The sequence below is a fragment of the Dendronephthya gigantea genome, unplaced genomic scaffold (genome assembly GCF_004324835.1).
Source record: "Dendronephthya gigantea isolate DGI-Jeju-01 unplaced genomic scaffold, DenGig_1.0 000153F, whole genome shotgun sequence".
Lineage (NCBI taxonomy): Eukaryota > Metazoa > Cnidaria > Anthozoa > Malacalcyonacea > Nephtheidae > Dendronephthya > Dendronephthya gigantea.
In genome coordinates this window covers 351935-496113 of record NW_021163163.1, presented here as the reverse complement: position 1 = coordinate 496113, position 144179 = coordinate 351935, and the positions used below count along the sequence as shown (strand labels likewise).

Here is a 144179-nt window from a genome sequence, read left to right as displayed (position 1 = left end):
ACAATGTCACACAATGAACATCATTGATATAGCTTCATTACTTTCATACAGTCTCTATGATTTGTACGATTTGAGACTTTTCCGCGTTCCACGTTTCCGATTCGAGGAGCTAGTCGAGAGAAATCAAATCACAACCAAAATATAGCTACATGCATGGGGAGTGAATTGTGCTGAAATGTGCATATATATATCAACATATATGAAGTAATTTTTTTGTGAATTAAGAGTCTAAATAAACATTTACAATGCATGAGTTATATTTATGCCATAAGTTATATTTATGCCAATTGATACCTTTCAACATGCCAGCAACAATCGAGCCAGATGGCTTAGATCTGGTGAGACAAATATACCCTTTTAAGGAAATAAGACAATTTTGCAAGCGGGGCACTGCTCCAGTTTTAGACTAGATGCACGCGTCATATTTAAATTGCTTGGATATTCATGCAGTGGCATAACGAACAGAGGATGGGGTCTTGAGATATACTTGGTACTGCCGGGTCCCTTAATTCGCTGTTTGTCATTGATCACGTTTTGCTCATATACTATGATGTTTCGTTATCTATTCTGGCCCCCAATAACTGGGGAACCTTATTTTAGTTCTCGTCCTAACCCTACCGAACGCGCGTTAGGTCACTGTATTTATGTCTTCAAATATTAGCTAGGGTATTTCAATTGTTGTATATAATTTGCATGTCAGACTGCATTAAAGACAACGAGCTGAAATGCTGAACCGCATTCTCGTCCTAGGATGCGGTCCTTTATTTTGAATACATTTTAATCAGTAGCTGCTTCGGACGGAGGCCCTGCTATCAGATTATCAGATGTAAATAAATTAGCTTAAATTTATCGCACTTTGTAAATAAATTTACAAGTGCGATAATATGTAACACGCAAAATCCCTCAATTTACTGATTTTAAAATCTGGTTTTGTCTGTTTACATACATTACAGACTTCCGACAATTATGCAACTTAATTAGCACCTTGCCAAGGCATATTATGGCTCGTAATGCTGTAATATATGGCTTGCGACGTTGTTTGTGCGCGCGGTGAACTTTGGCTTTATGGAAGCTACAGAAGTATATTAAAACACAAATTCTAACCATTCAGTGCATTACCGAAGCACAAAAACGATTTTAAAAGAAAGCTTATAACGTGAAATTTGTCGCTAATGAAATAAGAGCACGCTAAGCATAAACCAGAACATGAAGCGCAAAAAAGCATTCGATTAGGCTAAAATGATATAACCCTACTATTTCCTTTACAAGCCTTCTACTAAGGAACTGAATACATTTCTGGGAGTATTTCTGTGTAACACATTCTGCGCTTCTTCTCTAAAGTTGTAACATTGCAAATGTTTAATCGAATGTTGAACCAAATTCAATGCGATTGAACGAAATTCCGGCAAACGTTTCAACGAACGGTAAATCAAACCGTTGAACGCTTTTGGACCAATTTTCGAACGATTTTTCCTAAGCGTTCGAACGGGCAATTTCGAACGATGAACGATCTCGAAAATCGTTTCAACGAACGCTTGAAGCGTTTGAACGGCAAACAAACGGATAACGAACGATATTTTTGAACGAACGAAATAGCGTAAACGTATGTTTTCCCGTGGAAGGTCACATATGTTAATGTAGTCTTTACATATGTGATGTCAACAGTTATTTAACACAAATGTTCGCCTATACTCGCGCGATTCTTTGACGTTCATATGGTAACCGTATTTCTTGTTTCGGATAGGTGGTTTGTTTGAGTAAAAACGAGCTAGTACACTGGCTAGTACACTGTTGGCTTGTTCTCCCTGGATTTCCTGTTTTACTTGCTCTCATAGATATTTAATGGAATATTTTTCCATAATCGCGGGTTAGGACGCGCAGTCAGCAATCCGGCCATCGGGCCTAATAGTGCCATATAAGGCCACATAGGGCCCAAACGGGCCTATGAGCATATGCTCATAAATGTTCATGAAAAGATGCTCATCTGCTCAATGAGATATTTCAGGCCCAAGCTCCTCAAAGGGAGGAAAAAGGGGGTATGGCGAATGCAAAAATGTATGCATTTTTAGAGGGAAATATATATTGGTGTTATGGACAACGCGATGCTTGGAGCATAAATTAAGACACGGATTAACGCTTGTAACAATATAATAAAGTAGAACAATTTTACAAATATTTTAAACATATTGTCCGGGCACTACACTGTTTTCTTGTTTAGATCGTTTGACTTTGTCTTCCTTAAGCAAGAGTTTGCGTTGACAAGCCCGGACTTTTCCGGGGCTAATACGGGGCTAATAAAATACCTGACCCACGAAAAAATGAGCCAATTATTATTAGGAATTTGTTAAGCAATCATCTTAATATGCGTCGCACGCGTAGGAACTGTCCTGTATTTGGCTGTGTAGTATAAATTTAGCAAGGTTAGCAAATCATCTCGACCAAGTACACGGTATGAGCACAGAGGAACACTGCGCACTGCGCAAAAGGTGAAGTCCGCCATGTTTTTTGCCGCGAGATGACGAGGTTCGCTGGACATCAGTTTCAGTGAAGGCCGCATCGCTACTTCCGCTATGGGGTAAAAAAGAAAAAATATTTCATTTAAAATACTTTATAGTTTATATAGTCTATATCGTAAAAATACACACTAAATGCACACAGGGCCGCCGAGAGAAATTGTAGGGCCCGGGGCAAAATTTTTTTCTTGGGCCCTATGACGTCATGGTTTTAAATATCTGCGAGGCATAAAGTTTCGACCATCCAGCTGATCTGAGATCATGACGTCATAAAGCGTCTCGACAAAACTGAGTTATCATGTGCCTGGTGTTATTTGTCCTTATTCTTCCAACTAATAGTATAAAGGGTGAGGTGTTTCACGTCGGTTTCAGTCTCCTAACTCGCGCGGCCAAATATTTCTCATTGTTTTTGACCGGGAGTGACGGTTCCCGAAACCCTAAGATTTTCGCGTTTTCCATAATTTTGGGAGCACAAGAATGGAAAAAATGGACCCATTTTACCGAGAATCTGTCTCTCTGCATCTACCCGATGTTGGGTGCCGCATTTTCCGACTGTACGTGTGAGTAAATATGCATTTTTCGCCGTAAATTCAACTACGCACTTCAGATTTGTTTAATCTTGAGTTATTTTCATATATTTCAACCTTATGTTTTGAGTTTCTTGTTTCGTTTTTTGTTTTGAAACGCTTTAACACTAGTTGTCCTTTATATTTTGGCCAGCTTTCCTATCATAGGGCTATTTTTAAGGTTTCTTTTATACGTGCATTATGAGTCTTGTTTATAAAGCCGGAAAATGGCGTATTCGACCATGCTTGAGTCCGCCGGAAAATGGCGTATTCGACCATGCTCGAGTCCTATTTCATATATACATTGTACTTTTAAAAAGAAAATTTAAATACCCTCTTATTTCGCAATCTTGCGGAGTTTTCCCACAGTAAACGGCAATGCGTTTTGCAATTGACCTTCTCAAACGCCGATCGATCAGATAGGTCCACTGCAAAAAAAAATCAAGCAGAGTTGATGTTGAATACCATATATGATATTCTTTTAAAAAATGTCTTTCGGACGATCCAAATTTGTCGCACCCAATTCACTTTTGATGGATGAGTTATAGTCCGTTGATTTGCATTGTACATTATATTGAACCGTGATAAAAACTTGAACGCTAAAGGCGGTGTTACACTATGCAATTCTCCTTGCAACTTGCAATGCAATTATTATTTGGAGGGATGTTAATTTGTAAAGAGTGTTCGAAATGCTAAGAAAACGTTAGCAGATCGTAAGAGATGTTCGTATTTGACAACTTTAGATCCCTCAGGAGTAGAATTGCATTGCAAGTTGTAAGGAAAGTTAAATAGTGTACCACTGCCTTAACTTGGCCGCCATCTTTGAAGCCCCATTTAAACGTTTGAGACAGACGTAGAGAGTAATTATCTAGGAATGTCTAGAACTATGTAAAGTACAATCATTTGCTAATTTTTATAAAAATTTATCGAAAAACTGAGTAAAAAACTTATCTTCAATTTTTTGCTTAAACCAAATATAACGCTGAACTATATATAGGAGTTAGCGTTCCAGGTTATATTATACTTCACTGGCATTGTATGGAAAATCAAGTAAATCAAGTATTGAAAGCAAATAAAGTAATGCAAATGCAGTATTGGCCTATCAATGACAGACTAAATTCCATATCTAAGAAGTGGTTCTGGCAGAATTACACTCTTGCTAACTTCCAAATTTAACTCACCTGAGCTCTGGAAATTGAAGATATTCGAATGACGACGCTGTTATCCCTTTGAGCATCAGAAGCTGGTGGTGGATCTTCCGGGAAAGCTGTTGTCGTGAGCTGTATTTTCTGGCTGAGAGCGTTCTCGAGTTCTCCGCCTTGCGTAACCAACATGGATGCAAGGGTTCGCTTCGGAACTGGGGCGGATTTACTTGGGTTGGTGACGTAAAATGAAACAAGTACTTTTCCACCATTATCTTGAGGGAAACCAGAAATTCGACCGACGTGAGCAGATTCGAAGCTTTCGTCTGACCTGGAAAAAGAAATATTCTTCCACTGATGAGTAAAATTATCTGGCATTAGACAGAGTAAAATACTAAACTAGGCCACATCTGGGTGCATTGCAAACTAATGGGTTAACAACTCACCCAGTAAATTTACAATCCTGTTCACGAGAATAAGAATCATCTTTACAGTATCTGCTCAGAATGATGGCAACAGATCGGCGGAAAACAGTATCATAGAAGGTTGTCCACTAGAAAAAATAGTAAAATTAAAAAAAATAATAATATTTTTAGCCTAAACACCTCAAAGTACAGCAAAATTGAAGTTTCCAAAATAGTTCTATGCGGAATAAATCGCTAAATTTAACATACTTTGCAAACTAGTCAGTCTTTTACGACTATTCGATCAGTTTCTAGCCAGTTGCTTTGAAATAAAGGTTTTTCAAATGAGCTAGCTTAGCCGAGATTTTACGAAGCGTAAAATGATTTCGAGGTATTGAAATGAGTGAATAACATGATCCTAGTAGTCGTGTAGTAATCCTAACAATAGCATGTGTTTGTTTGGCTCCTGAAAGACTTATCTCAATACCTCAAAATAATCTCTCGCTATGCTGAATCTCAGGTAACCGAGTTCATATGAACAGTTCCTAACCTAAGAAAATGATCATTGGAAGACTAAGAAACTGTTCTTTTATTTTGTACAACGACAAAATTAAACCATCAATAGACTTTTTGTATTATAGACTACTTTTTTATCTATGTAAGGAAATATAATCAAATCACCACAGCTGAAAAGAGCATACGAAAATTAGCAAAAATGCAAGTTTGGTTGCGAAATGTTGTAAAATTCGGGAAATATAGACTTGCAAAGTTTGCAAATTTTTATACTTTTGTTGAACGCACGGAAATTGTTACCATTTTTGGCCTAAATGTAGTAACAATTTTGGAAACTTTGCAATGCTATATTTTTCGCATTTTACAACATTTCGCAACCAAACTTTGCATTTCTAGTAATTTTAGTACGCTCATTTCAGCTGTGGTGATTTGATTACATTTCCTTGCATAGATCAAAAACTACTCTATAATGCAAAATGTCTATTTCATTACATCGCGCAAAAATCAGTTAACTTTCGCTTAATTTGAGACACCTTGTATAAAATTTCACTTTGCTACCTTGACTGTGGTGAAATCGTGTATTTCCAAAGTCACAGCATTATTTCTCTGTTCGTCACTTGGGTCACGTGGTGCGTCTGGGGTGACTGGAGTGTCCAGGTTAATGCTATAATTAAAAAGCTTTTCAAATTTCGCCAATTCCGAGAAAACAATCGAGGCCAGTATCGCCTTCGGCAGGGAACCAGATTTTATCGTAGTTGGGTAGTCAATGTAGAACTTGATGGTTGTGTTATATTCTCCAACATTCTTTGGATATCCTTGTTGTCGTTCCACGTTGAGACTGCTGAAAAATACCTTGTTCCTGAAAAGCAAGAACGACACAACGTTGTTAGGAAACGACCGTCAGCGACGCTGACTTTCATTCCGTAGACAGTCGATGATTGATGGCCTTTCTTATCATTTAAGGTTGCCCAAGTTGCTACAACACTGCCGATTTAAACGACGAATATATATATATATATATATATATATATATATATATATATATATATATATATATATATATATATATATATATATATATATATATCGTTAAACATGTGGGCTATCCAGTAGTCAAGGGGTTTGTTCTTGTGCTGAATGGCTGATTCGAATATTCAATGGTACCACTTAGTTTTTTCTTTTCGATATTTGCAAACGAGTCCCAAATTGAAGCAGTGACGATACCCTTTGGTTTGTTTTTTAGTTGATTTGAGGGTATGGTTTATTTTCTGCCTATATTTGTCGTTCATAATTAAGACTCTGAGCGCGGGTTCTATTAACCTGGGACCGAGTTAAATGATGAGAACCGCACAATGAACTGTAATAACACTGGAACTCTAGCTCTGCAAAAAATCTGAAGCCAGGATGGTGGAATATGAAACCTTTCTTGTAGGTATGATCCAGGGCTTTAACGCGGATATTTCGTAGGTAAAATGGCGGCAATTATGATTTTTTCCGCGCCAGAGGCCTGGATCATACCTACATGATTCGCCATCTTGGCTTCACTCATTAATGAGGGAAAGTCAGAGAGTGAGCGTTCCAGTTTTATTTGAGTTCACTGGAACCGCCCATCAATGATATACGTTCGACTGTCTGCGGATCGAAATTTGCATCGTCGACAACAGTAATAAAAAGAATTCTCGAAATGCTTGATACATACTGTTCCACTCCGCAATCCTGAGGTCTGAGACGGTTTTCATTACAAAAATCGTTCACTAATGTGACAACGGAATCCTTGAAGAGTGTGTTTACATCCACAGTGTACTAAACAGATGATATTAAATAATAATGAAATTGATGACTGTTTCATATTTCATATTATTATATGGATGGGGGTATTTTACCGAGAACTAAAACACTCGTATAACTCATACGCCACTACATTCGGGGTAGAGTGCGGATATTTTCCGTATGTCACGTTTGGGGGTGACATAACGACTTTCGAAATTTTCCCGCCATTTTTATTGTTGTTGTTGTGAAAATACAAATGGTCTTTGGTTCGTATATAAAACGAAATTAACGTTGGAAATACAAACGAAAACACTTAAAAGACATTCTTAGGCTTTGAAGTTCATGTTAACAAGCATGAACTTACATCTTCTCGCCGAAGGTTCGCCACAGTTATTTCAATGGCGTTATCTGTCTGGTCCGTTGATGCGTTTGGCGGTTCCAGGGCAATGTCTTCTTTTGTATCCTCTTCTCGAACTGAAAACGCAAAAAGATGATTTACAACATAAATACGACGGATTTTCTTGCGGTTTACAACTCTTTGAAAATCTTCCCACTCTCCTGGGAAATTGCACATCCCTCCCCGAAAAAATCCCAGAATTGGGTACCCCCGGAAAGACTAGCAAGCAAGCAAGACTAGCAAGGTTTTCGAACAGCATTTTAACGCACGATATTTGGTTATTTCTTGCCGTTATCACATGAAAAAGATCTTTCTAAAAGGTAAATAGATCTCGTTTCATGCCATTTAAAAATGAAATCGCCATACGAAATATATATAATATATTACTGTATTACGGCATGCTTTATTTTGTTAATTCCCTTGGGACAATTTGATGCATATTTCTAAGAAAGCACCGCTATCATGCATGCAGCATTGTTTTTCCCTACCTCTACACGATTGACCAGCTTTCGTATACCCAGATATGCAAGAACAATTATAACTGCCTTCAGTGTTAACACAAAGTTGATCGCAAAGATTAGTTTCTGTCGTTGCACATTCATTAATATCTGGAAAATCGTCAAACAAGAAAGATAAATTGAAGTTAATGAGTTCACGGCAACCAGGTATATAATCCATCGTAATTATCGCTACTCTGGTTTTAATAAAGTAATCACCACACAAAGATTAACTTTCACGACCCAACGTTTCGACACTCCGGTCTAGTGTCTTCATCAGGGGACACTAGACCGGAGGGTCGAATCGTTGGGTCGTGAAAGTTAATCTGTGTGTGGTGATTACCTTCATTTATTAAAACCAGAGTAGCGATAATTACAAAAGAAAGATAAATTTGACAATGATCACGGAGGTCGGAACGATACAAAAGGTGACAGAATTCTGTAAAAGGCACTACTGTAGCGGAGCAAAGTGCAAAACATCGTCTGTAATCAAAAACAATATTTTTCAATCGGGTCTAGGATAATCTTCATTATTGCTGTAATGACCATGTATTCAACTTTGACAGGAATATTCTATTTATAACCAAATTTTACGAAGCATTAAGGCATAGGAGTTTTAAGCCGCGTTTACACTTCAGGCCTAGCGCTGACTTGGACCAGGTCTAGGACAAGTCCAGGTAATATGTGCCACGTTCCCACTGTCTTCCTTGTTGATGATATCGGATAGCCAAAGCAATTTATAAAATACTTGGAAAAAGACCCAAAACACGCCGAAAAGTGGTAATACTATATGGATCCTATACAAATCATACCATTAAGTTCAAAATTGGTCAGGACTAGGTAAAGCCTGTTCACATTACCAAAATCTTGCCCCAGGTCCGGTGTAGGCCTGGTTCAGGCCACCTTCTACTGTCGGCCTGGATTTTGTGGCCTAGACCAGGTCCAGGCAGGTCAAAGCTTGAAGTGAAAAACGCGGTTTACTCACCATTGCAAGTTTTTTTATCGTCTCCAAGGACATATCCTGCTCGACAGGCACATTTTGGAACCCCTGGTTGAAGAACATCAATGTAGCAGATCTGATTGCAACCATGACCAGACGAACATTCTGTTTGGGCTAAAAAATATTTAAAACAATTCTGCTTAAGGTGGTTCCCTACAATTCTATGTCCGTATCGCGGTAATTTTGATAAGTAATAAGAAATGTAAGTTCAATTGTAAAACGGTCAATAAATGAATATATCCTTGTTTGTTTGAGCAAATATATGACCCGAACAGCGATTCCAAATTCCAACCGAAATATTTTGCGCGAAAACGTTGTGATAAACACATGCGGGCCTTCGTGGGATTGTCGGCTGGTCGCGCGAGGAAATTGAAATCCTGATTTTGACGTCACATATTTAAAAATAGTTTTCATAATACGCGATGTTGTAGCAATTATGTGGCCGAGTTTCGTGATCATACTTTGGAATATAACAAAATAATCGTCTTTTGAACACAATTGTACGCTATATAATCAAAACTTTTGTGAGCCATCTTAAGTTGCGAAGGGGGGTTCTAAAAATTACGAAGTTATTTGGCAGATTATATTTTTTTCTCATTTTGTAATGCGCACGTGAGCTTAGACCAGTGAACTCTATACAACTGGAATGATAACTCCTGACAAACATCCCTATTCAGCTTGAAGGCAAAATAGTTTTTCTGAGTTTTGAGACGAAATACTTGACGCCAGACGTTGGGCTGTGTGTCAAATTAAAACTATTGAAAAGTTATATTTGGTGTGGAAATTTCAAGACTTAAACTACAAAGGAAATATTGAAAAAAAACGAAAACCAGTTACCAATTGGCAAAAAACCCGGAAATTTTGAAATATTTTTAGATATTTTCCTTTAAGCTAAAGTCTCGAAATTTCTACACGAAATATAACTTTTTAATAGCTTTAATTTCATATACGGCTCAACATATGGCGTCAAGCATTTCAGCTCAAAACTTAGAAAAAGTAAAAAGTACTGGATTCAATTTTCTCTGGTTAGTCCATGGCGTAGACTGAACTCGTGCACTATAAATTAAAGTTGGTCGATAGGACTAAATTATAGGAAGCATATACTACCTTTAAAACGTTTAACAGTGTAGAACTCCATCAAATTCCTACTCCAGTTATATATGGAGCTCAACAGTAATACCTATAGTGAACTCAAATAAGACTGAAACGCTCACTCGAATTTTTTAAGGGAAAAATCATAATTGCCGCCATTTTAACTACGAAATTTCCGCGTGGAGGCCTGGATCATACCTACAAGAAAGGCGTCAGTGTCCGCCATCTTGACTTCAAACTTCCGACCATAGAGATTATAAATAACACTAGAGGAGGCATTGGTATCATAAACATCAGTCGAAAAAGGGAGCGCGATAATGGGGGGCAAATTCAAGTCTCGGATGCTAAGCCAAGTGCAGATTGGCTAGATAGATACCTCCTTAATTAGCAACCACATTAGCAACAATATTAAAAAAAGTATATTCGTTATTTAGGTCGCTTTGGCGGTGCTTTATGGAAAAACAGGCTTTTTTAACAGGTTTTACTACCTTAGACACCCTGAAATGATATTTTATGGAAAAAAACATTAAGAGATAGAAAAAACTTGTGTAAAACGATATATTTTGACCTCAGACATCGTGAATGAGTGAACATCCGGGACTTGGATTTGCCCCGCATTAACGCGCTCCCCAATTTCTCCTCGTCCCCCCTCTAGTGTTATTTATAATCTCTATGCTTCCGACAGAGTGAGCGTTTCCGTGTTATTTGAGTTCACCGGTAACACCCACCTTCGCATTCCGTAGGGTTATCTGGATCAATCTTAAAACCAATCCTGCAAGAGCAATTGTATGAGCCGAGGGTGTTGCCGCACAGCTGACTACAGTCATTCGGCTGAGAACACTCGTTGATGTCTGAATGAAAAAAAACATTGAACAGATCAAGGCTAGCAAGCAGAGTTCTTTTAGACAAACAAAGGCCAGCTAGTCTAAATTGGCTACAGAATGTGTTTAAGTGTTTTGCTTTGTTTTTTATATTTTATCTACAAAGGGCTTTTATAAGTCAAAAGTAATTACATAATTTAAATCGAGAAATATCTCGAAAATAATACTTCTAAATAAATGGAAATAGCTCTTGAAAATAAATCATTTCGCTACTGTTGTCTTCGAATATTGCTCCGGTGTAGAGTACAATATTATATTAGCTTTGGCGGGCATCGCGGTGTATTTTGCGAGCTAAAATGATAAATTTGCCGAGATGAAGTATATTTTAGCTCTCTGATCTAAGCGAATCAGAAGAATGGCTAAAGCGTTTACTTTGGCATAATTTTTTATACAAAAATAGCCCTGTAAAGTTAATGTAATAATAATAGTAAACGAGTTCAGAGTCAGGCTAAAAACGCATTTATGGGCATCAACTCTATTGTTATATTAAGAGGAGATTTTTTATTATATGTGGCGTATTTTGGCGGGAAAACGCTCAAAACATAAAATCTTTTCGGCGTACCGCTCAAAATAATTTATTTTACCTTTATTCTTTAGATTATGCTGTTAACTAAGTTTTGAACTGTATTTGGTGAATGCAAAACACCAAACAAAGGAGTTATTACAAAATATAATGCGGCTATCAACAATGTTATAATATCAACGCCATTATCACTGAAATGAATACAAAAGAAGCTTCGATTCAAGTGTCATTTTCTTCTCGGCGTATCCCGAGAAATCTTTTCATTTTTACAATATTTTGAGATTATACAGCAAACATACTTGTTGGGTGCTTTTCAGGTTTGCAAAACATTTTAATGCTGAAAATTTTAGTCCTGTTACATGAAGATATAACTGAGGTTTTGAGCATATATTACTAGACATAGAAAAATATCTCCTCTTAATGGGATTTAGGGAAGATTAATTGTGAAATTACCATTACAACTCCTTTTATCCTGATTTAAGCTGTATCCAGATCCACACTCGCAAAAATAAGATCCGACAGTGTTTCCACAAGTTTGATCACAGCCATCAGTATTAGTTCCGCATTCATCAACATCTACAATAGTGGAATTGGCGCGATGTTGTAAAAGTGAAGTTTTTTGCAAGTATACCTATAGTATCAGATGGCTATATTTTCCGTATTTTACAAAGTTTCGCCGCCAAACTTTGCATTTGCACTAAATTAAGAAAGATTTTTCTAGCTGTGATGATTTATTTTTTTCTAGTTACTTCGATCAAAAATTAGTCTAAAGCGCAAGTCGCCCATTGTTAGGATGACTAAAGCACTGCAAAGATCATGTTATATACTCATATTCAATACCACAAAGTAATTTCACGATTCGTTTAATCACAACTGAGCAGCAAAAATTCCGCCATATCTTTGAAGTCCAAAACATTAAACAAGAAATCTTGGATTAATAAAGAGGTTGACCAAAATATTTTGGATGGTGTCCGAATGATTTGAATAATAATCTCCGGCCATCGCGTACAAGCCTTATCACTGATTCTTACAAATGCAGACAGGAAGGGGGGGGAAGCCCACGCCTGTCCCCCCCCCGGCCTCGTACGCCTGATGTACCGGGTGTACCAGAAAAAAGTACTCCGGTTTGATTCATAATAGCTTCTAAACTAGCTAAGCTATTAAACTGAAATAACTTGCACTAGATAGAGGGAAGACTAACGTAGTTTTTGATGTATTACAGTTGTATTTTACTTAAACATTTACGGAGATATCAATGTTCAAAATTGGTAGCATATTTCTGGATGTGTCTAAATTACGCAAAAAACTCCGTGTCAAATATTAATCAAGCTTTCCTCAACTGAAACATACACTATTAGCAGTAAATAATGCAATATGCGACTTTTTTCTTTGGGGATACCTTAAGCAGCAAATTTGGAATGTACCACACGATCAGCAACCGCAGAATTTAGAAGAGCTTCGCAACTCAATCGTAACAGCATGCCGTAATCTAGAACAACGAATGATCCATGACTCCTTTGACGCAATGGTCTCACGGGCTAGGCAGTGCATTCGTGTTGGAGGACACGCGACTCCGAACGAATAAATCTTCCTTGTTTTCTGTAACTAATAATACTTCGTTTCATAATAAACAATTTGCCAAGTGTCATTTATTTACTGCTAATAGTGCATGTTTCAGTTGAGAAAAGCTTGATTAATATTTGATACGGCGTTTTTTGCATAATTTAGACACATCCAGAAATATGCTACCAATTTTGAACATTGATATCTCCGTAAATGTTTAAGTAAAATACAACTGTAATACATCAAAAACTACGTTAGTCTTCCCTCTATCTAGTGCAAGTTATTTCAGTTTAATAGCTTAGCTAGTTTAGAAGCTATTATGAATCAAACCGGAGACACCCGGTAGATCAATGTGAAACTCGATTGGAAAACTCATGAACGAAAATTATGAATATTCTTAGTAAGAATTTATTTGCGATATGGAACTTGACATGAATGGAGTCACTTACCAAGACAAATGCTTCCATCTCCCTCGTAACCCGAGGGGCAGGCCCCACAGGTGAAGTTTGTTGGATGGTTGAAACACGAGACCAAGGGGTGACAGGGTGGGGTCAGTTCACCAGCACAATAATCCAGTTCTACTTCACAAAATTCGCCCGTCCGCCCATCGGGGCATTCGCAGGTCATGACGAGAAATGCGACATCGATATCAGCGGTCTCTTGTGACGTGGCCTCGGGAATGGTGCACAGTCCACCAGCGACACAGCGACAGAGTCGAATGTTGGGCGAAAGAGTCACGGTGGCGCCATTCGAATCGGACAACAGGAACGTTATGATCGTCTGAAAAGTATTCATAAAACGCATCATGTACTGAAAACTGCATAATGTATAAAATATCCGCAGAAAATTGTTAAGTCGGGGTGGTGGTGGGTGGTGTGTTCCCCCAAAGCGCTAACATGAATATGTTAATATTCCCACCCCCGCACATCTTCCTCTATTCGAGGTGGTATACTACCAGTATGACAATAACCTGTATAACATATGTCATCATATTTCGCTAGTATGAAAAATTTGTAAGACAAGGTCTTTAGGTCATTCTATCTTTTTAGACCAAGAATGTTAGCAAGAGAGATACCAGGTGGGGGTGTCGGATAGTGGTTTTCCAATCTGTCTAACTAAAATTGCCCGTTATTTGGTATGACCTAAAGTAAATTTTGTATTTTTAAATTGGGGAATTCTCTTTCATAACCCATAGCTTCAAATCTGTGATTTCATTGCTCTTAAAGCGTATCTAAAATAGCTCAAAAAATCACTATCCGGTGGAAAGCACTACCCAGCTTCGCACAATGATACTCTTAAAGTCTTCTGACTAACAAGGGGGAATTTCGTTTTAGACTAATCAGCACGTTTGTTTACATTTTCAGTAAACTAATCAGAATGCATAAATTTTGATTAAAAGTACAATATATACCATTTTACATGAAGTATTTCAAATTTAAGCATTTTGATTAGCTTTGCCAAGTTTGTTTACATTTTCAGTAACCCAATCAGAATGCTTTAATTTTGATAAGTACAATATATACAATTTTACATGAAGTATTTAAAATTTAGGCATTCTGGTTGGCTTTGCCTGAAAAATGTAAACAAATGTCGCCATATTAGTTTAGACTTTAGAACGAGATTCCTCCGTGTTGTTCTGGGACTGGTTGTATCAAGCGCGTTTAGCTTAAACGGCGGATAAGTCAAAATTAAATAACACTCTTACATCTCTCTTGAATGAGTCAACTTGAATATTATGCACTGAATATGTAGTTGTAAACAGTATCTTTGTATTAAGGTTAAAAACATTTTGTTCGCTTGTTGAATAAAACGGCAGACTTGCTTTCAATGCTGAACTTAACCACCCTCTAAGCTAAACGGGCTTGATACAACCGGTTTTTTAATTACAATCAGTAGTACAGTAGTAATCAGTAATATATAAGCAGTACCTCGTCTGGTGACATAACATGCCAAATAAAAAACAGCCTGTTTCCAGATTGATTGAAACTTGCTCCTTCTGGTATATCGGGAACGTCGAATGTCAAATTGTCGCCGTCTGGGTCTGTGGCATCCAAAACCAGCTGAAATGTCGCGTTGAGCGTCACTCTGATCTCTGTAATATTTTGCCTAAACTCTGGAGCGTTGTTTACTTAACAAAAAAAAATATCAGCCATATATCAGAACAATTATTTCGTAGGAAACGGATTTGAAATATTGTACTAATTTTAGTATTCTCTCTTTAAAAAATTGAAAACATTTTCCGTGTTTCTATACAGTTTTAGTATACACCCGACTATTGTCTATTACAAATCCTACATTCTGATTGGCTACTCAACTATTTATTGTCTATTCGTGATGGTGAACGTTTGGGAAAACGCGCAACCGTATAAAATTGAATTAATTAAATTATTTTTCGGTGTAATTGCGGTGTATCGATTATTTTCTCGATATTAATATATCTAGGTACAGGGTGTATACTAAAACAATTAGACAACTCCCCTTTTGTTGTCTATGAACGAATAGTCAACTCGGACTCGTTGTCTATTTGTTAAATAGAAACACGCGTGGGAGTTTGGGAGAACGAGAAATAATCAATTTTTTCAATTTCTCCCGAACTGCCCAAGTGTTTCTATACTGAAACCCAGGGGAAAATGTTTTCTATTTCTTTTATAATATAACTCAATAAAAAGATTTTGTACAAATATTATAATTCAATTCAATTACAAATTCTCATTATATCACTTCGCTTGTCAAGTTTGGCGGAAAAATACCCATATTTCTATACAGTTATAGAAACACGCTTCTCGACCAATCAGCACGCGCGTACAATAAATATTACATTACAATAAATTTTATTGACGAAAAGTTTTTAAAGTCATTCAAAATGATGTTTACAAGAACAAATTTTACGACCATATTAAGTTAACCGGTTTGAAAAAGCCAGAATACGCGCTTTACTCAATTTAAATTAAATTTACCAAAACCACGAACGAACTATCTAAAACGTAGCTTATGCTATAGCGGGGCTTTGCTATGGAATAGCTTTCCTGAAGAAATGCGTAATTTAACCCTCTTTCCTCAATTTAAGAAAGCTACAAATGATTATTTTACTAATATATATAGCGACTCTCTCACGGCAATTTTGTAAACCAGTTGTATTTTTTAACTGAATATTCCTCCGTGTTTAAATAAATTGTTTGTATTGTATTGTATTTATTTCATTAAAGTTTGAGCAAAATTCCTTAAAGTTTCAGCTTAAATCCACGTGGTTCAAAAAGAACAAAAACTTACCCGCAATTTTGATTTCATTTCTAGCGCCGTCGCTTTCGGTCAGCGTCGATACCCCGAGGCGAGGGCAACTTGCTTAGTCGCGGCGATATCAAAGAGACAGGTGACGTCATTACCACAGACGCTCTCGGCTTCTCTTTTTAAATCTTCATCAATCGATGCCAGGGCTTCTTCAGAGAAAATTGCGACAAAATTGTCTGGACAAACGTAGTTCTCGTCATTGTCGTCTATGACTTCGTATATTGTCTCGTTCTTGGGTACCCTCCCTACAAATGTGCATTTTTCAGCCCGGTTAACACTACACTCGATTTATTGGCACGGCACAGCTAAAATGGATACCCGTGCCTATTTCATCCGTACCCGGCCTTTGTCTTGGCCCTGAACAGTAATAAAGCGTTTTTACCAGGGGCCGGTTGTATGAAAGCTGGATTTTTTCAATTGGTTTAAAATCGCCCGTTCTTTGCCATAACTTTGATTAAATCTTAGTATTCCTAAATTGAGGATCCTCTTTAACAATTATTGGTTCCAAAGCTGATATATTTTATTTTTTATAAACGTGATCGCTTTCTTTTCAAATGTGTTAAGTCAAGCTCATCTAATTAGTTTCGCCTGATTGTCTATATTTCAAATGGGATCAAAGGATCGCACAACATTTTGCACTGAATGAAAATCCGCCTTTAGGGGCTGTTTACATGAGCCCGGTTACCCGAGATTCAACGAAGCGTGAGAGGACTTTGATATATTGAAATAAGTCTTTATGACACCAAACAAGCACATGCTATTGTTGTGGTGATTATACGACTGCCAAGACCATGTTATCTGCTCATTTCAATACCTCAAAATCATCTCACGCTTCGTTGAATCTCGGGTACCGGGCTCATGTAAGCAGCCCCTTAGGCCTAAATTATACGTCGCATTTTCGTCGCGTCGAATGCAATTCAAACAATAGATAATAAGATGGTACACCTCATTAAGCTTCATTGCCATCTCATTATCTATTGTTTGAATTGCATTCGACGCGACGAAAATGCGACGTATAACCTAGGCCTAAAGGCCGGCGCACACTAGAGCTATGTGCTTAGCAAAAAGTCATTCGTGGCCATTGGCGTAAGCCAGTTGCTCTCGTGTGCGGGCGACGTTTCAGGCGACTTTGGTCATTCGTGCCACTTACGGCAATTATGTAGCATGTTTGATAATTTCTGCCTCGCGTGACAAAATCCTTCCGTGTGCGGCAAACTGAAAGCTATCTGCTTATGGATTGTCTTAACAGCGCATGCCGCATGCGTAATATACGAAAGTAAACATACAAACATGGCGATGCAAACAAAGCAAAATGAGATGGTGGATGAAAGTGAAAACGAAGAAGTTTTATTATTTTTGTTGTTATTGCGTCGCCGTCGTCGACGATTACGAGCACTGAATCGTCGTACGTGGACGAAGGATGGATCATGAGACGACATGGCCAAGGAGCTTACGCAAATTTAGTTCAAGAACTAAACTCAGAAGAGCCAGAGCAATTTCGACAATACCATCGTCTTGACAGGCAGTCATTTGAACTCATTTTAACTATGGGGAATCCATTGATAGTAAAGCGAGACACGCAAATGCGGTTTTCGATCAGCCCGAGGGAATGTCTCACTGTCACAATACGTTTCCTTGCAACAGGTCAGGTTTCTACACATTTTTATATTAAAAGATCAAAGCTCGTATTTGTCATAGGCAGCCCAGACATGTTTTCGTTCTCGTGGCGCTCGCGCGTGTACACGAGTCTACTTGGTCTATTATTATGACAAGGTTGGCAAGTTTTTTTACTAAAATATACTACAACGTTTGCTACGGCCTGAATATCTTGCAAATTACAGATAAAAATATAAAAATTACATCGGTTTAAACGCCGGTAATTTGACTACATTCTCCCGAAGTTTTAACTTCAAACGTTAATTTTAAGGATGCTAAAAAAGCAAATGTGTATCGATATTTTGACAACATTTTGTCAAGACTATGCTAGTGGCACCTACCCTGTGGTGTCGTCATCATTTAGATTTGCAAACAAGAAACAGATTGGCTGTCGTTTTTTCAGTTGGAAATTTCGCACGCAAGAGCCAATCAGTTTTCTGTTTGCAATTCAAAATTATGACGACACCACAGGGTAGGCGCCACTAGCATAGTCTTGACAAAATTTTGTCAAAATATCGATACACATTTGATTTTTAGCATCCTTAAGATTAACGTTTGAAGTTAAAACTTCGGGAGAATGTAGTCAAATTACCGGCGTTTAAACCGATGTAATTTTTATACTATTTTTATTTGTAATTTGCAAGATATTCAGGCCGTAGCAAACGTTGTAGTATATTTTAGTAAAAAAACTTGCCAACCTTGTCATAATAATAGACCAAGTAGACTCGTGTACACGCGCGAGCGCCACCAGAACGAAAACATGTCTTTGTCTGGGCTGCTAGCTATAGTATTGTACAAATATGAGACAAATGGTATCACACATTAACAAAACTTTTTAATCCATTAAATTTTAGGTGAATCATTTAGAAGTTTAGCTTTTCAGTTCAGGATGAGAGAAAGAACTATATCTGGTATCATTGAAGGTTTATGTTTGGCACTGTATGAGACAATGAAGGGAAACTTCTTAAAGGTGTTGTATTGTTAGTTGTTGCAAAGTTTTACTTGCAGGTGTCTCAGTTGAAGCGTTCTGAAAAAAAATGAATGGTTAATTTCCTAATTAAATAATGGTTAATTTGGTTTTTAGTTTGTGTGTTTATCATTATATATAGGGCCGCTGTAATTGGCTAAAGCTGTAGCGTGCACCTAGCCAATTCTGTTTAGATGTATGCGTGTGTGTTTCCATAACTATATCTAGTATATGTATTTATGTAAATGTCAGTATATTCATTAATTGGCGAAGATGAATAAATAAATAAAATACTATAAATAAACTAATGAGCTTCCAGAAATTATGTTCACTTCAACCGCAGTTGATAATGTCTGCTGAATATAGAAACCCAAGTGAATTTAAATTAAGTCCAACATAAACAAATGTGTGACAACATAATCAAACGTTGTTTGCTGGTGACCTTTTGAAAGCCATTTGAATTTGTTGCACGGGCAAGTTCTAAATTTCAAAGCCATTTAATTACACAAATTAATAATTGATAAATCATTATTCAACATTTAATAATAAATAAATAATTATTTAATATTTCATTCAACAATAATTCATTATATAACATATGTACAGAATTATTAATAATTGATAAATCATTACTCAACATTTAATAATAAATAAATAAATTTTCAACATTTCATTCAACAATATATAACATATGTACAGAATTATTAAAAATATTTTAACAAAAAATAATTTACTAATAATTATTCAACAATAATATATGTAATGAGTTATTCAACACGTAGACTGTTCTCTTGCTGTGCATGCTGGAACAACTCAGACCGGTTGCTTTGACCAATATTGCACAGAGGGGTACTAGCTGTACTTGGTAAACTCTGCTGCACCCTTCGGTAAGGGGGGAAATTCATCTTTTGTGGATTGGTTGAACAGCAGTTGTGTTGTGGACCAGGGGCTGATGAAAATGCTGTGTTTCCCTCTTGGACAGTGTTCCCATTTGGGCTTGGAACAATACATTGTTTATATAGTGTTCGGCCAATTTTTTCATTCTTGGGGGAAGTTCTGCTAATGATTCAGTCACATATCGAGCAAATGAACTGATTGATTCATCATGGGTGTCAGCTATTTTTTGCCGTTTGTTTTGTCTTTCAGCCAATGAGGCAGCAAGGCCTTTGATTAGCTCAAATTCCTGCTCTGCCTGTTTTTTTCGGGATAACTTACCCGCTAATGGCTGTTTGGTTGGCACTGCAGGTGATGTTTCACTCTCAGGATCATCATCATTTACCAACAAATTATCATCAATAAGGTCTGCATCATCAATGCTCTCATTCAGGCTACTTAGCTGCTCTGTTGACTTGGCACTATCTGTAGTGGCAGCTTGTTCCACTGTCTAATCAAAGAGTAAAGAAATGTATTAAGTTTTATTTACATGTTCTTTTTTCAGACTCCATCATCTGTGGCAGATTGGCTGGTGTTCTCAAAAGATTTTGAAGAAAAATAGAATTACCCATCATGCATAGGGGCGATAGATGGAAAACACAATGCCATACAGAATCCTAATGACAGTGGCTCTGAGTTTTACAACTATAAGCATTTCTATAGTGTATTACTTTTGGCCGTAGTGGATGCCAACTACAGATTTATTTATGTAGAAGCTGGAGCTGCTGGGCGTGCTGGAGATGCTGGGCTCTTTAATGCTTCAGTTTTAAAGAGGAACTTGGACAACGGGTCCCTCAACTTACCACCACCAACATGTGTTGAATTAAAAGGAATACCAGAAGCGTTAATCAGTTATCATATGGTTGAAGACGATGCATTTGCACTTACCAGCACTATGATGAAACCATATCCACACCGACATATGGATAAAACCAAACGCATTTTCAACTACCGGTTATCTCGTGCCAGGCGGGTTGTTGAAAATGCATTTGGAATACTTGCCAGCCGATTTCGCGTATTTCTTACAACAATAAAGTTAAGTCCCGAAAGAGTGACATACTTGATCCTTGCATCATGTTGCCTTCACAACTTCATGGTCAACAACAACAAGCATGCATACACCAGTGCTGGTGATGCTGAAAGTGAGGATCATACATTTTTATCTGGAGCATGGAGAGCTGACCCTCGACTCAACAGTTTGCAGTCCTGTACCACCAACCGCAACCCCACAAGAAGTGCAAAGCAACAACGCCAGCTTCTCACTAACTATTTCTCAGGTGCTGGGGCTGTCACATGGCAGGACAATATGATATAAAATGTATTAAATTTAACATTGTATCTAAATTAAAGGATTCCTCATTATTTATGGTTTAGGGATTGAGTGATGAATTCATGGGGGCAGCACCTTCTGCCATGAGCATATCTTTACAGCTTGAAGTTGACATTCGAGTGGCAATATATGGTTCAAGGAATTGCAGCTTATCCCGTATCCAAGAAGCACGCCTGCTTAGAGATTTTCTCGCCCACTGCTTTGAGTTTTTTTTGCTTTTGTGTAACTGTTTCTTAATGATTTCAACTTTGCTTTCACATAGTCAACTACAAATAAAACGGACTTGACTGTAAATAATAGAACTCAAATTCCTTGCTGCAAGAAAATTCCATAAAATACAACACAATTCATAGTAGAGCAAAAACATGATATAAAAACAAAATTAAAGTGGAAGTGAAATCCGTTCTGACTTCTGCGCATTGGTGGCATTAAATATTCAGACAGGACGTCGTATTTTAGAAAATAGTCAAGCTCAAAATGTAAACAAACCGTTTGTTTACACGGACTAGACTTCCGCTTTAAACACCGTTATCCAAGTGCTATTAATTATATTACCTGTTTGGGAAAGCTTACTAGCTATATATTTCTGCAATAGCGCATTCCCGTTCCTCTCTGTTTCTGAAATCTGCAGAGCTCACATCATACAAACAACTGTATTCCGACCAAAGATCAACAAGCTTGTTTTCTAATATGGCCTCAGCCACCAATTCACTTTGCTTTGTTTGCATCGCCATGTTTGTATATTTACTTTCGTATGTTTACTTTCCTATATTACGCATGCGCTGTTAAGACAATCCATAAGCAGATAGCTTTCAGTTTGCCGCACACGGAAGGATTTTGGCATGCGAGGCAGAAATTATCAAACATGCTAGATAATTGCCGTAAGTGGCACGAATGACCAAAGTCGCCTGAAACGTCGCCCGCACACGAGAGCAACTGGCTTACGCCAATGGCCACGAATGACTTTTTGCTAAGCACATAGCTCTAGTGTGCACCGGCCTTAAGAAGGCAAGCGTTATAAAAAACTCACATTCTTCACCAAATTCATGAAATATTTCAGATTCACTCATGTCGATGGGCAGAACGGTTCCATTGGGTAGTGTGAAGTCATCCTCCAGTATGCCATTCCATTTCCCGATCAATCCAAGTGACGAGTTCTTGTAGGAAGGCAAAAATGCCGCTATAATTGTCAAAAGAGTGTTATTGGCCGCCTTCCTAATACGTAAACCTGACCCCAAGGGCGTACTGATTGACAAAGTTTTATTCGAATGAGATAAGAACACGCCACTGCCAAATCCTGTGGAATTTTCTTGTAAATAAACTCGCTCGCGATTCACTCTGACATGGAGGGCCCCTTAAAAAGAAGAGACTGCTGTTAAATATTCTTGACTTCGTGTCGTTGTGAATTTTGAAAAAAATCAAATATCCGCCTGAGTTTTGCACAACTTTTTCCCGTTTGAATATACTTCGATCTATACTTTTGAGTCCTTTGACGATCAGTTAAAAAAACAGTCGCGATCATTCATCGACATTTGTGCCCGAGAACCTTATATCTGAGGTAAATTTGTTTGGCCTTCAAAAATCATTTGTATTCGAATCACATGTAATTCATGTAAATCAGCAAATTCATCTTTATTTCAGTATCAAAATCGGTCGGCATTGTTGACTGTACACAGGTAGAAATATTTTATCACATCAGCCAGCTTGACATGTTCACGACAATTTTGTTCAAACGGATTCTGGGTTTACTGCAATAATAGCAGTTATACCTGTTTTTACTAAGTTAACTTGAACGACTTCTGAATTTCCCTCTTTCACTGCAATTCCCGTAAAAACAGTCGCGTTAATGTCTTCCACTCTCGTTGTTCTAACTTGGACAACAAGAGAGCTGTCGCTTGTACCTAAAATACATATACAATAAAATTAAATTTGTATTGGTAATTAATGCTCATTGCCTTATTAAACTTAATTTTATCAGTACAGCTGAAGAGAGCATCCCAAATGAGTAAAATTATGGTAACAGTTATGGTATAGTTATGGCATAGTTATGGTATAGTCATGGTAATAATACTGTAATTTTATTTTCACAGAGAAATAGTTTTGATTTGCAGAAAAATAGTTTGCTGGCGAAATAATTGCATATTTTAATTTTTGCAGAAGAGAAAAATTAGTTCAGTTTGACTGTTCTAAATTCAAAAGAAAATATGCAAATATTTCGCTAGGGAACTATTTCTCTGTAAAGCCCAGGTTATACGTCGCATTTTGGTCTCGCCTGTTCTGGCGTTAACTCCGGCGTGCTGGGCACGTGCCAGTCTTCAATATAAAGCTTCTGAACATAAACAATACAGTTCATACTCATTTAGATGCCTTGCGAACCTAACTGTTGTTCGATTGCAAAATTCAGAAGCACATCGTACTTTAAAAAGTATATAGAAGTTCAAAAATGTAAATAAACCGCATGATATGAACATGTTTACATATGACGTTCACTTTGTCTTAAGCCGGTTTTCCACTAGCGATATTTTTCGCGCGAGGCGACATTTTACTTTTGTTTCAGAGCTCTCAACTGCAACCATCTAGATCAAATTGCTCAAATACAAAGGAATAAAGTCGCTTCGCGCGAAAAATATCGCTAGTGGAAAACCGGCTTTACACTTTGGAATTCGCGCTTATATTTGATCTACCGCGGTTCATAAATTAACGTATCGTATTTTTCAAAATTTCGCAACCAAACATTCCCATTTTACTAATTTTGGGATGCCCTTTCCAGCTGTGTACTTCAGGACCGACGAATTTTCCTAGTTCGGGATTTAGTTGAACAGGGGAATGGTCCATTGCAAATCAAAGCGAAAGTGCGATTTGTGACTACAAGTTTGATTTCACACGACACGCAGTGAAAAAGAGTTGAAAAAGCTGCGGGTGGGCGGGTACCAGCTATAGTGCATGAAGAAGGTTTGCTTTCAATGAGGTTTGTGAGGAAAGTTCAAAGCTGAACACTCTAATTGATCACGCATGCATGCATGTACCAAACATGTGCAAATTATGCATGTACCAAACATGTGCACATCATGCATGTACGAAAAACCAAATATTTCTTTATGCTGGTTGCCACTTGACTCAGTGACGTAACGTCATTTTAAGGAAGGTTTTCAAAACTTGAAATTCCACCGGAGGAAGGTTGAACTCTTTTTGCAACTCTGAAGTGAAATTACTCCCCCTCACGTTGTCACGTTGCTGATTGTATTTTCTGACCTTATCGTAATATAGCCTACCTGGGATTGTCCCCGTAAAGTACGTGTACCATCCACAACCATTGAATGTGTAGTTTTTACCATCCAGGGTAACAAAATGAGGCTCACCAAACGCGTATGCTATATGCAAACGATTGGAAACATTGTTAAGTTTAAAATAGTTTGAAAAATTTTAGAGAAATAACAAAATGTAGCTACATGAATCACAGATTAAGATGAATTGATCGAGTAGAACCACGGTTTTTTTCATCCTGACATTAATTTTATGAGCAACTTTTAACATAGAAAACCCGAAAAAAGCAAGAACTTGTTCAAAAAATATCCAGCAAGTAAACGATATGTAGGCAATTTTATTGTTTTCTTTATAAAAATAGTTATTGATAACTTTATTACTCAAATCAAGTTCCTTTTTTAAATTCGGTTTTCTTAGGCATTTGTTTGGAGATGATACACCTCACACCGCCCGAGAAAGCACAGCCCTATATATGGTGGGGTAGTAATGTGAGTTCGAATTATTTCTATTACTTATATTTATTCTGGGGGAATTTGCTCAGCTCCAAAAAGCTGTTACCTTACAAGGGCCTGATGAACTGAAACGATTTAGCATAGAATAGAAGAAAATATGAATGCTTGAGCATCACTAGTTAAAGCCTTTGCACAACACGAAGTGCAATTACTTCCCATCTGGTGTAAGTTTGTCATCATAATCCAATTTGTCATTCATTTTAGCTCTTCATTCAGGGGCCATTTGTATCAAGCCCGTTTAGCTTAAGCGGTGGTTAAGCTCAAAATTGAAAGCAAGTCTATCGTTTTATTCAAGAAGCAAACTAAATGTTTTTAACCTTTATACAAAGATACTGTTTACGACTACATTTTCAGTACATAATATTCAAGTTGACTCATTCAAGAGAGATGTAAGAGTGTTATTTAATTTTGACTTATCCACCGTCTAAGCTAAACAGGCTTGATACAACCGGCCCCAGATCTATAACTACTTTATTCAAGAAGCTTTTATTGAAATTTTATTCTTACTGCATTTAAACATGTAAACATGTAAACATGGAAAGTGAGACTTACCCCAATCACGGTCATCCGTCCAACCGTCGCTCCCACAAATTGGACGCACACTGTGAAACAAATCACAAGATTTTTTATCATAATTCTCTGTGGAGCAACAATTCTTGAACGCATTCGTTTCATTATCAGGAGTTAGCCAAGCCACCCATGCTGTATAGGAAATAGATCGACCTGCACCTCTCCTGGCGTTTTTGACTAAACGTCTTCTGCCTGAATTCTTGTAACAGCAGTCAACTAAGTCCGTGGTTACAGGTGGCCTACAACCACCTGTGATACATGTATTAGAGGAAAACGTGTATTCTCTGCAAATTCCGTTTCTTATTGTAGCTTTTGCCTTTTGGTACGTAGGCGCACAAGGTATGTTTGCGTTGCAATCAACCCGCCCCCGGCCAGAGTTTATTTCTTCATTCACCCATTGTTTGCAGTAGTCAGCCTTTGTCAATTGTTTTGGCTCATAAAGACTTATTCCAATTTTCCCCCGCATTTCCAAAAGTTCATCCTCAAAGTCGTCAACTTCTTCAACGTTGACTGTACCAGACCTAAATCAAAATAGGAATTCTTTCTAAATGTTTTAAATATGTATAAAAACTTTTTTAAGGTTGTGTTACACTATGCAACTTTCCTTGCAACTTGCAATGTAATTCTACACATAAGGCATCTAAAGTTGTCAAATACGAACAGTTCTTACGATCTGATAACGTTTACTTAACACTTCGAACGCTCTTTACAAATTAACATCCCCCAATGTTGCATTAAGGAAAATTGCATAGTGTAACAGCACTTTTAGACGTTGTGCTATACTTTAAAGGTCGGTTACAGTCGATAATGTAAACAAACGCTCTGTTTTCATATTCAATCGCTATATCTCTTAAAATATCCTGTCCTGTTGGCAAATTTATCACATTTTAGTGCGCTATACTTCTAAATGAATAAGAGAAAGAATTCATGTTTAAAGAAAATTAAAAGTTGCGATATTTTAAGTAAATTTGCGATATTTTAACTAAATGGCCGTCACCCCTCTTTAAGAAATCGTTCATGGAGGAGGCCATAAAGGCCCTGTTACACGGTGAATTTGCATCGCAATTCTACTTTTAAGAGATGTAAATTAGCGGAGAGTCTTGAAAATGTTAGTGTAAGAAACGTCCATGGAGTATAATAAACACAAAACAACGTAGTTGCCAAATTTTCATCTTTCAAAAGTAGAATTATATTGCAACGGTCGCATGAAAAATTGCACTGTATAACAGGACGTCAAACAAAATGGCTTTAGCTAGGAATTAGTAATTTATATATAAGTTTTAGCGGGGCGTCTGACGTTTAAATAGTTAACATGCACCGAAGGACTTATAACCTCATTAACGAACGAAACTTACGTTAAGATCATTGTTCCCTATTGGCTGGGACTGCCAAATTCGTTCGTTACCGTAAAATGCCAGGCCCTCATTGGTTGAACGTTTAGTGTCAGGTATGATATATTCATAATCAAAAATAAGTTTCCAGTTCTGTTTTGCATAAGTTCTTTCAACGCAAGTTGAATGCTTAAAATATATTCTAATCTTAAAACGCCTTTAAGCCTAGTTTACACTTGTCTGGGATTCCCTTTGGGCTTTGTCCTCAGACAAAGTTGACCGCTGGTGTGCAAAATGCTTTTCTGAGACTATCGGAAAGTAATACAATGGATCCCCGATTCTTAGGAGCCAGTGTGATCCAGGCCTTACACTGATCGATCATTATATATAGCTTATGCATGTACATTCAAGTTCATTTGACATTATGTAGACCCTAAAATTCACTCGATTTCATGGATTACCCTGCGTCCTCTCATTGAAGGCAGTAAAACTTTTAGTTCTATACTAGAAGTTCATCTATTCTCGCAGCTTGGTAATTTCAACTAAATAAATGTTTGTAAAAGACTGCTTTATGTTTCCATATTTATTGTGCTGAGAGAGCATGTTGAAGGACTAATAGTCTTGATCTATCTTATGACATGAAAATTTACACCGGCATTGCATGCGAGTTATAATTGTTTTCTAACATTTCACAATGTTGTGCTTGTTTCGCGACCATCATATAAAAATTAATAGGGTCAGGTGCAGGTATATGGGATGCTTTTTCGACAATCCTAGTATGCTACAAAATTTATGGAAAATACCGAAAATATAACGAATTTTGAAAACATTGCAATCGACAATTTACTTTTAACGAACATCAACATGCTTACATGCATACATCGTCTCATTTGCAATTATTATACATCTAGCCAATCACAATTAGAACTTTTACGTTCGTACATTTGCATAACTGAATATAACGTCGCTTACGGTCTTCGGTGCATGTTAACTATTTAAACGTCGCGTTTTTTCAGTCCAACAACGAGGCAGTGAATCTCGTTGCTATCAATTCAATTCAACAAATGAGGTAATTAGGGTTGTAAGTAAGTAAATAAGTAACGTTGAAACTTTCTACACTTTATTCTATATCAATTGCCACCCGTGGCGTGTACGCAATTCAATTTGGTTTGAAGATGGGTTTTCAGTCTTTTTAGAGTTAACTGCTGTTGAATTAATTGTTGTCGTTGTTTCGCGTTTGAACTAAGAAATCGAAAGCGCTTGCAATCTGCTCATTGTTTACTAGGTATTTTCTTTACAAATTGTTTATAATAAGAAGTATCGAGATTAGTTTACCTAGCAAAGTTGTCAAAGCCTACGACATTCGCTTCTCTTTTGCGGGAATTCCATCCAACTACTGGTAAGTCGCTGCCATCTGACCCTGTTCCTTGGAAATACGCGTACTCTGATCTACAAAGAAGGTCAAAATATCGAACATACAACAACAGCGAGCTACTTGAAATATACCATGAAAAATTTATATCTCAGAAATACATTTTAAATTATAGAATAACTATTTGACGGAAATACTTGTGGTGATGGGTGGGAGGAGTCCCCCCCCCCACGGCTTAATTATTTGGACTTACTTGTAAGCTTTCACTGACCAATCAATATCCTTATAGATGAAAACTGCTATCGCTTCGTTGTCTATGCTATTTGCGAGAAGCACTTGAAATGTGTTTTTCTAAAAAATCATTATTGCTTACAATTCATTATTGTGATCATAGTAAGTTTCAGGTGCACCAAATCTACGACGCAGAAGTTACATGAATACTGCTACTAGTGAGAGGAAACCAGTTTTAATTTGTTTTACATTCGGCTCTGACTTTGTTTATCAAAAAGAGTGTGTAATTTCCACCACTGTTGGAAAATGGGAAAATTAGAGCAGTATTACTTCACGTGCGCGTCGCAGATTTGGTGAATTAAGCTTAAACTTACACTCATGAAGAGTTTGAGAATCGCGTTCAGGAGAATTGATTGTAAAATTATTGATAAAATATTCAAGTAAAAAAGAAATGTTTTGAGACAGCAATTCTCTTGCTGATGGAAGTTTTACGTCTGGCAATCGGTAATTTCAATGTCCACAAATTTCACAAAGGTGAAACAATTTAACATTTAACATGGCTCAAGGAAAAAGCGTTATTTAGGCCCGTTTCAGACGTCGAACTTTTCATGTGCCGAATCGAATGGAAATGAGCTTAAACAAAAACTTTAGCTCATTAACTTTAGGTTCGGCACATGAAAAGTTCGACGTCTGAAACAGGCTTTCTAAAAGCTGTTAACTTAAACCAGTGAACAAAAAATGACTGGAATGTTAACTTTGTGAAAACTTTGAAGCTAAAATGGTGGATTCATGAAGCCTTTCTTGTGATCAAGGCCTCCACGCGGAAATTTCGTAGGTAAAATGGAGGCAATTATGATATTACTGGATTTTACCTTTGAAATTTCCGCGCCAGAGGCCTGGATCATAGCTACAAGAAAGGCTTCATGATCCGCCATCTTGGCTTCACTGATTATGGAGGGAAAGTCGGAGAGTTAGCGTTCCAGTTTTATATCAGTTCACTGGCGTAGACCCCGTATTCATTATTCAAGTCCCTGAAATTAAAATTTTTAATTTAAGTCGTTCCCAGATCTTAGGACATCCCCCAGATATTTTCTTGATGGGCGTCCCTGTCAATGGCCCGAATTGAATCAAGTTAAATTTTATATCCTAGTCTCCCATTTAAGAAGGAAGACGATGCTATACAATTACTTAATGGTTTCCGTGTTTGGATGGCCTGATCAAAACACGCGGGAATGTTGCGAGAGATAAGAAAAGCGAAACACGAGCCGAAGATGAGTGACTCGAGCAACATTCCCAAGTTATAAAAAAATAACGACAAGGCTGAATTTAAATTTAAATTCTTCAAAACTTTAAATTTCCGTGTTTGGATGGCCTGATCCAAACACGGGCTTCGACCAATCAGAACACGCGTTATATACATGTTTTTTTATAAATAGATTACCAACCCCGCCAAAGGTACCAGGTTGCGGAGGTCTGAGATCGCGCCAAGTGAAAACCATCGCCCACAGGGTTCTATATTTATCAGTTTTCTTCAAAATCTTCTTGCCATATTCTGAAACCTCGTCAAACAATCCACTGAACTTATTCTTGTCTTCAAACACATCATAGGTAACGTTAGACGTTTTGTCCAAAAAAGAATCCAAGTCGATGACTGACCAATATGGGGCTAAGCAATTCTCGTTGTCTTGTCGCCCAAAAGTGCCAAAATTTCGCGGGTTTGATTGATACCTCTTCCCCCTATTTTTGAATCTCATCAACCCATTGGGGCAAACCTGAAGATTCGAATACAATAGTTTTTTTCATATACTAACTGAACTAGTGGCCTACCAGAAACCTTAACAGAAAGGCTTTTAAACTTAGGCCTCTATGCATAATGAATAAGTAAACAGGATGAATTTCATGGTAATGAAATAACATATGAACAAGCATATTTTGTCAAGTAATAAGATATGATGTAGTTTAATATTAATGAATTTTTTTAACCTTTTGTTCCATGGCTAAGAATAGGTTTTATATTAATAGTAATGGACTTTTTTTGCATAACCCTGATATGTTTCCAAGAGTCCATTAGAATAAATAGAATGAAGTATATTCTAATCTTTACCATGGAACAAAAGATTATATTACAAAGATTTATTAACATATATAACTAAACCCTATGTTATTTCATCATCATTCTTAGCTTCTCCTGATTTTTTTATATTTTAACAAAATAGCAAGTGGCTCCCGTAATAATAAACTGACTAACAAGGGGGAATTTTGTTTTAGACCAATCAGCAAGTTTGTTTACATTTTCGGTAACCCAATCAGAATGCATAAATTTTGATAAAAAGTACAATATATACTAATTTACATGAAGTATTAAAAAGTTAGGCATTCTGATTGGCTTTGCCTGAAAAATGTAAACAAATATGGCGTTAGTTTAAAACGAAATCCTCCTTGTTAAACTGACTCACAAAGACAAATTCATGAGTTTTCCCTTTAAACTCAATTCCATGTTGTGCAAGATTTATTTTTTTACACTTCGCTTTGGTACGTCTTCGATTTATGACAAAGTCGAATTCGATTCTTTTCTCATGGTGTTGATAACTTATCAATCGGTCTGAAAAATAAAAGAATTTAGTACGTAAAATAGCTAACTCCTGTATTCAATTTCATAATCTGATACTGCACAGAGAACGACCAAGATTTTCAGCGAAAATTTGAACTCAAAAATTTATATTTAAAACACACAGCACTCTGTCATATCAAACGGTCAAAGTGAACAAATGGCTAGGGGTACTGGTTGTGTAAGAGGGATATACGCGGGGATCGTAAAGGATATCCTTGGGGATGCAAGGTGTTTGGACAAGGAAAATGTCGTAACTTGGTAAAAAATGATAAAAATATCACTTATGTCTGACTCAGCCAAGTCAGTGTCAACGAACAGTGTCAGTGAAAACTTCACAAACATCAGTTCAGAAATTATTCAACCATTTTCATGATGGGAAACATCTGAGCGCCCCCCTTGGTCATATTTTAAATTTAAATGGAGTATTTCGTTAAAAGTAAAGAAGTGAAACTGTATTTCCTGCACTAGTCACTAGACAAAGTAGATAACGATATACTTGTATGCAGAGTTCTTAAAGCACTCTAAAATACCAGTAATGTGTCTGTACTGAAATTTAACAGGAGCGGTCTGGCCGTTTTTGCCCGTATTCATTTAAAGGTCATTTCCCTGTCAATATTATATAACGTAGCTAGAATTTTGTTCACAGAAACTTTGACGATGTAAAGGTGGGTTAAAAATTAGCTAAAATGAGTGTTGTAATAAGAAGCACAGGGTAGCGCAGAAAACGTTCTGGGGCCGGTTGTTCAAAAGGTATAAGTTAAAAATAGAAAACCCAATGATCTACTTATTGAATAACTGAGCTGAAATATTTCGATGTAAATAGTTGTCAATGGAAGCACATATTAAATGCATAAGAAGCAGGTTCAGGCATTCACAAGATATATGAGAGTATTTTTAAACTTTGGCTTATCCACCTTTTAAGCTAAACGTCTTTCGAACAACATGCCCCAGGCGTTTGACTTATTAGAGAGAAAAAACGACTAATTAGCAATTTAGTTTGCAAAATTTAGTAGTTCTTACCGTCTCCAAGCCCTGGAATAGCGCTTCCTTCGTATTGACCTGTCGGTGCTTCTAAAAAACGGTACATAAAAACTGAACAACACATATAAAAATATTGGAAGGGAAAGTAATGCATCTATAAAGCGTCTATATATACACTGGCGGTCGAAAAAAAAACTGCTCAAAACAAGTTAAAATGCTCTCAAATGAACATAACTGTCCCACTAACAATATATACGAGTAAATATAGACTTGATTACATGCTAAGCTGTATGAAATATTAATATTTTGTTGACCCTCCTTTGGCCTTATAATTGATGACGGCCTTACACCGGCGTGGCATACTTTCTGTTAAGGTGGTAATCTTCAAGGTCAAAAGAAATTCATCCTATGGACAGTCTTTACAGCAACGCATAAATCATGGACGCTTTATCAATGAAATCCTTTCTTGCACTATCCTCTTGACATTGTCCCACAGATTTTCAACAGGGTTAAGGTCTTTTGACTGTGCAGGCCAATCCATTTCTGTCACTCCCTCTTCCTGCAACCATTGTTTGACTATATCTTGGAAGTGTGGCAGGTTGCATTACATTATTAAAATATTGTTTGGAATAAGAGAATTATACAAAATGCCTATGAAGCTCTCTCTTATATTCGCTTCTTTTTTATGAAATTGTATCTAAACAGTTCTTTTTGACCGCTAGTGTATATTATCTGTAAGCATCTATACAATGCATAGCATAGGTGCCTTGAAGGTAGAAACTAGAAACCTATCATCATATATCAATTTCTGTTTAAGATTTATTAAATTTGCAATACGTACAAAATAACATACAACAAAATATTATGAAAATTGCAGAAGCTTATTATTTAAAGAAACTTAATATTTTCATTTTTTTAGAGAATGAGTTTTAGAGAATGTAGAGAACCCGTTTTAAGGACTCTTCACTTATTTACATCTCTTTAAAGTTGAATTGCATTGCAAATTGCAAGAAAAATTGCACCGTGTAACAGGGCCTTAACTCTAAGATATTTATTGAATATTGCATTGGAATAGATGATCTCTGGCTGAAATATTGATTTTATTCAGAGCTCTCGACTGTCAGTAGAATAGAATATAATGAAAGTGATTGTATTATTTTCAATATTATATATATAAACTCTGGTAGCACTTTCATTTTCATTTCGTCCGTCGAAGACTAATATTTAACAGTTATTCTGCGAACTCGAGTCGTATATGAGCTGATAGCCGGCGAGGCGCGTGTTTTATTATATACACAAACTTTGTCCCCCTTTCGGTGCATTTTGGTGTCCTATTATCAACTAAAGCTTGGATTTCTATTTCACTCAACTCTCCAAATCTTTCAGCCATTTTGTTTACTTTCTCTTCTAGACAGATATGAGCTAATATCTGTCTACATATCTGGCGCTTGTATATATGATAAAAACACATAAATCTACTTAAACAAGATCCAAGATGGCGGGTCTTGAATTTACAGTTTCTGATAAATGAACTATTTACCAAAGCAGTGATGGCGTAAAAAGCCAGTAAAGCAGGTTCTCAAAATAAAATCCCCTAAACGGCGTGTATGTCAAATAAATAAACATAACATTTGAATTCCAATTTGATTATAATGTTTCTCATCAAATTTTAGATATTTAGACAAATATGCAAGGAGCCGCCAAACATGTATTAAAATTCCTTTCACAGGGTGCAGGATTGTCCACGGAGTAGGTCAAACTGTGAAGTTAATAAAAGCAGAGAAGATTCTTCATATCCGAGACCTGAATAAATATGCCATATCTCAGAGATTAACGAGCATTTGATGATAATGTTTTGAACTCTGTTTGAAATTCAGAGTCTTTATAGCTAAATGCAATATAAAGGCTCATGCATACGTATGCTACGATTAATTGATCACCGCCGATTTTATGATATTTGGGAAATGATAAGTGTATGGCCACAATTCCATGCATATACAAAAGCTACATTTGAATCGAGATTAATAAACATAAAATATGTCACAAAATAAAAACATAAAAACGATTTGAAGTGATTACTATCAGAATATTTAATGGAATGTTAAAGTCGTATAACCCAATGTTGGGTCTCACCTGCCAAGGCTGGGCCGGAAAATGTAAAAACCAGCAGAGTTAACAACTCTAAGAGCAGTTCCATGATTCGATTTCAGAAAACGAAAAGCTTTTCATAAAGAGGTACTTGTATTAGGCAACTTTCTTGTGCTCCGATTATTAGGCAAACCCAGCCCAAACAACATCCAATAAGCGAATGCGCAATTCTTTTGAAGTAGTGTTAATAATTTAAATACAGATAATACCGACACTCCATAGGAATTGCTAGTACAATCAGTCTTTTGAAAACGAAATGTTTTGCAGACGTTTGTAAACTCACGCAATAAATATGAATATTTATTGAAACAACAAGAACAGCACGATATTTACATAACGATAAAGCATGACAAAATAGAAGCGCGCGAACAACGTATTTCTGCGCATGTCCTAGTTTCCAGTCCTTACACTGCCTTTTCCTAAGAATGAACTGTGTCCCACAGTTTAATTAAATGTTAGTTTCGTATGGAGCAAGCCAGCCCGGTGGTCTTCGCTGTCGTTGAGGCCTTCCTTCAGGTTCCGGCACCGCTGGTTCTGCTTCGTCTTGACGCTGTTGTACCTCGCGTTCGGTGGCGGTATCTGGACCGTCTACAATGACAACGTCATTCCTGTTCTCGACTGTATCACCGTCCTCAGCTACATGTTGTCTAGGGGTTTGTTCTGGTTGTACGGTTTCTTCCTGCAACCCTGTGGTCTCGTAAAATCGTTTTAACTGATTGTGATGGACAATCCTTCGCTTCAACCCAACCTTGCTAGAGCCCACGTACTTTATTCTGTATACTACATCCCCTAGGCGTTTAATAACTTCCCATGGACCCGTCCAAGGTTTGTTCACCTTCATACATCTCCCTTTCCTGGTTTTCTTATCTTTCCACATTACGAGATCTCCTTCTTTGTAAACATTTCCCTTTGCCCACCTGTCGTAATAATGTTTTTGTGTTCTGTGGGAAGACTCGAGCGTTTCCCTGCTGCATTCAAACGCTTAGTATTCTTTTTCTTCAGTTCCGTTGCGTACTCAGTGTGAGATTTTTTTTTACAGTTTGTTGATCATTCATAGCAAGGTCGCATGGTAGACGGAGTTCTCTGCCATATTCGAGGTAACTAGGGGTGTAACCGGTGGAGCTGTGAACTGCTGTATTGTATGCAAAACATGTAGACGACACATACAAGTCCCAATTTCGTTGGTCCTCCGCAACAACCTTGGCTAGCATGTTATTCACGGTACGAATGCTCCTTTCTGACGCCCCATCTGACTGTGGATGGAAAGGTGTTGTTTGTGTGTTCCAAATTTCTAAAAACGAACACACTTCACGGATAATTTCAGCTGTTAGATTCTTCCCTTGATCATGGTGGAGTTGTTCGGGTGCTCCATGTCGAGGGATCCAACCATCAAAGACTTTCTTTGCTATTGTTTCGGCCTTCTGATTTCTTAATGGAAATAATTCTAACCACTTTGTAAAGTGATCGACCACTACTAAACAATAACGGTATCCACGCGAACTTTGTGCATATTCAACGATATCCATAGTAACCAGTTCCCCGGGGCGGCATGTAGAAATTGATTGAAGTGGGGCTCTTTGGGTTGGTACCGGATTTCTTCTACGTTGACACATTTCGCACTTTGTGCACCAATCTTCAATTTCGGATGACATTAGGGGCCAGAAATACTTATCCTTGATCCTTTGCATTGTCTTCTTGAAACCGAAATGTCCCAAATCATTATGCATCATGTGTAGTACTCTAGGAATTAAACTACGGGGGATCACTATTGTACTCTTCCCATCGTTACTGTCATAATGGCACAAAATTGTCTTTCCGTACATATAAGTTCGGTAGTTCGTCCTCGAATGCCTTTAATTCCATGTCCGTGGTATTTATTTGTCGTATTCCCGATTGTAACATGGATTTCACTTGGTTTATCTTTTCACAACCTTCTTGTCGCTGGCGAATGTATTCTAAATTCCAGGGTGTTGGTTCTCGCGTCGTAACATTTCGAATCCTACTCAAGGCATCCGCCACTGTGTTACTTCGTCCAGGGATATGCTTAACCGAGAACTGAAACTCACGAATTTTGTCAACCCACCGCCACAGGCGGCCACTATGTTCTTTCGTTCGCGTTAGCAGCCATTTAAGAGATTGGTGATCCGTGTATAAATCGAACTGATTTCCCAAAACATAAGGACGATACGCTTTCAGTGCTTCAACTACTGCCAAGCACTCCTTCTCCGTGGTGGAGTAGTTCATTTCGGCTTTATGTAGTTTTCTTCCTCCGAACGCAACCGGTCGCTTTAGGCCAGATCTATCAGCCTGCTCGAGATAGTAACCAACAGCATAATCTGAAGCGTCACATGTCACAGAGAAACGACCAACACGTTGTGGAAGTTTCAATGTTACTGAAGAACATAACCGTTCTTTCAGAAGGTCAAACGCAGCCTGGCATTCTCTTGTCCATAGAAATTGTTCTGTGTTTAAAAGGTTGTGGAGTGGAACGGCTATTTCGGCAAAATCCTTCACAAATCTCCTCCAGAACGTGCATACTCCCAGAAACCGTCGCAATTCATCCTCGCTTTCCGGGGCTTTCCAATTCTTGATTATATCGAGTTTCTCAGGTAGTGGTTTAACACCAGTATTGTCGATAACATGACCCAGGAATCTTACGGAACGTTTCGCAAACTGGCATTTCTTGCCAGATAATTTAAAACCAGCTCTTCTTACCATCTCCAGCAATTTCTGAATTCCTTGCAAATGCTTGTCAAAAGATCCGTGGAAACAGATAACATCGTCAAGATATGCCATGATATCCTCAGTCTCCAATACTTGAACCATATCCTCGACAACAGATTGAAAGGTTGCCGGTGCCCCTGCCAGCCCATAGGGCATCCTACAGTATTGAAATAATCCATATGGAGATACAAACGCCGTTTTTTCTCTGTCCTCTTCCGCAACTTCAACTTGGTGGTACCCAGCTACCATATCTATTGATGTGAAAAAGGATGCTCCAGCTAAACGATCAAGTGTTTCAGTTAAGTTAGGTAATGGGTAACTTGGAAACATTGTGGCTTCATTTAACTTTCGATAATCAACACATATCCGCAGGTCTCCTGATGATTTTCGAACTAGGACTAAAGGACTTGCCCATTCCGAACACGATTTCTCAATAATTCCATCTTTCAGCATATTTCTCAAATCGTTTTTAACCTCTTTCTGGTATGCAAATGGGATACGTCGTAATGGTTGTTTGACTGGTACTGTACCTGGTTTCAGGTGTATGTGATGTTTTGTCCCTAACTTGCATGTCCCTAGGTCTCGTTTGTTCTTGGAGAAAACATCTGAGTAGGAAATGAGAAGCTTTTCAAGTTGTTCTTTTTCCTGCGCCTTTAGGTCAGTCTGACTTATTTCAATCCCAATATCTTGCAAAACATTAATATTCTCAGTCTGGATAGAAGAGACAGTTGGATGTTGATCATCCTGAATCTGGTAGTCGTTAGCCGTGTCAAATACCTCTTCAATCTCAGAAAGTTTCCCAATTTTTTTATTTTTGAACAATGTAACATTATGAAAGTTCAGATTTACTGCCTTTACCATAAAACTGCCATCCTTACTTGGTTGTACAACAGTTTTAGTTAGCAGTACCCCACCAGGTGTTTTACCTGACTCGTAAATCCCATTTCGACTGGTCTGATCTTTTGCTCGCATTTGGATTAGTAATTGGTGTCTGGCTGGAAGTTCTACAGTACATTTTGCAATAACTGGGATGGAATGATCTTCCTTTATAATCCGAACATGTTGGGTATAATCAAATAAAGGAATAGCTATGTCATCTAACCAAAGTTTATTATCCTTGAAACCCCAGGAGCTCTTGTGGTGCTCAGCTATAAAATCTGCTCCGAGAACTGATTCTGTTAATTGTTCCACAACAAGAAACTTCCAAGTTGTATTTAAACTCCCCAAGTTCACAAGTACCTCAGTCTCACCCTTAACAATAATTGGCTGATGAGTTATTGAAACTGGATGCACTTGGGATTCTTTAATTATTAACCCAGGAATTTCTGCAGAAATTAAGCTTACTTCTGCACCTGTATCTATTAGGAAGTTTGTCTCAACATTGTTCACAGTAGCTCTGACATGATAACCTTTGTTATTATTTACCTTTTGTACTGTGTTGACTTTCATTTGTTCCCCTGAACTTCGATAAGGGTACATGGTGGTCCCTCTTTGGTTACCTAAGGCTGGGCCCGGGACCCTGGGCCAGCCTCTTTCTCGTTTAAAGATGGGCAGCTTCGAGCCCAGTGTCCTTGTCCTTTACATGCTCGACAGATATCAGTGGGTTTGGGGCCAGGTCTCACTTTTCCTCCCACACGTTTTCCTGCTTTCTTTACAACTCCAGCCTTTTTAATCATTTCCTCAACTTTCTGCTCAACTGTTCTTTGAACAAGATTCTCCAGGTTGCCATGCTCATTACCTTTACCTTCAGGTATCTCCACTGCTGCTGACACTTTCTTGGTCACACTCTGTTCCTCTTCTAGTGTAGAAATTTGCTTGAGAATGCTTTCAACTGGCCTTTTTAGAAGATCATCTTGTCGAATCAACACCTCCTTTAGATCTTTATCCAGACCATTGATGAACTGACATAATACATCTTCATTCTTTCTCTTATTGTAGAAGTCTAGTGCCCCTTCTTGCTTAACTCTTTCATTCTTGACTTCTTCACTTGCTTCTTCCGGCAAGGGGTCAACCTTAGGAGGACTATAAGCCCTTTCGTATGCCAATCTTAGCTCTGATAGATAGGAATGCAATGTCTCTCCACTCTTCCTGCTTCTACCATTAAATACTTTCTTGTATTTTAACAATGCAAGACCGCCCTCGTACCTTTCTTTCAGCGCACCGGAAAGTTCTCTATAGCTCTTCCGTACGGAATCAGGTTGCTGATGGTAGAAAGCCTTTGCATCCTCAGTCAAAAATACAGCGAGAAATTGGCCAGCCTTCTCATCCGACCACTCGTTCACGGCCACATAAATCTCAAAATCTCGAAGAAACTCGCGGATATCTTCCTCCCCAGAAAACTTCTTGTCTGGGAGAACAATCTTCGTCGATCCCATGCTGCCACCAGTGTAAACTCACGCAATAAATATGAATATTTATTGAAACAACAAGAACAGCACGATATTTACATAACGATAAAGCATGACAAAATAGAAGCGCGCGAACAACGTATTTCTGCGCATGTCCTAGTTTCCAGTCCTTACACGTTACTGTTTAGAAAGCCGTTTCATTACGTTGAGCGTACAAAAGACCAAGACAGCTTGAGTTCGTGGTAACCTAGTTTGTGTTTGTAAATATAAAAAAAAATCGTATTTTTAGCAAAGAATTTGATACAAGAATAGCGCTATATTCTGCCATTAACATTGTTCTCAAATGTTGCAACTACATTACTATAAATCATAGTTTATTTACTGTAAATTTTAAGTCGTCGGATTTTCGAACGCTCAATGCAGATGCAAATGTAAATTAAATCGAAGAAGCGAAACGATAAAACGAAATGGTATTCGGCCACAGTTTGAACAAGTAGGTCACAAAGGTATTTTATAACCCATTTGATTTCCGGCGGCAAGCACGCTGGTTGGAAATGCAATTGTTTTGCCAATATCTGTCAAAGCAAGTCGATAAGTTATAACATTGCCCAAAACACATCGTGATAAATGACACTATATAAAAACCAACTGATTTTTCAATAAATTCTTAATAGGATCATATAAAATGCTTGTAATCTCATGCTATTCAATGTAAATCATGATAATTGTTTCCGCGAAATGCATGCATTCCGCCTACGCAAGATGCATGCATCATTGCATTGCAGATTGCTACATTGCTATTGACTAAAAGTTTAGCTTGTTTACTTGGAAAAAATGTGTTTAGATCGTTAAAACACACGGATATACGACATCTTATAAGATATCTTATAAGCTGAGACAATTGTAACTGACTGTAACAGTTGGGTTAAATTCTTTCATTGAATGAACACCAATCGTGAATTCAATGTTTCAACAGTGACACAGCAAGACATCGTCGTTGCCAAACAGAATTTAAACGAAATCTTTGCACTCCGATGACGGCAATTAACCCTTGTCTTTGATAACAAAATAATAAAACTTAGGTAAAATCATTGAATACTCTTGTATATTAAATTTGGAAATCAAGCCAACGCTATCTGCAAACCATGGTTTGCTGGCGATTTCTTTAAACTCAGCGGCCTTGGCTTGATCGACATGAGTTTAACTTATTGAATTTTTTTTGGAGGTCTAGTTTGTCAGATTGGCGGCTAGCAAGCCGTCTAAAATGATTAATGACAATGTAAATAATAAACGAATATTTAGTTATTTCAAATATTCAGTGGTGTCTTCTAGCAAGATTCCTTAACAATTCTCAAGTTGACGGTGTAAATCGAATTTTCTCACATTAAATTCGATGCGAATCGTCAACTTGGCTCACGTATTTTAAGACAAAATGGCTTTACGTTGGTCCTTTAAAATCAATTGCTGTGTCGAAGTCATTGTGTTTACAAAGCTTTGTGTTTGAACCGGTCGATACAGAAATACACTTGCACAGGTTACCTCGATTTTATTATTTCATTTCTATGCTGCACGAAAGAGCAGTTTTTTAGCTTTCAAATGATACTTTTCTTCAGTCCATAACAACTAGAAATGATAAAATATTTTTCAATTGAAAATTAGCGATTTGAAATCAAACTTGCCCATGCAATAGAAGGCTAATTTGAATTTATTTGACCTTTGATGCGTGTACGCATCAAAGGTCAAATAAATTCGCATCAAAGGTTGCGCCAATAAGATTGTCAATTTCAAACGGTAAAAGGACTGTGGTTTTCGACGGGCAGTTTCACGAGCCATGATGACATAAAAAGATATTCTTAGCCTCAATATTGAATGCAATACGGCAGGTTAAAGAGGTGATTTGTGGATATTATGTTTAACTTTTCTTTTGGAATGCGATGAACTCAAAGGTCCTCTTCTTTATATAGCTTCAATGAAATAACATTTTTACACTTGTGCAGGATGTATATAAAAAAAGAACAACCTTAATAATTCCCAGGGGCCTACAACCTTTTGTTATTGAATGAAAGCGAACATATGTATGAATATTAACTGTAGCCGCTTGTTTATACAACCTATATACAAGGTGTATAAAAAAAAATGTAAATACCATAATTTTTGACTGCACGATATGAGACATAAGAATTTCAATTGCTGTGCAACTGACAGCGCAGAAATTGGTAGAATTGAAAAATACGTAGTCGCAATTCTCAATACTTAGCCTTCAAACTTGGTGAGAAAAAGATTTATATATACTACACAAAATATGTCTTGCACTAAAGATTTAAACGCAAAACGAATCGTTTGAATTAAAAACCTTGCGTATACTTTAAGCCTCAAAATGGCCATTTCACAGCTGTCCGATGTGTATGATGAGCTGTCAAAAGATTGCAGAATGCGTATTCAGAAGAAAAATTAAACTTTTTAAAGTTATTCCATAGTTTTCTCTTTGATAGCGATACAGCAATGCACAATTGTGAACCAGTGATTAGATTTTCAGGTTGAAACTTCATAAACACCAATTTCTGCTGTGTTTGTGCAGCAAATTATGCTTCTGGGGTTTGAAACTACGTTTCCCAGGGTTGTGAATGGATTAAACTTATGAGTGCGATTACGAATGGCTCAGTTAAGAACAGAACAAAGTGGAATTCTTGTTTTAAACGTATACGAGCAAACTTAAATTCACTTTGTGTGGTTTTTTGATACCGCATGTGGAAATGTATTTTCAACCCCCCCCCCAAAGTGTAATTAGTTGTACAGCCGATACAAATCAGTACACTGCATGAAAAACCGCGTATTCACAGGTGAATACGTGCGAATATGAGTTCGAATATGGTCCATATTCACACGTATTCACAGATATTCACTGTGAATATCCTCGGAATATTGGGGGTATTCCGATGTGAATACCTGTGAATAAAACACACCGCGTATTCTGACCTAGAATACCTTCGAATACTCTGTAAATATTTTTCAAGACCTAGTATTCACACTTCGGCATAGAAAATGTGATTGTACGCATGAATACGGGATAATCAACGAGTTATATTGTGTAAATATTGCAGGAAATGCGTTTATATACCACGGAATAGGCAAAGGTTGTTTCAGTTCAATGCCGGTGTCAACTGTTATCCAGCATTTCTTCTCATCACGGTCACAAATTGAAATTGCACTTGATTTGTTTAGGCGACAGACAATAAAGACAATAAATGTTACCAAACGCACGATGATTTTTATTTGATTAATTTTTTTGCTGCCGCAGGGATGTCGAGTATCGTATATCCTCAGTCGATGAGCGCTGAGTAGCCTCGTAAGTCGTAAAAAAGCTGTATAAAAAGAGAAATATCCATCAATTTCTTTAATTACCTGTGTAAAAGAAGTTATATATAAAAAAATACTTTTATTTTTGCTTGGATACGTAAACACATGGGTAGAAAGTTGATGATTCTGTATCGTCAAAAGCATCCGTAATATATACAGTTCAGTGTTGGGAAATCGTAGGAAATTTCCTTTGGGAAATTTCCTCTTCGACATGTTGTGACAATTTTTGCGCCAAGGAATTGCGGCGAAATTGCGAATAAATGGCGAAATTCGGAGGTCGTATAACAATAACAAATAAATGTCTTTAAATGATTCCTCGCAAAAGTTGTCCAGTTCCCTTTGTTTACAAAACGATAACATGGCACAAATGTCAATTGGTTTCAACCAGGGCGCTTATATATAAATGCGTGGTTTCAACAGAAGTTCAAGCTGTTCAACTTTGAATTGTTAAAGATGTTCGCGATGCCCCAAAATAATTCTTGTGGCGGCGCTAAAAATCAGGTAAGTTATTTAATAATAACAAGAGTTATGTCATACTATAGTCCTGAAACAACACAACACAACAACAATAGTGCGAGGCCAACGCTTTTACGGCTGGGCTCATCACTTTTTTTGTTTTTATTAATATAAATAGATTACGATTGTGTTTATTGTAGCTAATTTGTACACAGCTAACTGTACCTGCTTGTAAATAAATAAATTGTATGATGGTTTTCATCAATCCTACCTCCATCACACACTAATTATAGTAGGTACAAATGTTTGCCATTTCAAAGCCATACTCAATACAAACAAAATTTAAAAGTTTGCCAATACTGAAAAGGGACATTACTTTCTTACCTACCACAAATATTCAGAAAGCTGCTGTAATCATAACTTTAACATAACATAACCCTTAGATAGACGTTTCAAGATGCATTGAAATGAGGTGCATTGGTGCATTTCATGAGGGTTTTTTATATTTTAGGCAAAATTTATATATTATAGATATATATTGTTATATATTGTCACAGAATAGCTAATGATTGATTGCCAAAAGATTGAAATCTTAACAATCAGCTGCCCAAAGACAGAAATCTTAACAGCTTAGAAATCAAAGCCAGACTGTGTTTTTTAGTTATATATAATACATATTTTTTAACAAAATAATGGCCTATATTTTTCCTTTTAGCATATATGAATTATATTTACACTAATATTTACCACAGAATAGCTATTGAACTGGTTGCCAAAAGATAGGAATCTTAACAACCAGCTGCCCAAAGACAGAAATCTTAACAGCTTAGAAGTTCATGCTAGACTGTGTTTTTAAGTGAAGCCTTTTAACATTGCCCTCATCATAATTTATAACTGAGACTGTTTACTCATTTGTTTGCAATTACTTTTCCGTACATAAATTATAATCACAATACTTAAAGAATATACCATTAAAGTGTAGATGAGTTTACTACAGCTTCTCGATGTTTGCATACTAGGAGTAGCTATGTGTATATACAGCTTTAAGTTCATGGAAGAATTTGTTTCCATTTTTACCCTAATTGATTAGCTTCCAAATTATATGAATGGTGTGTACATTGTACATTGTACATATACATTCTCCTAGGAATATTATAATTTCATTACACTGCATAAATTCTATGCACAACAATAAAAACAAATGGCCATGCATGCAACATCAGCTTTTATCATTATCATTAACCTTTCGGATAATAATCTATTATAGCTTAGGAAAGTTTGCTATGTATTTTGTTCAATAATTGCTTTAAGGTGGTTTTAATTGTTTTTAGCCATCAGGGGTTGCAAGATTGAGAAAATTCCCAAAAGAGTTGGCCTTAACTTTGCTAAAGATGAAGAGGATTTTTCACCCAGTGAAAGAAGTTCCTGATTCATTATCTGCTCACCTATAGTTTTTAATATCTTACCAAGTGAAAAAACATCACTTGCTTTGCTCAACAATTTACTATTAAGTATAATTTCTGACATACTCCAGGAGCAATGTTTCATATATACTAAAACAACATTGCTTATAAATTAACAATCAGCTGATGAAAGATTGAAAATCATAACAGCTTAGTAGAAGTTCATGATAGGCTGTGTTTTTGCTACATATTTTTGAACAATTTGTGATGTTCCAATAATATTTTATAAAATGTGAAATGTTGTAACCCATCACATGTACATGATCTGTTAAGGACTGTATAAAATTTAAATAATTGACTGAAACCTTAGTATTGCATTTGATCAACCTTGATAAAACACATTAACTGTGGATAAACCTACCATTGCAATGTGTATGACTGCTATGCAAATTAACATGGCAACCTAAAGATTATGCATGTTTGTTCATATTGATATTTTCCTTAATGGACAGACTTTAGGGACAATAAATGCCTAAAATTCGCACAGGCTGCGAACGCATAACCCAAACCTCTTATCACCAGGTAATTTGTTAATAAAATGTTGAGATTACTCCCAACATGGTCATAGGGTATAGTCTATAGGCCGGCTATTGAATTCAACTGCACGATATTTAGTCACTCACCGAAGAGGTCCCTTACGCACAAACAGTATATGCGTTTTCGGTTTTGAACAATAAAAAATCCTTGAAATACGGTTAATATTCGTTATCATTTTACACGTATTAGCGAACATAAGGTGCTGTGGAAATCGCGCCATGCAATCTCATTTCTATTTCGCGCATTTTCTTCATCAGACTTCGTGGGAATCGTAGCATACAAATACTCGCCGGCATGCTCTTTAACTGCGACCAGAGTTTCCAGACTTTACCAAGCCCTTGGCATCCTTCACTCTCTTCCCTTATTTATAAGCGCCAAAAAGATTTCTTACAGCCACAAACGCACGATCTCCTCGTTCAATGTTTATTAAACTCGAAAGCGCGCTTTTTGGTTTTTGCGCCAAATTATTTATAAAATTCCACTTCAATTTTTCAGCATTCAAAATAAAGTTTAAAAATGTCAGCTGATGAATTTATTTTGTGGAAACACGGATTAAGTGAGAAGTGAGATATTCCAAGTGTGAATATTGGTCAGAATACGCGGCGTATTCACGGCGTATTCACACTTAGAATACTGAAGAATACGATGCCGTATTCACACTAATATTCCATGTCGGAATACGCTTGCAATATGTGTTTTATTCACACCCGTATTCACATGTGAATACCTTGGAATACGGCGCATTTCATGCAGTGTACGGTATGTTCTACTTTATTATTGTAGGTCGAACTCTCTAGGGTATTCTCTGATTAGCTATATAATTTCAAGGATATAATTACGTCAATCACGGATTTATAACATATTTAACTGTCAATATACTTCGTGGATTCCGAACAACGGACCATTTTGAAAAGAAGAATCACTGCCTGAGAAGAGCCACTGTCGGTCAGGAGACAAGGCTAAGTGACTTCTCCTCAAAGTGGCTACGAGTGGCTAGGCTTAAATTGGTACGCGTGGTGCTGATATTTATACACTAAAAGCAAGTTCCCAAAAACGTAGGTTCCTGGCTTTCACCTTGCCAAACAACATCTCTATTGATTCATGTTAGGTTTCTTATATATATGAACTACAATATAGTTTTATCCAGCCTTCATGCATGTGTAGAGTTGGTTAAAATGTATTTTTTAATCATCTCTGTGTAAAGATTTTGACGCTCATACTATGATTTTTAGAAAAACGTCGACAAGCTAAATGTCCAGATTTTTCAAATGGCAACAAAAAATGAGATGACGGTATGATACGCCTGAACTGTAAAATAAAGTCGAGAGCGTTATGGGAAAATAACATCCCCCCCTGATAGGAATCACGACCTAACTCCTAAGCAAGGATTTGTCAGGATATTTTGAATCCACACTCACGCTCACCTAGTGTAAGAGAAAAATCACCATCCCGCTAGGTTCTTGTGTACAAAAACCACCTTAAGTGGCACGATAACGTTAGAGCAAAGTTCTCACAATTAAGTTTTCGGTCATTGAAGATGCAGTATCGTGTTGTTATTATAGAAAGAATTTGTCGAGGTGAAACAAGCACAATCATGCAGGAATGAACGAGAAACTAGAGAAAATTGAGGTTGGGGACGATTGAAATAATATTTCAAAATTTCTGATCATTGGTCATCATATACGGTGTCACATGTTGAAAATATTTTGATACAGCGATATTTAGCTCGCATTCCACGAAAAATTGTTAAATATTAGAAAAGAATTTAAATATATTAGAGGCGAAACCAGGATTCATGATTAAAGTTTCAGACGTTCTTCGGTTTAAAATATTTATTTCCATTATTAGCCATCCACGGGTAATTACATGCAATGATAAAAGCGTCAAATAGAGTGACAAAAACGAGTTTAAGATACGTGTGATGTTATTATAAAGCCCCTTGGGACACTAAAACAAATATTCCCATCGGTTAAAGACAGGCCACCCCCCGATACCAGACCAATGTCGAGGTTTATCAAATTGCATGCTCAGACTGTTCATGGAATTATATTTGTGATACAGGAAGGTTCAGATTTATAACACCAGGTCCTATAATAGGTGTTATACTACCAACCTATAAACACAGGTTTCCTGGGGAAAGGAACGCAAGAGAAATGTCGAGCAACATAAAAGTGGATCTAAATAAAATCGCAAACCACGCTTGGACACATGACCACATCATTGATTTTCAGAACGGCAAGGTAATTGACCAAGGCAACTATCGTCACCGAGTGATCTTAGAATCTTATAATTATAGCTATTATATAAGAATCTTATTATAGATTATATAATAGCTTATATAATAGCTATTATATAAGCTATAATAATAGGCAAAGGTTTTACAAGACAAGCGCGGATAGCAGTTCTTGCATCGTACTTTATTGTAAAAATATTATGTAAATAACTGAAGTTTTAATCCTGTTTAAATATTCAGAAATAATAATAATCGCGTCCGGGCCTTTAATAAAGGAGTTTCTCCTGAGCGGTTTGCGTGCTTAATCATACGCCCCCCCCCCCCCCCCCCCAGAAAGCTATAGTCGGGAATCTTTTACGTTCTAAAGTCAGTAAAATTGCAGACACACTGAGGCAGGCGCTAAACGACGCGTTTCTGTGGAATATAATTCAGATGAATTTAATTGCTTCTATTTTATTCGACAGAAATGCGTCGTTTAATTTGATTGAATTCGACAGTTTGAATTAAATTCGTCTAACTCGCATTATTCGTCCAGCTTGGACGGATAATGCGACGAAAATTCGTCTTCAAATTAAACGACGAATAATCGACGAATATAATTCAGACGAAGCTAATAAATAATTAGGTAAATTATGTTAAAATATATTGAACCAATCAGAATGTTGGATATTTATTGCGTGAAATAATTCGCGCCGCGATTTTTGTACAGAACAGACAAAATGGAGTAACCTTGTGTTCATTGTAAAACATCAACGAAATATACTTGTATAACGTGTCCTTCGTTTGTTTGCAATCGAGCTGAGTGTAGTTTGGCCTAGTTAGAAGAATCAACAACCGGATGGATTCCTCAGAAAAGTGTTGGATATTGTTTTACTTGTGCAGAGGAAGTTCTTTCTGAACATGAAGAGGAGCAACGCAAGAAACTTCGCACTGAGTCAATCGAAGAATTTTCTGAAAACAGCAGCAATAGCGATAACCTTGAACTGACAGATCCTTTGGAAAAGAATCCAGGAAAGAAACGAGGGAAAAAGAAAGTTAAAGGAGTTGGTAGAAAGGTTCTTTGGAAAGAATCGCATGTAGACGACATGATCGACATTATGGTCAATGATGAAAATTTCTCGAGGAAATTGATTTTCACGAATGTTAAAAAGCAAAAAAACGCGGATGTGTACAGCAAAATCTTGAAACAACTTCAAGAACGGTATTCGAAATATAGTCCACCTTCAGTCTTTCCATTCACCGTTGAACAAATAAGAACGAAATTCAAATAGTGTGTCAGCACGTGCAAAAAGATCTGCCTATACCATCACCAATTCATTCACGCTTCGTGTTAGAAGAAGTAACATCAAATAATATGTGCGTATGAGTGACGCCCTTTTCTTAAGATAAAGAAGTAATAAGTTCCACCTTAAATATTTTCTCTTTCGTTGCAAAAGAATTATTTTGTAACATGCAGTGATAAGGAAAACTGAACGGTTGGTCGGCGCCATATTTAATTTTCTGTTTAAGATATTTTTACTTTTCTGCGACATAAATTCGACGTATAATTCGGTAACGAATTTTATATTCGACAGAAACGCGTCGTTTAGCGCCTGCCTAACTCAAATTGCTAAATTCATATCCCTGCATTATTTTTTATAAAATTCATGTCCATTATCAAAGTTTTTCAATTCAAGACAATGTACTTAACATCCGTCGACCATCAACTAGCGACTGATTGAGGATTTCCAACAGGTTTTTTCACAGTCTATTTACAAAATCAAACGACATCCGTTTTGAGACGTTATATAATCTGTGGGGCAACAGACAATAGTGCAACCACCTTATTACGAGCTTCAAGGATTCCGGTGTTACCATACGTAGTAGTGAATTAAAGTTATTAAACCACGCAAAAAAGCATGAGGTTGTACATTTTGGAGAGGAGAGAGAGAATTTGAGATTTTGTGTTGTGAATTGAGATTTGCGAGTGTTGTAAATACTGATTTGGAGGCGAGTTTACGACACTCTTATACTATGTCCACAAACAGCCTCGTACCCAGGCGCTTTAATAGTAAAAAATAATGTTGCATTCAGTTATTGTACGCGCGGGGGTGCTTGGAGAGGTTTTGCCAAATTCTCGCTAAAACAAACCTCCCCAAGCACCCTTGCGCGCTTGCTTTTTTCAGCTGAACTCTATACAGTATCTGGATGCAACGTTATATATTTTACTATTAAAGCGCCAGGGTACGAGGCTGGTCCACAAACACTTCTCACGTCTCGAACTTATCTTACACTAATAAAACACTGAATGTTGTGTTGAAAGGTCTGTGTTATTGTACCATGATATCCTTAACTCTTCAGAATTAACTTGAGCTGCATGACAGATTTCGTCCAGGAAGACTAGCATGGCAGCAACAGAGATCGTGAACATAAGAAAATAAGATGCCATATACCAGTACAAATATCATCAGTTTAAAGAATCACAATTACCGTCCAGTTTTTTCCTGCGGTCATAGTTGACAACATGAATAAAGACAAAATTTGATCTGACAGAACGGACTAAAAAGAATATTTATTTAATAAAGTTAAAATGTAATCTCAGTGCATCAGGCGCTGGTTCTAGAAGGAAGCCCCTTCACAGTAGGTGCAGGAGGTAAGGTAAGGATTTAACAAGCTCGCTTCATTTTGTTGCTTAAGAATCTTCAGCATCAGTTTATAGCCAATCGGATTGTCTCTTCGTTCTCATTAATATTCAACTATCTCGTTTTAATCTTGAGAATTAGCCAAATGATCAGTACGGATGAGGTGGTGATTAAGAGAACATCTTGAAGTCTTGAAGAACACATATTCCACGTTTAAAGTCACGTATCTGGCGAATGTGGTCGTTCTTTTATAAGCACCAGGATGAGGAAGTATTGCATTTCAATTTGGCTGTATCACGTCTTTCATAATCAGTAAAGTGCTCATCAACAACTCGTCAAGGGAAATTATAGTCTAAAGACGAAGCTTTGCATGCTTTAACTGAAGAACACTGATGAAGTTCATCGCGACAAAGAACAGTGTTCCGGGAATTGAACCCAGTTACCGTGTGTACAAGTCAGCTTCCATTAGACCATTATATTTTCTATTCTGAGGGCGTTTTACGTCAGACATTAAAGTCTACTGGGTTGCGAAAATATTTTAAACTTTTTATCGAGTATAACGAGACACACCAATTATGCGGATATAAGTTGTCAACAGAAATGTTTAGCTTTCATGCAATTTTACTCGTTAAAAGTTCAATTTTCGTATGGAAAACCAACCGTAAACACGATTTCGAACACACGGACACTGTTTATTATGGGGAAACCCGAAGCCAGAGTTCCTGGAGAAAGGCCCTCACCGAAAGCCGGAATTAAACACAAAGTACACAAGCTTGAGATTTTATTAAAACAAAGTCATGTATTACAACAAAGTGTGTGTGTGTTAAAGATATTGAAATCAAGAGAGAGGAGACGGACAATTTTGGTCCTATTTTTATTAATACTTCACTAAACATGTATTACAAAGCGTGTGTGTTTTCTTTACATAGTACATCATTAATATACGAAGACATTAAAGTATTATATCTAAAACCGGTTACAAAGTAGGTGCGTTTAAGATCTTGACATTTAAATTTATAGAACAGTGCAGGTTAAATGTTAATTTGGCATACTTTAGTATAAATTGTTCATGTCTTTTTACAGTGTGCTATCGTGTTTGAGTAATGTTTAAGACTGATCAGTAAAACATGCATTAATGTGAGTAAGTGTTTCTAAGTTATCGTGTATTTTTTTGTTCTATTATAGACTTAACCCACTAACTCTGGTAGAGAGCTGAATAAAGCTTATGAGATCGACGAACTAATACAGTAATACATAAAAATGCCTGAGTTCAGAGCGCTTAGATTCAAGTTACGTTCGTCCAAAAACTAAAATTATTCTGCTGACAAATCATAGGCAGTGTTCCTAATAGTTTCGTTTTAAGCTGTCGAACTGTGCACACATATTTCAAGGATCGAGTTAACTTGAAAGATATTTCATGAGCCCTTATAGAAACAGCATGAAGGCATACACAATTGTCCTTGAAAACTTCATTGCACATTTCAGAGCTGAGGCATATAGCCAGAGCATGCTGCCCTTGTAGAAACAAGGTTTGGAAAAAAATACAAGGAATTAAATTTATATTTTTGAGGCTGAGGCATATAGCCAAAGCAACAAACTGTCGAAACCAAGTGCAGCATCAAGTGTAAATATTTTTTTCAAAAAATTCAGTCAACATTTTTTGAACCATGCAAGGGATATTCTCAAAGCAAGCTGCCCTTATAGAAACAGCACCAAGAGTACAATTTTTTTTTTCAGAGACAGAGAAACTGGACTAATACTTTCAAAGCTAAGGCATATAGCTAAAGCAAGCTGCTCTTATAGAAACAGCCACAGGAGTACATTCTTTTCTTTGAAAATCTGGTTTAAAAACTTTTAGAGTTAAATATAGCCAAAGCAAGTTGCTCTTATAGAAACAGCAATGAAAATAACACTGCAACGTTATTAGATATCCCAAGACACCTGCTAACACTTCGAACCACATAGCAAAGTCAAGCAGTACAGACAAAAAGTGGCGCCATACTTTTCATAAGCACTGCTCGACGAAGCTAAATGATTGGAAATCTCACAGAGACCTTGGAAAAATAATAAAGTTACAATGCCACTGCCAATGTTTGTCTCGTAATTGGTTTCTAACTATAGTAGAGATAAGGCATATATATCGTTTCAAGATAACAGCATGCACCCCCCCCCCCCCCAACAATTCATTTACCTATGGGATTATGTCTGCCATTTGTGGCTATGGTTTGTGTTAGTGTGCATGGCTTTTTAGCCATTTCTGATTTCTTAGGTGAAATATGGGTATATATAACAGTTGTGATATGTTTTCAGTTTTAACAGACAAATTATCAACCTAAACCTTAGCGCAGCCCAAGCAGCCCTAAGCACAAGCGAGCAGTCCTAAGCGCAAAACCGATTAAAGTATTTAACCGAATTCAAGAAACGTTTTTCAACAACGCTTTTGATTGGACGTTCATAGTAATTTAAATAATATGATTAATTCTCTTCTCCTGAGCCTGAACATCAGAAATGGAATGAAAGAATTAATCATATTATTCAAATTACTATGCTCGTCCAATCAGAAGCAATGTTGAGCTGCTTGGCCGGGAGTGTTCTGCCAATAGGATAACTTTATTTTGCAACACGAGGAGCGGGTGAAATAAATATTTAGCTTTGGCTTTGATTCAACGACTCAACGTTGCCACATCACAACATGGATAACACGGAGTCGGAGTTCCGGAGCCGGAGTTTCGGAGCCGGAGTTTCGGAGCCGGAGTTTCGGAGCCGGAGTCCCGGAGTCAAAATTACAGAGTCTGACGTAATAATATTGGAAAACACGGAGTCAAAAATTATGGAAAACACGTAGTCTGCCGAAAACATGGAAAACACGGCGTATAAATGTTTGGAAAACACGGAGTCAACGTAAATTATACATATATTCATAAATGAAGGATCGCTCATAAGTCTATACTAATTATTTATACCACAGTAATAGTATAAAAAAAAGAATACACAATATTAATAAACAAAAGATTATAGCTATAATGCCTCTTGCTCAAAGTCATAGAATTATTGTTGTAGACTTTTTTAAATCATTTACTGATGAAAAGAAGAACGTTGAAGGCTATTTACAAGGGGATTGCATGGCAAGAACATGTAGATATAGGATATTTCCTTTTCTCAAAAATACCTTTGGAAGACAACACGCATTAAGTTGTTTAATAATCCGTATTTCATTGTTGTACAGGGTCACTGAAGAAATGTTGCTGCCCCGTGAACACAGAAGGCCCAGGGTACGAGGTTGAAGGCTAAATTATTTGAAAATCCGAATACTTTTTTGCTATACTGCGGGCTCATAAGATATATAGCTCAGTGGCATAATCGCATAATCAGTTCATCAAAATTTTAAATTTAGGCGCCATAGTATTTTGTGTTTTATATTTTGTTTTGAAAGATGTTTTAAATTTCGCTTCTCTCGATTGGAAATATCACTCTCAAACTCAGGGTAATGGATCCGAGAGAGTGGGAATTAAGCAAGGAAAATGTGCAACCGATAAAACAGGGAAGAAAGGTTCCTAACTTGACAGCAGCGTTGACGCCATGTGGCTTAAGTGACGATTCTCTTTACTGGGGACTTCAGAAGGACAAGCAGTAGGTTCTTTTACTATTTACTTGATTTTGAAGTTCACTCTTCTTATAAGTGATTACCTAGCAACACATACGTGTCATGATGGTTTTTATAAAAGTAATTTCCAAGACCAAACCTTGACAAATTTTTTACCTAAATTATGAGTCGGCCAACACTCATATTTAATAAAAGGCTGTACTGCCAGTTACTGCCTGTACACAAATCTTTCCATACCTTAGTTTATATAGCTTGTACGTTACCTATAGCTTATATTTATGAAATATATAATTAATAATAACTATATCCTAATATATTATTTCTACAGAATTACAATGTTTCCTCCTTTTTCTGACATCCCGAGAGTCACAAGAGTGTTTTCCAGTTGGTTTTACCGCTAGATTGTAGGGTTAACTAAGCAACATAAAACAAACTAGGTTTCAAACAATTAGCTAGCTTGAAATGTGCAGACATGGGTTTGATTCCTATTAAGGAGATACATTCTGAAAGCTTAGAGCTGACCAGTTACAATATAAACAGTTGACACTTTGTTTACATTTTAAATCACTTTGCTTAAATATTGGGAAGAGAAGAATATTTGGTAACACTATTTTGCTTCGCTATAGTCATAAATGAATTAATATGCATATGCTGGAGTTTATAATGTTCAGAAAAATATGAAACAATAATATACTAAATTTCAACAATTTTAAGCACAACCAATGTGTAGAAGCCACTATAACACCTCTTTAAGGCATAGACGTAGGGAAGCAAACTTTGTTTGGGGGGGGGTTGTTTAAAAAATAGCTGGAATTTTTTAATTGTACAATGTTCCTAAATTTTAACTTTTACCAGATTTGTAACAATTACCAGATTAGCACATGTGGCAAATTAAGCGCCACATGTGCTTTTAAGAAAGTGTAACCAAAGTGACCATATAGAATACACATATGTGATAGATATTACAAAATTTGGTTTCAAAAATTCTGGCTATGTATATGTGATAGATATTACAAAATTTGGTTTCAAAAATTCTGGTCATGTAACTCTTTTTCAGTTTGCCGGAATTTTCAGCTGAACTTTACCCAAATTTCATGATTCTCGAAATTTCTGCCCCCTGGCCCGTACGCCTATGCTTAGAGGACCACAGAACAGGAAGGGATCTTTTGGTCCTTGCTGAATCCATGTGATGTTGAAACCAAACATACATTTTGGTTTGTTATAAACTGAAGATTCACTGTTTCATTTAGATTTTTCTTGTGCATTAAAATGGCGATAATGTTAACCTTCTGTGGGCTATAAAATTAACCTTCTGTGGGCTATAAAATCATGGTTGTTATGATTAAGTCACTCAGGCCCAGAGTCATTTAAAGTTATACTTATTTAGGAAGCTCTTCATTTCAACAAAGTGTTTATTTTAATATATGCAATGTCATTTCTAAATATTTTAATTATCTTCTGTTTAAAGGAATTTTGAGGCTGAAATTCGAACATATGAGGGTGATGATTTTCTTGATATTTGGTACAGGTACGTTTTATGTAAATTTTTGCTGTGTGAACTAAAAAAATTGGTTGTTTTAGCCACGTTTTTAGTTATCAATTTTAACCAGTAAAAAATATTGGTCCAAAAAATGAATCTCAGCTGAGGTAACCAATTTATGATTTTAAATTGGTAAATACTGTTTCTACAGTGTTTAATTTGCACAGTTTTCAAAAATCATGACGAAATTGGTAAATTCTGTTTCTACAGTATTTAATTTGCACAGTTTGCAAAAATCATGACGAAATTGGTAAATACTGTTTCTATACAGTGTTTAATTTGCACAGTTTTCAAAAATCATGACGATCGAAATTGGTAAATTCTGTTTCTACGGTATTTAATTTGCACAGTTTGCAAAAATCATGACGAAATTGGTAAATACTGTTTCTATACAGTGTTTAATTTGCACAGTTTGCAAAAATCATGACGAAATTGGTAAATACTGTTTCTATACAGTGTTTAATTTGCACAGTTTTCAAAAATCATGACGCAATTGTTGTCCTTGACCAAATCATACGATACAGACACCCTGCATATAAAGACTCTGTATATATGTTGCTGGGGTAAACTGGGCGAAACTGTTCAATTTCGTTTCTTTCACGATAATTTCTAGGTACATTCTGTGGACTGAAGAAAACGTACCAAAAGGCGGTCGTGAAATTGGTACATTGTTGGAACGCTGTATCAAAGAGTTTCAAGACGTCTCCAGATATCAAAATGATGAACGGTATTTGGACGTTTGGCTGAAATATGTAAGTTCAATTGCTTTGAACTAGATGGTGACGAAATTAAAATATGACACAAAATAAATAGAGATTAATTCATCGGCTTGGCGAGTGTGGAACCAGTGTGTTCAGTGACCCATTTACTCGATCCAACTTTGTCGGACCAATTCACTTCTGACGTATGGAATGTAGTTTGTTATTGATAATGGAATACTGCACTGGCCTAAATTGTTGATTTGCTGCCGATATACAATTACTGAAAATTACGTTGCAAGTCAATTAACAGACTATAAAGCATCCATCAGAATCAGCATCCATCACCTATATATCCCTAAGAAACTTCGTAAGCAAGCGTCAATGTAGCCTGCAACGCAGACTATATATGGGGTATCTATACCCCAATATATAGTCTGCGTTGCAAGCTAGCGTCAATGAATCCCAGACCCAAGTCCTATATATGACCGATTCTAACTTTTTTGTTCAAACACATAGCTACACTAGATTCAGAATTCATTTGCAAGAAGTTGTAAAGGTCCTGTTACACGGTGCACTTTACACGGTGTACATTGCAACACAATTCCACTTTTGAGATATCTAAATTTGGCACCTACGAAACTTTTATGTTCATAACACTCCGTTTACGTTTCTTACACTTACTTTTGGAAGACTCTTCGCTAATTTACATCTCTCAAAAGTAGAATTGCATCGCATTGCAAGTTGCAAGAAAAATTGCACCGTGTAACATGGCCTTAACTTGTGGTTTCATCTTCCATTTCACAGGCGGATTGTTGTTCAGATCCTCTTGAAATATTCAACTATTTACACGCGAGTGGCGCGTGTTCTCAGCTCGCTCTGTTGTACATTGCGTGGGCATCTGCATGTGAGAATGTCGAGAATTTTCAAAAGGCCGACCAGGTGCTGTCGTTAGGGATTGAGAGAAGAGCCCAGCCGCTAGAGATGCTCCAGAAACATCATACGTAAGTTTTCTTCTAAATCTACCATGTAATATCCAGACCTCGAGTATAATTTCGAAAAGTCGGCCTGGCCGATCTCCACAAAATTTCTATTATACCTATTTTCAATCTAAAGATATGCAAAATGCCTAATTAGTGAACCGTGATTCTACCAAGGTCTGTGATTGTACCATGGCATGGATAAAGAGTTTTATACTGTAAAACCCTATACGATGCACGATTACTTCCATTTGCTTAACGCTTGAACATTAATTGTTATTCGATCACTTTACCCAGAGATGTCAGCTGGGTCGTTAGTTTTATAGCTCTTTTTACCTGATTTGGATTTCACACAAATTTCTGGATTTGAAACTTCAAATTACCTGTAGAACGCGCTGATTAGATTGTCACAGGATTAAATGTCACAGGATTCATTTTTTGATGAACAAATGGCTAATAAATCCCGATTACAGCGAGGCTCGTAAGCTATATAAAAAGGGTTCTCTATGAAGAGTGTGATTTGTTGGATATTTAGCCAGCGAAGAGGTTGCTATATAATATTTCATATTTTTTCTATAGAGGGTTTCAACACAGATTAAACGCACGTATCGTTGCGTCTGAAGACAATCAACCAGGTTTTGGACATGGGGATCAACGCAAAGCTCTGGGGTCCCTTTTGACGGCGGGCAAGAAAAAGATGGTTGGAGTGCTTAGAACACCTGCTTCTCAGAATCGTAAGATCTTTTTTCGAGAACCATTTCGTTACTATACTGTACGTCAGAGGACGATTTCAACGGGAACCACGGAGTATTTTGATAAAATGTAAAACAAAAAAATTATATAAAACAAAAAAATTATATTTACTTCTTACGAAGTTTCTATTCTTTTTGCTTAATGATTGATTATTGCAGATAAGATGCATGTTCAAAATTTTTATCAATCAGCCTTTCTCACGATGACCTTTTTGGGGTACTTTCAATTTTCTGAAATGGGTTTAAAAATTATGATTTAACATGAAAAGCACTTTTTTTTTAGAATCACCAGACCATTTGAAGAGTAAATTCAGCCTAAAATTAAAGGCAGTCGCCGTTACAAGGTCTCACGGTTTTGAAAAAAAGTACCCCAAAATTGGCGGCATATTTGTCATCGTGAGAAAGGCTATATATACAAATATAGAAAGAGACACACCATACTGTTCACCCCTGTTCACATGGAAATATTTTATAGTTAGAAATCTAGAGAGGTGATGCATGACCAATTGATGAAATCCTTAGAAAAATGGAATCTTTGTATATATTTGATTGGTCAAAATATAGCATGAATCTCGTTGAAGCTGACCGGAATTAAATTGATCTACCATTTGTTATTTTTGATTGGCAATTTCTGATTTATCGACCGTCATAATCAACACTAGTTTTCTTGAATGTTTTTATTTAGCCGTCATTGCGGCCAATCCAAGATCTGGTGGTGTAAAATCCGAGAAGAGAGGATTAGGATTCGCCGTTCACCATGATTCCGACGATGTTGAGAACAGAATATCGCAGCTTCCTGAAGTCTGTGGCAATGAATGGAAAGAAGCACCAACACAGAGTTTAACGAGCAAGGAAAATATTAACATGCCTGGAAAGTGGACTGGAGGAAAGGTAAAATACATATTACACTGTACTGTATACACACAGGCAATAAAACTGATGTAGCTACCTCGATCTTTGTCCTACAATAGTTTCAAAAAATCGGTTCAAATTATGTAAAACTTTACTGAGGATTGTCCATATTCTGCACGGTTCTCTTCCAAAGGCAACAGTCTTTCATTGAAGGTTCAACTCGTTGACGCGGTTTTTTGTAACATCACAAGTCGATACGTCTAGTGTAGATGTTTTCGTAAAGATTGTGGCTATAATCTGCCTAATCAACTTAAACTAGTTGCGGACTTAAGCTACTAGCAAACCAAAGGTCGCGGGTTCGATTCCCACCGTGCATGGTCAAGCTAATTTTTTAGCTTACCCGGTTGGTGACTCAGAGTAGCATTATCCCCCATGTTCATTTCATATACACACCTGAGTCTTATGCGCTATTACTATAGTTGCGGATATTATTAGGTTATGGAGAAAACAACTTTTCTCAAACGTTTTTTTGTTTTTCGCTGATTTTTCGGAGGTTCCCTTTTCATTGCATCAAGCCGACCTTAATTTACCTCTATACAACCTACACTATATAAAAACTATATAAAATTTGTATCTCTTTTAATCTTAGGGCCCTTCTAGAAGAGCTCCCAGTAGCACTGTCCCGCTGACTCGTGCGGTACCGCAACCAAGTTTTCAAATTCATGTTGATGAAAATGCTGACCAGATCGGCCATGTCCATCAAACTGTAGGAAGTCAGGTTTTGTCTGTGAGAAAATCAGACTCGGAAGTGTCTAATAATCCTCTTAAAAATACTGCTGATGTAAGTACTTTTTAATCTCCCTCGCGGCTGCTAAAATGCGTTCCTTATTTTTGAGGCTATTGCATGAATCCACTCTATCCATACCATTCGTAATATTCGTGGACATGCTGGTAATATAAGAGTTAGCATGATCCTCTTGTGATAACATGGCATATCGGTGCTTTTTTATTGAAGTTCGTCTAATATATATAGATAAAAAACATTTTAGATGCAATTTTTGTAAAGCTTGTAGTTTATCTGCATGTAGTTTGTAACAACTGTTCGTAACACTTAGGGTGGATTTCCACTTACAGAGAAATACCTCGCCAGCCTAGCGAGATATTCAATATTCATGCATATTCTCTGTTAATTGAAAACAGTCATTTATGCTGTTAAAATTCTATAAGCAAAAATTTCACTAGCAAACTATTTCTCTGTAAGTGGAAACCCAAACTTGCACTTGTATATTCTATTTTCGGTGCTTTTACCTGGAGTCATGCTCCCATTTGAGAACCTGTTCGAGAACATGTTGACTCAAACTTTAGGCTCGCGGTTGCTCAATATTCAGTGAACACTTGATATAGGGTGAATTTTAGCTCCTCGCCCTCGTAAACAATGTCGTTTCCGCTCAAAAATGCTTTTCAATGCACATGAATGGTCATATATAGATCTTCTACCTATAATGAATGGGTATATATTGTGAATATCAAAAGATTTTACCTGTAGTTCGTAATAGCTGTTCTAATACTAATACAGTGTAATATACTGTTCTCAATGTTTGTAACTGGAGTCACCCGTTTAAAAACACGCTAGTAACTAGTAATATGTTAACTTTGCAAACTTTAGGCCCGATTTTTAGGCCCATGAACATTTAACATGGGGTGAATTTTGTAGCCCCATGCCCACAAAGAATCGTGAAATTTCGTAGAGATTTCGTAGGGGAATTGAGAATGGATTTAAGGAGTCATTTTTTCACCTTTTCCCTCTTTTTTTATTGCAGTCGTGTGCGCCAAACGTGAAGGTTATGTACGACAAGTCAAAAGTTTACACCGGTGCCGAGGAATTTCAGTTTGAGGAGATTCACGCTGCAAAGTACATGGCGGTGTTGAAGCAAGGATTGCCGCGCCGCAAGGATATAAACAAAGCGAAGATGGAACAGAATAAAAAAGTGAAGCCAGAGAAGAACGAGCGCGTCATGTACCCGAAAAACAAAGTTTATGCTTACGAAGGGGAGTTTCAACCTGAAGAGTTGATGGCGAGGCTTTATTATGAGAGAGGCAATCGATTACGGATTCCAAAAACGAAGGAATTACAACCGAGTATCACTCACCCAACAGATTTGCTATGCAGAAGTGTTCAACTCGACGGAGTCCACCCACCTGAAGCCGAGGCAAGCAACGTTACTTTGCGCACTGTCGCTAAAAAATCCCTTCCTCGGCTTTCCGAAGATTTCCGTGTGTGGGACGACAATGAAGCTATACCTCATCGTCAGTTGAGTGCCCAAGTTGTGTCCGTACCTCCAGAAAATAGTAGAGAAATTGGCCAATCCGTTTCAAGTTTCCCCATCTTCCATGACAATGAAAATATTCCCCCACCTCCATGTAATACACGAAGCACCATTTTGTCCGACAAACCAAAAGTCCACTCTTCTTCACTCAGCGAGTTTCAAAATATCGATGCTGAAAATATCCCCCCACCTCCTTGTGGCACTCGGGGTGACACCTTACGAAATAGCAAAAGAGTTTTAAATCCACCAAGTTTGATTCCAAATATCGACGCTGAAAATATCCCCCCACCTCCTGATACCCGAGGTACCACTTTACCTAATCGTGCAAGAAACATTTCAGCATCTAGGATGATTGTAAGTACAGATGTTGGAGCTAGTGAAGACTTCCCACCACAAGAAAATTGCCGCCTTTCCAGTGTTTCTAAGAATATTCCCCAAGCTACCGAGAATATTGAAAGTTTTCAAGCCGTTCCTTCAACTTGTATCCCTGGAAGAGAAAGTATACCCGTACCTGAAACCACCGTTGATCCCGGACCACGTTCAAGGTAAGGTCACACCTACCTGGTGTTCAAAGATGCATCTTGTTATATCAGACTTGGCCAAATCAATTTTTATGAGAAGTCTAGGTTTCTGACTGTATTAGTGCATGGTTATCACAAGTCATCTTTTGCGACTTCAGAGTGTATCCAATATTCTTCATTACTGTTCGCTTCACCCTTCTGCCAATTCGACCGTGACTGGCCTGAAAAACAAAGCGCGCTTCGCCCGCGCGGGGCGTAATGGAGAATCGCCTTTATGGTGAAAGCGGACCTTATAAGGTCATGTTACACGCTGCAATTTTTCTTGCAACTTGCAATCCAATTCTACTTTTAAGAGGTGTAAATTAGATTACATTAGAAAAGGGCTTCAAAATGTAAGTGTAAGAAACGCCATGGAGTGTAATAAAGACAGAAGTTCGGTTGTTGCCAAATTTACATCTTTCAAAAGAAGAATTGCATTGCAAATTGCAAAAATTGCACCGTGTAACAGGGCCTATAGTGTCAGTCAACGCAATTATGTGTGCCAAATAAAAACTAGGCGATTGGGTAAAAGAGAATAATCAGTTGTTTGAATCTATTTTTTTTCTAGAGAATCGTTTCATGCCGAAGAGAGTAAAAAGTCAGAGCGGAGGATTCTTCAAACCATCACCCCAAAATTACCACGTTATAAGCTAGATCTCGCAGGTAAGTCATGAACATGATCGAGTTCACGTTGTCAATCTCTAATTCTTTTGTCAAGCTTTCTTTAGGAATCCTGGCCCTGTCTGCGCTGAAGACAACAACAGGTGGTTTCCATCATTTGTCGTCACTCTCTCCATGTCTTTTTTCTCGCAGGTCCATCGCCAACGTTGACAACGAAGGAGGCATTCGCTGACGTGATGCCGTGGTTTAACACGACTGTTGGCCGAAGTAACAGCGATGATGAACTCGAGAATGATTTTAAAAATGACGAAAATGATGATGAAGATAACGTGGGATGGTGCGGTATACCATTTGGTAAGTACATATTACATGATAGCTACATCTTCTCAATCAACGGAAACGTGTCGCTGTTATCTTGACGCTGTTTTGAGACGACCGGCGTTCTTTTGATGGTGTGATTTCAGCTGTTGACCTTCATGGCGGTCTTTACGTTTGATTTTAAAGTATGTAGCAAATCTAACGTTCCAGTCTTTATATAGCTAGAGTTCTTCGTCGCCGCCACGCCTATAGCCCGTTTTCCACAAATTTATTCGCGCGAACAGATAAAAAGAAGGAAGGGATTCTCCTTTTTCGCGGCGAATTTTTTCGCGATCCAATCACATCACCGAATTTCAGATATCGCTTTGCATCGCGCGAATAAATTTACCTGGTGGAAAACGGGCTTATATTCATGGAGAAGAACAGTGCAAACCACGAGTAATGTATCGGGCAGCAAAGTGATTTTTTCAATCGCTCTAAAATGTCGGGACCGGTCGTATAAAACTCTTTAAGTACACTTTGCATAATTAAATCCTCAGTTAACTCAGAAATACACAACTCTGCTTGGCCAATTCTGTCGCTAACTACGGTTAAAAGTTAACATGTCGCCCCTGGTCGGAATTTAGTATTTCTTAGTTAATTTTGACCCTTTTTAAACAAGCTTCTGAACGGTGATTTAATCCGTTGTTGAGACACCCAGCTATCCAGCTTTCGTACAACCGCCCCCAGATTAATTCTTGTGAAAAACACTTTCGACATGGTCATTAATAAACTATCTGTGGCACTATTAATAGGTGAAGGTTATGAAAAAAAGGAGAATACAGATGGTCAGGCGAAGGAAATTAGCATTTACTGCGATGAAGACCAAGAAAATGTGTAAGTATAAATATAGGCCTGGAAAAGAATTTATTCCAATGCAAAAGCTAGTGAAACTTAGTTTTAACAGTTAAAACTAAGTTTCACTTTTGCATTGAAATACATTCATTTCCTACATGTACATTTCTGCTATTAAACTTCAAAGCCATATGCTGCACAGGAGTTATTTCTGCTAAGCGTAAAGCCAACACACATATACATGCAGTAAACAACCTTCTAGTAAAACTTTTATGTGAATCTCTTGGGATACAAAGTTTGAATAGGAAAATATTTTCGAGCATTTTAACAGGGAAATCATCTCTCTTGCAGGCCTCTATTTGGTTACAGTCAAACAAAACTCGAGAGACCAATTCTTGGGATATTGCAACCGTCGGAGGGTATTCCTTTTGTACCTCTGGAAGATTTGGAAGAAATTGACGCAGAAGATGAACGATTAGACGAAGTTTGTTCCGATCGAAATCCCGTTTCACTCACGAGAGAAGAAACCAAGTTTGCAGAGGATGAGACAACACGCCATAACTGGGAGAATCATTCACAATTCACAGCTGCTGCTAGGTTAGCGTCCACCCCATTCTCGAGTAATCTCAGTCCTCCGAAGTTGGAGAACTTACATTGTAGCAGGATACAGGCAAATGACGACGAAACAAACGTTTCAAAAGTCACGAATCCGACTTCGAATTCCCCCTATAATGCAAACAATAGCAAAGGTCTGAGCCCAATACTCGAATGCAGCGATGAAGATGCTAAGACTGGTTCGTCGAAAGGATCGTCATCTTATTTACCGGGTTTATCCGCTCAAACGACGCAGCCAACGATCGTTAGTCAAGCTAACACGATGCTACAAGACGGGACAACTAATTTATCTGAGGTACATGCAGTCTATCCAATATCAAGAATTAGCTTTCAAAATTCAGCCTGCTTGAAAAAATTTGTAATGTTATTGTGACTAAATTTTTTAATATTCTTGAAAGTTTTCATTTTTCCTGTTATTTCCAAAGGGTCCGAATAAGAATATGGATATAACAGTTCATGATATGAATGGAACCTTCCTGAAGATAATCAATCCTTTTGATCCAAGCTTGTGTAACGAGCTCTTAGCTCAGCTTCACAACCCTGTCACTTCTTTCCCTGGTTACCACGATTTCAAAAAAAATGTCTTACCGAAGTTTGCTATGAACAAAGTTGTCTCCATTGGTAAGTTGCATATTCCACGGCTCAATTTTAGAATAGCAATCGTGTCTTTATAAGTACGCATAATGGACCACTTGCATAATTTTGACTAAGGGAATTTTCGAAAAGTGCATACTAAACTTAGTAAAATTGGCAAATTTGGCTGCGAATCATTTTAAAGTACGGAAAATATAACGAAGAGAAGTTTGCAAATTTTGTATTTTGTCACTAAATTAGTTACACACTTTCGCCCGTAATACGAAAGTATACAAAAAAATGCCTACTTCGCATGGCTGTATTTTCCGTATTATTCGACATTTTGCAGCTGAAGCTGCAATTTGGCAATTATACTGAAATTGACCTTTTCGTAATTACATCACAACATTTTAACGTTACAACGTTTAAATTTAGAACCACCTTAATTGAAATGGATTTCAAGTTTTAATCTCACGAGCCACGTGCAAAGATGCAAAACATCCTAAGGATGTAAGGATATGTCATCCTTCTTCAACACATGCATGAAATATATTAATTTAAAGTGGTTCTAAATTGAAAACGATAATGTTGTGACGTGATTAACGAAAAGGTCTATTTCAGTTTGCTCGTTTTAGCTGTGATGATATATCTCCTTTCATAAGTACCTATAGATCATAAGTGCATGGGTTTTTTATGCAGGTGGTCCATTGGTTACTGGTTTTGTAGATTTTTATCTAACATGGCAACCAACTCTTTCTCAGAGTTCACAAAATGCATTAGTTGCAGAACTTATTAGGAATAAGTTCAATAAATGCAATAGTTGTAGAAGTATTTTCCGGACTTCTTTCAAAAATCATTTCAATAATATAAGGTGTAAATCTCAAAATTCTTCTGTTTTATTTTTTACATTCACTTCATTTTTTAGGTAGTGAACTTTTCAAGATTGACAGCATTGCTGGAACTGGTGCGTATGCCAAAGTTTTTTCGGCAACTAAAGTTGACACTACCACTTCAAACACAGCAGAGGTTGCCTTGAAGGTAAATAATCAAATATACGTCTTCTAAAAACTGCTCAAGAAATTGAATATATGCCATAACTTTATAATTTCATAAATCCACAAAAATCCAAATAATTGATCCAAATATAATTTTAATAAATCCATCTCTTAATTCATATCTTTCCACCCCGATTATCCTTTACTGGATTTACTGTCTCGCTCTTAGGTACAGCGTCCGGCCAATGATTGGGAGTTCTATATATGTTCGGAGATCGTGAAAAGAATGCGCAATCGTGGTAAATCTCAATCAGAGGTGGGCGAAGATCTTAATTCGTGCTTAATGAAAATACCTTTAGAGAAATGACTATAATGGAGTTGTAAAAAGTTATGATCGATGTTAATGTGTTGGAACATGTCAAGTGATTATCATCAAGTTATCTTATAAATTCTGCACCAATGGGGATTTTACCTTCAAAATTTACTCTGATCTAAGAGTCTTCCTATTCGCGACTTTTTCGTGCTATCCTTTTGTTTTACGATGATTTTTTTTGCAGACCAATCAAGTTAATGCATGGATTTTTGTTTTTGCGCAAATGTCGCCCAGTTGAAAAGGTTTGCCAAGTGCTACCAGTGAATGATTATCTGAATGATGTTCTTTTTAGATTGCTTCTGTGATGAACGCCACAGATCACTATTCCTTTGCCGATGGCAGCTGCGCCGTCGCCAACCTTCACAAACGAGGAACATTCTTGGTAAGATCTCAAAATACCTACTGGTATCTCAAAATACTCGTGTAAAAACTTGCTGCTCCACACTATAGCTTACAGCTGAAAATCGGGCAAGAAAACGTTTCAAGTTTAAAACATTTCAAAATACATATACAGCTAATATTCCCTGTGATAATATAATGTATACATTGGATTTTTTTTCATAATAATTTTTTTGCAGGATTTCGTCAACGAATGCAAGGTGCAACAAAGTATAAACGAAAGAATCGCGTTTTTCTGTGCCATTGGAATGATGAGGATCTTGGAAAACATTCACGACTGTGGCATTATTCATGGTGATTTCAAACCAGATAATTTCGTTGTTCTCGAAGACAATGTGTACGAGTATTCTTGTATAACCCTATAATTGTTGCTTATCGCCTGTTTTCCAACAGGCTGTATTTTGCGCGCTAAGTGGATTTTTTTCGTGTGCTCTTAAACAAGGAGGGATTTCGTTTTGATTATCCCATTTGTTTACATTTTTCACGCTAAACCAATCATTTGAAAAACCGCACGCAAATTTCTGTCTAGTGGAAAACAGTCTTATATATAAGGTTAACACTGTCGAAATTTTGGCAATGATAAATCCGGATAAATCAAGATAAGTTGTAAAAAAATACCTTGTCGTATGGTTCATGATTATTGTTTCCAAAGATTTTTAGCAAAACCTTTAAAACCTATCTTTCAAGAATTTCACAGAAATTTTGACATTGCATGTAATCAGGGAAACTTCGACGTCGCATGTAATCCGGAAATTTTGACGTTGCATGTAATCTTTTAAAGAATAGTTGCCCTTTTTTCTATAAGCTTGACGAAATCTTGATGTTTTAGTGGCAGCGATGAAGAATTATGCCGACTTGGATTGATCGATTTTGGATGCGCCATTGATCTGAAGCTATTCCCCCCGGGTACGCGTTTCAGTGTTGACAAAAATACCGAGTCATTCGAATGCATTGAAATGAGAACTCAAAGACCTTGGACAACTCAGGTGTGTTTATGGATTTTGTCGGATCAATCGCTTTAAAATCGCCTGTTGTTTGCTATAACTTTGATTAAATCTTATTGTTCCTAAATCGAGCATCCTTTTTATTAATTGTCTGTTCCAAAGATGAAATTTTATCGCTTTTCGAGCATTTTTAGACCAGTTGAAAAATCACTATCCCGTGGGTAGAGAGCTATTCGGCTTTCATACAACCGGCCCCTGATAGATATTTTATAGTCTGCTGACTTGCAAAGTATATGGGCAGCAAATCACTTAGCATCAAATGTGGTACAACAACTGCTTATTGCCTAAAATAGACAAAACACTTCAGTACGTTTGCTTTATCGATAACAAACTACATTTCATATGTCAGAAGTGGATTGGATCCAACAAAGTTGGATCGTGTGACGGGGCTTTATCCTAATTAAAGTTTCATGAAATATACAAATTTCGTCATGCAGTTCCACTCGCCATGCAATTCTTCATTCGCTATCATGCTTGACGATCATGCTCTTATCACTCGCTGATTCTCTGCATGCATGGTCACCAAGATTTCTCATGTCTATTATTTTCCAATATAGGTGGACACTTATGGCATGCTATGCAGTTTACATTGTCTGATATTTGGTGATTACATGAAGGTTTACCAAGAAAAGAGGACTGGTCGTTGGAAGATTACGAAATCCTTTAACAGGTTGGTTTTAATGTTTTAGAATTTCTGCCAAGCTTGACCATGCAATGTTTGCTCGGTATTAAAAATACACTTAGTTTCACAAATCTCGTGCACAAGGATTTTAGTTCCTTACAAATTACATGCATGGTGTCGTAAAGACGCTATATAACTTTCGAAATTGAAATTATTCAAAATCAAGTTGTCATATTGTTCTAAAATACATTGAAGTAACTGCAGAACATTAATTATAAAATATGCCATTCTTACCTATGAGGATCAGGCTTCAACTTGGTTTTCATATATCGTAATTCATGGCCGATATATGCTACGATTCATTGTCCGTGACCAATAAAGTTGATAACTTCCTTCGATAGACAAAGCATTTTACAGTATTTGCATCAATGACCGCCGACAGTCAGACATGCACATGCATGGCGCATAACTTCTTCGCAATTTTTTGCTCGTGTGGATTAACGCAAATAGGCCTACAAAAATTTAAAGTTTGCTAGAGAAGAATGACATGTGAAGAATGACTTGAATTGTATAAATTTAAATATTGTTATCCATGTGTGTAAATTGAAATCATTGGCAAAAAATCATTTGGGGGTACAAACAAATTTTACTGTCGTCTTGCATAATGCTTATGTCAAACATTTATACACTTGTGGGTCCCAATAGAGTGCTTATGTGCTTACAATTCATTGTTATGGGTGATTTCAGTAGTTTTCGGGGTAGCGACATCGTAATGACCTCGTCGTAGGCATAGACATCCTGAAATAATGCTACTGTGATTGACGTTATTACACAGTTTCACGAAATCGTATCCTAAATTTCTCTATATTTTGTAAAATTGGTGGTTAAGAAAACTACAATGAATGATCGTTTATTTTTCAATTCAAGGACCTGGAACAGAGTTTTGTGGAACAAGCTGTTCGATATGTTTTTAAATATTCCAAGTTGCGATGACCTGCCATCGCTTGCCGCTATCCGCCAGGAATTTCAAGAATATTTCGAATCTGAAGAAGACGACGACTTGGAACAAACATGTGATGTACAAAAGAGATATATGAATGATCTGTGAAGGTATACTTGACTTGACTTTCAGACATTTCCATTCAAGTTGTGTTAGCTGACGATGCAACATCGCATGTCCTTGTAAATTTATATTCGGTTTTTTATACACATGTATATACGTGTGTAGTACGAGGTAATAATTTTCTCTCGGACCGTCTTTCGGACATAATTTTCTTTTGAATTATGGGGTAATATATTGACTATTTGTATATTTGTTTAATGCCAAGCGATGATGATGATACATCGCTGACTGGTGATACATGAACACCATGCAAACGCTGATATTACAGTATATGGGCTTTGATATTTGTCATTGATAGTATTAACTTCATTATCACCAGTTCACTGCTTCGACTTCGGAATGGCTAATCAAAATTGTTAAACTGAATACAAAACTTCTATTAAATTTCGGTTGAGGTTTCTATAGGCTATAGCCACGTTTACACTAAAGCCTATGGCCAGGCCTGAGCCTAGGTGTAAACGTTATTTTTTTGACCTGGTATATGCCACAAAATCCAGGCCCACAAAAGGTGGCCTTGACCAGGTCTAGGTGTGAACGTCGTTATCTGAGTCAAGTCTGGTTTAGGCCAAAAATGAGGCCCACAGAGGAAGGTTGCCTGGACCAAGTTCAGAGCTGATCCAGAGCATGTTTTTTTCTAATATGAATGGATTTTGTCTGGTCCTGACCAGTTTTTAACTTAATAGTATAATCTGCAGATCATTAGGATGTGACAAATTAGCACCATGTGAACAGACCTGGAACTTTTCATGTGCCGTATCGAATGCAAATGAACTTAAACAAAGATTTTAGCTCATTAACATTAGGTTCGGCACATGAAAAGTTGCGCGTCTGAAACAGGCCTTAATCTTGTACGGCAGCTGAAGTCACAGGATTTACTCCGACCACGAATTTTTCAGCCTTTATGACTTCTGTTTGCTTGCTTTCTCTCCTGTGGTTGCGTCTGCTAACTCCATAAAATTAACCAGTTTAGAAAATTCAGCGTGAAGTCGACAAAAGCACTTCATCCTGACAAGTCCGAAAATTCGGGACACGTTGTCGAAAAATTCTGGACATGTTTTCGGCAATCGAACGGCGAAAAAATTCAGTCATCACAAAAAAATATACTTGATATATGAACCTCGCAGAATAATATATATATAATTTCTATAATAAATGCAGATACCATAATACAGAAAACGGGGTAACTGCAGAACCTGAACTTAGTACAGAATGTTGCTGAAATAATTTGTGTTAATTGTGAATACTTAAATATTTTAAGTATAGACAATTCGTAAGATAAACAGAAAAGAGATCATATAACACTTGTCATTGTGCGACACATGAGGGGCTATTTGCTATGTATTTAACCAGCACCCTGTTTCAAGTCTCTTTAGACAGTTTACAGCGGCTTCTGTACATCTATTCTGCGCATAACATTGGGGGACTCCATGATTTATAAATTACCCAAATTTCGTATGTTATAACAATAGAGTTGATGTTCGCAGGCATAAATGTGTTCTTGGCCCGACTCTGAACTGAACTCTATGAGTTCTGAGGAGGGCCAAAAACACATTTATGCCCAATTTTTGTATAAAAAATCATGTAATGTGTGAACACTTCAGTCATTCTTCTGATCGGCTTAGATCAGCGGGCTAAAATATATTTCAGCCCGGCAAATTTATCATTTTAGCCCGCAAAATATACCGCACCCCTACTCCGCCAAAGTTAATATAATTTGCATTTCTTTGAGCATAGGTCTTTTATTCTACCTCTTATTCATTTAGAAATATAGTGAACTGATATAGTAATACAATTCTGTCAGGACAGGATATTTTAAATGTGAAGACATGTTGTTTACATCACAAAAAAACCCACTGGTATTGTATAGCTACATACTATATGTAGTTCATTCGCTTTGATAAAACTCGCGTTTTCATATCAGAAGATACATAAATTTAATTTACAAGAATTTTCATATAAGGTACCTGGGTGTAGGTGCAATATTTTAAAGGATATAAATCTATAGAAACTAGTATTTGAATAAATTATGTGAAATATTAATATCAATGGTTATATAAAGACTAATTGCTTGATTGCACGAGAGTTGACGAGAGAGTTGTTTGCGTAGAAGCACGACACAAACTTAAGAAAAAAGAATTCTTAAACAAAATCACTCCGTCGTATAAGAGGTATAATTGTTGTTTAAGGAGATGAAATACTTCAACATGCATATTTCAATTTGACAGCACATGCAGCTTCTTGTAATGCCGTTTGCTCGGCAACTCTAGTTCGTGCTTTTATTAAAGGCTATATTGAATTAGACTAAGATCAATTTTCGTCAATTTGCGGTGTTTTGCAGTTGAATGTTCGGATTCATGCCGGAGAATTGACTTTCTGATTTCTTGGTGTTTCGAACGTAGTACATTCCTCTGCAAAGTCAAAGAAGAAAGTGTTAACTCGGCTTATAAAATAAAACTGTATCACACACAATTATCTATATGCTTGTGTGAAATTATATCACATTTAGTCTAATTAGCAAACTTTGAGTAGCAAAGTGACACTGGGTTAAGATATGGTTAAGACAACTTTATATAGCTTCAGCCCCGTTTACGATGGCTGATTTCCTTTGCCAAATTTCACGCCGGACAACTACATTCTCTAGGGGGAATGCATAATTTCATTACGGCAAAGAAGTTTAAAAAAAGATGCCACTCAAAAAATGGTGGCAACCTCGTCATCGTGAGAAAGCTAATTAATTCAATATATTTTTTTAACCATTTTGACCAAAAGAATGTCGGAAAAAACGGTCAAAAGGTGTGACACGGATTTTCATGACGTATTGTCGTGACCTTATGGGGTAAAATTCGTCGTCATATAAAAAAAACTCATCACATTTTGCGTAGGTAAAGAAATCGTATGGTTTACGACACCATAAATGATTGTGATTGACCAATTCTGTCAATACGTTCCAATATAACCAAGGGAGCGGTGAGGCAGTGCTTTCAAACAACTGGCCATTAAATGTCGTGTAAAAACTGCCAAAAATAGACAAAACACTTCTTGACGTTTCGACCTATATAAAGCCTGTTTTCCACTAGGCGGAATTTTGCTCGCGGAGCGGAATTTTTCTTTGTTTTTCTCACATTAGTTCTGCGTGAAAGCGCGCAGACAATTAAAAATTCCGCTCCGCGGGTAAATTTCCGCCTAGTGGAAAACAGGCTTAAGGGCATTCGTCAAAGAGGGTCTTTTCACCCAATCCAATTTTTTCGGATCCAATTCATTTGTTGACTTTCAAATTCCAATGACAGGGTGTATAAAAAGAGGCAATATTCTAAAATTCATATTGTTCTTAAGCACAATAGAATTTAGGCCTCTGGGACCGAGATTATACAATGGCTTGTCAGCCTTGTCTTTTCTGTTGAAAAACATTGGATATTCATGAATATTAGGTGTTGCCTTTTTTTATACATCCTGTATATCGGCAGCCAATTAACCAAAACCAACACAATATACTGCTTTATTCATACAGAGTACATCCCATACGTCAGAAGTTAATTGGATCTAATAAGCGGGTTCGTGTGTGAACAGGATATGCCAAGGGGAAGTGTTTATTGCTCTATTTTAAGCAGATGTTACCACTACACAGCACTTATTTTTGGATGTTTATATCTCCATATCAGAGAAATCTTTAAAAGCTTGACACTTGATATATATACCGCTAATTTACGGAGTGACTTCACTTACGCATGACTAACTATTCTCTGAATAATCATCTCAGTTGTTAGCTCACTGCCGCTGTCCACGGTGCGGTAAATATTCTTCTCTTTAGGGACCGCGTACGGATCATTAGGACAGTCCCAAACCTTGCCATGGCAAACATAGTCGACCTAAGCAAAACACAATTAAAATATATATCTCGGACAAAACCAAAAAACCTCGCGCTAAAACCAAAGCATTAGAATACAACTCGTGAATCAGAGGTCTTTGAAACGTGGCAAAGACTGTCCAGACTATGGCAACTGCGGTCAAAAATTTTTCTGCTTTTTGGGTTGTTTTCACTCAAAATACAGCCCACAAACATATTCAACTAATAAGCGATAATTAGGTCATACAGCGCCTCGCCCGTCAACATGCCGTAATGAATTAAATATCGAGCTTAACGATTCAATTTTTATATAGAAAGATAGAGGAGTTTTTTAGCTTTCCAACAATATCTTTTTTGTGCCGTAACAGCAAGAAATAACCAAACAATAGACCTTTTCAGCTTGTATGCAAACTAACAATTTCAAGTCACATGGTCTGAAATGGTTAAGTTTTATTGGCTATTCCATGGTCACAACATCTGCATTATTTAAATTGTATTTTTCTTATTAAACCGATAACCGCATTCTTTCACCGCTGGGAATTAAATAGACAATCCTATTGGCGGATACACGCATTTAGTCTCGAATAAATTCAGATTTGCTTCGTGTTGCCTTTAATCATACAGGCAAGTTTAATTTCGATAACTACTTAAAATAATGATAGAAATTATAGAATTGATCAAAAAGCGTCAACCAAGACAACCTACCAAATTAGTTGCTTTTACAAACTGCTTTTAAAAAGCAGGGGAGAGTTGTTCAAAGCTGGGAAAGCGCTAACTCTAAGTTAAATTTTATTAAACGGTTTTTGTTTAAGTCCTTCTGAACCACTGTTCCTTTTAAAAACCTTTACAAAATATGGCTTTTGTCGCTCCAGAAAATATTTATGGAAAATGATAAAAAAATTTTTAAACAAGCGATTGATGTAAAGATTTGCTTTAACCCAGGGTTAAGCTAACCGGCTTTTGAACAACCGGCCCCAGGTTGTTCCAATCCTCAAACGAACCTATCACACACCTACCTTGTGCTTTGAAATAATATCTTCAGTGACATCGAAAGCCACTCCTATAATGACTTGGTCTACGTAACGAATCGACAGTAAAGCCAGAGCCCTTTCATGAGCATTCGTTATTGGATATGTGCCGTAAACACGCTTTACTTCCTCGTCGCTTAGAACACCAACGATAAGGAAGCCATTCTCTTCAGATTTCTTGCACTTTTCCAAGTAACCAACTTGCCCAGAGTGCAGCAGATCAAAAACTCCTTGTGTATAAAGAATCGTATCGCCTTCTTTGGGGCGCGAATTTTCAGGAGTAAATTCTTTAATTTTCTGTTCGTAATACTCTTGGGGCATAATGTTGGATTTCTTTTTGCTGCCCTTTCTCGAAAACTCAGGCCCGAAGAAGTTCATGTCGGTTCCCAGGAGAATACGATCTATCAGGTCGGTCGTGGAAATTCCCTCGGTCCGTTTGCATTCTCGGAATCGATTCCTCTCCTTGCAATCCTGGTAGATGTCGTTGCCATTCGCGTCCCGCGCGATATCATCTCCGTGTACACAGAAATCGCAGTTGTAATCATCGAGGGTCTGGAGCACGTTGCCGTAAGGAATATTCTCTTGGACTTCATCAACCCACCTCACAGCAGAGATCATTCGTGCGCGCTCCACTTGATCCATGACAGGCTTGCCTTTGTTCTTTGTGATGTCAGCATCGCCGTGAACGCCAGCAATCATATAGTCACCCATGATTTTCGCTTGCCGGATGAAATTGGCATGACCAAAGTGAAAAACATCATAGCAGCCGTTTCCCCAAACACGCACAGGCTTCATGGTTCCCTGAAAGTATAAAAATGTGTAAATAGCCAAGCTTATGCCAGAAACAACTTTGTTTTACATAAACCACTGTAGACTTCTGTAGACTTATATATAAAGATGTATTTTTGCATTTTCTATCTCGGATGAATGGAATTTAATTCATTTAGTTTAGTCACACAACTAGACATCTTAAACAAGACTACATTGAAAATACTACTGACAATAGTTGCCTCAAATTTGTATTAAGAGTAAACAGATGTAGCTGGTTTTATTCTACTTTAATTTGTTACTTTTAACCAAACTTTCAAATACAAAACATGGTAAAGGTTAAGGTGAAAGTCAGGAGGTATTCTCTTCAATAGCAGTGATTACCCCAATTGGTTAATGGTCCCAAGCCTGTGTACACTCTGAAACACAATTATACATTATGTATCAGATTATATTTTAAAACAAAACTGCCTGGAAAATCAGGAAAATAATCTGGCGATTGCTATAGTACAAATGACTGCTGATGTGTATGAACTCTTTCAAACTAGGAACCTTTTCTTTATATATTCTTGTTATATTATATATTCTGCCATAGAAACAAGGAGTGGGAAGATCCTGAACTTTTATTGCATTGATGTTTAACAATGTTTATTTTTATGCAACTGTATTTTGTTTTTCATACTTAATTTTCATTCTTTATAAAAAACAATAGTGTATATAATTAGGCCGATTCAAGTAGAAAATTGTAAGTTACCTTAACAAAAGTGAGATTTACAATTAATAAAGTTAAAGTCATTATTATTACTATTATTATTATTATAAAATGAAAACATATAGACTGCCAAATATATACAATGAAAACACTAGTGCTCAGATCTGTAAGTGAAATATATAAGCTACTTTGGCATTACATAATTTACTTATACATATTCACAAAGAATGTTTTTCACATAAAATAACAAAAAAGAAATTCACTTGTATTTGCATAGTATCTGCAAGGTCTCATACAAAAGACACAAAAAACTCTTTCATCCTCATAGTTTTGATTTAATTGGTACTTTACATTATATAGTCATTATGGTGTTTATGTCTGCTATGCAATTATACTGTTTATACAGTCCTGTAGAGCATTACAAATAAGGTGAACAATGGAATATTCATAAGATTCGAAAACCAAAACCCTAAGCAGGATACACTAAAGCAAATAAAGGCTTTTGCTCGTCAGACGGTTTGCAACACCAATGTGTGATTACTCAGAAGGTTAAATTTAGTCACATTAGTCAGAAAGTAAAAAGCACTATCAAATCACAGAGTTGAGTATACTGAATATAGCATTTTGCCACACTGGTAATTATAAATTGCATCACATTTTAGAATATATTGATTTAGTGCTTACCAGCCATAAAAGGGCAAGACTGGGCAGTTGTTTTGCTTTCTAATGATGCCCTCCTAATTTATAACAGCAAAAATGCTCAAATAGCTTTAAAAAAACACTTAGTGACCCACCATCATTTGGTTATTTCTAGACTACAAAGATAAGGAAAAATATCTCCTCTCCTCTCATGGGAACTAAATTGTTGCGTTCAATATATAACAGATTATTTTAAAGTTAAATATCTTTATTCTTCGAGGTACCTTATAGATGATTTAACAGCGATGACAGCCATACAATAGATATTAATACACATCACTACACTGGTAAAATGAATTGCATTATATGTGGCATGAAAGGGCAGTTCTTTTGGTTTCTAATGATGCCCTTGTAACCATACCAAGACTTGAATTGATAAGATAAGTTTTCTATCATTAGAATTTCATAGATATTATACCATATATGAAATTTACCACACCATGCATTAGGTGTATTAACACAATATGATTATTTGAATGTGATTGTATTTTGAGAAGTAAATATGCCTGCTATGTAATGCCTTATTGTTTATTCCATTGATACCAGTTGATGTAAAAGGTGTGTCAAGTCTGCAAAGTGCATTTACTATGTTATGCAACCCATATGTAAAGTTGTGAACACTACTCAAATTTGCCAGTTCCGATATGAAATCTCTGATTCAAAAATAATATAAAACCAAAATGTTAAATACTCAACAAAGTCATATACCGTTTAATATAACTTGTAGAATTTCTCGATTTACACGACTTGAGAAAGCGATATTGATCTATAAGACTCCTTTCTAACTGGAAGACGACAAAATATTTCGTAATTCTTACAACGATTTCATACTACAAATATCTGTGTTAATAAGTAATTTAATATGGTAACGTGGCAAGAGATATTCTATCGTGTCGACTTTTGCGTCGCTTACTTATATCAAGTCCAAAAATGAATTTTGCTCTTTCTAAAATGTGGGTAAAAAAATATACATATGTACACAAACCAGTGTTCGGTTTACGTATCCAATTTTTTTATGTGAACATTAGCTTTCTCGTAGAGATTATATTCTCTCATATTAATCATAATGTTGTGATTGTGAAAATTAATACTCATTTTTTTCGAAACTATAAAAACTATAAGGCAAATAATCGTTGAGATAAAAACAAACTAATCCATACCTTTAATAGTTATATTATTCAAAGAACTATCCAGTAATTATGCAACTTCAAACGAGTGGTCCTCCTAAAAATCATTAAGCACAATCGTTAATGCTCAATAAAAACGTTGCGCTGTTAAAGTCCATAGAAGAACCTTGAAATAAGACGATAAGTGTACGATATAAAGTCATACCAAGGGAGTGTAAAAATTTAAATAATATCCTTGAACGAAGAACGCGATGAAAATATGATTCTAATATAAAAACAAACAAACAACGAAGCTCGTTTGTCGAAGCCACAGAGAGAAAGGAAGTACGATGCAGACGCTGAGTGAATATAGAATGCCAACTCTGCCTCGCAGGACTCCAAGCAGCATTTGTCAACAAATGTGTTTCCACATCGACGCAAAATGTTCCTTAATTTTCCTTCGCGTAGTTAACTTTCAGCACAGATTAGCTATATAGCTAGTCTGTGCTTTCACTATATAAAAGCCTGGTCACACGATCCAATTTTGTCGGATTCAATCGACCTTTTCGGTAATTACATTATCGTTTTAAATTCAGAACCACCTTAAATGAGATAGATTTCAAGTTTTACTCTCACAAGCTATGTGGAAAGATGCAAAACATCCTTCTATAACCTGTGCATGAAAAATAATTATTCATTTTGACTGATAATTATGCAAATAAGCCATAACGCGGGTACGAGGCTCGCGGTCTTGGCCTTTCAGGCCCGTTCTCGTGTTATGGCTTATTTCCACATTTATTAGTCAAAATAAAAAATCTTTCTCATGCATGTGTTGAAGAAGGATGTTTTGCATCTTCGCACGTGGCTCGTGAGAGTAAAACTTGAAAAACCATTTGCGAGTGGAGTGAACTAAAGTAAGACTCTGGATTTGCATAGAAATGTTCGCTAGCAAAATATTTGCATATTTTCTTTTGAAATGAGAACAGTCAAGCTGAACCTACCTAATTAAGTATTTAGTCCAAATTCAAAAGAAAACTATTCAAATATTTCGCTAACGAACTGTTTCTAACGTGGAAATCTACCCTTAACAAATGTAACAAACAAACATATCATGGCTTCACGTACACAAACTACAGTAGTAGACAAACAAACAAGCTAGTACACAAACTAGTAGGCTAGTACACACTGAACAAACAAGCTTGTACACAAATTAGCACACAAACAAACAAACTAGTACACAGGTACTGAACAAACAAACTAGTACACACTGAACAAACAAGCTTGTACACAAATTAGCACACAAACAAACAAACTAGTACACAGGTACTGAACAAACAAACTAGTACACACTGAACAGACAAGCTTGTACACAAACTAGCACACAAACAAACAAGCGTATAATTATCGTCTACCGATATCATATTATTTTTGTACTTTCGCAACACAAAAAACTAATTTTTCGACCTAACGAAATTTTTCGCTTGATTTTCTTTTCAATCGTGACCGGTGAAGGGACCGGTCCGCTACAGTCGAACCTCACAATTACAAAAAACGAGCGAAAATTTTCATTTGGTCTTATTTGGGTTGACTGACCCAGCCTTATACCGCAGAACATACAGAGTTTGACCTTGCATTAATTATGCGTTCCTAGCGGCCATGTTGTTAGCCAGTGCGCTAAAGAGAGGCCCTATCCCCCCCGAACATTATAAATAGCCATCGCTATATAAATAAACAGATCGCTCCCACTTCTATACTCTTCTATACTCTTCTAAAGGATAAGAACTAACAAAATCTGGTTTTGAGAAAAAAATTGAGCAACGTTTTTGTCAAAAATACGATTTCTCCAGATAGTTCTGTCTCGGCTGTTTATATTCCATACAAGTATGGTGTTCAAGCCGCTGCCATATGCATGCTTTCCCGGGGGGAGAAGGCCTCTCTTGAGCGCACTGGCTAAGCCAGGAGTACGCAAAATTAATGGCAGTCAAACCTCTGTATGCTCTGTGCTCATACCATGAAATGATCTTTATATATTAGCTGATGCAACCTTTTTAACAGTTATGTTTTCCAAATTGCTTTACGTCCAACTATGCTTGCGTACTTTGGACCTTTGGTCACATATGGCTGGTTTTCTTTAACACAATTCTTTACATAATTCGTCGTAATTTACATATCGTAGTTCGTTGTATTTCGAAATCCAACATAAGAAAAGTGAATTACAACGAATAACGACACGTGAATTATGACAAATTATGACGAATTAGGTTATATGAAAACCAGCCTTTTCGTCTCACTAATGGTATTAAAGATCAGTATATTATTGAAGTCATTCGTTGGTAATTGTGCTACGGTGATAATTACCTAATTCCCACTGGGTCTCCATGGCACTAAACAAATATACAGGGTTAGTAAAAAAAACTGACACCTTTGAAATTCAAATTAGCCGCGAACTTATGGCTGGAATTTGACAATTTCCTGGTTAATTAATGCGAAAGTGTTTAAACCAATTCAACGTGGCGCGTGTGCTAGAAAAACGATTTGATAAAACTGTTCTTTTTCATTTACAGAGCTTAGAATGCATTTTAACTCCCAAAGGGAACAAACTTTATGTTTTAGGTTGATTAATGATTCACTTATCTGATATGCTTCGTATACCCATGAGATATTTTAGGCAACTTCCGTCACGTAACTATTTGAATGTCTGTGGTCATATTGGTGTTTGCCCGTCGGGAAATTAAAAAAAATCATCTTTGGGGGGATTACCACTTGCAGAGATATAGGTCTCTGCAAGAAATATAGGTCTATAGGTCTCAGAGACATATTGGAAAGGGCGTGGTTCGCCTGTGGTCTAAACATAACTCTCTAATTTACGAAATCGTAAATCCCCAGTTACTAACCCTCTTTTAATTCGCGTACACACGTTTCATTGCGCTTTATTATTATAAAATATGCTTGTGCTTTTGTTGCAAATGCAGAGCCGTATATATAGGCTTGGTGAAAATTGACCACGTTCACCTTCATTAAATAAGTATTAAGACAATAAATACTCAGTACTCAGACATTTATTTGCAAAACACATAATACAATTGCATGACCAGCCAACACAGTTGAACTATATAAGACATTCTCACAGCAATATTTGCCAGATTGATAGATATCTACTGGTAAACACTTCAAACAAAGTATATCAAAATACACATTAATTAATAAACTAATCTTATGACATCAGACAGCATCTCTTCGTTCTCTTTCTCTGTTCTGTATTATTGGCAGCCTATGAAACAACGAGTAACGTATTATTTTTCGACAGATTCTTACGAAAGGTCACAGGTTTAAACCAAGAATCGGGGATTCCGTTTGTTTGAATTCGCTTGTGCGAAAAATGTTTATTGTGAATCAGGCCTGAAGACTATAGTACTTAATGAAAATTGCATATTTATCCGAAATTGTTGAGCATTCGAAAAAAGTGGAAGTGCATGCAGGACAATCACTGGCTCAATAATTATATACCACTACAAAAATCTCTGAAAGTCATAAATTAAAGGGATAACTTACTATTTACACTCTCCATGATGCGCCAATCTAATTTTCCCGTCACTTTCACATTGAGCTCGTTTAAAGGTGCAAGGGTTTGAGTAAGTCTTGCCATCTGTACCACATTGAGGATTGTATTCCTCGGTGCAAATCGCTGAACACTTTGGTTCTACAAAGAAATGAGAGTATTTTAGCGTTTTAACCTCGTTCACGATCACACGATGTCGTAACGAAGCCTGCCGCAGAGGGCTTCGTCCTGTTTCGTTCTCATTTTTCTTCGCCCTTGAATTTACTTTTAATTCTTCTAAAAATTGTTATCACAATGTCAGCTAGTATCCTCGAACGACATTAGCCATGTCAAAGCGAATTTTACCCCCAAAAAGTGATGATAGCATGATTGCTTTTGTTAAAATAAAAAGGTCTGGGAATGAAGATGCCGTAAAACAACTTAAACTGATGTCGTGATCGTGTGAATCCGGTATATAGTGTAAACAGTGCGGTCTTAACCATACCCTGCATGGCTCTTACTTTTGTGATGAAATTAAACTCTTTAACAAGACGCCCACTCGGCGTTTACCGAACTAAACTCTATGCAGCATCTATAGTAAAACGTGTTAAACATTCAGTCAACTGAAATGACCAGTTTTAGCAACTTACTGCAAGCTCCTATGTGAACAATCTTGATTTCTTGGTCAAACTGACAAGCAGTCTCTTTCAATATGCAAAAATTGGGATATGTATTGCCATCTGATCCACATACTGGAGGAAGCATTATTTTGGGACAAGCAACGGCACACGTCTTTGGTTTAGTTTCTAAGGAGGAAGATTAAGCGATCAAATTAAAATGAATCTTGGGATATCATATTACATGACATCATACTGTCCATGCAGAGGATTGTTTGGAATACCGTTTGGAAAAACAGAATATATAGGAGAAACTGAAATTTGAGTTGTAATGTACATACTACACTCTCCACGATGATCCAGTCTCACTTTTCCATCACTCTCACACAAGGCGATTTTCAATTGACACGGGTTACCATATGTTTTACCATCTGTACCACATTGAGGGTTGTATTCCTTTGTGCATGCAGTTTGGCACTTTGGTCCTACAGTAAATACAGGTTTATAACTCAGCATTTTTTGTTACAGAATGTCTTCCAAGATAACGTATAATGTTTTGATGCAAATTAACTAGTTCCGTCTGTCTGACATCCATGTTTTCGGACTTCAATCAATCCTTGTCAACAACGTGAAGTACTACTAAACACAAATTATTCCTCTTATGACTTAGTTCATTTTCCCGCCTAAATAATTACTTCCAGAGAGCAATGGATAATTGAGGATCCCACGGTATTGATACTGTATCACAGTACATCCATGATACTCACGTATAAGTGCCATACCCTGTACAAGTACCTAGTTAAACACTGTGCAGTGATGTAGTTTTAAAACGTGTGTAGTTTTAGCTTTTTACTGCAAGATCCTTTGTGAGCAATCTTGATTTCTTGTCCAAGCTGACAAGCAGTCTGTTTCAATATGCAGGCAGAAGGATATGTATTGCCATCTGATCCACGTACTTGTTGAACCCGTAGTCCGGTTACTCTGGTACAATAAAAGACGCACTGCGTCTTATCTTGCTCGGCTTCTAAGATGTCTGATCGAGCGATGAAATTAATTTCAAAATATCATGTCATATTTAATAGCAATGGAATGAGGTTGAACACGAGGTGATGAATCATCGAGCCGTAGTGTGTCGTTCAAACGTTAAATGCGGAGTCCATTAGTGGGCGAGGATTGATGGCAAATATCTCCACACCGAAGATACACATCTACTGGCTAAGCGGTTTCCTCTGGCTGACTTACAGGGTCAAAAGCTACGCTGGGGCATGCAATGGGGGAACCTCCCCAAATACCTCCCCAAATTTGTTGCCTGCGCCCTTAGTTGCCCCGCCCAACACAAAATTTAATGTTACGTAAGTAGACACTATATTGTTTTACGTCTTTTGGGACAAGGAACAGCACACGTCTCATCTTGCTCAGGTCCTGTGATTTCTGATGAATTGAGCGATGAAATCAATTTTGAAATGTCATATCATATTTAGCAATTATTGAATAAGGTCAAACTACATACTCGAGGAGAGAAGTATTCTGGGGAAGGAAACGGCACTAATTAAAATAACTGAATATATAGGAGATACTAAATTTGAGGAGTAATGTACATACTACACTCTCCATGATGATCCAGTCTCACTTTTCCATCACTCTCACACAAGGCGATTTTCAATTGACATGGGTTACCATATGTTTTACCATCTGTACCACATTGAGGGTTGTATTCCTTTGTGCATGCAGTTTGGCACTTTGGTCCTATAGTAAATACAGGTTTATAACTCAGCATTTTTTGTTACAGAATGTCTTCCAAGATAACGTATCATGTTTTGATACAAATTAACTAGTTCCGTCTGGCTGACATCCATGTTTTCGGACTTTAGTCAATCCTTGTCAACAACGTGAAGTACTACTACTAAACACAAATTATTCCTCTTATGATTTAGTTCATTTTCCCGCCGAAATAATTACTTCCAGAAAGCAATGGATAATTGAGGATCCCAGGGTATTGATACTGGCTATATTCGAAGAATAAAGCCATGGTTTTCGTTTTGTTAAATTCATTATGCTATCATGCTATCACAGTACATGCAAGTGCCATACCCTGTACAAGTACCTAGTTAAATACTGTGCAGCGATGTAGTTTTAAAACGTGTGTAGTTTTAGCTTCTTACTGCAAGATCCTCTGTGAGCAATCTTGATTTCTTGTCCGAGCTGACAAGCAGTCTGTTTCAATATGCAGGCAGAAGGATATGTATTGCCATCTGATCCACGTACTTGTTGAACCCGTAGTCCGGTTACTTTGGTACAATAAAAGACACACCGCGTCTTATCTTGCTCGGCTTCTAAGATTTCTGATCGAGCGATGAAATTAATTTCAAAATATTATGTCAGATTTAACAGCAATGGAATGAGGTTGAACACGAGGTGATGAATTATCGAGCCGTACTGCCGTAGTGTGTCGTTCAAACGTTAAATGCGGAGTCCATTAATGGGCGAGGATTGATGGCAAATATCTCCACACCAAAGATACACATCTACTAGCTAAGCGGTTCCTCTGACTTACAGGGTCAAAAGCTACGGTGGGGCAAATGCATGTTTATCAGAAAGTAACTGTTCAGTTATTATCGAGTTTATAATGGTCATGCGACAGGATGTCTAATCAGGTCCAATATTAAGAACTTACTGACTTCGATTGTTCGGTCTGTACGGTAAAATATCAAACCGAGGTCGTGCCGTATTGACCGAGCGATAGCGAGGTCAATACGGCACGACCGAGGTTTGATATTTTACCGTACAGACCGAACAATCGAAGTCAGTAAGTTATTTATTATATGACTTAATTTGTGAAAACCATAAACACGAATAATAATTCATTTCGAATTGCTGTTGTTTTTCCCGAGGGCAATAAAAATTGAACGTATTGCCCGTGGGCATTATGGGAAAATCCCGCCTCGCCAGCAGCCAATCAAATTGCAGGATTTACAAAAACAAACACTAGTCATATAATAAGGTTTATTATTAGTTGATATCATACCTCTGTTTTTGGCGTGTACGGAACTTGATACAATGATCAAGTGAACTGTCATCAGTGCAACAAAGGAACACAAATCTAAGGTTAAGATTAAAACCATCATCGTTAATTTAACTATATCACATCACTGACATCAGATTAAATCGGGCAGGGAGGGAGTGATGGGTACACATAGTGACTTCAGGAAGAGTAGTTTAACTGCGGCCAGGTAAAGTACGAAAAACGCCGTATTCCAAGGTATTCACGTGTGAATACTGGTTGGAATAAAACACATATTGCAAGCGTATTCCGACGTGGAATATTAGTGTGAATACGGCATCGTATTCTTAAGTATTCTAAGTGTGAATATGCTGTGAATATGCGCGTATTCCGACCAATATTCACACTTGGAATATCTCACTTCTCGCTTAATCCGTGTTTCCACAAGATATTTTGAAACAACTTTATTTTGAATGCTCAAAAAGTAGAAGAAGTGGAATTTTATAAATTTTAGCGAAAAATAAATATGGGTCAGTCAAGAAGAGAATCAAGAACGCCAAGGGCTTATAATGTCAACGAGTATTTGTATGCAACGATTCCCACGAAGATAATGCGCAAAAAAATGAGATTGCATCATTGGCGAGATGCACACGGTACATTATGTTACTTGTTCACCAGTTAATAAGATGATAACGAATATTAACCATATTACAAGGATTTATTTTTTATTGTCCAAATTTTGATCCCAAATTCCCAACCGGCAAATACCGTTTGTGCGTATAAAGGGACCTCTTCGGTGAGTGACTGAATATTGTGTAGTTGAGTGCAATAGCTGGCCTGTAGACTATACCCTATGGCCTAATGACCATGTGGTGAGTTCTCTACATTTCTTTCACGAATTACCTTATAAAGCATATGATAAAAAGTTATTGGGTTATGCGTTGACAGTCCGTGTGAATGTTTAAGCATTTATTGCCCTTCAAGCTTATCTATGAACAAAAATATCATTATGAACAAACATGATCTTCAGGTTGCCATATTAATTTGCATAGCATATATGCCATGATAAGATTATTTGAGATTTTGTACAGTTCTTAACAGTATAACAGATCATGTACATGTGATGTTTTACAACATTTATACATCTATTATTGCTGTAATTAATTGCAAATTATCTAAATCATCAAAAATTGGTTGCATACAGTCTGCCATTAACTTCTAAGCTGTTATGATTTTCAATCCTTGGGCAGCGGTCATTAGTAGGACCGCATGGTTGCGAACCTCTGTATAGTTTCTGAGTTTCACTACATATGTACCGCCGATATATTTCTTTCTGTCTGCATCTTATTTTGTGCAACAAACTGAGCATAGTTAAAACATTTCCAACTGAAGTTTGTAACCTTGTAGGTGAGTTACAATTTTTTATATCAGCATTTTCGCGCCGCTATTTCCTAGCGCCAAAAATGTCACCAAAATGACGGTAAGGAAATTTCTATAAGGAAATTTCCTTTGAAGCAAAACTGTTCATGTTACATTGCTATCTTTAGAGAACAACGAGAGATAAGCCACATAAAATTCACACTGGGCTTTATGCTGTATTTTTATACACATATGGGACTTGAATGTTAATCTTATAACATAGGAGCGTACAGGAGTTAATCATTCAATACAAGGGTATATTCGAGCGGATTAAAGGCTAATTTCCACTCCGGAAAACGAGCAGCGGATCGGATCGGAACGAAAGATAATCCGTGCGTGCGCCGTCTGTTGAAATTTTTGGCTTATATTGTTCCGAAAGCGTCCGAGACCGGATAAAAAAAGTTCAAATAATTTTAACTTTTTTTTATCCGATCCGAAATCACTTCATGGATCGGACCAGCTCGGAAAAAAATCCGATCCGATCCGCTGCTCGTTTTCCGGAGTGGAAATTAGCCTTAACAATGTATGGCAAGGCCAAGGCATTGCAAAGGAGGAAAAATCCGATCAAAACTTGCCATTGAAAATCAGAAAATATAGGTCCTGGTCATCTGTTTATAAGTTTATTGGCGAGCAAAGACACTAAATAAAGTCTCGATAATGTAATGTATATCGTCAATAGCTGACACTATATATAGCAGGCGATTGCGGAATCACAACAAGGCTATATATGTATATTTGGCACTATATAGACAAATTAGCGGCAAATTTTTACAGTGAATGATTTCTCGCTTATTCTATACTTATTCAACAGCACTTAATAATATGACCAAGTGTGAATATCCTACCTCAAAAAATATTCACACAATATTCGAACATGTTGTAGGTGAGAATATGGGGTGTGTTTTATTTACAGGTATTCACGTCGGAATACCCCTAATATTCCGAGGATATTCACAGTGAATATGTGTGAATACGTGTGAATACTATAACCATATTCGAACTCATATTCACACGTATTCACCTGTGAATACTCGGCTTTTCATTCAGTACTCCAGGTAAATATATGAAAAGTAACTCATTGAATATAATCATCACATATTACCTTGTAGTTTCATGATTGTTTTTTATTACAATTCCTCCTAACAACAAATTCGATAGCCTGAAAATAGTAAATATTATAATAAAATCGTAATAATGCAGATAAGAAAAAAATACTAGTATATGCATAATTATAGTGAAATGTGAAATGAAAAAGTTCATCTTACCTGGTTTTAAGTTTCCCTTATCTCACTCCAAGAACAGGACCATGAAAATGAGCAAGATTGATGAAATGGCGTGGCTCAAGTATCGACTTCCACACACTTTTCTGAGCGATGATGTGTGTTTAATTAACTAGAGGGGAACTGTTAAGACGTATATATATAGGTTTAGGTTATTATTATGGAGAGATGTTTTGTCGGAAGAGCTTTATAATAATTTCCTGTTATGTGAGTTGATCAACCAAGAATCTGAATACAATTTTAGCTGTTAGAATGATAAGATATTTTATGAAATTTGAATAATTTTGGGTACACTTTCTGATTTAAAATTTCGCTTAAGTCCCTGGTACATACATTCAGGAAAACAGGCAACTTCTACACCTTGTTTTCACACTGATTTTGGTTTAAATTGCTATATTCTCACGTGTTGCATATATAACTGTAGATTACCCCTGAGGTACACATAGGCATTAGAATAAATTGTGTTTAGATCATGGTATCTTGTATAATCAATTATGTAGAGTTGTCGTAGATTAACAACACGTACTATGTGTATAGAGTATAGTCTCAGTTATTAGGCATTTGGTAATATAGCCACGCCGAGCTCAAAAATTAAAATAGTTGAGAATTTGTAGACATATATATATATATATATATATATATATATATATATATATATATATATATATATATATATATATATATATATATATATATACCCATATGTATGATACTTAGTTAACTAAAGTTCTTCTCTTCACTCGAAGCTGAAGACAGCTTATTCTAGGTGAGGAGGATTGTTACGAAATGCGCATATATAATGTAATTTAGTAGAAGGTCAATATAGATGAGGAAATTACTTGGGGAACAAACATATCACATAAAATGACGCGTGTAAAGTAAATATTATTATGACCCTTCGGAATCACAAGATTGCTTTTCCTGTCATAAAGTGACAGCCCATGGGATTTCCTCCGAAACAATAGTATGTCGTACAAAGTACAAGTGTCACGACTCAAGAACATAAGTTCTAGGCGGATACTAGTTTGTGTCAATCATTTCTTTGTTATATTTTGCTCGGTTAAGCACTTGAAGCCTTATAAAAGCTTAATTCGATGAAATTATAAGTGAAAAAGATACGGCTCACAAAGTAATAAGTTGATAATTATATTTTAAGTTAATGATAAATATTTTAAGTTGTGAACAAGTTCTAACAGTGATCGATTAAGTAGAAGGCCAACTTGACTAGTGCGTCACCGCCATTAAGTAAACAAAGTATGAGAGCTGGACCGAGCTTCTAACGCCAACCCACTCTTGCAACCTACAACGCTGATTGGATAGAGGGAATCACATAACCTTGCACAAGGCGTCTTCAAGATCCCCTCAAATTTCATTATAAAAGAAGGCGCACAGCAACAGAACCCCCAGTGGACTAAACACGAGAGTGGACTAAACACGAGAGTGGACTAAACACGAGAGCGGACTAAACACGAGAGTGGACTAAACACGAGAGTGGACTAACCCTCAGTGGACTAAAGTCAGTACACTAGCAGAGCATGGGCGTACGAGCCCAACTTCGTTTGGGGGGAAAAAAAAATCGCCCGAATTTTTTAATTATACAATGTGCCCGAATGATCACTTTTACCAGATTTGTAACAATAGATTTGGCTAAGCGGCGGATGTGCTTTTAGGAAAGTGTAACAAAAATAGCGAAATAGTATACAAATGTTATATATATTACAAAATTTGGTTTTAAAAATTTTTGCCATGTAATTTAGCTTCCAGTTTGCCCGAAGTTTCGGCTAAACTTTGCCCGAATTTCTTGATTTTCGAAATTTTTTTGGGGGGGGGCAAACCCCCCCTGCCCCCCTGTCTCGTACGCCTATGTAGCGGAGTAAAAAGCATATGAAACGTTGGAGAAGCTCAACCTTACAAAACCAACGACCAAAGACAGGGACAGCAACGACGAATATTTGAAGAAGAGAAGAGAAGAACGGAGAAAGAAGAGAACATTGGTGAACTTTAGTCAAACCTTGTAAAGATCTCCTACCTCGCGTAAATAGAAATAAAGTTACATAACAGCAGTGTTAATACAGTGCAAATTTTCTTAAAAATCTCAATACAATTCTACTTTTAAGAGATTTACCATTTTGTGTTTATCACACTCTACATATGTCTTCTTATACCTTAAAAAAAATGCTTTTCTAAAAAGTAGAATTGCATACACGGCTTTCGACATCTTTCTCTGGCTACAACAAAGACTTTTCTAGAGATTACATCACAGGCATCTAAATAAGTGGGTTTTATTGAAGTTCAATTCGACTGACTTTGCAAAAAAATTCAATACTGAGTGTGCTTTGTTTCACTTCAATTCAGCGCTATGATGTCAGAGACGTTATAGTATTATAGTTATAAAGTCGCATGCAAGTGATCGCATATAAGAGATCGAACCAAATGCAAAGACTCTAACTTATTAATTAAAGTACCTATGCAACGAAAATTTGCCATTTATTTGATTATTGCATTAATAGAATACTTTTAATACTAATAATACTTTTATTCAGTGAATACTTTTCGCTGAATACCCGACCAATGTTAAACAATAACAAAATCAGTTCATTCCATACGTCAGAAGCGCATTGGATCCGACAAAGTTGAATCATGTGAACGGAAAACTTAAAATGACTGAACAATTTATTTTGTAGAATTTAGTTAACGTTGTTCTTTTTCAAGATTTGTAAGATTTCCAAATAGGCCAACACGACTAATGACATGACATTGCGTAATGAGTTTTTAAAAAATCAGTTGTCTTGAAGAACAATTACACAACATATCCTCTAACAATTACTCCTGTAAACAGTGCATGCATGTGTGAATTCATAACTGGTTAAACGGCTGAGGGTGTATGCAGTCGTGAGGGTGTGTACACAAACTTTGCTAGCGGTTTGGTGTTTGCCGTAAACGTCAAACTAAAGGTCTCTATATAGAATACAAGATGTGCTGCGAAATAAAAAAGAAACGGCAGTTTGGCGTGCTGAAAACAAACTTTTGAGAACACGCTTAGCGAAAGGGTCAAGGTCAACTTTACATATTTATAAAATTCCAATTTTTGGTATGATTTCGAAAATGCTGTGATCTTCATCTTCTATGATCCAATGTGATTATGTGATCCTCGTTCCCAGGCTTCGGTTGCGAGATTGCCGATTGCCGTAATTTATTTTATTTCATCACAAATTATGCGATTTTATCACAAGTTTTGCGAACTTATGGCTGGGATTTGCCAATTCCCTGGTTGATTAATGCGAAAGTGTTTAAACCAATTCAACGTGGCACGTGTCTAGAAAAACGATTTGATAAAACTGTTCTTTTTCATTTACAGAGCTTAGAATGAATTTTAACTCCCAAAGGGAACAAACTTTATGTTTTAGGTTGATTAATGATTCACTTATCTGATATGCTTCGTATACCCATGAGATATTTTAGGCAACTTCCGTCACGTAACTATTTGAATGTCTGTGGTCATATTGGTGTTTGCCCGTCGGGAAATTAAAAAAAATCATCTTTGGGGGGATTACCACTTGCAGAGATATAGGTCTCTGCAAGAAATATAGGTCTATAGGTCTCAGAGACATATTGGAAAGGACGTGGTTCGCCTGTGGTCTAAACATAACTCTCTAATTTACGAAATCGTAAATCTCCAGTTACTAACCCTCTTTTAATTCGCGTACACACGTTTCATTGCGCTTTATTATTATAAAATATGCTTGTGCTTTTGTTGCAAATGTATATTATATAGAGCCGTAAGCTTGATGAAAATTGACCCCCTTCATTAAAAAAGTATTAAGACAATGAATACTTAGTACTCAGACATTTATTTGCAAAACACAAAATACAATTGACCAGCCAACATAATAGAACTATATAGGACATTCTCACGGCAATATTTGCCAGATTGATATCTACTGGTAAACACTTGAAACAAAGTATATCAAACTACACATTAATTAATAAACTAATCTTATGACATCAGACAGCATCTCTTCGTTCTCTATTCTGTATTATTGGCAGCCTATGAAACAATGAGTAACGTATTATTTTCCGACAGATTCTTACGAAAGGTCACAGGTTTAAACCAAGAATCGGGGATTCCGTTTGTTTGAATTCGCGTGTGCGCAAAATGCTTTGTGTGAATCACGCTTAAAAGCCCATAGTACTTAATGAAAATAGCATATTTATCCGAAATTGTTGAGCATTCGAAAAAAGTGGAAGTGCATGCAGGACAATCACTGGCTCAGTAAGTATACAACTACAAAAATCTCTGAAAGTCATAAATTAAAGGGATAACTTACTATTTACACTCTCCATGATGCGCCAATCTAATTTTCCCGTCACTTTCACATTGAGCTTGTTTAAAAGTACAAGGGTTTGAGTATGTCTTGCTATCTGTACCACATTGAGGATTGTATTCCTCGGTGCAAATCGCTGAACACTTTGGTTCTACAAAGAAATGAGAGTATTTTAGCGTTTTAACCTCGTTCACGATCACACGATGTCGTAACGAAGCCTGCCGCAGAGGGCTTCGTCCTGTCTCGTTCTCATTTCTCTTCGCCCTTGAATTTACTTTTAATTTTTCTAATAATTGTTACCACAATGTCAGCTAATATCCTGGAACGACATCAAAATTAGCCATGTCAAAGCGAATTTTACCCCCAAAAAGTGATAATAGCATGATTGCTTTTGTTAAAATAAAAAGCTCTGGGGATGGAGATGCCGTAAAACAACTTAAACTGATGTCGTGATCGTGTGAATCCAGTATATAGTGTAAACAGTGTCTCACCTATACCCATGGCTCTTACTTTTGTGATGAAATTAAACTCTTTAACAGGACGCACACTCGTCACTTAACAGGACGTTAACCTAACTAAACTGTATGCAGCATTTAGAGTTAAACGTGTTAAACATTCAGTCAACTGAAATGACCAGTTTTAGCAACTTACTGCAAGCTCCAATGTAAACAATTTTGATTTCTTGGTCAAACTGACAAGCAGTCTCTTTCAATATGCAAAAATTGGGATATGTTTTGCCATCTGATCCACATACTGGAGGAAGTCGTCTTTTGGGGCAAGGAACAGCACACGTCTCATCTTGCTCAGGTCCTGTGATTTCTGATTAATTGAGCGATGAAATTAATTTTGAAATGTCATATCATATTTGACAATTGTTGAATGAAGTCAAACTACATACTGGAGGGAGAAGTATTCTGGGGAAAGAAACGGCACTGATTGGAATAACTGAATATACAGGGTGTCTAAAAAAACGCAACCACTTAAATATGCAAGACATTAATACAGCTCTAAAGCACAATAGATAAAAGCAACTCTGGGAATTGAAAATGACTCTTAATCCTTCATTTAAAAATGCTGAAAAGTCATTCTAGCTGAACTGTGATGCAAACCCGAACAATATTAATATTCTTGCATATTTAACTGGTTGCGTTTTTTTTGAGACACCCTGTATAGGAGAAACTAAATTTGAGCAGAAATGTACATACTACACTCTCCATGATGAGCCAGTCTCACTTTTCCATCACTTTCACACAAGGCGATTTTCAATTGACATGGGTTACCATATGTTTTACCATTTGTACCACATTGAGGGTTGTATTCCAGTGTGCATTTAGTTTGGCACTTTGGTTCTACATTAAATACAGGTTTATAACTCAGCATTTTTTGTAACAGAATGTCTTCCAAGATAACGTATCATGTTTTGATACAAATTAACTAGTTCCGTCTGGCTGACATCCATGTTTTCGGACTTTAGTCAATCCTTGTCAACAACGTGAAGTACTACTAAACACAAATTATTCCTCTTATGATTTAGTTCATTTTCCCCTCTAAATAATTACTTCCAGAAAGAAATGAATAATTGAGGATCCAAGGGTATTGATACTGACTATATTCAAAGAATAAAGCCACGGTTTTCGTTTTTTTAAATTCATTATGCTATCATGCTATCACAGTGCATGCATGATACTCACGTATAAGAGCCATACCCTGTACAAGTACCTAGTTAAACACTGTGCAGCGATGTAGTTTTAAAACGTGTGTAGTTTTAGCTTCTTACTGCAAGATCCTTTGTGAGCAATCTTGATTTTCTGTCCGAACTGACAAGCAGTCTGTCTCAATATGCAGGCATTAGGATATGTATTGCCATCTGATCCACATACTGGTTGAAGCCGCATTATGGGACAAGGAAAGGCACACTGCCTCTTATCTTGCTCGGCTTCTAAGATTTCTGATCGAGCGATGAAATTAATTTCAAAATATTATGTCATATTTAACAGCAATTGAATGAGGTTGAACACGAGGTGGTAAATTATCGAGTCGTATTTTGTCGTTCAAACGTTAAATGTCCATTATAGTGGGCGAGGATTGATAGCGAATATCTCTACACCGAAGATACACTTTCAATCATACATAAGCTAGTATACTAGCTAAGCTGACTTACAGGGTCAAAAGCTACGGTGGGGCAATTGAGGACGACACTCCCCCAATTTTGTTGTCTGCCCCTTAGTTCCCATCCTCCCCCCGACAAAAATTTAGTGTTATACGTAAGTAGACACTATAGTTTTATGAGATGTTCGCTTCACTTATATAATACCTTGCCCCCCAAAACACTTCCTACACCCCCAATTGCCCCCACAGTCGTTTCTATCACTGGTTACAATAGGAATTGAACCACCGTTACAGAACACAGTTTTGTAAGTCTTGCATGTTTATCAGAAAGTAACTGTTCAGTTATTGTCGAGTTTATAATGGTCATGCATGTGACAGGATGTCTAATCAGGTCCAATATAAGACTATGTAAGTAATGGCAAATCAAATTCATTATTAATTACGGTTTATTATTAGTTGATATCATACCTCTGTTTTTGGCGTGTACGGAACTTGATATAATGATCAAGTGAACTGCCATCAGTGCAACAAAGAAAGACAAATCTAGGGATAAGATTGAAAACCATCATCGTTAATTTAACTATCACATCACTGACATCAGATTCAATCGGGCAGGGAGGGAGTGATGGGAACACATAGTGACTTCAGGAAGAGTAGTTTAACTGCGGCCAGGTAAAGTACTCCAGGTAGAGATATGAAAGTTATCTCAATGAATATACCATGAGTATAATCATCACATATTACCTTGTAGTTTCATGATTATTTTTTATTACAATTCGTCCTAACAACAAATTCGGTAGCCTGAAAATAGTAAATATAATAATAAAATTGTAATAATGCAGATAAGAAAAAAAATACTAGTATATGTATATTGTGAAATGTGAAATGAGAAATTCATCTTACCTGGTTTTAAGTTTCCTTTATCTCACTCCAAGAACAAGACCATGCAAGATGAGCAAGATTGATGAAATGAGCTTCTTTAAATAGTATCGTTTTCGGGCGTGGCTCAAGTATCAACCTCCACACACTTTGCTGAATCATGATGTGTGTTTAGCTAGAGAGGAAATGCCAAACCCTTAATAATCAAGAGGCGACTTAGGACAACCCTCGTGTCACAAGACCTAGAAATGGCTTCTGAGTATGTAGGAAAAACCCAGTGATTTGATTCTCGCTCGTAAGCCTGACCAAAGTCGTATTCATTTCCATAAAATACGAGAGTTGCAGTATATATAGAAAAAGTTCTGCATAGCGTATATAGCCTTAAAAATATGCAATAACACTTCTATTTTGTAGCTCATTTGAATTGCTGTATTATTCATTTACAGATTATATTGGTTTATGAAAGTGGGCAACTGATTTAGCAGTGTTATATACAGTGCAATTTTTCTTAAAAATCTCAATACAATTCTACTTTTAAGAGATTTACCATTTTGTGTCTATCACACTCTACATACTGCATGTTTTCTTATACCTTAAAAAACGCTTTTCTAAAAAGTAGAATTGCATATATACATGTGCACGGCTTTAGATATCTTTCTCTGGCTACAACAAAGACTTTTCTAGAGATTACATCACATGCAGGAATCTAAATAAGTGGGTTTTATAGAAGTTCAATTCGACTGACTTTGCAAAAAAATTCAATACTGAGTGTGCTTTGTTTCACTTCAATTCAGCGCTATGATGCCAGAGACGTTATAGTATTATAGTTATAAAGTCGCAAGTGATCGCTTATAAGTGATCAAACCAAATGCAAAGACTCTAACTCATTAATTAAAGTACCTATGCAACGAAAATTTGCCATTCAAGTGACTGAATACTCGACCAGTGTTTAATAATAACAAATCAATTCATTCCATACGTCAAAAGCACATTGGATCCTACAAAGTTGGAACATGTGAACGGAAAACTTGACTGAATAATTTCTTTTGTAGAATTTAGCTAACGTTGTTCTTTCTCAAGATATTGTAAGATTTCCAAATAGGCTAACACGACTAATGGCATCACATTGCATAATGAGGTTTTAAAATATCAGTTGTCTTGAAGAACAATTACACAACATATCCTCTAACAATTACTCTTGTAAACAGTGCATGCATGTGTGAATTCATGACTGGTTAAGGGCGTAAACCTTGTTTTTAGTTTTATCAAGTTGAAATATTATTTTCCATTTAAACTTATTATACGGTGTGATGTCATTAGTTGTGTTAATTGGAGATGTTACAAAGTTCATTATCTTCAGAAAGAAGAAAGCACAAAAGAAGTTTTTCATGCTTTCTTTACATTGCAACCATAAAAATCACGGGTGAAATGAAATTGGAAAACACGTTTTAATAATTTGAATTATTATATGTCAGGTAGTTTCATATTAGTTCCGTCTATTTTCTTTGAAGAGTTAGTGCTGACACACTCTATGAATTGTTTGAAGACTTTGATCCAAGCTCATGTCAAATATTGAACTTCATTTTCCGGCTCTTTGCACCTCAAGTGCTCGGCCATGATGTAATCTTCAAAGTGTAACGGAATGTACAGCTGATTCAATAAAAGTCGTTTTCGGACAAGTCGAACACGAGAGCGATGATGGTTTGTAAAAGAATATTATTATATTCCCAATTAAAGTCACAATGCTGCCTTCAGAGCAGGATCGCCGATATTCTGTTGTGGAGATCGCAGATCCCTTTCTCTCATGCAAAGTTACTTTGAAGTGAATTTTTTAGGACAAAATAACAATAACCCATCATCCTTCGCGCGCCCAGGGTTTAGATCTGTCTCAAAAAGACAGGCTTTACAGAATTATTCGCTTACCCTAAATATTGCAAGTTTGCAATAAATTAAGTTGCCTTATAACTGTTGTCATGTAAACTTGAATGTTACTGCATAAGTAACTAGCTCATTAAAAAGAGTACTTTCAAGATTCGAGTGTCTTATGCTGGACTACCGGCTCGAGTGTCTTATGCTGGACTTATACAAAAATAGTTGTGCTAAGTAACACACCCAAAGCGTGCTTAAGAACACGTACGGCATACGTGTTATATAGCATACAAGATGTGCTGCGAAATAAAAAATAGGTATGCAATGCATACATGTGGGTAGCCTCCAAAGCATTGGCAAAGATTTTCAAGTTTTGTTCAATGTCAAATGACAGGCCGCAATAATGGCGGGGAAATCAACTGCATGATGCTTAGTTTTACGTTCTAATGCCATACGCAAAGGCGAAAATGGGCTAGTTTGCTAGTTGGATACAGTTATAACAAAGTAGACATAAGAATAATCAATGAAATACCATTTCTGCAATTAATTTATCTGAAAGTTTAGGCCAGTTTACACCGATCAGACTAACAAAATTTTGGCTCGGCCCAGTCTCTTTGGCAGATAAATAAACTCGGCGGACAGACATGCATCATCGCTCATCGTTTTTTGCGTGTAGCATAGTGGTTAGCCCGCGAACGGACTACCCACAAAAAGGAACGGCACTTTGGCGTGCTGAAAACAAACTTTTGAGAACACGCTTAGTGAAAGGGTCAATGTCAACTTTACATATTTACTAAAATTTCAATTTTGGTATTTGGTTGCTCATTAGTACAGTCTCGAAACCACCGCGATCCCCGATGGATCCTCATTGCTGTGATTCTCGTTCTCAGTCTCCGGTTGCGAGATTGCCGATTGCCGCAATTTATTGCAATTTATTTTATTTTATCACAAATTCATTATTTGTTTGAAATATTCAATATGGCGGACAAAAGTCAGGGAACAATGAAAGCGTTGGTGAAAGAAGCGGAAGGTACCTCATATAAATACATGGATTATCCCGTATCAGAGCCAGGCGAAGGAGAATTACTTGTCAAAGTTACTAAAGTATCAATTTGTGGTTCTGATCTTAATTTATATTTTTGGAATGAAGGTATTACATTTTATATCATGTATTGCGAAATATCACTCGTCTCACTCTCATTAATGACTGTACTAGATCTAGATGCACAAGAAAATTGCTAGATGTACAAGAAAATTACATAATTTGCAAAAGGAGATCCTAGTGCAATAAGGTTGTTTCTTCGGAGATTCACAGGCTGTGATTTTTTTTAAACACCCTGCATGCTATCACCACTAGTCTACCCACACCAGCAGCCCAGAACTACCAAAAGTTGATCTGCAAACTCCACATGTGCGATTTCAAATGGCACCTGTGAACAGATGGAAGGAATCAAAATTGAAAAACCAGGGCCGTAGTTAGACCGCTTAATTGGGGGGTGTATATTCATATATTCATGTTTATATACCATAGGAACAATAGCAATAAAAGAAATCATTCGGGCATATGACGAATATATGAATATGCACCCCCCCCAATTAAGCTTCTAGCTACGGCCCTGTGAAAAACACATCAATGACAGGATCCCCACAATTGAATGCATGAGCTGCAATCATGACAATTATAATCATGTGGACACTTAACTTTTGTGAATGGCTGAATTATTCTCTGACTGGAAAGTATGCAAACTGCAGAACCGAGATTTCAAAAAATTACTAGTAAATATGTAGGAGACATCAAAATTGCACACCCGATATCTTGGTTGCACAATACAAACTTTCCACACTGGAATCATTCTTTCGGCAAGAAATCTCTCTACCCCTTATCCCCTCCCTACTCAATGTCTGCCCCCCCTTTCCAACATTGGATGGGTTGGAGGGGATGAACATTTTCGAAGGGTCATTTCTGCAGAAATAAATTTCAGTTTCTTTTATGCACGCAATGTCCACAATAAGTATTGCGAGGATTGTATATGCATATTGTATATATTATAAGAATATAAAATAAAAGTTCTCATGAAAAGCTAATAGTATATGGGAAAAAGCAGCCTTTAATCATTTTGCATTAAAACATAAACTGCAGTAAGTCTTTAGCACATAATGAACAAATGCACTGATTTCAATGATCTATGGGAAACTATAGAAATAAAGCATGTTCATAAATGCATATGCTTCAAGGTAGCTAAGAACTGGTAGTAATTAGTCTCTGATATTTTTTCAGTTGCAAGAAAGATTGCAAAGGTTCCGTTTATCCCAGGCCATGAATGTGTTGGAGAGGTGAGTTTTGAACCTTGAAAAACTAAAACTAATCAATTCCATATCAATTTACTAATGTCACTCCCTCCATTTTTTTATGCCCCCGGTGTTGTCAGTCCAACTCAGCTTGCAATAATATATATAATGGGTTAGTACAGGAATGCTGGAAGTTATACAGGGCAAGGGGTTCAGTTTCTTATGAAAAGGGCATATATTTTTTAGGAAAGGGCAAAGATAGAAAAATAATGCGCACTACAACACACTACAACATACTTAGTTATTGGAATTTGGAAAAGCGCAATTGCACCCCAGTTTTGCACCTGTGAAATTGTAAAAACGAAAGGCAACAAGTGCAACTGCATCTTTGGGTTAGTAGTTGCTGAATCAAAAAATAGCAATTTCTTTATCTTTAGATTGTCAAGGTGGGACCAGGTTGTTCTGACTCATTTAGAGTCGGTCTTCGAGTCTGCTGTGAGAATCACTATTTCTGTGGAAAGTGCTATCAGTGTCTACATGGTATTATAATTTTTTTTGTATTATTATCGTAATTTCTTATACTAAGTGTATAAAAAATGTAGACTCTTGGTAAATGTATTCTAAGAATCTGTGTTTAAATCAATAAGGATATCTTCATCTTTCTGTTGTCATCATCTGCATCAAGACAAATATATGAATATGCACCCTCCCCCCATGCACCTTCTCTCCATGCACCCTCCCCCATGCACTATCTTCTATACACCCTCCCCCATGCACTTTCCTCCATGCACCCTTCCCCATGCACTCTCTACCATACACCCTCCCCCAATGCACCCTCTTCCATACACCCTCCCCCCATGCACTCTTCCATACACCTTCCCCCCATGCACTCTCCCCATGCACTCTCCCCCCATGCACCCTCCCCCATGCACTCTATTCCATACACCCTCCCCCTATTCACGCTCCCCCATAACCCTCCCCCTGCAACCTCCCCCATGCACCCTTTTCCATACATCCTTCCCCCATGCACTCTCCCCCATACACCCTCCCTCCATGCACTCTCCCCATCACCATCCCCCCATGCACCCTCCCCCATTCACCAATGCACCCTCCCCATTCATCCTCGTCCATGCACCCTCCCCCATACACCCTCCCCATACACCCCCCCCATACATCTTCCCCCATACACCCTCCACCATACACCCCCCCATGCACCCTCTCCCCATGCACCCTATCACCGCATTGACACTTGAATTGTTACACTGTGCCAATATTGGTATTTCAAGCAGGGGTGGCAGAACATATTTTTTTGGGGTGGGGCAATTATTTTTTGTATTCAAAATTTTTGCTACTGTACTTGTCCTAAAAATGCAAAACCATACAAACCAGAAATACAAATGTAAACCATATTAAACGCCCGATGTCAGGCACAGAGAGCAAACCCAAGTTAAGGCAAACCCATTGGTAGTAAATTACCCAAAAAAAATGAAGAGCGCTGGGGAAGTGTGTTTCTGCTGATAGCTGCAAAGCATATGCCATTGGTACAGCGAGATTAGACATCAAGAGAAGCCCCGTCTGTATGCTACATCGACCGAGAAACCATGCACCAACCGAGAAATCATGCACCGGCACCGAATTAACACACGTTCAGCTAACTGTTAACAATTTGGCCAAGGTCAAAAAGGAAGAAACGAATTACATTCTGTTTCATGTGTGAATTGAATGTTGGGATGTTTAGAATTGTGTTATCAGTGAAATTCAGGAACGGAACTTGGATTGAAAAATGTGAAAGTGATCATCAGTTCGTGTATCGATGATAAAAAGGGCCTAAAAAAGAATAGGAATCTGCTAACCAAGATTTAACAGTCAATTACCTTTTTCTTATCGACCTGTTCGGAGAGGGCATTCAAAATACTATATATCAACGCTGCGAAGAAGAAATTTATTGGTCTCTGTTTTATGACTAAGGAGGCTATATAATGTATTTTCAATGCATGTCATATGCTATTTTTCTAGGTCAAGAAAATATTTGCCAAAATTTAAAGCAATATGGCCATGGAAAGGGCACAATCCATGGAGGTAGGGTCCGGTAGCATATTATAATCCTTCTAATAAGACTGGCCTTCTAATAATTCCTGGCCGTTAAAAGCCCTTTTAATCTCTTATGAGCTCTGAACTTCGAAGAAGCCAGACGTCTCTTAACGTGTAAAAATTCACCAGTGCTAAAATATATAATGTTCGCCAAACAATGTGGCAGCATCGAGTTTGACCAGTCAGAACAAAGTTGTTCAGGCGACAATCGTTATAACAACATTGTTCCGACATCTTGTTTACTTTTAATGGACGAACAATGGTTGTTGCGATGAAAAATGGTTGATGAAACATGCTTGGTAAATGCTGTCAGAACGAATGTTGTTCAGTGCTGTCCATTTATTAAGCGTTCATTAATCCCTGCCTTGGGAAAAAGCCAAAATCGTAAGCCATGCCTCACTCATGTGCCTTGGGTGACAAAGGTTGGCTTATTTATTACTAAAAAATCTGCCTCTCTAAAACTTTTTGCCTGTTTTAGTATGCTCTAAACTATTCTCTATAAACTAATAAGCCCCATCTCCTCAGTGTTCTCCATGTCTAATAAGTTCAGCCTATGCAAAAGACCTTCTTAAATGATTCTTCCTTCTCTGAGATCATTGGTCTGTATGTACCCATATACCTCCGTATGTCCTCAAAACGGTTCGGCATAAAAAATAACCAGTCAATTAAAGTCGACAGTCCCTTTGGCAACTTCTTCTGATTAGAATTAATGATGTAAAAGGTATTCGTCCATCAAAACCATCTACAATATGAAACGACGGTAATTTTCTTATTTTAATAGGGTGCTGCCAATATACCATTATTCCCTCTCGTTACGCTTATGTTTTAAAGACAGATATTTCAGACAACGCCGCTTGTCTGTTGGAACGTATGTGTATATATCTTTATTTGCTGGCCTAGGGGGGGGGGGTTGTATCAAGCCCGTTCAGCTTAAACGGCGGTTAAGTTCAAAATAGAAAGCAAGTTTATCCTTTTTTTCAACAAGCAAACTAAATGTTTTTAACCTTACCGATTACAACTACATATTCAGTGCACAATATTCAAGTTGACTCATTCAATAGAGATCTAAGAGTCTTTTTTAATTTTGACTTATCCACCGTTAAAGCTAAACGGGCTTGATACAACCGTTTAGCTTAAAAATACTCTCATACATCTTGTGAAAGACTGAACTTGAAATTTATGCATTAATATCAACTTCCACTAAAAGTTAAGGTATTCACTACATCGAAATATTTAAGCTCAATTGTTCGATAGATGAATAACTGATTTTGTTTCCATGTTGAACTTATCCGTTGTTTAAGCTAAAGGCTTTTCGAACTGGCCCGTGTAGAAAAATAGAATCTATATTAAAACGGTTTTTCTGCATCGCTATATTTTAGCATTTGGAGTTTCGCATTTAGCAATGGAAAAGCTTGAACCAACTAACGAGACTGTTCTAATTCAAGGTATAGTTGTTTGCTTTGGTGGTATCACTAGTATGAATGGTAAAAGTTAAAGTAAAAATAATTAACTGGTACAGACAAGGAAGCCCACCCAAACCGTATGTTCCGCGGAGTCTGAAGCTCTTTTTCGACACTTCTCGTTTCCGTAATTATCTAGACTAGTGTAAAAATGCCTGGAGCTATATTTATAACTGCATTTGTATTGCGAAATTCAGCCAGGTTATTCATAATATTTATAATTCTCCCTACATTTAAAGTTTGAATATTGTCTGAGACTTCCTCAACCGAGATTACTCAGTTTCCTTTCTAACCCCGCACTTTAGGATGTGGTCCAATAGGTCTGATGGCAACGGGGATTGCAAAGGCAATGGGTGCGAAAAAAATGTAAGAAATATAAAGAGCATTTTTTGTTTGTTGTTTCGTACTGTTTGCTTAAACGCTATGCAGCCTCCTACCCAGGCACTTTATTGGGAAAAATATCGCTCCTGGCTACTAGTATATAAAGAGAGTGACTGAACTCCCGGCTACTAGTGCTCCCCCCCCCCATTGTGCCCCCACGAAAGTACGAAAGACCCTGGGTACGAGGTTACTGATCTCTATATGTAAGCGATCAACACGATGTTTTATGTTTCCAATAAGGTTCCGTCTGGTTCAGGTTTTCCATTATCTAAAGAAATTTCCTGAGAAAAGGGCTCCTCTGTCCAGGCGATCGCGCGCTCATATTTTAGCCAATCAGTGCCCAGAAGGGTTGTCCGGCAAAATAGAAGTCCATTCTAAGTATTTATCGTTAATATCTATTGTTATTCTTTATGAAACTAATCTATGAAAATAATGTTTAGTTATGAGAACTATAGCTTTGGCATAAATTTGAAATCGAAATGAGGTATATTTCAAGAGATACTAAGTTGTTTCAACCAATAAATGGATTTTTATTTGACAACTGGTCCCACTCCTTTTCCGCTATTTCAGATCACCTGGATAGGGTAGGGCTCATTATTAATCGGATAAAATCAGTCAACTCAAATAAGACTGGAACGCTCACTCTCTGAATTTTCCTCATTAATGAGTGAAGCCAAGATGGCGGATTATGAAGCCTTTCTTGTAGGTATGATCCAGGCCTCTGGCGGGGAAATTTCACAGGAAAAATAAAAATTGCCGCCTTTTTACCTACAAAATTTCCGCGTGGAGGCCTGGATCATACCTACAAGAAAGACTTCAGTGTCCGCCATCTTGACTTCAAACTTCGGACAGAGTGAGCGTTCCAGTCCTATTTGAGTTCACTGGATAAAATATGCATTCTTTTCAAACAAATTGATTTTTCTCTGCTCACCAATTGTGGAAGTTGTGACCTGGTTAAAAAACTGCATGTCATGGTTCCGTTGTTTATCAAACGTGAGCTCGCTTCACGATTCAAAGAGATTAGGGAGTAGCTGTAGTGGCTAAGAGTGAAAGCGAAGTACAATCCTGCGCTAAAGGTACAATCAACGTGCGTTAGCCGCATAAAGTAAACTCAATAATCGCGACTTACCCAATCTCATCCAACGTACACTTCACCGACAGAGCAAAATTGTTATTATTTTTATACATTGATTTTCTACCAGCATTGTCACGGACGTTATCGAATGTAGGCTGGAGTTAGCCAGGAGAATGGGTGCCAACGTTCTGGTGAATGGTAGACATGACAATCTTGCTGAAGTGGGTACGTATTACCAAATGAAAATGTTTTTTCGTTTAAAAGTTAAAACAACAGCAAAGAAGATTTTCTTTATAAGCCTTGCTGAGCCTATCAATGATGCTAATGACGAAATGTTGATAGGCTGCTCCGCCTCCAACCTCATACCCAGGATCTTTACTCTGGGTACGAGGCTGCTCCGCCTCCAACCTCATACCCAGGGTCTTTACTCTGGGTACGAGGCTGCTCCGCCTCCAACCTCATACCCAGGGTCTTTACTCTGGGTACGAGGCTGCCCCCGCCTCCAACCTCATAGCCATCTTAATTCTTTACGATTTTTTTACATGAAGTTTTTAGGGAAACAAATGGCGATGGAGTTGGCAGGATACTTGAAGCAAGCGGGAACGCCGACTTGATGAACAATTGTTTCAAATTACTTAGGTATGGTTAGGTATGGTTAGAGTTAGGATCACTATGGATGGTAGCATAATGTGTTTCCTATATCATCTATTTCCTCTTCTAGGAAAGGAGGTGTAGTGGTGCTCGTTGGATTAACCAAGGTAATGGAATAACACCTAGGCCTAGAATAACACCGATTGAAAAAACCACTATCCGGTGGATAGCGCTAACCAGCTTTCATACAACTGGCCTCTGTATTCTAAAAGCTCACTTACGCTCAAACTCTCTGAGTGGGAGATTTCAGTCTCAACGTATTTCATTGTATTTCCACGTGAGTATGTGCTTGATCTTCAGTGTTTTACCTCAAATATTTCCATTCAAAATGAAAGGACGTTCATTTATCAGTAAAAATAAAGTTTAGAAACTTTATTTTTACTGATCAATGAGAACGTCCTTTCATTTTGAATGTAAATGGAAATGGAAATGTCACACTTAATAAGCGAGAGTGTAAGCGGGCTTTTAGAAGACGTTAAAGTCAACCTTTTTTTCTGACAAGTCAGTGCTTACTAATTTGCTTTTTTACTCTTTCACGGCTTAATTATATTTTTAGAAAGCACTTCATGTTGACGAGTTTCTTCAAGACATTTTGTTTAAATCTTTGACCATAAAAACTCTTCACGGACGAAACATTTTCTCAACATGGGAGAAGGCTGAGAAGATGTTGCATCAAAAAGAGTAAGAATTTTTATAATCATGAGTTTAAAAGTGCACCACATATATTTTTTTACCTAGTACAATGCATTCGGTCTGTTAACCCAGGTCCCCATTAACTTGCAAATGTTGTAATTCACACCTTGACGTATTAATTTTTTGGAAAGTCTATGGCATTCATTAATGAACCGAAAGGTTAGCAGTGAAAATATACATAGTGCACCTCCTTAGTGACTCATGAACGCGCATTTATTATCACTTTTCCTTCTTCGCTTACCATGTCTGAGCTGTTTTTAACAATATAAACTGTAAGGATTTTAGACATTTTCAGGCACACTCCTCCACCGCATTGACCCCCTCCGCTGCTTTGACCCCCCTCCACCGCTTTGACGCTTCTTCACCGCATTGACCCTCGTCCACTTCTTTGACCCCCGTCCACTGCTTTGACCCCCGTCCACTGCTTTGACCCCCGTCCACTGCTTTGACCCCCGTCCACTGCTTTGACCCCCGTCCACTGCTTTGACCCCCGTCCACTGCTTTGACCCCCGTCCACTGCTTTGACCCCCGTCCACTGCTTTGACTTCCGTCCACTGCTTTGACCCCCGTCCACTGCTTTGACTTCCGTCCACTGCTTTGACCCCCGTCCACTGCTTTGACCCCCGTCCACTGCTTTGACCCCCGTCCACTGCTTTGACCCCCGTCCACTGCTTTGACCCCCGTCCACTGCTTTGACTTCCGTCCACTGCTTTCACCCCCGTCCACTGCTTTGACCCCCTCCACTGCTTTGACTCCCCTCCACTGCTTTGACCCCCCTCCACTGCTTTGACCCCCCTCCACTGCTTTGACGCCCGTCTCCGCCCACTCTAAACGCCTTTAAATGCGGCTCGATATTAATTAATAAATTTTGAGAAAGTATGTTCTCGTCTAATGCCTGATTTCCATTTCCGTGTCGTAAACATGTCAAGGTGGCTGATGTGATAGAATATTTCTGTGTGTCCCACTGCATGACCTATATATATATTCTAGTATAGGTCAATGGTGTGTGCATCAAGTGAGTCAACATCGACAGATTTGAATACAGAAATAACGACAAATTTACATCAGGACTATTTCTCGTCGGTGGAAATGACTTGTTCACGACCATTGCGACTAAATGGAAACCTGGCTTAAAACAGCAGTGTATAGATTTGTCTAGATCTTCATGTTACGTCTTTAAAAACCGCTGTAATAATGCACGTTTCGTTTTAGAGTCGACATCGATGCGGTAATATCTCACATTATTCCTCTTAGCAAGTTTGAACAGGTTTGTAAACAATTTTTAATTTTGCATGCTGATATCACAATATAAGTGAATTAGCTTGTATGTAGGTTAAATACTTAGGTAGTGTACCTACAAGCCTATGTACTGATAATTCAGTAAACGTTCATCTCTTCTCTGGTGCCGTCAACGTGGTGCCGTCACCCCAGCTTGACTGTATCACTGTTGGTACGGAGTGTTTTATCATGCATTCGACCAACGAGTGTTAACTACAACATCTTGTGCATGAGAACGAAATTGATGCTATTAAATCAATGTTTTCACAAGAAACTTATAAGTACTTGGTTTAGTGCATTTGTTTAACTTACGATGTTGTCTTGTTGTCGTACTGGCTTTCGTTGGAGTAATTCGGGGCTTCCACAGTTGAAGGAATTTCCTACAAAATGACAATGAAGAGGGAGGGAGGGACTGTGTTGATATGATATATTATGCAGTCTTTTCGAAAGTTCCTCCCGCCCTATGGAGATAGTTATTTCAAATATGTGGCTTTAGAAGCCCGCTACAAAATGACAACGAAGAGGGTGGGAGGGATCTGTGTTGATGTGATATATTATGCAGTTTTTTCGAAAGTTCCTCCCGCCCTAGGGGGATAGTTATTTCAAATATGTGGCTTTAGAAGCCCGCTATACCCATATAGACAGGCTGACGAATTAAAAGATCAAGTGAGGCTGTCAGGTCAGCAAGTTACTCTCGTGTGCGGATAGCTTTCGTGAGGAATTCGCCTCGAGAGGCAAGTTACTCTCGTGTGCGGATGGTTTTCGGGCTGAGCTAACTGTCTCGCGAGGTCGTTAGCTCAGCTGATACCTCTCGTGTGCGGCGGGCGTAAGGATCTGTTGACAAAGGTCTTTTGACTCGCTTAGCTGAGATTCAACGGAGCGTAAAATTACTTCAAGGTATTGAAATGTTTAGATAACATGGTTCTGGCTGTCATGTAGTCATTCCTACAATATATCATATCTTATTAACACTGATCCCAATCTCTCTCACTCCCTCCCTCGTGCTTGTCATTTTAAAGAAATTTTCTTACATTGTGGAAACCCTGTTAACAAATCATCAGATCGGCAATCTAAATTTTGTACTACATTCTTTTGATAGGCATTCGAGTTGTTGCTTTCTGGAAAAGCATGTAAGATTTTAATGGATCCACAAGAATAACATTTCATGTTATTACATAACATTTTTACCATATATAATTTATTTGAATGACACTGGAAAATTTTCGAAAATCCAAGGCATCGAAATTGCATTGAGAATACACGGGCACTTTATACAGTTGCCATGAAGAGGAAACTGTAAGTTTTGTCTTTTTAACGTTGTATTTCCTATACCAATTCCATATTATCCATCCAGCTTGGTAAATGCACAAAGTCAGAGTTTTTTGAGTGGCGCTTATGTGGGTTCTATTATGCTATTGTCTTTACCACGAAGCCTCGCTTTTGTGTAAAAAAAAATATTGCATTAAAGTGTGGCTTAGTGCTAAAGACAATAATCTAAAGGCTCTGTTACACGGTGCAATTTTCATGCAACTTGCAACACAATTCTACTTTTGAGTTTAGTACAATTCAAAGTAATGGACCGCTGAAACTTCTTCTCAGCTAATCACTGAGCTCCATTTCACCGGAAGTGACGCTTGCCATATAATCATTGAACTCCAATAAGACTGGTGTTTTATAATGACAAATCAGTTCATTCCATACGTCAGAAGCGCATTGGATCCGACAAAGTTAGATCATGTCATTCATGTGAACGGAAAACTTAAAATGACTGAACAATTTCTTTTGTAGAATTTAGTTAACGTTGTTCTTTTTACGTTGTAAGATTTCCAAATAGGATAACACGAATAATGACATCACATTGCATAATGAGTTTTTAAAAAATCAGTTGTCTTGAAGAACAATGACACAACATATCCTCTAACAATTACTCTTGTAAACAGTGCATGCATGTGTGAATTCATAACTGGTTAAGGGCGTAAACCTTGTTTTTAGTTTTTCAAGTTGAAATATTATTTTCTATTTGAACTTATTATACGGTGTGGTGTCATTAGTTGTGTTATTTGGAGATGTTACAAAGTTCATTATCTTACAGAAAGAAGAACATTAAAATAATTGCACAAAAGACGTTTTTCAGGCTTTCTTTACATTGCAACCATAAAAATCACGGGTGAAATGAAATTGGAAACTAGTTTCATATTAGTTCCGACTATTTTCTTTCAAGAGTTAGCCCTGACACACTCTATGAATTGTTTTGTAAGACTTTGATCTAAGCTTATTTCAAATATTGAACTTCATTTTCCAGCTGTTTGCACCTCAAGTGCTCGGCCATAATGTAATCTTTGTAACGGAATGTACAGCTGATTCAATAAACGTCGTTTTCTGACAACTTGAACGCGAGAGCGATGATGGTTTGGAAAAGAATATTATTATATTCTTAATTAAAGTCACAATGCTGCCTTCAGAGCAAGATCGCCGATATTCTGTTGTGGAGATTGCAGATCCCTTTTTCTCATGCAAAGTTACTTTCTGGAGTTTTTAGGAGTAAATAACAATAACCCATCATCCTTCGCGCGCCCAAGGTTTAGATCTGTCTCAAAAAGACAGGCTTTACAGAATTATTCGTTTACCCTAAATATTTCAAGTTTGCAACAAATTAAGTTGTATTAACTGTTGTCATGTAAACTTGAATGCTAGAGTACTTTCAAGGTTCGAGTGTCTTATGCTGCACTTATACAAAAATAGTTGTGCTAAATAACACACCCAAGGCGTGCTTAAGAACACGGCATACGTGTTATATAGCATACAAGATGTGCTGCGAAATAAAAAAAAGGAACGGCAGTTTGGCGAACTGAAAAAACGGCATGGTAGAAAACGCGGGTAGCGGATTACGGACTACGGATTACGGACTATGAACACAATCTTTAAAAAAATGCGAAGATGTTGCCTTCACTCAATAAAACATTTTGGCATTTTTTACATATGTTTTCAGGCTTTAGGTAAATAAAAGATTTTAACAAAATTTCAGCATAGGTCACCAGACAATTTGATAACATGGCGCTATTTTGTGAAAATTAATGACGTTAGCAATAACTAGGATCCTCGTTACGCGTAGTGACTATGTCACGCAGCTAGGAATTTTATGTTTTTTGTGCGCTTTTATTGGCTTTGATAGGATAGTCCGCTACCCGCGTTTTCTACCATGCCTACTGAAAACAAACTTTTGAGAACACGCTTAGTGAAAGAGTCAAGGTCAATTTTACATATTTACTAAAATTCCAATTTTGATATTTTGGTATTTGGTCATTACTCATTATTGCAGTCTCGAAACCAGAGCCCGCGATCCCGATGGGTCTTCATTGCTGTGATCCTCGTTCCCAGTCTCCAGTTGCGAGATTGCCGTTTGCCGCAATTTATTGCAATTTATTTTATTTTATCACAAATTCACTATTTTGTTTGAAATATTCAATATGGCGGACAAAAGTCAGAGAACAATGAAAGCGTTGGTGAAAGAAGCGGAAGGTACCTCATATAAATACATGGATTATCCCGTATCAGAGCCAGGCGAAGGAGAATTACTTGTCAAAGTTACTAAAGTATCAATTTGTGGTTCTGATCTTAATTTATATTTATGGAATGAAGGTATTGCATTTTATATCATGTATTGCGAAATATCACTCGTCTGACCTCACTCTCATTAATGATTGTGCAAGAAAATTACATAATTTGCAAAACGAGATCCTAGTGCAAAAAAGTCATTTCTTCGGAGATTGTGATTTTTTTAAACACCCTGCATAGTGCATACTATCACCACTACTCCACTAGTCTACTGACACCAGCAGCCCAGCACTACCAAAAGTCGATCTGCAAACTCCTCATGTGCGATTTTAAATGGCACCTGTGAATGGATGGGAGGAATCAAAATTGAAAAACACATCAATGACAGCATCCCCACAACTGAATGCATGAGTTGCAATTATGACAATTATAATCATGTGGACACTTAACTTTTTTGAATGGCAGCCATTCAAATGCCATTCGAATCATTCTCTGACTGGAAAGTATGCAAACTGTGCAAGTATGATTTCAAAAAAAATACTAGTAAATATGTAGGAGACATCAAAATTGAACGCCTGATATTTCGGTTGCATCATACAAACTTTTCACACTGGAATCATTCTTTCGGCAAAAAATCTCTCTCCCCCTCATCCCCTCCCTATTCAATGTCTGCCCCCCTTTCCAACAGTTGGAGGGAGATGAACATTTCCGAAGGGTCATTTCTACAGAAATAAATTTCAGTTTCTTCCATGTGCGCAATGTCCACGATAATTATTGCAAGGATTATATATGCATATTTTAATTATTATAACAATATAAAATATAAATCAAAAGTTCTCATGAAAAGGTAATAGTGTATGGGAAAAATCAGCCTTTAATCATCTTGACATTAAAACATTGACTGCAGGAAGTCCTTAGCACATAATGTACAAATGCACTGATTTTAATGATCTCTTGATTCTTGAAAAACTATAGAATTAAAGCATGTTCATAAATGCATATGCTTCAAGGTAGCTAAAAACTGGTAGTAATTAGTCTCTGATATTTTTTCAGTTGCAAAAAAAATTGCAAAGCTTCCGTTTATCCCAGGCCATGAATGTGTTGGGGAGGTGAGTTTTGAACGTTGAGTTTTGAAAGTTTTGGTGAGTTTTGAACTATCAATTCTATATCAATTTACCAATGTCACCCCCTCTATTCTTTTATGCCCCTCCAACTCAGCTTGCAATAATATATAATGGTTAGTACAGGGATGCCGGAGGTTTTACAGGGCAAAGGGTGTGCACAGTTTCTTATGAAAAGGGCATATATTTTTTAGGAAAGGGGCAACATACTTAGTTATTGGAAAAAGCGCAATTGCACCCCAGTTGCGCACCTGTAAGGTTGTAAAAGCGAAAGGCAACAGGTGCAGTTGCACCCTCTGCACCTGTGGTTCCGGCATCTCTGGGTTAGTAGTTGCTGAATAAAAAAATAGCAATTTCTTTATCTAATTAGATTGTCAAAGTGGGACCAAGTTGTTCTGACTCATTTAGAGTCGGTCTTCGTGTCTGCTGTGAGAATCACTATTTCTGTGGAAAGTGCTATCAGTGTCTACATGGTACTGTAAATTTTGTGTATTATTATCAAAATTTCTAATACTATGTGTATAAAAAAATGTAGACTCCTGGTAAATGTATTCTAGGTATGCGTGTTTAAATCAACAAGGATATCTTCATCTTTCTGTTGGGAATCAAGACAAATATATGAATATGCACCCTCCCCCCATGCACCTTCTCCCCATGCACCTTCTCCCCATGCACCACCCTCCCCCCATGCACCTTCTCCCCATGCACCTTCTCCCCATGCACCCTCCCCCATGTACCCTCTCCCATACACCTTCCCCCATGCACTCTCCCCCATACACCTTCCCCCCATGGATTCTCCCCCATACACCCTCCCCCCATGGATTCTCCCCCATACACCCTCCCCCCATGCACTCTCCCCCATACACCCTCCCCCCATGGATTCTCCCCATACACCCTCCCCCCAATGCACTTTCTCCCATACATCCTCTCCCTATGCACCCTCCCCCATGCACCCTCCCCCATACACCCTCCCCCCATGCACCCTCGCCCTATGCACCTTCTCCCCATGCAGTCTCCCCCATACATCCTCCCCCCATGCACCCTCCCCATACACCATCCCCCATACACCACCCCCCATGCACTCTCCCCAATACACCCTCCCCCCTGCACCCTCCCCCATACACCCTCCTCCCCATGCACCCTGCATGTATCGATGATAAAAAAAAGCCTAAAAAAGAGTCGGATTCTCCTAACCAAGGTTTAACAATGAATCAATTACCTTTTTCTTATCGACCTGTTCGGAGAGGGTATTCAAAATACTATATATTAACGCTGCGAAGAAGAAATTTATTAATCTCCGTTTTATGACTAAGGAGACTATATAATGTATTTTCAATGCATGTCATATGCTATTTTTCTAGGCCAAGAAAATATTTGCCAAAATTTAAAGCAATATGGCCTTGGAAAAGGCACAATCCATGGAGGTAGGGCCCGGTAGCATACTATAATCCTTCTAATAAGACTGGCCTTCTAATAATTCCTGGCCGTTAAAAGCCCTTTTAATCTCTTATGAGCCCTGAACTTTGACGAAGCCAGACGTCTCTTAACGTGTAAAAATTCACCAGTGCTACTGTACAATATATAATGTTCGCCAAACAATGTTGCAGCATCGAGTTTGACCAGTCAGAACAACGTTGTTCACGCCTAATGAACGAACAATGGTTGTTGCGATGAAAAATAGTTGATGAAACATGCTTGGTAAATGCTGTCAGAACGAATGTTGTTCGGTGCTGTCCATTTATCAAGTGTTCATTAATCCCTGCCTTACTCATGTGCCTTGGGTGACAGAAATTGGCCTACTTATTACAAAAAAATCTGCCTCTAAAACTTTTTGCTCCTTTAGTATGCTCTAAACTATTCTCTATAAACTAATAAGCTCCATCTCTTCAGTGTTTCTTCCTTCTCTGAAAAATGATTCTTCATTCTCTGAGTTCATTGTACCCATATACCTCCGTATGTCCTCAGGGAAAACGGTTCGGCATGAAAAATAACCAGTCACTGATTAAAGTCGACAGTGTCTTTGGCAACTTCTGCTGATTAGATTTAATAAAATTTAATAATGTAAAATGTATTCGTCCATCAAAACCATCTACAATATGAAACGACGGTAATTTTCTTATTTTAATAGGGTGCTGCCAATATACCATTATTCCCTCTCGTTACGCTTATGTTGTAAAGACAGATATTTCAGACAACGCCGCTTGTCTGTTGGAACGTATGTGTATATCTTTATTTGTTGACCTGGGGCCGGTCGTTTGAAAGGCGTTTAGCTTAAAAATACTCTCATACATCTTGTGAAAGACTGAACTTGAAATTTATGCACTAAAAGTTAAAGTATTCATTACATCGAAATATTTTAGCTCAATTGTTCAATATTTGAATAACTGATTTTGTTTCCATGTTGAACTTATCCGTCGATAAGCTAAACGCTTTTCGAACAACTGGCCCCTGTAAAAAAATGGTATATATATTAAAACTGTTTTTTGCATCGCTATCTTTTAGCATTTGGAGTTTCGCATTTGGCAATGGAAAAGCTTGAACCAACTAACGAGACTGTTCTAATTCAAGGTATAGTTATTTGCTTTGCGCGTGAACGAAAATGATTCAGATTATCTGAGAACCAGACCTATATAGTCCAAGAAAATAATTATGTAGAGATTACTCAGTTTCCTTCTTAACCCCGCACTTTAGGATGTGGTCCAATAGGTCTGATGGCAACGGGGATAGCAAAGGCAATGGGCGCGAAAAAAATGTAAGAAATATAAAGAGCATTTTTTGTTTGTTGTTTCGTACTGTTTGCTTAAACGCTATGCAGAGCCTCCTACCCAGACACTTTATTGGGAAAAATATCGCTCCCGACTACTAGTATATAAAAAGAGTGACTAAGCTCCCGGCTACTAGAATATAAAGAGAGTGACTAAGCTCCCGGCTACTAGTATATAAAGAGAGTGACTGAGCTCCCGGCTACTAGTATATAAAGAGAGTGACTAAGCTCCCGGCTACTAGTGCTCCCCTTCCCCACTGTGCCCTCATGAAAGTATGAAAGACCCTGGGTACGAGGTTACTGATCCCTATGCGTAAGAGATCAACACGATGTTTGATGTTTCCAACACGGTTCCGTCTGGTTCAGGTTTCCATTATCTAAAGAAATTTCCTGAGAAAAGGGCTCCTCTATCCGGGCGATCTCGCTCATATTTTAGCCAATCAGTGCCCAGAAGGGTTGTCCGGCAAAATAGAAGTGCATTCTAAGTATTTATCGATAATATCTATTGTTATTCTTTATGAAACTAATCGAAAAATGTGATTATGTTTAGTTATAAGAACTATAGTTTTGACATAAATTTGACCAAGAAATGGATTTTTATTTGACAACTAGTCCCACTCCTTTTCCGCCATTTCAGATCACCTGGATAGGGTAGGGGTCATTATTAATGGGATAAATCCAGTGAACTCAAATAAGACTGGAACGCTTACTCTCTGAATTTCCCTCACAATTTTCACAGGAAAAATAAAAATTGCCGCCATTTTACCTGCGAAATTTCCGCGTGGAGGCCTGGATCATAGCTACAAGAAAGGCTTGAGTGTCCGCCATCTTGACTTCAAACTTCCGACAGAGTGAGCGTTCCAGTCTTATTTGGGTTCACTGGATAAAATATGCATTCTTTTCAAACAAATTGTTTTTCTCTGCTCACCAATTATGGAAGTTGTGACCTGGTTAAAAAACTGCATGTCATGGCTCCGTTGTTTATCAAACGTGAGCTTGCTTCACGATTCAACGAGATAAGGGAGTGGCTGTAGTTAGATTTCTGGAAGAGTGAAAGCGAAGTACAAACCCGTGCTAAAGGTACAATCAACGTGCGTTAGCCGCATAAAGTAAACTCAATAATCGACTTATCCAGTCTCATCCAACGTACACTTCACCGACAAGGCAGAATTGTTATTATTTTTATACATTGATTCATTGACTCCTACATTGATTTTCTACCAGCATTGCCACGGACATTATCGAATGTAGGCTGGAGTTAGCCAGGAGAATGGGTGCCAACGTTCTGGTGAATGGTAGAAATGAAAATCTTGCTAAAGTGGGTACGTATTACCAAATGAAAATGTTTTTTGCAACGTTTAAAAGTTAAAACAACAGCAATGAAGATTTTCTTTATAACCCTTGCTGAGTCTATAAATGATGCTAATGACCAAATATTGATAGGCTGCCTCCGCCTCCAACCTCATAGCCAAGTCTTTACTCTGGGTACGAGGCTGCCCCCGCCTCCAACCTCATACCCAGGGTCTTTACTCTGGGTACGAGGCTGCCCCCGCCTCCAACCTCATAGCCATCTTAATTCTTTACAATTTTTTTACATGAAGTTTTGAGGGAAACAAATGGCGATGGAGTTGGCAGGATACTTGAAGCAAGCGGGAACGCCGACTTGATGAACAATTGTTTCAAATTACTTAGGTATGGTTAGGTATGGTTAGAGTTAGTATCACTATGGATGGTAGCATAATGTATTTCCTATATCATCTATTTCCTCTTCTAGGAAAGGAGGTGTAGTTGTGCTCGTTGGATTAACCAAGGTAATAGAATAACACCTATGCCTAGAATAAAACCGATTGAAAAAACCACTATCCGGTGGATAGCGCTAACCAGCTTTCATACAACTGGCCTCTGTATTCTAAAAGCTCACTTACGCTCAAACTCTCTGAGTGGGAGATTTCAGTCTCAACGTACTCCATTGTATTTCCACGTGAGTATGTGCTTGATCTTCAGTGTTTTACCTCAAATATTTCCATTCAAAATGAAAGGACATTTTCCCTTTCATTTTGAATGGGAATGTAAATGGAAATGTCACACTTAATAAGCGAGAGTGTAAGTGGGCTTTTAGAAAAGTCAATCTTTTCTTCTGACAATCAAGTTAAAGTCAATCTTTTTTTTTGACAAGTCAGTGCTTACTAATTTGCTTTTTTACTATTTCACGGTTTAATTATATTTTTTAGAAAGCACTTCATGTTGACGAGTTTCTTCAAGACATTTTGTTTAAATCTTTGACCATAAAAACTCTTCACGGACGAAACATTTTCTCAACATGGGAGAAGGCTGAGAAAATGTTGCATCAAAAAGAGTAAGAATTTTTATAATCATGAGTTTAAAAGTGCACCACATATATTTTTTTACCTAGTACAAATCATTCGGTCTGTTAACCCAGGTCCCCATTAACTTGCAAATGTTGTAATTCACACCTTGACGTATCAATTTTTTGGAAAGTCTATGGCATTCATTAATGAACCGAAAGGTTAGCAGTGAAAATATACATAGTGCACCTCCATAGTGACTCATGAACGCGCATTTATTATCACTTTTCCTTCTTCGCTTACCATGTCTGAGCTGTTTTTAACAATATAAACTGTAAGGATTTTAGACATTTTCAGGCACACCCCTCCACCGCATTAACCCCCTCCACTGCTTTGATCCCCCTCCACCGCTTTGACGCTTCTCCACCGCATTGACCCCCCTGCACTTCTTTGACCCCCGTCGACTGCTTTGACCCCCGTCGACTGCTTTGACCCCCGTCCACTGCTTTGACCCCCGTCCACTGCTTTGACCCCCGTCCACTGCTTTGACCCCCGTCCACTGCTTTGAACCCCCGTCCACTGCTTTGACCCCCGTCCACTGCTTTGACCCCCGTCCACTGCTTTGACCCCCGTCCACTGCTTTGACCCCCGTCGACTGCTTTGACCCCCGTCCACTGCTTTGACCCCCGTCCACTGCTTTGACCCCCGTCCACTGCTTTGAACCCCCGTCCACTGCTTTGACCCCCGTCCACTGCTTTGACCCCCCGTCCACTGCTTTGACGCCCGTCTCCGCCCACTCTAAACGCCTTTAAATGCGGCTCGATATTAATTAATACATTTTGGGAAAGTATTTTTTCGTCTAATGCCTGATTTCCATTTCCGTGTCGTAAACATGTCAAGGTGGCTGATGTGATAGAATATTTCTGTGTGTCCCACTGCATGACCTATATATATATTCTAGTATAGGTCAATGGTGTGTGCATCAAGTGAGTCAACATCGACAGATTTGAATACAGAAATAACGACAAATTTACATCAGGACTATTTCTCGTCGGTGGAAATGACTTGTTCACAACCATTGCAACTAAATGGAAACCTGGCTTAAAACAGCAGTGTATAAATTTGTCTAGATCTTCATGTTACGTCTTTAAAAACCGCTGTAATAATGCACGTTTCGTTTTAGAGTCGACATTGATGCGGTAATATCTCACATTATTCCTCTTAGCAAGTTTGAACAGGTTTGTAAACAAATTTTAATTTTGCATGCTGATATCACAATATAAGTGAATTAGCTTGTATGTAGGTTAAATACTTAGGTGGTGTACCTACAAGCCTATTTACTGATAATTCAGTAAACGTTCATCTCTTCTCTGGTGCCGTCAACGTGGTGCCGTCACCCCAGCTTGACTGTATCACTGTTGGTACGGAGTGTTTTATCATGCATTCGACCAACGAGTGTTAACTACAACATCTTGTGCACGAGAACGAAATTGTTGCTATTAAATCAATTTTTTCACAAGAAACTTATAAGTACTTGGTTTAGTGCATTTGTTTAACTTAAGATGTGGTCTTGTAGTCGTACTGGCTTTCGTAGGAGTAATTCGGGGCTTCCACAGTTGAAGGAATTTCCTACAAAATGACAATGAAGAGGGAGGGAAGGACTGTGTTGATATGATATATTATGCAGTCTTTTCGAAAGTTCCTCCCACCCTATGGAGATAGTTATTTCAAATATGTGGCTTTAGAAGCCCGCTATACCCATATAGGCAGACTGACGAATTAAAAGATCAAGTGAGGCTGTCAGGTCAGCAAGTTACTCTCGTGTGCGGATAGCTTTCGTGAGGAATTCGCCTCGAGAAGCAAGTTACTCTCGTGTGCGGAAAGTTTTCGGGCTGAGCTAACTGTCTCGCGAGGTCGTTAGCTCAGCTGATAGCTCTCGTGTGCGGCGGGCGTAAGGGTCTGTTGACAAAGGTCTTTTGACTCGCTTAGCTGAGATTCAACAAAGCGTAAAATGACTTCGAGGTATTGAAATGTTTAGATAACATGGTTCTGGCTGTCATGTAGTCATTCCTACAATATATCATATCTTATTAACACTGATCCCAATCTCCCTCCCTTTCTCGTGCTTGTCATCTCAAAGAAATTTTCTTCAATTGTGGAAACCCTGTTAACAAATTATCAGACGGACAATCTAAATTTTTGTACTACATTCTTTTGATAGGCATTCGAGTTGTTGCTTTCAGGAAAAGCATGTAAGATTTTAATGGATCCACAAGAATAATATTTCATGTTATTTCGTAAAATTTTTACCATATATAATTTATTTGAATGACACTGGAAAATTTTCGAAAATCCAAGCATCGAAATTGCATTGAGAATACAGGGGCACTTTATACAGTTGCTATGAAGAGGAAACTGTAAGTTTTGTCTTTGTTGCTTTGTATTTCCTATACCAATTCCATATTATCCATCAAGCTTGGTGAATGCACAAAGTCAGAGTTATTTGAGTCGTGTTTATGTGGGTTTCTATTATGCTATTGTCTTTACCACGAAGCCTCGCTTTTGTGTAAAAATAATATATTGCATTAAAGTGTGGCTTAGTGCTAAAGACAATAATCTAAAGGCTCTGTAACACGGTGCAATTTTTTATGCACCTTGCAAAGCAAGTCTACTTTTAAGAGATGTAAATTTGGGAACTACAAAACTCTTGTGTTTATTACACTCCACTGGATGTTTCTAACACTTACGTTTTAAAGACTTCTCACTAAGTTAGTGCTATTAATCCCCGAGCGGGCGCGGAGCGCCTGGGAGGGTACTAATTCCGCTCGGAGATTAGGAAATACACCCGGAACCCGGTAGAACATAGGCGAATCCAAAGTTGTCTTTGTCATGGACGGTCAACGTTGGGTGGTTTTGTAAGTTATGCGCATGCGCGAGTAACGTCTGGTCACAGAGTACTACATTAAACATATATCATTAAACTGTGGTCTGGTAATCAACGAACGTTCTGATTGGCTAAGACAGAAAGTTTGTATTTCAATGAGAACGTCAGCAATTTATATTAACTGTCATTTCGTAAACATTTTTGAAAAAGCGTTTCATAAACTTTGTGCAAAGAAAGTAAAACGAGAAGAAACATGATATATGAAGCATGACAGTTGGCAAAGATGAACGTGGATACGGTCAAGACAAAGCCGTGTAAGATAAATAATTCATAATCTGCAAACTTATAAATGTTTTCAAAGACAAAGGGTACGTGTGGGAATCCCGAAACATCGAGTTTGGATCCGAGTTCGAGTTCGAGTTGAACTTCGAGTTAAATATTAAATTTCGCGTTACCCTAATCACTAATGAAGCAAAGTAATACACTAATATATACATGTCAGTGAATGTAATGTGTTGTAATCGTTTTCGGCATTTCGGGTTTTTTCTGAGCTGCTCCGACTCTTGTTTATTTTCTGAAGTTCGGAACAACGTGCCTGAGCTTTGAGCGAAATGGCGCAAAAAAGGTATGTAAATTATTGAAAATTAAACATAAATATTTATTATTTTCTATTCGTACCCGTTGTCATTATGTCTAGCTGTTTATGTCCGGTCTAATATAGACTAAGTACAGTTACTTAGTTTAAAAGTCCTATGCAATCCCAAAGGCAAAGAGGAATAAAATATTTTGCTCTTTTTTAGAGAAATCTTGGGGGGTTAGTGCTGTTTATTTATAACTAGTTACCGTTGCAATGCAACGATTTACCGTTATCGTTACTGGAAAATTTAAGGATTACTTGTAACTAGATACTTTTAATCAAGTAATAGCTAAAGTAGTGGTGTGTGTGTTTCGGGAGGTTCCTAACCACTATTACAACTATAATAAAGACTGCATTTCGCATACTAACTCTCGCTAGAATGTGTAAAGTTTTTCGTGCATGCTCATCTACGAAGAACTCCGTCATCAATATATAGAATCCAAAAAGAACACGGATTTGTAGATATTTTGGAAATGTGCATTATATATAGAGGTAGCCGCTGCAAAGGAAATGGCGTTTAACACAGTAATTTTATGATTGTATATTAGCCCTTTTCCTATAAAACAAGAAAAAGCATTCGAAAAAGCAACTCGAAATATAACTCTAACTCTAACTGGAAATTTAACTCGAACTAAAACTCGAGTCCAAACTCGAGGGTACCTACCTCCCGGTACGTGTTTACTTTGCTATTTCGTATTTGTTTCGCGATAAGAATGAGCCGTATTTGTATTTTTATACTTTTCAGCTTTTTATGCCGTTTATTTGTTAAATTTTTTAGCTCAAATTTTATGTAAACGCATAAACCTGTGAAAGGCTATTACACCTTTGCTTTAACTTCAAAAAGTGTTTTTGAAAGTGTAATTTGAATTCTGGTATCAAAAATACACACTATATTTATAAAGTATTTAGAGATTACTTCATGGTTGGCGAGTGCGTACGATTTTTGTGCACGAGTTGTGAAGGATCGCAAAACGAACGAGTGAGCGCAGGGAACGAGTGAGTTTGCGATCCTTCGCAACGAGTGCATAATAAAAATCGTACAAACGAGCCAACCATGAAGTAATTTGTTTATTAAATGTGTATACGGAGATCAATTTGATAACGACACGCTTTTAATATACAAAAACACAGCGAGCAACAAAATCGAAACTTTATGCATGAAAACAGATTTATTACCGTTCAGTTTCTTTGTAATTTTGTTCAATAGAAGTTAGACATTCTTTCCGAAAGATTTGAGAATGTGCTGAATGTAAAAATATCTTGAATATGAGAATTATGTTTTGAATCTCACTCCTATATTTCGACGCCATCTTGAAAGAAAATGTAAACAAATTGCCGCCAAAATAACATACGACAATTTTTCACGTGTGAAGAATATCGTATACGTCCAATCAAAAGCCGTGTATGGCATTTTTTCACACGTGAAAAACATCGTACGTCCAATCAAATTGCATGAAATTAATTTGCACAGTGAAATACGATTTTTATTTCATTCTGCTGTGCATAAATCTCTATACACATATAATAAAAAACTTTTAGCCGCCGGCGTCGACTGCAAAATACAGAATAAAATAACATTTGAAGTTTTTTCTTTGTCTGTGAAGATTTTTTATTGTTTTAATCGTTTGAAACTTCGATTTTAAACCGTTACTTAATTGCTGGCATTTTGAACGGGCAATGTTTACACTAGCTTTATGATTATTTTTGTATTGAATGATGGAAACATTAGCTATAATATACTCGGTAAAATATAATAAGACTGATTTGAGTTTTGTGTCATTTCATAATATAAGTTTAGGTCAGGTTAACTCAGGAAATTGTGTACTTGGTTTGAAATAGCGAGGGGTTGCTGCATGCATGTATTTCTAGTGTATGTTTTTAATTAACATATAGAGCCATAGCTTCCGACTAATAATATTAGTACTGGTTACACCCAGCCTCCGGCACCAGCTGATGGCGTCATATGTCAAAACAAAATACTTCATGTTACTTGTCGAAAATTGCGTAAAACTGCTGCAAAATATTAAATTAACATGCAGTTAGAATCATCGGGGTCGTATCGAGCGAGGTAGTGTGTGCTGACAACCACCACTTTTTAAAAATAGTCGTTACATTTCATTGGCGTCAATCGAGCGTTAATTAGTCAACTATCGGTCCTCCGGCAGGAATCGAACCCACGCTTTTGCGTTGACTCATTTTTCCATTAACTGTTCCAGGCTTGAATTTAAAGTGTGTATAATTCCACTCGAAATTAACCCCTTTAAACCTCTATTACGTAATATATTAATCGCTCAACAAAGTTAAATAGTAATTTAAAATTGCATCGAAGATATACATTTTGCCCATGTGAAAATGGCTTTAGTTAATATAGGTAACTTAATAGGCTACTTAACTTAGGAAGCGTTATGCGTCGGCAGCAAGATAGTTGCTATGAATGCTACAGATATTATTGCGACATTAAAAACTGTTCCATAAAAATACCTTTTGGCGAACCATGTCTCAAAGATGAACGGTCCTAGGAGAATTCCGATACGACCTGCAGAGACACAAGTGCCCGAACCAACGCCACGAATTTCTGTCGGGTAAACCTGCGATACAAATACGATTAGGAGAGATTCGTCTGGTGAAAGAAGGCCACGACATAACATTGCGATTATGAGTAATGGCATTCTTTGGTTTACGACGAACAATGCAATGATCTGTAATAGGAGTGTCAATAACACAAGTGTTAAAAGCACTCTTTTAACTGTGAAAACGTAAGAAATCGTAGCGGCTAAGATAATGAACATAATTTCTGGCAAGTTCATCCAGGCCATAATGGCATACATGTGACTGCTTGTTATATCCTCGTGTTGCAAACCAGTTGTCGTAGATGTATAATTTTGGCTGCCTGCCACATCAGACGAGGTGTATATCATGACATAATGCGCTAGGAAGGCGCTAAAAGACACGGTTAAGGCGCATGTTGTGATTTTCCAATAACCTGATCGAAATAACTGTGTAAAATCTGCCCTCTGTGTCTCGGTATGGTGTTTCCGAAGTATTGTGTCGCTGAAATCCATTTCAGGCGCGAAATCTTGTAGAATGTTCAAAGCTTTGTGCTCGTCTCCGGCTGCAAGGTAAAAATGTGGTGATTCCGGAAGAAATACAATACTACCGATAAGGACAACTGCGCTCGGAAAACACACGGTAGCCAGAGCCCAATGATAACCGATCACCGAAAGCTCCATTGAAACAACAGCCGAAAGTAGAAATCCCACTGGCCAGAAGACAACTGTTAATACGGAAAACACAGATTGGTATCTTTTAGGAAATAATTCCACTATCACAACATAATTCTGAAACACTATAGACAGTCCACAGCCAACGAAGAAAAGGTTTATCCAAAGCCAGTAATAGTTCGTTGAAAACGCGCTCACACATGAGAAAACAAGTATGAACGCGGCACCGCCGATAACTGAACGCTTTCTACCGTATTTGTCCGACACCCAACCCCAAAATATTGTCCCAACGCTCTTTCCGGCCGATGTAGAGATTGTCAATACCCCAGCCATAATTGAAGAGATATTCCAGTCTGGTTTCAAACTCGGAAGTATAGCGGGTAATATGGCTGTTCCCAGACCACATGTCATATATACGAGGCAAAGCAATACAAACACTTTCCAATGAAGAAGCCTCAATCCTATATCATCCAGAATCTCGTCGATTGAGCGAGATTTGAAAAGATTGTCTTTCACGGCTGCCTCTTCGGCATCTGGAATATGTTGGTATTTGACTTCGACCTTCGTACTTTGTTTGGGTTTCAACTCATCAGAACTTCTCGCTTCAGAAAGACGCATAGTTGGCAAAAACTGTTTTAATTTGGTCCATAGTCGTTCCATTTTCAATTGCTTGGTGGGTTCATAATATGAATAAAGATACACGCTTGAGCGGCCATGTTACCATGGTATAGTTAATTTGCATACTAATTAGTTGGAATCAGTGATGACACCATCAATGCACTTCAAAATCCGGTGATTCGCTACTTGGGGACTCTTCGAATTACAAAGAAATGCATGCATGCGTGATAATTATTCTGCCAAATATTCTGGCATGCATGTGACATGTCGCCATTGAATTCACCACTTGCACCGTGGGCGCCACGTGTACTTGACACGTGATCAAAAATGTAAACAATCGCAAAAGTTCGGACTTTACGGGTCACGCAAACTCTCACGCGATAGTATAGAAAACATTAGTACATTGCACGCAAATTGGGTTGTTCCGTAGTTTTTTCAAACTTGTGCTGTTCAAATTTTCTATTCTGTTTGATTAAAAAAGATATATATCTATATATATGATGTCGCGCGAAAACATAGATGATAAGTTCAAAGCGATGAGCGTGAAAGAGCTTCAAAAATATTTATCGGATCACGGCGTTACCGTAAGCGGCCATCTAAAACCTACTTTAATCAATATTGCATCTTCTGTCGAAAAAATGGGGTTGCCAGTTGATCCGAATTTTACAAAGGATGACCATAAAGAAAGTCTGGAGCGTCGATTATTTATTCATGATATTCAAATAAACGACCCGTTTACCATGAAAACAGAGAACAACTTCGTCCAGTCACCCCCATTTGGATTGTACGATATATTTAATCATTTAATATATCATTCCACCGTATATGATAAGCAAGGACTTGCTTCATACAAGTCATACGATGATTACAGACTGTTTGTAAACGGTTATGTCCATTCGTTACAAGCAACAACTTTACAAGATTGTGGAGTTCATGTGTACGTTGGTAAAGTGCAGCCAAGCATGAAATCAACAACTGACGACGGCAAAAGGTTTTACGAACTGTGGTTTATTTTAGAAGGTCGTGGACCAAATCGTGGTAGTGTTATAGATGCGTTTTGTACATGTAAAGGAGGCAGGGATGGTGGGTGCAAACATATAGCCGCTGCAATGTATTCGCTCGAGGATTTGTTGAACACCCGTGAGGAGGATAGCGTGACAAGCGGACCTTGTAAATGGACAAGAAAACCTCGCGTGAACACAGAGCCTTGTCCTGTGAAGGAGTTAAATATTACGAAGGATAGGATTGCACCTGCAGTTAAAGCAAAGAAAAGACCATACCAGTGGCTCCAAAATAAAGATTTTGATCCAAGGCAAATTCAGAAACCCGTAGACAACGAGGAAATTGCACGATTTACGTCGAGAATGAAAGAATTGAATCCTGGATCACCCCTCTTCCCACTGCTGAATAAATTATATTTATCAACAGATGAACCTTGCAAACCAACTTCACCTGCTTGTACCAAAGCACCACTGTCTGACCAGCAGAATAAACCATCTTTGGGTATAATGGCACAAAAAATTATCAAGTTACTCCATTTACACAGATCCCTAAGTCCAAATGATCTACTTGCATATTTGAAATTCAGTGATGAGGAAATCAAAAATATAAATGAATCCACTATTGAGCAATGGCAATCTGAGGACTGGTACATTCACAAACAAGGGTTCCTGTCGGCATCTAAATGCAAAAACTATTGCACCAGGCAAAACAGTATTAGAGAAGGAAAGTTTGATGGTTTTTGTAAACTGGCAAAACAGACTGTAAATGTTTCAGCTAGTGTACCAAGGGAAAAAATGCACAAGGACATCAATAATCCTAGGGAATGGGGATTAAACAATGAAGCAAATGCAAGAAATGCATACAAGAATGTACAAAGCCATTTGCATCATAATGTCCAACTTCAACATTGTGGCTTCATGATATCAGCTAAAAAACCTTTCATGGGAGCAAGTCTTGATGACATTAGAAGTTGTGGGTGCATAACTGGTTGCCCCAATGTAGCTGTTGAATATAAGTGTCCATGGTCGCATAAGGATAAAGATCCCAAGGCTGCATTTCTCTCAAAAGAAATTGGAGGTGTTATTGTCAATAGTAAATTATGTTTGCAAACAAGCTGCAAGTATTATTATCAAGTCCAGATGCAGATGTTTGTCAGTGGCTTGTTATTCTGTGATTTTGTTGTGTGGACAACAAAAGGAATTCAATGTGCAACAGTGCCATATGATGCTAATTTAGTTCATGAATGATGTAATTTTGCAATTGGAGGAGTTTTGGATAGGGCAGGTTGCACCTTTGCTGATATTAGAAGTTGAACATTTTACTGAAGAAGGTAATTACATATAATTTTGGAACTTATGCTTTAATTATTACTTCTTTCCAATAAAGAATATAGTTCTACATAACAAAGTTCTTGTAGAATATTGAAATTCCTTAATTTTCATCCATTTCAGATCACTCAAAATCTGAAGCGGAGACTGCCAAAGCGTGTGCAGGTTCTTGTGAAGATAAAGGTAACATTTCTCATTTGTGACTAATGATATAAGTTGTATACCTTTATCTTGCTTCTCTTTTTGTTCACACCTTGAAATTTATCAACAATAAATCTATGATTACAGGGCAAGATGGATCCATTTATATAATTGATGATGATTCTGAACCAATTGCAAATTCCTCCATTAAACTTAATGATGTTGAAATCAAAGAGCATGATCTATTTTCATTAACCCCTGGATAAAGAATTTATATGAATTATTAGTTGTCCTCATTGAATAGTATTTTAATTAGGTACCTGGATCACCTCTGCACTGTCAAAAATATTCCAAAAAAACACATGCAACTATCACATCATGTACTGAAGGTAAAATTATGTATGCATTCTGATATTTATGTTATTCCACACATCTCACTTCCAGCTTAATTTTTTATATAATAGGTTCCAAGGCAACAGATTGACAGTAACAGTTGTGGGATATATAATGCATTGTTCCTAAAGCATTTTTTAATGGTGAGCAAACATTTGAGTATAAAAATGAATCATATATATATTATATATATATATATATATATATATATATATATATATATATATATATATATATGTATATATATATATAATACATAATTATTCTTTTTCACTAGGATTTAGACATATATGAAAGTAACCCAAATCATTATGTCAATGAAAATCATCAATGGTTTACTTGTGAATACGCTGAAGAATACAGGAGACAAATTAAAAGGCAATGGGATATGCAGTTTTTACTCCACACTAAATTTGGAAAATCATAATTTTTGAGATCCAAAATGTAAATACAAAATATAACTGATTTCTATGTACATATAAAACAAAAAGATTCCTCATTTCTTCAATCTGTGTCTTTGATAATTGACGGTTGAAGATTGACCAGATAGGCACACACCTTAGCAATAGAATTTATGTAAGGCTTTATAGTAAGTGGAATTGGGCTTCTTAAAATTCTAAAAAGTTTTAGCTTTCTTATCATCCTCTCCACATGAACCCTCGCTCGAGCAATTCGACGGGTTAAAGTCACTGCTTGTTCAGATATTTTGTTCTTTGCCATGATTGGAGGAGCCAACAAGTATACATGGTGAAGGGCGAGGATGTCCTGAATGTTAAAACCTTTGTCTGCCATGACAACGTCATTAGCTTCCAAAGCATTAAGAAAACCACTTCTTTGCACTATAGATTTGTCACTGATTGACCCACTATATAATTCTGAAACAAAATTAAAATGACAGATCGGAGAGAGGGAAACCAACAGCTTGAAAGTATTTGCTGACTTGTATCCACTATATGTTCTACGTTGGCTTGATGGATTGGAAGGTTTTTCAATGTAGAATTCAGTACAATCAATTACAGCTCGAAGATTTGGATAAGGTCTGAAAACCTTTGGTCTTTGTAAACCTTCCATTTCAGTTAGGGTAGAAAAAGGTAACAGGAACTGTAACTCCTTCTCCAAAAACAGCACCCAGGTAGTGACTATTCTGCTACAGGTTGACTCAGATATTCCGAAATTGTTGGCCAGCATAAGTAATGTTGGACTTCGCTTTAACCTCACCAAAGTCATCACAAACTGTTCTTTAATACTCAGGGTTGTTTGTATAACTTTTTGCTATAGATAAATAAAATGGTCAAATATTAACAAGAAGACCAAGCAAAACATACCAAACTGGTATTTACTGACCTTCACATGCTTTTTATCCATCTTAGATTTTTTCAGTTTAACACTCTTTCGCCCTTTCCACAACTTTAGCTTCTTTGCCTTTGACTTCAAGTGACCGAGAAGCAATTGTATTGACTTATTTGTTAAACCTTGAATATAAATAAAATAATGAAGTATAATGTAATGCAATATATATAATTATTTATTCAAAGGATTATATATACAAACATACCTGTGTAGTGGAAAGTTTTTTTTGGATCATCTACCAACGCCATAAACAACTGCCTTCGTAACCGCTTAATATTTTTCAGTTCAGAGTCTTTGTACAGCGAAATGTCGGTCAAATCAATATCAGTCTACATAACAAAAATATGTGCGAGTATTGAGTCACTTTGACATAAATTGTAATCCATGTAAAATAAAATCCATCTGAGTGCTGAGAAATTAATACGTGTATTTAAATTCCATGTACGCAGTGTACAACAAACCTGTGTACATGTACTGTTATGTTTCACTGTACTTTTCGGCGGAGAACAACCCGAGTTAAATGCATTAAGTTCTTTGTTATTTGTTCTTTGTTTGTCATTAAGTTCATTAAGTTCACTATTAATAGTGTCTTCATTTGCATCAATCGCGTCGACTTTTTCCACGCTCAAATTTAATAAACTTTCGGCAAGAGATAATTCTTCCGAAGATCTCGCTGTGCTCGATGACAAATTCAAAAGTGCCTCAGCAACCTCCTTCTCAAAAGCGCGTTGTTTTCTCTTGGTAGGGCTACGTCGTTTCCTTTCAAATCGTTTAGCCTTAACAAAAACACGATTTTTAGTTGGGATGCGTTCATTAATGCATGTCGAAAATCATTACTTAATAATTTTATTTAATGCATATTATTACCTTTTCATTGCTCGAGACGGCGGACACAGGATCTGGGTTTTCCTTCGTTGGTCCATTGGTACCGATAAAATGTAAACTACAAATGTAGCTGTCTTTCGTGCAAACGAAATTATCACCTCGGTGACACGCGATTATCCATTTTCTTCTCCTCTCTGCCGATCGTACAATACCAGGAAAATGATAAAATTTAATTGGGTCATTGTTTTTATTTCTCTTATGCAGGTGCGGGTATCTTGAATCATTTTTACATGTTCCCCAAGCGCATCTTTTAGTTGCGACCATAGTCCGAACTTTTGCGTGCAATGTACTAATGTTTTCTATACTATCGCGTGAGAGTTTGCGTGACCCGTAGTCCGAACTTTTGCGATTGTTTACATTTTTGATCACGTGTCAAGTACACGTGGCGCCCACGGTGCAAGTGGTGAATTGCCTTTGTACACCTTTCGTTTATTAACTCGCATTGCGCATGCGCAAGCGAGTTCTTAAAACCAGGGCCGTTTTTTTTATTATTATGGTCGAGAATTTTGTCCCCCCTTGCAGGCACGGTACCTGCACAACCTTCACATATGGTTTGCTATGGTTTGCTTACATTTCCACGTCGCCGGACATTTACATCAAAGAGTAAATATAATATATATATTTACTCTTTGTTTACATATTACTTATTTTAGCTCGATCTCAAAGCTGCGGTTGTCACGAGAGCTAAATATTGTGAATTATATGGTTGGCAAGTACTATTCGATCTATTTATATTTTATAACGATCATCTTATAGTTATGTACAAATACTCACGATGAGCAGAATCAGTAAGCCTACACCGAAGGACGGCGATTTATTTATATTTTATAACGATATTCTTACATACAAATACTCACGATGAGCACAATCAGTTAGCCTACACCGAAGGACCGCTAGCGCAATTTTGAAACGGGCTTTAGTTTAGACGAAATATCTGGAAGTCTTGTTACAATTATTATACTGCCTTTCCCTGCTAGCAGAGGTTTCTATTATCTTTATATGATGGGATTTCAATCTGTATGGCGAAGTATTACAAAATTACGGATATTCAGCATCGACATCTTATTGTATTTGCGATGCAACAAGTATATGTGGACAATAACATAGTTAATGAGATCCATTGAATTTTAAACGACTATCCAAACCATTTACTTCAATAACTGTGGATGGACGTATTGCAAACTATATTACCCACGTAATAAATAAATATGCGAAGTAGTTTTCTCCTGTGCTTTTGTTTCAGACAAATAGCGGTATACAAGCATGACTTTATTACTAATACTCATACTGTACATATGTACTTCATTGTGGGTTGGGTAGAGAGATTTTATAGACATAATTCAAGAAACAAAATAATGGCTTTTGTCTCATGTTCATAATAATAATCATGCTCAATAAATCATTGCTTCAGTATAAAAACAGAAACTGGGCTATAAGATCTAATAGTGATAATATATTTACTTCCTTGTGGGTTGGGTAGAGGGATTTTATAGACATATTATTCAAGAAACAAAATAATGGCTTTTGTCTCATGTTCATAATATGTTCATGCTCAAATCTTTGCTTCAGTATATTTAAATAAACTGGGCCACAAGATCTAATAGTGATAATAGATCTTGGTAACAAGCTCTATAATTCTGCTTAATCAAGATTGTCAAGACAAACATTAAATCACAATCATAATATATAATATATATATATATATATATATATATGTATATATATATATATATATATATATATATATATATATATATATATATATATATATATATCATAATCACAATACCTACCCCAAACCTCAACTTGAGGTATGCTACTGGGGCAATGCTCAAAATTGAACATTTCCTGATCCACGACAATGCAAATTATCTGTATTTTAATGTAGTATCAGTATGATATTTATGAGTATGCATACTTGTGTAACAGGCAGAGGTCAATGTTATCTAACAAAGACAAAGAGACAAAGTACCGAAGAGTAAGCACCAAAATAAATGCTGTATCTCAAACTATTTGTACTTAACCACGAGGTTTCAATATCCAATGAATATATGATTAATAACAAAGTCTATTAACATTCAGAACACAATAAAAATTAATTATAATAACTTGTAGGTACACCACGTAAGTATTAAATACTGCAAAGCTTTCGGTCCGTTAACCCGGACCTTCATCAGTGCAATTACTTGAATACACGTTTGCGCGTCACTTAAATATCATGTTAGTCGTGATTAGTTTGCTCGCGCTATTAATTAAACGGTTTCATTTAATTATGTTCTAATTAATGCGCGCGCCCTAGACAAGTATTTGACTAAGAGACACCGAAAAGAGCACGCCACGTACTATTAAGTTGCTTTCCCTCTTGGACGATAGTTTGATGTTTATAAATTTCAATAGATTCTCTCATTTTACGAGAGACAGTAAACTTATCGTTTGCTAAAATGGTAGCATCGTTCCATTTAATGCGATGATCATAAGTCCATGCATGGTGAGCTACTGCAGACTTATCCAGTTTACCTTTCTCGCAGTTCGTCTTATGTTCTTTAAGACGTATTAACTAATCACGACTAACATGATATTTAAGTGACGCGCAAACGTGTATTCAAGTAATTGCACTGATGAAGGTCCGGGTTAACGGACCGAAAGCTTTGCAGTATTTAATACTTACGTGGTGTACCTACAAGTTATTATAATTACTAAAGTCGCCATGCAATCATACAAGAAAATTACAATAAAAATTGTTTATAATAAGAATATCAATGTTTTTGTCACAAAAGTTTAGTGGACAGGTATGAACAGTAAAACATGGGCAGTAAATGGCAACAGAATACAAAAATTTCACTATGCTAGTTTGCAGAATGGCCTACAAACATTAAATTACAGTAATAAATGTGAATTTTTTTCACTATCCAATGAATAATAGTTAATAACATAATTAAGATGTAAAATTGTATAAACAAAGCAAGAATATCAACTTTTTTTTCACATGCAAGTTTTAACCCCTCTAAAACAGTAAATTAATAACATAATATGGATTTATGCTGATATGAACACGAACACCAGGTTATGGTGAAAAAATTTATAACTAAGTCAAAAAGTTGTTAGTGCATGACACACTGACTGACAGTAGAAGTCAATTACGGTTAAAACTTAAATACTAAATAGCGACGTGCAGTACCTTAGTAATTACGTTGCTAATCACATTGTATCGGAAAGTAATGTTTTTAACAGCAATCAGCCTTTTCTCGATGTCATCCGAGGGAGTTGAACTCAAAATAATTTGAGGCTTCCCTATCAGCAGATCATTCATCACATCAGTGAATGCCGTAAGCCAAAGTTCTTTTTGATCTTCGCCTGGTAACTCCACAAGCAGCTCGATGGAGGCATTTGTTTTACATGTCGCCTTTCGTTGGCGTGCTCCACATGTTTTCGCACCGCACTTTAGGACTCGTCTATCCTGTAAAAGGCTCTTCAATTTTGCGATTACATGACCTGCAAGCGGGGAAAATGTTCAGCTTTCTCACCATCTCGAATCGGTCAACTGTGACTTCAGATTCTCTGCTTTCAAGCATCTCCGGACCCATTAAATTTTCAACAACTTGTTCTACTTCTTTAACGGTGGACGTGAAAGTTGTGGAAAGGTACGTGCTGCCCTGGAAGGATCTTGCCACAAGGTTGTCAAATTGGTAGCTTCTCCCACCAATAACCATGCCAATGAAACGATCCCACAAGTGTATTGTTGCTGTGCCGGTCCCATCCTCTAGCACGCAGTCATCTTTCACCAATGCGAAGTTCTCCGGCCCCTTCGTTTTCAGCGCTACTTGTCTGGGTGCTTCACAGCCCAAGGATATCGCTGCTTTGACACTGATCTTTTGATTTGGGCGCAAAGTTGAAACCTGATCCAGTGTAATGGGTGAAGAAACATCTAGCGAAGATCTTGAGGACGAACCATTCGACGGCTCTTGAGAATCGTTGTAGTCAAAGCCCACATCCGAATTGGGTGCAACACGCACACAGGATAGCTGGTTGAAAACAAGGTGACCGCCGTCATTCTCCTTCGCGTTGACCAGCACGACAGGGGATTTACTATTTTCTAACTCCTTTAGTTGTTTATGGCTTGACGTGTTGTATCCCAAGACTCTTCGCACTTTTGAAGGACTTGTTTGCAGATCGAAGTCGAACCAGTTGGTCTTCCCGCTTCTTGACAGCCGAATGGGACTTAAGTTGTGGATAAATCCTTGATTAGCATCTAAAAATACGAAAACGTTCAAGTTTATACCATTGCACCAGTGGTTTATATAGCAGTGCAAAGCTGAAACGTTGTAGACGACTTCACAACAACCGTGGGTAGTGGTAACGCGTGACTTTTGCAGGGTTGTGAACTTTACACCAGCTGAATATTCAAGATTGTATATTAGCATACATACCTGAGTTTCTCTTTTGTGCCATGTCGTTAAAAACAGTTGTAAGGAGCTCTATAAAAACAACTCGCCGTTCGTCGTGCCTCGTGGCCACTGCAAAGAAGCCAGAATTCAGTCAACCAATAAGATTTTGATACGATATTTCGTCACCAACGCATTGGGCCAACCACCGCAATTTATATCGGGCACGTGCCGGAAGTAAAGACGTAAAGAAACTACTGGCCTGTATAGTCACTGGTATAGTCAACCCAAGTTACCCAACCACGGTTCACGTACAGGGCTCTCACATTTGGGGAAATTTCCCCAAAACGGGGAAATTGGTGGATTTTTGGGGAGCGATCTGGGGAATCACTCTTTTCGGGGAAATTTTTTGGGAATTTTTTCGAATGTTGCTGAAACTCGTGCTTCAGTTGTTTTTGCCTGGTTTTTATGTTAAACATGATTATTTTGGTCTAATTGGTCACATGTGGCAAGCAGCATTGTTTTATTCGCGACTTGAGAGTATTTTACAAATTGGCACAAAAGGTGTAATGTTATGTTATGCAATTACAGAGTAAAACATGTTTTAAATATTTTGACGCCAAGATACTTTTCGTTATTTCACTGTAGTAGCAATATAACTGCCAATGTAAAATTTTGTATGAATTATTTATTTTTAAACAATTTAAAGTGTATTTTCTGGTAAATAATTGAAAAGGTGTAAATAACGCAATAGCTATACTTGTGTTATACTATATATACTACGTTATTTGTGTCTAAGGAATTCTTCGGAAATCTGGGGAAATTTTTAGAAATTTTTGAGGAATTCATCAATTTCGTTGTGAGAGCCCTGTTCACGTAATCACGTCGCCTAGTCGCCTACCCAGTTTTACAGTAATGAGTAGCTTCGTCAACGCCATGTGGCTTGTAACAACGTCTATTATTATATTGCTCAATCTGCTTACAACTGCACACACAGAGCGCAGTAGGCCAACACTAAAAGATGAAGAGCTCTTATTTCGAACTACTAGGCCGTTCTGCTGCTCAGACAGACAACCCAATAACAAATCTATTGAGAAATCTATACCTATGAGTATGACATATTTGACAACCACTATCACTATGTCTATGACCATGAGTATTAGTGTTCGCAAGAAGATGATGAATATGAGCAGCATCGATAACAATTTATATTCCAGGTCTATACGAGGTGAATATGTTTCATCTAGAAGCTCTGTTACGGTGGCAATGCTGTCTCGTATACCTGGTTTGTGCGCTGCAAGAAGAAAAGCATACACCTTTATAAATAAATGGTATGTTATGGGTTTTATGTTTGTGATGTTTATTGCAATTGCTTGTAACAAATATTGGAGAGTCCATTGTATTAACAGACAAAATCACAAAGAATTTAAATATGTAAAACAATTAGATCGACCTGCAGTGCCCATAGATTTAAATGATGACCGCATGACTACCATGACTATACGCACTTCGCAGTCCCTCAAACCGTACAGTTGCCTCGATGTTACTGTTAGGTCTCGTAAAGCCAAATTTCAGCACCACTACTGCAACTCTTTCATGACTTTAACTTTAAATCGTCGACACTTTCATAGTAGACGCGATCGAGAACCAAGCCGAATCTCAGGTAAGAAGCTATCACGAGTTTTTGAGAAAAGTAGAGAATTGCGAAGGCGCTTACGCAAGTATATTAGGAAGAAAGTTCCCAAGTCTTCACATCTCCATCGTTTTTTGTATGCTTCAACTCATGAACGTAAACGATTCTTAAATTCTCAACAATTACACAGTTATTTAAAAAGGCCCCGAAAATGGCGAAGGAAAAAGCGTTTATGCATAAACAGTGTGTTCGAAAACAATCGATGTTTAGGACTAGCTCTTTCAAAAGCAACAAGGAACATACATTTTGTAAAATACATAAATTTAAAAACTTAAATCACTTAAAAAACTGTTGCAAGTTTAATCTTAGTAGAGACATTGAAAAAAACCCCGGACCGGTGTTTGTTGAACCAACTAGAACTATCCATGCACCTTACAGTCAGGGTAATGTTGCAGTGTTTGGCCCCAATGCAGGTACACAATGTGTAGCTATGAGTTTATGTGCTTTGATTTATAAGTACACTGAAGCAGCAATAACATGTCCAGACGATCTTATGGTAATTATGGATATTGGTAATGAACTCTATTCTGCATTATCAAGATTATCTAGACAAACATTTTTATTGTTAACTGAATTACCTAACATGGTTACAGTATTTGATACAAATTACCATCTTCAGTTCAGTGAAAGTTACACTGGTGGACTCCCTGCACAAACTATCAATGATGACAATCCTTATGTTGTGCCTTTTACTTGTGCTATGCAAAATTTGTTGCAACAAAATTATGATTCATTCCTCGTTACAATTGGATGCAATACAGTGTCAGTTTATTTGATGCCAAATGGCTCACTAAAAATATTTGATTCACATGCAAGAGATTCCTTTGGTATGCCTCAACCACATGGGACATGTGTATTGTTAGAAGTATCCTCTGTCGATCGATTGGCTGAATATTTTAAAACCTGTTACAATCGTGATGTTTTGTTTGAATTGAAAGGAGTTAAAATTGTTATTGGTAATGAACAACCAACAAATAGCACAACATGACCATGTAGAATCAGGTGAATTGGTGGACACATCACACAAAGAAGCTGATATAATCACATTTTCAGAATTGTGTGCAATATATATTTACTCTATTTGTTTTTCTACAATTAAATCATCTACATACTGGGATGATTCCACAAGAGATGCTATTGCAGAAAATGCTATCCTATTTACAAATCCCTGAACATTAAAAATAATATTACATATCTGGAAGACTTCCCACAAAGATTGTTTATTCTTGATGCTGAGGTTGACATAGTATACACAACAAGACAACAGGGTATTTATCTGTTCAAAGTAAAGCTGTACTTGTGAAGTTAATCTCACAAAATACTGCAAACAACACTGGATTTTTGGTGTGGTTTTCTGATTTCTGTTTAGCTTGCATTTTCAACCATAAAAAATGTGTACAAAATATTTTATTGCATACAATGATATGCTAAGGAAAATTGGTTTGAAATTTGTGATACCCCAAATTGTTTAATTAATAAACTCTACGAGTTTTCTAGTAAAGTAAAATGTCAAAATGTGTCATACGATGTTCAATTTTTATTTTGTTCGCACAAGTTGTCAAATTCAGAGAGGCAGAAAGTAGTAAGAAACTTAAATCCTCTGAACAGAAAAGAACAATGTCAGGAAAACGCAAAAGTGATTATACAAATTTGGGTCCTGCAGAGAAAAAACAATGTTTGGCAAAGCGGAAAGAAAATTATAAATATATGGATCCTTTAAAAAAGAAAGCCCTTCTTGATACAAATACTGAAAAATACAAATCAATGAGTGATTTAAAAAAGAAAGTTCTTCTTGAAAACTGTGCTAAGAAATATAGCTCAATGGATCCTTTAAAAAAGAATGTTCTCCTTCAAACACGTGCTAAGAAATATAATTCTATGGATCCTGCAAAAAAGATGAACATTTGAAGAAGAAATATGAGAAGTGCAAGTCCAAGCAATCTGACTTAAATAACTGTATATCAACATTTAAGTCAAAAATAAGAGATGGGCCATTTTTTGTATGTTCAATTTGTCAGCGGTTATTGTACAGGAAATCAGTTGTTTTATTGCAAAAATCTACATATGACAATAGCATGCTAAATGTGTTCACCAATGTCAAATCGTTCGATCAAAACAGTACATTTGCAAAACATGCCATTCTAAAGTCTCAAAGGGTAAAACACCATGTCAAGCCGTATGTAATGACATGTATGTTGATGACATACCAAATGAATTGCTGTGCTTAGAAAAGCTTGAGCAGATTCTTCTAGCACAAAGAATAGTTTTTGAAAAAATTATTGTGATGCCAAAAGGACAGCAGAAAAAAGTAAAAGGAGCAATATGTAATGTGCCTGTTGAATGTGACCAGTCCTGTAAAATTTTACCTCGTCCACCAGAAAGATCTGGTATCATTATGTTGAAGCTAAAAAGGAAGCTTGAATTTAGGGGTCATGTTTATTTCCAGGCAGTACGCCCTCAGTTGTTTTGAATGCCTTAAACTGGCTTAAGGTCAACAACCCATTGTATCATAACATAACAATTGATATTAGCAGTCTTGGAGATAATGTGACAAGTCTTCAGCAGCAACAATGCCATGATGATCTTACAACAAACAAAAATAATCTGTCAGATAACAGGCAACATCATGTCTCAGATCCAAATGATCATGATGATGTTGAAGAACAGGATGACCCATTAAATGAGTATCGCCAAGCACCTAATGAGACCTGTTTACAATCTGTATTACCAGATTACCCAATTGCAATAACACAAAACAGTAAAAATTGCTCATTAGGCAATGAAGTGTATAACATTGCACCTGGTGAAAACAAACACCCTGTTTCATTAATGATGGATAAAAATTGTGAAGAGCTTGCATTTCCTGTACTGTTTCCAAAAGGTAGATTTGGCTTCACACATGAACGGACAATTAAATTGTCACCAGTAAAATACTTCAATGCTAGACTTTTACATTATAGTGGAAGGTTTGCAACCAACCCGGAATACCTTTTCTTTGCCCAGTTTATAACAGAACAAAAGAAAGTATCTGACAGTATTAACATAGCCATGAAAAAAATACAAGGACAACCTGTCACTGCATCTGAAATAAAATCAAATGTAAATAAATTAAAAGGGCTGATTTGTCAAGACCAAGCATATTTATTTTTAAGACAGATTCCAGGTACACCACCATATTGGCAAAAATTTATGTATGAAGTAGTAGCAATGGTGAAACAATTAGGCATCCCAACATGGTTTATGACATTGTCATGTGCTGATCTTAGATGGACAGAATTATTTCAAATTATTGCTAAAACACAAGGTAATGACATCACAGATGAGGAAATTCAGGCTTTATCTTACAACGATAGATGTTCAATGTTGAATCTTAATCCTGTTGTTGTTGCAAAACACTTCCAACATAGAGTTGAAACTTTCTTCACTGAAGTTTTACTTCGTGCAAATAACCCAATTGGCAAAATAATGTACTATGCACTTCGTATTGAGTTCCAAATGAGAGGATCACCTCATTTACATGCTTTAATCTGGACCTCTGATTGCCCTAAGTTAACCTCTGATAGCAAGGAGGCTTATATACAATTCATTGATAATCATGTACATGCCAACCTTCCAGATAAAAACATAGAACCAGAGTTACATGAGTTAGTCAAAACATATCAAAAACACAATCACTCCAAAACTTGCAGAAAATACAAAAATGTTAGTTGCAGATTTAATTTTGGGCAATTCTTCACAAACAGAACAATTGTAGCAGAACCTCTGAGTGATGAATTAGATGAACAAGCGAAAACTAACCTGCTTGAAAGACGAATGCAAATCTTAAGTCCAGTCAAACAAAAAATTGATGAAGTTCTTAACCCATCCAAAACAACTTATGATGCCTCATTAAGTGACTCAGATATTTTAAAGTCTTTGGATATCACTGAAGAGCAATATTACTGGGCATTATCTATTTCCCCTGATTCAGACTTTGAGCTACATCTTAAAAGACCTGTAGATAGCTGTTTTATTAATAATTATTTTGTTGCTGGTATGAAGGGCTTTGCAGCAAATGTTGACTTGCAACCTGTATTCAATCATTATAAATGTATAACATATGTATGCTCGTACTTTACTAAAGATGAGACTGAATGTTCACAAGCTATTATGAATGCAGCAAAAGAGGCAAAAGCTGCCAATATGAGCATTAGAGAAGGCTTGAAAAAAGTTGGTGCTGCCTTTCTATCCACCAGAGAAGTGAGCTCACAAGAATGTGTTTACCGAGCAATGCCTGAACTTTGGTTGAGGAAAATATTTCCAAGAACAGTATTTGTCAACACAAATCTCCCAGAACAGAGGGTCCGGATGACTAAAACTCAGGAAGAACTTGATGATCTAGATGATGATAGTACAGATATATTTAAATCAAATATTGTTGAACGTTATGTCATTAGACCAACATCTATAGCTCTAGTTGATAGCATGTGCCTTGCAGAATTTGCAGCATACTATTACAAAGATTATAAACTAGACTGTGAAACACAAGATGGCCAGCCAGATATCTTAACAGATGACATAATTGAAAACCAAAGTACAATCACCAATAGAGTACAAGCTCTACCAAAAACAATCAAATTGCTTAACAAAAATGAGTACATGAAACGTCGAAAAGTGAAAGTGTTAAGATACCATACACCAAATAAAAAGAAACAACCAGAATTATACTTCCATCACCTACTTATGCTATATTACCCATGGCGACATGAAAATAATTTGTTGGCTTCAACCAAACATATACATCCAAATTTTATGAAGCAGATGTTCAAAAAATTGTACAACTCAACAGATCAATATTTGAACCTGATGCAGATGCCATTAGCGAAGCATTTGACATACTTAAAGCTAACCAAGGCAACCTTGGTCAATCATTTGATGCACTTAATGATCAGGAAAATGCAGATGTACAAGATGAGATGCCAGATGATGTAAACCAAGATGAATTGTTCAATGAACAGTTACCATCACATCTTGATCCAGCACAATGTAATAATGAATCCACACCTGGAGCTATTGCAACTTATCACCAACCAACAGAAATCTCTGATGATCTATTACGTCAAAATATCAGATCACTAAACAAACAACAACGTCTTGCATATGATACATTCCTCACATGGTGTCGCAATAAAATGAAGAACTTGAACAGTCTAAAACCAGTTGACATAGATCCAATCTATCTGTTCTTGACTGGAGGTGGTGGTGCCGGAAAAAGTCATGTCATTAAAACAATATACCATACAGCAGTTAAGACGTTTAGACACCCTCCTGTTAACCCTGAGTTACCAACTGTATTGCTAATGGCACCCACAGGTGTAGCTGCAATAAATATTGATGGAACAACAATTAATACTGGTCTTGCTATTCCTAAAGAAGCTGGTGATATTGTACCACCATTGTCTGACCAAAGAAAGACCCAATTAAGATTAACATTGTCAGAGTTAAAGCTTATTGTTGTTGATGAAATTTCTATGGTAGGAAACACAACTTTGCTTAATATTCATCAGAGATTAAAAGATATATTTGGTACACCAAGTTCTCTGTTATTTGCAGGAATCTCTATCATAGTCGTAGGTGATCTTTGTCAACTACCACCAATACGTAAGAAGTTTGTTTTTGATACTTACAGAAATAATATTTATAATTTATGCCATCCATGGAGAGTATTCCAAATGATAGAACTCGTAGAAATCATGAGACAAAGAAATGATAAAGCATTTATTGAACTTCTTAACAGAATAAGAACTGCTAACCAGACAGAAGATGATATAAAGGTAATCCAATCAAGATCAGTATCCCCAGATGACCCTAATTACCCATCACATGCACTCCATATTTGGGCAGAGAACTCACCAGTTAACAAACACAATAATGAGAAATTAGAACAACTTGCTGGACCATTGTTTGTTCTAAAAGCTAAAGATCAATTCCCACCAAATGTGAGAAACAAGATATTGATAAAGTTCTTGCAAGGAAACGTTCTGAAACAGGTGGACTTGATTTAGTAATTCACATCAAGGAAGGTGCCAGAGTAATGTTGACAAGCAATATTAGCATTGCAGACAGACTTATCAATGGACAAATGGGAACTGTTTAAAGTTGATGTCAATCCAACTAACCAGAAACCAACCATTGTTTACATTAAATTTGATGATCCAAATGCTGGTAAAAATCTTCTTAAGACTACTAGCAACCTGTTGGCAAGAGAACATCAAGTTGTCCCAATTGAACCTGTTTTGGTGAAGATTAAAATAAGACCAGGTAAACCATCATCCCCAGAAATACAGAGAGTACAATTTCCTGTGACACTAGCTTGGGCATGTACTGTACATAAAGTTCAAGGTTTAACACTTGATGAAGTAGTAGTCAGCATGGAGTTAGTAAATCAGAGATCATTTAACTATGGACAAATTTATGTTGCCTTAAGCAGAGCAACTTCGTTACAAGGTCTGCATATTTTAGGAGAGATTGCTAGTAAACATGTGAAAACAAACCCAAAGGTTCTTGAAGAATATGAAAGATTAAGGAAAGAATGTATTGTTAGTCATCCAACCACTACTTTGCAACATCATAGTAATGCTGTCACCATAACACTTTTAAATATCAGATCTCTTAAAAAACATTGCATTGACATGAAAAGTGATTCACGACTTTTTGCTAGTGATGTTATAGCCTTAACAGAAACTCAATTGCTCTCCTCTGACTCTGACAATGAAATTATTGATACACTTCGACCCTCAAACTGTACCGTCAAGACCATGTCAGTGATAAATATTCAAGTATGGCAATCTGCACACAAAATACTGTAAATGTTGGAGATTTTGAATATTTTCCTTCACTAAATGCAGTCAAATATGAACTGGTTAACAACATGTCCCATGGAACACAAAATATTCTTCTACTCTATCGAAAACAGAACTCTAATGTCTCACAATACATAGAATGCTTGAGATACATACTTACAACTACTACTGTTGATATTGTTCTTGGTGATTTTAATATTAACTACTTCAGTGATAAACAAATTGAACATCTTAAATTAATAATGGATTCTTTAAATTATATTCAAATTGTAACAAAGCCAACATTTGTATCTTCTGGAAGTTTATTAGATCATATTTATATCAGATCTACAACAGTTGAAATAATTGAAAATGATGTCCTCAGTGTTTATTATTCAGATCATGATGCTGTGAAAGTCAAATTTATAATTATCTAAACATAACATCCTATTATACAATACACCATATAATTTTAATATAGCTATTGTGGCATATAATGTAAATTGTGAAACAGATGAATACACTTCAAAATGTTACCAGTTACGGTTACTAAACATTTGCATTTACAACTACTAAACATTTGCATGACTAGAAACAATGCACCATGTAATGGTGCATATATGTGTGTCAGTCCTGAAAAGGACTGATCCCACATACATGGACATGCCTGACCCATTGGGACAAGTGACAACACATGGTAAGTATGCTGTGTGGTCATTACGTCATGTCATATCATTACTTATGGCCTGGCTGAGTCTGCTATTACCATGTTTCATAAATTGACTGTCATTTAATATAATACTTAATTATAATCTCATTTTCCATGTCTTTACAGATAACATCAAATCAACAAGTTTACAGCTGCAGAACTTCTCACAGAGAAAATAGTGTTATTAATAAATATTCACTACCATATAGCACCCATCAAAAGAAAACACATAATATGAAGGATACTATTCAAACCGAGCATCTCTAGCAATTCCACCATTTCAAATGTACAATTTTACAACGGTTGAACTTGGGTGCTGCTTGGAAACTAAGTCATGATGAACAGTTTTTCCTATCCATTCAAAGAAACATTTTGGTTCCACTGTGCTTTAATATCGTCCAGTCTGGTACACAAACTATCAATACCAGTACCTTTAGTTACTACAGCGTGGTTAGTGTCAAAATGCCAACGAATGCGGTGATCATATGGAAAATATCAACTTCACCTGAGCTAAAACAACCATCAGAATACTATGAAACAGTCTTATTTGCTGCCTGGATGCTCGAGAATTATGAGCTATATTAATTGTTCATTCACACCATAAAACATTCCTGCTTCACTTCTGGTAATGATACGTACCTTAATTGTTACTACATGACCAAGCACTATTTTTAGTGTCATTATGGCCAACATGTTAATGTTATGCATTGACCATATATGGTATCATTTACTCCACCTGGACTACAGCAATCAAATCACTATCATCAAATAGTCAAGACTTATTTTCACAATGGTTGAATGTGAATGTCTATCAATTTGGATTTTATGTTACCAGATGCTAGAGGATTATGATAAACTGTGGATTATGTAACAATCAAGCAACTATAATGCAGCTATTACACTGACTCATGCTGAACAACTGGAATTATATGCTGCCTATGGTACAGTACATGTTAGAGCTTGGACTGTCAACTACAATATCACTTGAACACAAGTTACTCTAGAAAATTTCTTCCATTATACTGCGACTAAACACTCTGCCGATAACAATATGGACTACCCACAGTGTACAGTGGAGTAACTCTCTGAAAAAAAACTGCACGTCTTGTACGTAGTTGCTCAGAAAAAATGTGCCATGCTATTACTGTTGTATTCTGAATGCACAGACAACAACATAATTTTCATTTGATGTAGAATTGTACCATACTCTTCATCTAAAAATATGTACTGTTATATAGTGTTTATACCTATATAATTAAAAATAATTGTTGTCGCATAGGTCCCTCATATTACAGGCTAGTTCATGTTTTTTAATAAATCACCCAAAAATGTTTTAATATTATTACTCTTTTTAAAAATATGACCATAGAGTTCTATTAACTATGATACCAGACGACTTGTAACAACTACTCAAGGTCGGCCTAAGTACCCAGGCAATGCGAGTTTAATGCCTAGTGGGCATCTTGTCTTATTTTGATAACGGTATGGTTCGTGTGGGGATTCGCAATAACCCATGAAAATCATGATTTATTCAAAAATGACAGCCTGCAACGAAACTTGGTCTTTAATGCAGCAATCAATGAACTCAGATTGTATATTAAAAGTGTTAGTCTGTTAGAGACTTTATGTTCGTGTTTTGTTTACAAATAAACGCACTTGCTGACCATACAATGATTTCTCGTTCATTGTATGTATGGTCAGCGCGTGCGTTTATTTGCAATTGTGAACAAAACACTCACAACAGTCTCCAACCCTTAATTAATATATTTACAATCCTGGTGCATTGGCCTAAATTTACTCACGTGATTGGTCAAAATCAATCACGTGGTTTCTTGTTGCCTGGCGACAGATCATCAGATCATGGGTATAATGATTTTCGCAATAAGTCAATAACCCATGAAAATCATGGTTTATTCAAAAACGACAGCCTGCATGCAGCGAAGCTTGGATCTTCAATGCAGCAATCAATGAACTCAGATTGTATATTAAAAGTGTTAGAGACTTTATGTTCGTGTTTTGTTTACAAATAAACGCACTTGCTGACCATACAATGAACTCGAAATTTCTGGTATTTCTATATATACCTGATGCCCAGTACATGTATAAACCAATAGCACAAAATGTGTATAATTGTTTGTTTTAATGAATTTTCTCATGCCTAATTTATAAATGTAGATGAATATGTACAGCCTTATCAGATATTAACTTATTTTCATAGTAAAATGAGATATCATATTAGTAACTTATCTGATCAGTTGACCCCTGCATGCATGCATGTCAGCCTCGTACCCAGGCGCTTTCATACTGAAAAATAATGTTGCATTCACTTATTGTATAGAGGTCAGCTAAAAAACGCGAGCGCACCCCAAGCACCCCTGCGCGCTTGCTTTTTTCTGCTGACCTCTATATAAGACCTGAATGCAACTTATATATTTTACTATTAAAGCGCCTGGGTACGAGGCTGCATGCATGTCTTTGCTGATCGACTGTGCACACTTTGAGTGCTAAAAATTGACACTTACAAAGAAATTGTATTTGCCAGTGGGCCAGTCCATGTGAATTGCTCATTAATTGCCAGTTTTGATCTGTTATTTTTTTAATACAGTATTTTGGCAGCAAGTATATTTTCATTTTATATATTTTCATATATAGCTATATATATTGCCTACTTAT

The 144179-nt window shown here is 37.1% G+C and overlaps 10 protein-coding genes and 2 long non-coding RNA genes across 14 annotated transcripts; 6 read left to right on the top strand and 6 right to left on the bottom strand.

The window, feature by feature from the left end:
• Window positions 1-2403: 2403 nt before the first annotated feature.
• On the bottom strand, window positions 2404-13586 carry LOC114537208. The gene is made up of 12 exons (XM_028558342.1): window positions 13311-13586; window positions 11752-11874; window positions 10623-10745; window positions 8788-8916; window positions 7794-7913; window positions 7273-7382; window positions 6838-6941; window positions 5697-5997; window positions 4668-4774; window positions 4261-4552; window positions 3413-3507; window positions 2404-2568 (listed from the first exon to the last, which is right to left on the bottom strand). Exons 1-12 carry the CDS (start codon window positions 13486-13488, stop codon window positions 2430-2432), a joined length of 1821 nt encoding a protein of 606 aa, XP_028414143.1. The 5' UTR covers window positions 13489-13586; the 3' UTR covers window positions 2404-2429.
• A 39608-nt stretch (window positions 13587-53194) lies between these two features.
• On the top strand, window positions 53195-70080 carry LOC114537184 (mitotic checkpoint serine/threonine-protein kinase BUB1-like). Of its 2 annotated transcripts, XM_028558306.1 has the most exons (20): window positions 53195-53424; window positions 54867-54926; window positions 55552-55690; window positions 56444-56640; window positions 57196-57350; window positions 58054-58259; window positions 58870-59061; window positions 60041-61092; window positions 61676-61770; window positions 61921-62082; window positions 62841-62922; window positions 63232-63790; window positions 63921-64116; window positions 64994-65106; window positions 65293-65379; window positions 65729-65818; window positions 66015-66172; window positions 66665-66821; window positions 67397-67509; window positions 68389-70080. In XM_028558306.1, the coding sequence occupies exons 1-20, from the start codon at window positions 53282-53284 to the stop codon at window positions 68567-68569; spliced, it is 4137 nt and encodes a 1378-aa protein (XP_028414107.1). In that variant the 5' UTR covers window positions 53195-53281; the 3' UTR covers window positions 68570-70080. The 2 variants fall into 2 exon arrangements, with proteins under 2 accessions (XP_028414107.1, XP_028414108.1); XM_028558307.1 differs by lacking the exon at window positions 61921-62082.
• Window positions 70081-70382: 302 nt separating this feature from the next.
• LOC114537186 (ethanolamine-phosphate cytidylyltransferase-like) lies at window positions 70383-77146 on the bottom strand. Its single transcript, XM_028558308.1, has 5 exons — window positions 76968-77146; window positions 76796-76859; window positions 73445-74257; window positions 72308-72450; window positions 70383-70992 (listed from the first exon to the last, which is right to left on the bottom strand). The coding sequence occupies exons 3-5, from the start codon at window positions 74249-74251 to the stop codon at window positions 70902-70904; spliced, it is 1041 nt and encodes a 346-aa protein (XP_028414109.1). The 5' UTR covers window positions 74252-74257; window positions 76796-76859; window positions 76968-77146; the 3' UTR covers window positions 70383-70901.
• A 2651-nt stretch (window positions 77147-79797) lies between these two features.
• LOC114537212 (serine protease inhibitor dipetalogastin-like) lies at window positions 79798-86717 on the bottom strand. 2 transcript variants are annotated; one of them, XM_028558347.1, is made up of 10 exons: window positions 86582-86717; window positions 86419-86475; window positions 83922-83996; window positions 83059-83238; window positions 82499-82642; window positions 81750-81929; window positions 81238-81381; window positions 80930-81085; window positions 80294-80441; window positions 79798-80012 (listed from the first exon to the last, which is right to left on the bottom strand). In XM_028558347.1, coding segments are annotated over exons 2-10 (1041 nt in total). In that variant the 5' UTR covers window positions 86432-86475; window positions 86582-86717; the 3' UTR covers window positions 79798-80011. The 2 variants fall into 2 exon arrangements, with proteins under 2 accessions (XP_028414148.1, XP_028414149.1); XM_028558348.1 differs by lacking the exon at window positions 81750-81929.
• Window positions 86718-90565: 3848 nt separating this feature from the next.
• LOC114537213 lies at window positions 90566-91643 on the bottom strand. Its single transcript, XR_003688564.1, has 3 exons — window positions 91573-91643; window positions 90925-91072; window positions 90566-90644 (listed from the first exon to the last, which is right to left on the bottom strand). It is a non-coding gene; the product is annotated as an uncharacterized LOC114537213 (long non-coding RNA).
• A 2-nt stretch (window positions 91644-91645) lies between these two features.
• On the bottom strand, window positions 91646-92858 carry LOC114537205 (four-domain proteases inhibitor-like; the record flags this gene model as incomplete). Its single annotated transcript, XM_028558341.1, has 3 exons — window positions 92699-92858; window positions 92127-92270; window positions 91646-91740 (listed from the first exon to the last, which is right to left on the bottom strand). Coding segments are annotated over exons 1-3 (357 nt in total), but the record flags the coding sequence as incomplete, so codon positions are not given.
• A 3882-nt stretch (window positions 92859-96740) lies between these two features.
• LOC114537196 (L-threonine 3-dehydrogenase-like) lies at window positions 96741-108086 on the top strand. Its single transcript, XM_028558327.1, has 13 exons — window positions 96741-96928; window positions 98057-98112; window positions 98505-98607; window positions 100084-100146; window positions 100940-101026; window positions 101538-101603; window positions 101924-101984; window positions 103202-103299; window positions 103623-103713; window positions 103796-103832; window positions 104282-104406; window positions 105631-105685; window positions 106796-108086. Exons 1-13 carry the CDS (start codon window positions 96757-96759, stop codon window positions 106853-106855), a joined length of 1074 nt encoding a protein of 357 aa, XP_028414128.1. The 5' UTR covers window positions 96741-96756; the 3' UTR covers window positions 106856-108086.
• A 1061-nt stretch (window positions 108087-109147) lies between these two features.
• LOC114537195 (L-threonine 3-dehydrogenase-like) lies at window positions 109148-118277 on the top strand. The gene is made up of 13 exons (XM_028558326.1): window positions 109148-109335; window positions 110305-110360; window positions 110743-110845; window positions 111734-111796; window positions 112501-112587; window positions 112875-112940; window positions 113064-113124; window positions 114361-114458; window positions 114738-114828; window positions 114911-114947; window positions 115368-115492; window positions 116626-116680; window positions 117664-118277. The coding sequence occupies exons 1-13, from the start codon at window positions 109164-109166 to the stop codon at window positions 117721-117723; spliced, it is 1074 nt and encodes a 357-aa protein (XP_028414127.1). The 5' UTR covers window positions 109148-109163; the 3' UTR covers window positions 117724-118277.
• A 5025-nt stretch (window positions 118278-123302) lies between these two features.
• LOC114537204 lies at window positions 123303-125063 on the top strand. The gene has a single exon (XM_028558340.1). The coding sequence runs from the start codon at window positions 123303-123305 to the stop codon at window positions 125049-125051; it is 1749 nt and encodes a 582-aa protein (XP_028414141.1). The 3' UTR covers window positions 125052-125063.
• Window positions 125064-125587: 524 nt separating this feature from the next.
• LOC114537198 lies at window positions 125588-126087 on the top strand. Its single transcript, XR_003688562.1, has 3 exons — window positions 125588-125662; window positions 125738-125809; window positions 125944-126087. It is a non-coding gene; the product is annotated as an uncharacterized LOC114537198 (long non-coding RNA).
• Window positions 126087-127065, bottom strand: LOC114537197. The gene is made up of 2 exons (XM_028558328.1): window positions 127011-127065; window positions 126087-126938 (listed from the first exon to the last, which is right to left on the bottom strand). The coding sequence occupies exons 1-2, from the start codon at window positions 127029-127031 to the stop codon at window positions 126171-126173; spliced, it is 789 nt and encodes a 262-aa protein (XP_028414129.1). The 5' UTR covers window positions 127032-127065; the 3' UTR covers window positions 126087-126170.
• A 9099-nt stretch (window positions 127066-136164) lies between these two features.
• Window positions 136165-140020, top strand: LOC114537203. Its single transcript, XM_028558339.1, has 3 exons — window positions 136165-136330; window positions 136423-138610; window positions 138805-140020. The coding sequence occupies exons 1-3, from the start codon at window positions 136165-136167 to the stop codon at window positions 140018-140020; spliced, it is 3570 nt and encodes a 1189-aa protein (XP_028414140.1).
• Window positions 140021-144179: the final 4159 nt, after the last annotated feature.

Coding starts and splice junctions, on each gene's coding strand:
- LOC114537208 (XM_028558342.1), bottom strand. CDS start 13,488: ATGACCTGCGAATGCCCCGATGGGCGGACGGGCGAATTTTGTGAAGTA. Junction 8,917..10,622: donor TAACCCTACGGAATGCGAAG/GTGGGTGTTACC, acceptor AATATTTTTTAG/CCCAAACAGAATGTTCGTCT. Junction 5,998..6,837: donor CAGGATTGCGGAGTGGAACA/GTATGTATCAAG, acceptor CTTGCTTTTCAG/GAACAAGGTATTTTTCAGCA.
- LOC114537184 (XM_028558306.1), top strand. CDS start 53,282: ATGGATCCGAGAGAGTGGGAATTAAGCAAGGAAAATGTGCAACCGATA. Junction 61,093..61,675: donor GATCCCGGACCACGTTCAAG/GTAAGGTCACAC, acceptor TTTTTTTTCTAG/AGAATCGTTTCATGCCGAAG. Junction 66,822..67,396: donor AAAGACCTTGGACAACTCAG/GTGTGTTTATGG, acceptor TTTCCAATATAG/GTGGACACTTATGGCATGCT.
- LOC114537186 (XM_028558308.1), bottom strand. CDS start 74,251: ATGAAGCCTGTGCGTGTTTGGGGAAACGGCTGCTATGATGTTTTTCAC. Junction 72,451..73,444: donor ATATTATTTCAAAGCACAAG/GTAGGTGTGTGA, acceptor TGTTTTGCTTAG/GTCGACTATGTTTGCCATGG. Junction 70,993..72,307: donor CAGAGAATAGTTAGTCATGC/GTAAGTGAAGTC, acceptor TTGACTTTGCAG/AGGAATGTACTACGTTCGAA.
- LOC114537212 (XM_028558347.1), bottom strand. Junction 83,239..83,921: donor CGTACACGCCAAAAACAGAG/GTATGATATCAA, acceptor TCGCTCGATCAG/AAATCTTAGAAGCCGAGCAA. Junction 81,086..81,237: donor GGATCATCGTGGAGAGTGTA/GTATGTACATTA, acceptor CTTCCTCCTTAG/AAACTAAACCAAAGACGTGT.
- LOC114537196 (XM_028558327.1), top strand. CDS start 96,757: ATGGCGGACAAAAGTCAGGGAACAATGAAAGCGTTGGTGAAAGAAGCG. Junction 98,608..100,083: donor GTGCTATCAGTGTCTACATG/GTATTATAATTT, acceptor CTATTTTTCTAG/GTCAAGAAAATATTTGCCAA. Junction 103,833..104,281: donor TGCTCGTTGGATTAACCAAG/GTAATGGAATAA, acceptor TTATATTTTTAG/AAAGCACTTCATGTTGACGA.
- LOC114537195 (XM_028558326.1), top strand. CDS start 109,164: ATGGCGGACAAAAGTCAGAGAACAATGAAAGCGTTGGTGAAAGAAGCG. Junction 109,336..110,304: donor TTTATATTTATGGAATGAAG/GTATTGCATTTT, acceptor ATATTTTTTCAG/TTGCAAAAAAAATTGCAAAG. Junction 110,846..111,733: donor GTGCTATCAGTGTCTACATG/GTACTGTAAATT, acceptor CTATTTTTCTAG/GCCAAGAAAATATTTGCCAA.
- LOC114537204 (XM_028558340.1), top strand. CDS start 123,303: ATGTCGCGCGAAAACATAGATGATAAGTTCAAAGCGATGAGCGTGAAA.
- LOC114537197 (XM_028558328.1), bottom strand. CDS start 127,031: ATGGATAAAAAGCATGTGAAG. Junction 126,939..127,010: donor TGGATAAAAAGCATGTGAAG/GTCAGTAAATAC, acceptor ATTTATCTATAG/CAAAAAGTTATACAAACAAC.
- LOC114537203 (XM_028558339.1), top strand. CDS start 136,165: ATGTATGTTGATGACATACCAAATGAATTGCTGTGCTTAGAAAAGCTT. Junction 136,331..136,422: donor TGTTGAATGTGACCAGTCCT/GTAAAATTTTAC, acceptor GTTTATTTCCAG/GCAGTACGCCCTCAGTTGTT. Junction 138,611..138,804: donor AAATTGCTTAACAAAAATGA/GTACATGAAACG, acceptor ACAACTCAACAG/ATCAATATTTGAACCTGATG.